General features: G+C 36.3%; 17 protein-coding genes and 3 long non-coding RNA genes across 28 annotated transcripts; 13 read left to right on the top strand and 7 right to left on the bottom strand.

The window, feature by feature from the left end:
• The first annotated feature begins 3,380 nt into the window (after positions 1–3,380).
• Positions 3,381–5,679, top strand: LOC9313244 (UDP-glucose 6-dehydrogenase 2). Of its 2 annotated transcripts, none has more exons than XM_021024791.1 (2): positions 3,381–3,548; positions 3,981–5,679. In XM_021024791.1, the coding sequence occupies exon 2, from the start codon at positions 3,986–3,988 to the stop codon at positions 5,426–5,428; it is 1,443 nt and encodes a 480-aa protein (XP_020880450.1). In that variant the 5' UTR covers positions 3,381–3,548; positions 3,981–3,985; the 3' UTR covers positions 5,429–5,679. The 2 variants fall into 2 exon arrangements, with proteins under 2 accessions (XP_020880450.1, XP_020880451.1); XM_021024792.1 differs by having other exon boundaries at positions 3,978–5,679.
• A 1,240-nt stretch (positions 5,680–6,919) lies between these two features.
• LOC9313243 (histidine-containing phosphotransfer protein 2) lies at positions 6,920–8,297 on the top strand. The gene is made up of 6 exons (XM_002877129.2): positions 6,920–7,101; positions 7,355–7,485; positions 7,579–7,653; positions 7,758–7,829; positions 7,919–7,991; positions 8,084–8,297. Exons 1-6 carry the CDS (start codon positions 7,036–7,038, stop codon positions 8,138–8,140), a joined length of 474 nt encoding a protein of 157 aa, XP_002877175.1. The 5' UTR covers positions 6,920–7,035; the 3' UTR covers positions 8,141–8,297.
• A 109-nt stretch (positions 8,298–8,406) lies between these two features.
• LOC9313242 (zinc finger protein 709) lies at positions 8,407–10,765 on the top strand. Its single transcript, XM_002877128.2, has one exon. It carries the CDS (start codon positions 9,266–9,268, stop codon positions 10,679–10,681), a length of 1,416 nt encoding a protein of 471 aa, XP_002877174.2. The 5' UTR covers positions 8,407–9,265; the 3' UTR covers positions 10,682–10,765.
• Positions 10,766–12,815: 2,050 nt separating this feature from the next.
• LOC9313241 lies at positions 12,816–13,482 on the top strand. The gene is made up of 3 exons (XM_021026666.1): positions 12,816–12,844; positions 12,964–13,143; positions 13,237–13,482. The coding sequence occupies exons 1-3, from the start codon at positions 12,829–12,831 to the stop codon at positions 13,398–13,400; spliced, it is 360 nt and encodes a 119-aa protein (XP_020882325.1). The 5' UTR covers positions 12,816–12,828; the 3' UTR covers positions 13,401–13,482.
• Positions 13,483–16,048: 2,566 nt separating this feature from the next.
• Positions 16,049–18,165, top strand: LOC9313240 (zinc finger protein 11). Its single transcript, XM_021026665.1, has one exon. It carries the CDS (start codon positions 16,364–16,366, stop codon positions 17,723–17,725), a length of 1,362 nt encoding a protein of 453 aa, XP_020882324.1. The 5' UTR covers positions 16,049–16,363; the 3' UTR covers positions 17,726–18,165.
• Positions 18,166–20,452: 2,287 nt separating this feature from the next.
• Positions 20,453–21,822, top strand: LOC9311582 (zinc finger RNA-binding protein). Of its 2 annotated transcripts, none has more exons than XM_021024587.1 (2): positions 20,453–20,740; positions 21,255–21,822. In XM_021024587.1, the coding sequence occupies exons 1-2, from the start codon at positions 20,478–20,480 to the stop codon at positions 21,775–21,777; spliced, it is 786 nt and encodes a 261-aa protein (XP_020880246.1). In that variant the 5' UTR covers positions 20,453–20,477; the 3' UTR covers positions 21,778–21,822. The 2 variants fall into 2 exon arrangements, with proteins under 2 accessions (XP_020880246.1, XP_020880245.1); XM_021024586.1 differs by having other exon boundaries at positions 20,453–20,774; positions 21,265–21,822.
• On the bottom strand, positions 21,680–26,709 carry LOC9313239 (alpha-glucan phosphorylase 1). Its single transcript, XM_021024584.1, is given in 16 exon segments — positions 21,680–22,016; positions 22,113–22,313; positions 22,404–22,590; positions 22,805–22,881; positions 23,001–23,237; positions 23,388–23,516; positions 23,593–23,745; positions 23,838–24,197; positions 24,275–24,392; positions 24,509–24,632; positions 24,635–24,779; positions 25,064–25,339; positions 25,457–25,633; positions 25,802–25,903; positions 25,989–26,227; positions 26,393–26,709. Coding segments are annotated over 16 exon segments (2,880 nt in total). The 5' UTR covers positions 26,631–26,709; the 3' UTR covers positions 21,680–21,899.
• A 591-nt stretch (positions 26,710–27,300) lies between these two features.
• Positions 27,301–33,011, top strand: LOC9311581 (palmitoyl-protein thioesterase 1). Of its 3 annotated transcripts, XM_021025942.1 has the most exons (7): positions 27,301–27,433; positions 27,786–27,874; positions 31,775–31,901; positions 31,995–32,108; positions 32,215–32,280; positions 32,371–32,409; positions 32,496–33,011. In XM_021025942.1, the coding sequence occupies exons 2-7, from the start codon at positions 27,837–27,839 to the stop codon at positions 32,871–32,873; spliced, it is 762 nt and encodes a 253-aa protein (XP_020881601.1). In that variant the 5' UTR covers positions 27,301–27,433; positions 27,786–27,836; the 3' UTR covers positions 32,874–33,011. The 3 variants fall into 3 exon arrangements, with proteins under 3 accessions (XP_020881601.1, XP_020881602.1, XP_020881600.1); XM_021025943.1 differs by lacking the exon at positions 27,301–27,433 and having other exon boundaries at positions 27,790–27,887; XM_021025941.1 differs by lacking the exons at positions 27,301–27,433; positions 27,786–27,874 and adding an exon at positions 31,272–31,685.
• Positions 33,012–33,658: 647 nt separating this feature from the next.
• On the bottom strand, positions 33,659–36,077 carry LOC9313238 (BAG family molecular chaperone regulator 8, chloroplastic). Its single transcript, XM_002875465.2, has 2 exons — positions 35,308–36,077; positions 33,659–35,223 (listed from the first exon to the last, which is right to left on the bottom strand). Exons 1-2 carry the CDS (start codon positions 35,911–35,913, stop codon positions 34,075–34,077), a joined length of 1,755 nt encoding a protein of 584 aa, XP_002875511.1. The 5' UTR covers positions 35,914–36,077; the 3' UTR covers positions 33,659–34,074.
• Positions 36,078–55,552: 19,475 nt separating this feature from the next.
• LOC9311579 lies at positions 55,553–57,524 on the top strand. Of its 2 annotated transcripts, XR_002331605.1 has the most exons (5): positions 55,553–55,905; positions 56,012–56,072; positions 56,804–56,843; positions 56,978–57,129; positions 57,282–57,524. It is a non-coding gene; the product is annotated as an uncharacterized LOC9311579 (long non-coding RNA). The 2 variants fall into 2 exon arrangements; XR_002331604.1 differs by lacking the exon at positions 56,804–56,843 and having other exon boundaries at positions 55,559–55,905.
• A 707-nt stretch (positions 57,525–58,231) lies between these two features.
• On the bottom strand, positions 58,232–59,433 carry LOC9311578 (putative protein TPRXL). The gene has a single exon (XM_002875464.2). The coding sequence runs from the start codon at positions 59,114–59,116 to the stop codon at positions 58,442–58,444; it is 675 nt and encodes a 224-aa protein (XP_002875510.2). The 5' UTR covers positions 59,117–59,433; the 3' UTR covers positions 58,232–58,441.
• Positions 59,434–60,522: 1,089 nt separating this feature from the next.
• LOC110228043 lies at positions 60,523–61,156 on the bottom strand. Of its 2 annotated transcripts, none has more exons than XR_002331645.1 (2): positions 61,064–61,156; positions 60,523–60,977 (listed from the first exon to the last, which is right to left on the bottom strand). It is a non-coding gene; the product is annotated as an uncharacterized LOC110228043 (long non-coding RNA). The 2 variants fall into 2 exon arrangements; XR_002331646.1 differs by having other exon boundaries at positions 60,523–60,984; positions 61,064–61,154.
• A 4,356-nt stretch (positions 61,157–65,512) lies between these two features.
• LOC9313237 (probable transcription factor At4g00610) lies at positions 65,513–66,476 on the bottom strand. Its single transcript, XM_021025112.1, has 2 exons — positions 66,344–66,476; positions 65,513–66,215 (listed from the first exon to the last, which is right to left on the bottom strand). The coding sequence occupies exons 1-2, from the start codon at positions 66,474–66,476 to the stop codon at positions 65,581–65,583; spliced, it is 768 nt and encodes a 255-aa protein (XP_020880771.1). The 3' UTR covers positions 65,513–65,580.
• A 5,872-nt stretch (positions 66,477–72,348) lies between these two features.
• Positions 72,349–73,006, top strand: LOC9311576 (putative F-box protein At2g02890). Its single transcript, XM_002877122.2, has 2 exons — positions 72,349–72,400; positions 72,483–73,006. Exons 1-2 carry the CDS (start codon positions 72,349–72,351, stop codon positions 73,004–73,006), a joined length of 576 nt encoding a protein of 191 aa, XP_002877168.1.
• A 190-nt stretch (positions 73,007–73,196) lies between these two features.
• LOC9313236 (pentatricopeptide repeat-containing protein At3g29290) lies at positions 73,197–75,891 on the bottom strand. Of its 2 annotated transcripts, XM_021026026.1 has the most exons (4): positions 75,761–75,891; positions 74,044–75,686; positions 73,791–73,962; positions 73,197–73,659 (listed from the first exon to the last, which is right to left on the bottom strand). In XM_021026026.1, exons 2-3 carry the CDS (start codon positions 75,574–75,576, stop codon positions 73,792–73,794), a joined length of 1,704 nt encoding a protein of 567 aa, XP_020881685.1. In that variant the 5' UTR covers positions 75,577–75,686; positions 75,761–75,891; the 3' UTR covers positions 73,197–73,659; position 73,791. The 2 variants fall into 2 exon arrangements, with proteins under 2 accessions (XP_020881685.1, XP_020881684.1); XM_021026025.1 differs by having other exon boundaries at positions 74,044–75,891.
• A 46-nt stretch (positions 75,892–75,937) lies between these two features.
• LOC9313235 lies at positions 75,938–77,523 on the top strand. The gene is made up of 6 exons (XM_002877121.2): positions 75,938–76,029; positions 76,110–76,265; positions 76,559–76,632; positions 76,725–76,804; positions 77,012–77,163; positions 77,263–77,523. Exons 1-6 carry the CDS (start codon positions 76,026–76,028, stop codon positions 77,328–77,330), a joined length of 534 nt encoding a protein of 177 aa, XP_002877167.1. The 5' UTR covers positions 75,938–76,025; the 3' UTR covers positions 77,331–77,523.
• Positions 77,524–80,223: 2,700 nt separating this feature from the next.
• Positions 80,224–82,399, bottom strand: LOC9311574. Of its 2 annotated transcripts, XR_002332114.1 has the most exons (3): positions 82,213–82,399; positions 80,510–81,486; positions 80,224–80,427 (listed from the first exon to the last, which is right to left on the bottom strand). XR_002332114.1 is itself a non-coding variant. In XM_021026524.1 (2 exons), exon 2 carries the CDS (start codon positions 81,388–81,390, stop codon positions 80,599–80,601), a length of 792 nt encoding a protein of 263 aa, XP_020882183.1. In that variant the 5' UTR covers positions 81,391–81,486; positions 82,213–82,399; the 3' UTR covers positions 80,224–80,598. The 2 variants fall into 2 exon arrangements, 1 of the variants encoding a protein (XP_020882183.1); XM_021026524.1 differs by having other exon boundaries at positions 80,224–81,486.
• Positions 82,400–98,971: 16,572 nt separating this feature from the next.
• On the top strand, positions 98,972–100,038 carry LOC110228053. Its single transcript, XM_021024137.1, has 3 exons — positions 98,972–99,039; positions 99,158–99,205; positions 99,335–100,038. Exons 2-3 carry the CDS (start codon positions 99,193–99,195, stop codon positions 100,036–100,038), a joined length of 717 nt encoding a protein of 238 aa, XP_020879796.1. The 5' UTR covers positions 98,972–99,039; positions 99,158–99,192.
• A 783-nt stretch (positions 100,039–100,821) lies between these two features.
• Positions 100,822–101,208, top strand: LOC110228052. The gene is made up of 2 exons (XR_002331654.1): positions 100,822–100,867; positions 100,959–101,208. It is a non-coding gene; the product is annotated as an uncharacterized LOC110228052 (long non-coding RNA).
• A 245-nt stretch (positions 101,209–101,453) lies between these two features.
• On the top strand, positions 101,454–103,029 carry LOC110228291. Its single transcript, XM_021025109.1, has 3 exons — positions 101,454–102,031; positions 102,116–102,227; positions 102,319–103,029. Exons 1-3 carry the CDS (start codon positions 101,454–101,456, stop codon positions 103,027–103,029), a joined length of 1,401 nt encoding a protein of 466 aa, XP_020880768.1.
• Positions 103,030–110,928: the final 7,899 nt, after the last annotated feature.

The raw sequence follows: 110,928 nt of genomic DNA, 5'->3' as shown, positions 1-110,928 counted from the left end.
CGGTTGTGTCTTTCTATCGCAACTTTCCGTTAAAATATTGACGGTTATTTTTCTCGGTTGTGTCTTTTTATCGCAACTCTTCGTTAAAATATTGACGGTTATTTTTTTCCGTTTGTGTCTTTTTATCGCAATTTTTCGTTTAAATATTGAGTGTTATTTTTTCTCGGTTGTATCTCTTTATCGCAACTCTTCGTTAAAATATTTACGATTACATTTTTCGTTGACAGTTATTTTTTCTGATGTGTCTTTTTATCATAACTTTTCGTAAAAATGTTGACATTTACTTATTTTGTTGTGTCTTTTTATCGCAACTTTTCGTTAAAATATTGACGGTTATTTTTTCTCAGTTGTGTTTTTTTATCGCAACTTTCCGTTAAAATATCGACGGTTATTTTTTCTCGGTTATGTCTTTTTATCGCAACTCTTTGTTAAAATATTGACGGTTACTTTTTGTGTTGACGGTTATTTTTCTGGTTGTGTTTTTATATCTTTTTGGTTTTGACCCGCTAGAATTTTTTCTCTCTATATTATAACTCTTCGTTAGTTATTTGTCACTTATAAATAATTTTATATTCACAAAAAATGTTTCAAAATTGTTTTTTAATCATAATTTTGTTTTTTACATTTTTATTCATAAATATTTTTTAATATATTTAGAAAATATTTATGATATAACTTTAAGACATAGTTAATTTTATATAATAATTCAATTATTTGAATATATTATAATAATAATTTAATACATAAATGTAATAAAATATATTTGTTGAAAATGAGTTCCCCGCGATATCGCGGGGTTCATAACCTAGTAATAATAATAAAATCATAAATAAATATGTTATTCCTTACAGTTTTTTATTTGATGTTTAGTATTTTTACATACCGATTAAGGAATTATTTAATATTTTTTATTTTTAAATTAAAATATTATATATTATCTACCTAAACACGATTTAATCAGTAGTAAAACAATATCCAGAATAGAAATCACCAAAATTAACTAATTTTGAATTGAACGTTGAATACATCATCTAATTTAAAATAAAAAAATTTCTCCTACAACACTAAAAAAGAAACGGAGTATTTACTTCAGAATAAAATCAAAATAAGGCTATTTGAACAAACTAATAATGGGTTTGTGCTATCAACCTTATAGACAATATGATTTATTTGACTTTTTGATTTATTCTTCTTTGTGTCGGTCTTAAAATCATGATATTTCATCATTCATTAGTTGTGAGTTGTGACATGTACATCTGATAGCTTTTAGTTTTGGTTCTTACTCAAGTATTTTCAATTGCCGTGAAAAACAATCCATAAGATAGAATAATGAAAGAAAGATTCTCTAATTCGTAAGCAATCTCTCATTCTTGCTTTTGAAGTTTTGCTACAAGATGAACTCATGTTTTGTGTGCTTCATTTTGTTTTGTATTCTAAAAAAAAAAAAATTGAAAAATGCTTCCATTAAAGTAAAACATTTCAAGATTTTCATGTATCGTGATTGTATTAATTAATTTTTTTTTTTTTTTTGTAACATCTTTTATTGATCAGATACTATTGAGTTTGCATACATAAATCTTCGTGTAAGATAGTCGATAATACACGCGGAGTGATAAAATGAAAGACAAAATCAGTGTTTGGGGGCAGGGGACTCTTTGATAGTTGATCAGCTGCTTTGTTTTGTGCTCTCCCTGTCCATAGAAATCTTACACTTTCAAATTTGCTTTGCCAATGAGTTATATCGCGGATCCAATTATGCATCCCAAAATTAAGTGAGCTGAGCTGCCTTGAAGTAGTTGTATTAACTCTCTCCATGGAGCTGAGATCAAGCATTTGATGAAGGTGATTGGCCAATCACCTTCAAATTCAACTCGTTTGTGTCTCTGGATCCAACAATGCTGCATAGCCTGAATTAAACACTGACTTTCACTTTCCAACACACTTAATTTTAGTTTATTTTTGTAATTTGGGAAAGAACTGTAGACTTAAACCTGAGGTTAAAATCGAAGCGGTTTTTCTGAACCGAATCGAATCGAGATTTGAGGGTTTCGGTTCAGAATCGGTTAATGAGTGATGTAACTTTTGAAATAAGTTTGGTTCTCGACTCGGTTCATTTGATCGACCGGTTAACCATTGGCTTTTTGAATTTTTCTAACCAACATAAACCGAATTTTATGAAATTACACCAATTTTTTTTTTTTAATCCAAACTTAACCAGACGTCCAAACCAAACTGAGGTTTTGTACGGATTTTAAATATAAAACCGAGCCGCTTTAACCAGTAACCAAACCGAATTTTATTTCATTATATATTTATATTTGTTAGCCTTTACCTAGGTTGCATGGAATCAGAAGCGGGTACGTGGAAGCGAAGCGTTTAGAAACATGGAAGCGATTTTTATAGAAATTATAGAAAGTGAGTACGTGTTGGAAGCGTATATAAAAATTAATATATATATATATATATATACATATATAATAAACATTAATCATTATATCATATAAAAAATTATAATTAACATACAAATCTAATACATAAATTCTAAATATCTCTCTATATTTAAAAATCAAATAGTGTACGTTTACAATAGAGAAAAGTCAAATAGTTCAAAGTCAAAAATTTAAGATCATTCTTCATTCTCATTTTACTAATTCCATCAAATAAAATTGTTTTAATTTTTTTTTACCAATAAAAACATCATCAAACTCAAATTTCTCGAAATTAATTTAATTTAATTAATCATTTCAATATCTCCCTCATTAATGATCCATGCTGCTATCATTTTTCTAACTATGATATTTTAAAAAATAAAATACAAAATTAGTATGCAAAATTAGTTTTGGTTTTTCTTTTGTTGTATAAAAAAACTATCAAAAATAATTTCATATTTCTTATTTATTTTTTGACATCAAATTTTTTAAATGGAATCGCAAGCTTCCAAAATAGAATCGTAAGCTTCCAAGGAGCTTCCAAAATGAATTTTTTAGAAGTGTTATGGAAGCGAGATTCCAAAAGCTTTTGAGAACTTCCGATTCCGACTAAGATTCTGAAGCGGGAAGCGGACGTCCGACGAAGCTTCCGTGCTTCCTAGGCCTTTACTCCCTAACCGAACTACCCAAAAAACCGATTACCTGAACCCAAACAAATCGTTCGGTCCATAGTCGCATGCTTACGTAGACTCATGCATGACAGAAAATCTTACAAATGCACAAACGCGTACGGCACAAAAGCACAAGGGTATAATCGTCATTTCATACTCGTCATTACTCGGTTCACAAGGGGTATAATCGTCATTTCATACAGTCATTACTCGGTTTTATACCATTAGCCCTCGTTTCTTGGAAAGAGAGAATAATAATGCCAGATGTAAAATACGTATTGAACAGTGGCTCCATCATCACCGAACCTGCAGGTTCGTTTTTTTAACTCTTTCTCTCTGGTCGGTCAGGGGTAAAATCGGAAATCCAATTCTTATAAAACGCAGCTTTGGTCTTAGATCATGTCCCTCAGACAATATCACTCGTTAATCTGTGTCTGAATCTCACAAGGTAATAATTTAGCTAATGCAAATCTCTATCTTTATCTCTTCTCCATCGCTAATTTTCTTGCAAATTTATCGTTAATTATCTCCTGATCTTCGCTCTGAATCATCGATCGGTGATTCTCGATCTCAGATCGGCTTTTCCTTAGTTCATAATTCTGATTCGAAACCAATGGATCCGTTGTTTATAGTGCTAATTATTTGAAATCATCTTTGGTTTTATAAAATGAAGCTAGATTTGTAATTAGATCGTTAATGATGTCTTGTTTAGTAGTTATGTTTTAATTTAAGATCTGACTCTATTTTGCTTATAAAAGATCTAACTTTTTAGAATGTTTGGTTCTTTCTTAAAAAAGGATCCACCTTTTGATCTCTGTTCGGTTTTGATTGTATATAAAGTTCTTGACTTTGTGAAATTTATTTCTTTTTGGAGAAGCAGTGAAAATGGTGAAGATTTGTTGTATTGGAGCTGGGTATGTTGGTGGACCAACAATGGCAGTGATTGCTTTGAAATGTCCAGACGTTGAAGTAGCGGTTGTTGATATCTCTGTACCACGTATCAACGCTTGGAACAGTGACCAGCTTCCGATTTACGAGCCTGGTCTTGATGATGTTGTGAAGCAATGCCGTGGAAAGAACCTTTTCTTTAGTACTGATGTTGAGAAACATGTGAGGGAAGCTGATATTGTGTTTGTTTCTGTTAACACACCGACGAAAACTAGAGGTCTTGGTGCTGGTAAAGCTGCGGATCTTACTTATTGGGAGAGCGCTGCGCGTATGATCGCTGATGTTTCGGTATCGGATAAGATTGTGGTTGAGAAATCCACTGTTCCGGTTAAAACAGCTGAAGCTATTGAGAAGATTTTGACACATAATAGCAAAGGGATTAAGTTTCAGATTCTTTCGAATCCGGAGTTTTTGGCGGAAGGAACCGCGATCAAGGATCTTTTTAACCCGGACCGTGTTCTTATCGGAGGGCGGGAGACCCCGGAAGGGTTTAAAGCGGTTCAGACGCTTAAGGATGTGTATGCACATTGGGTTCCTGAAGGCCAAATCATAACCACCAATCTCTGGTCTGCTGAGCTTTCCAAGCTTGCGGCAAACGCTTTCTTGGCTCAAAGGATTTCATCCGTCAACGCTATGTCGGCTTTATGTGAAGCCACTGGTGCAGATGTCACGCAAGTGTCTTACGCGGTTGGTACAGACTCGAGAATTGGTCCTAAGTTCTTGAACTCGAGTGTCGGATTCGGAGGTTCGTGTTTCCAGAAGGACATTCTGAATCTTGTGTACATCTGCGAATGCAACGGACTCCCGGAAGTGGCAGAGTACTGGAAACAAGTCATCAAGATCAATGACTACCAGAAGAGCCGGTTTGTGAACCGTGTTGTTTCCTCCATGTTCAACTCCGTATCCAACAAGAAGATTGCGGTTCTTGGTTTCGCATTCAAGAAAGACACAGGCGACACAAGGGAAACCCCAGCCATCGATGTGTGCAAGGGTCTTCTCGAAGACAAAGCAATGTTAAGCATTTACGACCCGCAGGTGACTGAGGATCAGATCCAGAGGGATTTATCCATGAACAAGTTCGACTGGGACCATCCGCTACATTTGCAGCCAATGAGCCCAACAACAGTGAAACAAGTGAGCGTTACTTGGGACGCATACGAAGCAACTAAGGACGCACACGGTATCTGCATCATGACCGAGTGGGATGAGTTCAAGAACTTGGACTTCCAGAAGATCTTTGACCACATGCAGAAACCGGCTTTCGTGTTCGATGGAAGAAACATTATGAATCTCCAAAAGCTAAGGGAGATTGGTTTCATTGTTTACTCCATTGGTAAGCCCCTTGACGACTGGCTCAAGGACATGCCTGCCGTTGCCTAATGATGTCCATTGCTGATTGTTTCGTCCTCCATCATTTGTGCTTCTTTTATTGTTTGTCTTTGAGACTTGTTATATTTCTTACAATGTGTTTGTTATATGTCTCTGGTGTGTTTTTTTTTTTTTTTTTTTCAACTTTCATATTTTTTTTGGTCGAAGAGGACTTGTATTCGACAATGTCGCTTCAATTTTGTTGTTTCCTTAGAAACTAAATAAATATTGGTTCATATTGGAGTAAATGTGTTTGTAGTCAACCATTGAAAGTTTTGACACCTATTGAGTTTTGTCTGTGAGAGTTGTTGTTGACTCAGAAGAATATTTGCACATTGTTCATAGAGAATCACATGATCTCTCATCTCTCTGGTGGTTTTAGGAACCAAACGCATCTTGTAAAAGTTTCCAGGTTGGAGATTCTGACTGACACCTAAGGATTCCACGTTTAAAGCTTAACATAAAGATTAGATGCTTCATGGATTTCGTTTTCTTGCCCCAATCAATGGTCCTCGACCTCAGAATTGTCTTTTTGACATCCTTTTTGTATATATTGTGAATTTTCGTTACACATTTTAGTAACTCATTTGAAAGACATAACTCAAGTTTGAGTAAATAATACTCACTCCCTTCCATTTGATAGGATGTTTCAGGATGATGTATTTGTTTCATATTTTCATTTCATCAAATGTTTTGTAAGTTTTTTTTGTAAAGTTTAACTGCATTAAATCTTTTGAGGTCATTTGTATTATGCAGTGATTTGTATGATTGGTTGAATTGTTTTAAATTTAAATATTAAATGATATTTCTAGAAAGAATATAAAATTTGTAGATAAACGCTTTTAGCCAAAACATTTAACAAAAAGAAACAGAGGGAGTAATATCCTAATATGTTTATGTGGAAATGTATTTAGCAGATTATTTATTTCTTTATATGTTGTCAATTTGTGCATTTCATTTGTTTCAAAAGATAGTTATTCCTTTTTGTTCAAGAACTAGTTATTATTTAGTTTATTTATTTCTTCTTTCTTTGATTGAGAGAAATTGATTTTTATTTTTTTTAATTTGAACCTTTTTGCTACTATATAAATTTTTTGAGGAAATATTAAAAATCTTTAACAAAAAGAATTTCTTTCAAATGATTAATTGAGATTAAAATATCGAAATAAAAGGTTGCAAAATTTATTTTCTTCGTTTTTGGTTTTTGAAAAGTAAACATAAAGTCAAGGACTTAAATTTTTCAAGTAAGATTAAAATTGACTAAATGAGTTTTTCAAAGTATTTTTTTTCTTTTCGAAAAATGTTTTTTTTTTTTAATAAAAAATACCAATAAGTTTATTTAAAATCAAGTATTGATGAATCCAACAAATTTCCATTAAAAAAATATAAATTTAAACTTTATAGATAGATATCCAAATAAATTAAATAAAAATGTCCAAATATTGGTGTGTTTCTCTTTTAATTATTTTTTCCCATTTAAAGTAAAAAAATCTGGACGCAGCGTTACAATTCGTGAGAAAGACAAAACACAAGTTTCTTGATTGGCTATTTCCAGAAATCCAAGTCAAAAATCAAAGTCCAAACCAAAATCCTCTCCCAATCTCCGCTTCACTCTCGTCATGGACGCTCTCATTTCTCAGCTTCAGAGACAATTTCGTGATTACACCATTTCTCTCTACCAACAGGTTTCAATTCTACAAATCTTCAAACCCAATTCATGTCTTGGGTTAGCTAATATAGATCACATGCACTAGATTTACTCCTATATGCAGAGATTCGTGATTAAAGTGAAGAAAGATTGAATCTTTATTGTTTGTTCTGTAGAATTTGTGTTTTTTTTTACAAGTTATGATTTTTAGGGATTTGAGTTGTGTAAAGGTTGGAACTTTAGATTGATGGGTTTGTTTTAAATCATTGCTTGTTTGTATTTTTGTGAAGGGTTTTTTGGATGATCAATTTACTGAGTTGAAAAAGCTACAAGATGATGGAAGTCCTGATTTTGTTGCTGAAGTGCTCACTCTTTTCTTTGAAGATTGTGTGAAGCTTATCAGTAACATGGCTAGATCTTTGTAAGTTTTGATCTTCTCTCAGCTAGATCATCATTGCTTGTGTTGTCTTAACCTTCTCTTAAGTGTGATTGTGGCTACTACATCTATTTTCAGGGACAAGACGACAGGAGCTGTAGATTTTAGTCAGGTAGGTGCTAGTGTGCATCAATTGAAGGGTAGTAGCTCAAGGTGTGTATCGTGTCTCGATTCTAGTCTGCTGATCCGTGATATAATCTTTAGTAGCAGAAGTTGTGTGTGGTTGATTGATGAAGCTTTGTGTTGTTTCTATGTAGTGTTGGTGCTAAGAGGGTCAAAGCGTTGTGTGTTAGCTTCAAGGAATATTGTGAAGCTAAGAACTATGAAGGGTGAGCTTGTTCAACACCGCTTGAAGAGTTATCCTTTTCTTTTGGGACATATTGGTTGAGTTTTGTGGAGTAATAGTCTCTTGTTACAGGTGTGTGAGATGTCTGCAGCAAGTGGATATCGAGTACAAGGCGTTAAAGACAAAGCTTCAAGATATGTTCAATGTGAGTGTGAATAGAATCCATCTCTGTTTGTGGCTGCTTTTATGAATCATTTTGATGATGACCAATGAATTGACATTGTTGTTGTGTTGCAGCTTGAGAAACAAATCATTCAAGCTGGTGGTAGAGTTCCTCAAGTGGATATTAACTAAAGAGACTAGTCCAGAAGAAAAAAGATGATGACTTTCTTTAGTTTCTCTTTTAAATTATTTTGGATTTGGTGTTTGCTCAGAAAACTCAATAAAATATGTGCAAAAAGAAACAAGTGGTTGTTTATAAATCAGTAGTGTGTATTGTTCTTTGATCTAATGTGATGATAATAATATATTGGTTTGCTTCTTGTGGGTTTGGTTTGAGTAAAGATATAGTGATTACCAAGCAAGTCTTGACTAGTAGTGCTTCTAAGACCCTCCAAATATGTGTGTTTTTAGTTCCTTAGTTTGATTCTTGCTTAGAATAGGTAGGCATGTCCATTTCGGCTCGGGAAATTCGTTTTAACCCGTATCCGTCCCGATTTATCCTTTCCCATACTTTATCCGTCTCGAAGTTGACCCTTACTCAAATTAGTAAAAGTTTGGTAGTGATTTTTTCGACCCGAATTTCTCAAACCCGTCTTGTTATCCGAATTCGAATATCCAAATTCTGATCCTTACCCGTTACTTCCCGTTTCGATACAAGTACCGAAATGGACATTCTAAGAAAACATGGTAAAATCTCATCGCGATAAATAACAAACCGGTTTCTGACCGAGGTAGATTACCGATCCAAAAGATACCAAAAAGATACCAACAAGGGAGCACGAAGTTAATTGTAGACGCGAGTGTAGGAGATAACTACCCCTTTCCAAATAGCCTTCATAGCTTCCGCAACAAGTAATTTTTTCATCAGTCTCTATGAGTAAAAGCTAAGCGAGAGAGAGCTAGACTCTCTACAGATCAAGCTCAACGATTCAAGCCGTGATACATAAAATCAAGTTAGGGTTGCTCTGGTAAGCTGATCAAAGCTCTCATCTTTCTCTATTCTTCTGATTCTTCCCCTATCGAGAAACGTAAACGAAAAAAGCTTACGACTTTTTACAATTTCAGTATATTTTTCTCACTTTCCTGTGTTTGATTCTTGTGGGTTTAACGTATTTGATGATTAACAGGTTCAATCAGATGAAAGTTTTCATCTTTGTTGTCAAAATGTCTCGGAGTCTTCGTGTGTGTGGTTACCAGATGATTCATTCTGGTGTTTGCTCGATTTGCTAATGATTTTGGGGTCTTTGCTCGGTTTCAATGTCAATAAAAGAACCATCTTTTATGACTGAGATTGTTGAGGAACATGAGAATGAGATGGATGAAGCTGCAATGAGCTTGGTTATGTTTTCTGAACAAGTTTATGACTTTGATTTGCCTCCTAATGATGATGATGATTCCATGGATTTAGATCAGCTCACACCTATACAAGAGAAGATCTTAGATTGTGTTGAGTGGATACCATCTCACTCGGGTTTCGAAAAGTCTACAACTTGCAGTGATGTTGTTGCTGCTCAAGCATTACCTAAATTGCAGAGTAACTCAAGTCGTAAATGCAATATATGTGGAAAGATTTTTGGGTGTTATCAAGCTTTAGGTGGCCACCAAAGAGTTCACAGACCGATTAGAGGGAAACTAGCGCGTAAAAGGGAGTATACTGAAGATGATAATTCATTGTTTGAGTCATCAGATGCTAAGAAGATTGTTTCAAAACCATCAAATTTTGAAGTCTCTAAGGAGGAGAAGATCTTAGATTGTGTTGACTCGAAACAAGGGTTCAGCGAACTGCTTCCTCGGAATAGTAAGTCGCTGAAAATACCTGAGAGTAGCTCCTGCTATGAATGTAAGATATGTGGAAAGAGTTTTGGGTGTTATCAAGGTCTAGGTGGCCACACAAAACTTCACAGATCGATGAAAGGGCAATTGGCGCATACTGAGGATAATAATTCACTGTTAGACTCATCAGAAGCTAAGAAGATTGTTTCAGAACCATCATGCTTTGAAGTCTCTCCGGATGAGAAAAGCTTACATTGTGTTGAGTTAAAACAAGACTTCAGTGAACTGCTTTCTCATTCGGGTGCATTACCTTCTACCCTGAGAAGTAAATTGCAGAAAAAAACTCAGAGCAAATCAAGCTGTGATTGCAAAATATGTGGGAAGAGTTTTGTGTGTTCTCAAGCTCTAGGTAATCACAAAAGAGTTCATAGACCGATAAATGGGAAATTAGCGCGTAAAAGGAAGTATACTGAAGATTATAATCCACTGTCTGACTCATTAGAAGCTAAGAAGATTGTTTCGGAACCATCAAGCTTTGAGGTTTCTCAGGAGAAAAGCTTACATTGTGTTGAGTTAAAACAAGACTTCGGTGAACTGCTTGCTCACTCGGGTTTCGACAAGTCTATTAGTTGCAGTAACACCAGGTTCATTCCATTACCTTCTTCCCTAAGAAGTAAAACACACTCCAACATATCGATTAAAGGGAAATTAACGCGTAAAAACGAGAATACTGAAGATGGTAATTCACTGTTTGGCGTGAATGACTCAGAAGCTAGCAAGTTTGCTTCACTATCATCAAGCTTTGAAATCTATCAGGAGAAGACCTTACATTGTGTTGAGTCGAAACAAGACTTCAGTGAACTGTTTTCTCACTCGGGTTTGGATAAGTCTACTTGTTGAACAATAAAGGATATGTTTGGAGATTATAACTTTCTTAAACAACTTTTTTTTATCTTTTTAAAGTGCAGAAGTTGCAACTTTATAGTTAAAACATTTTCCCCTTTACATAGATAGATGAAAGAAACGAGCTTGCTTGGTTCAAACTTCAAATACCATTTCTTTGGTTAACTCATGTTTTAGACACAGAATCAATCCAAAGTGAAATTGATCTCTTATACCAATTCATTGGTTCGGTTTGAGTAAAAGATACAGCGATTAGGGTAAAAGATATTGGATTAATAATTATGTTATTCACACCATTGCATTGTCTTGTAAGTTGTAAGTTGTAACTGATTAGAAAGCAAAATGTTTTTATGTGCTCTTTAGAAACTTGAACAATAGAATTTTGAAGTTAATCAAAGCAGAATATCAACAAATCAAAAGTATACTGGAAAAATGTAGCAAATATAGTATTATGACATAGTTTATTTGGAAATTTTTAAAGAACGAATGAAAAACATCCATCTCTATTTACATTTTTAGAGTACATTTAGCAAATAAATCTAGGGGTTGGGAAGTATTTACAACTTATGTCATTGGTTAGTCGGGTTTTTTCCATGCGTTTGACCCGGTTTTGTTGCAATCGGATACCTCCGAAATTTCCTCTTACAAATTGTTGTTGTAATCGGCATTAATTAGTGAGACAATATTAACAATCAAATTTAAGAAATAAAAACCAACTCATTAATGCAGTTTATTAGCCTAATAAATTAATATGACAATAATAATTTACTTTCTTAAATTAAACCACATTAAATTCAAAAAAATTTACTCCCTCCTATCAATTTAATAATATTCCCAAAAATATCTCTAAATTATATTTAAGGAAAATAAGATTCGTAACGAGACCGTTTTACGGAATCACAATACAATATCTCTTAACTTACTTATTTTTCAACACAATTAATTCAAAAAATTAATTCTCTCCAATCAATCCACTAATATTCGTAAAATATATCTCCGAATTCTATCATAGATATCTAAACTACCATAAAAAAAATTACCGAGATCTCTATAACACCTAATAACCCACGAAATCTCTTTATATTGACCATCGAAAATATATCTTCATTCCAATATCTACCTAAAAATCTTCCACATTAATTTTTAACAAATCAATTTCAGAATTTTAAAAGCATAATAACCTAATTATTTGACCCTATATATACTCTACTAACAAAAATAACAAATTCAAAGATATTCTAAAAAAAATATGTCTTCACGTAAATTCTACCATTTACTGACTACGCAATAATAACCTAATTATTTGACCCTATATATACTCTACTACTATACACCTATTCCTATCAGAAAACTCAAAAGCTCATAAATCCGGACGTGTATACCTTTTCACTCTTATCAATGGCTGCTACTTTTGCTTTCCTCAAAGATGTGCGTCCCTACAAGACATCTTGGAGGGTACAAGTGAAAATCTTGCATTCATGGCGTCAATACATGCAAAGCACATTCCACACAGTCGCCATGGCTCCTCGATCATACATTCTACATAGTCGTTAAGGTTGCTTCGTTTTACAAATACTTAATGATGAGAATGTTAAATTGAGTCAAATATCACCAAGAGAAAGCATGTTTGTGTGTAAACAAGATCACGACAGCACCATCGTTGACCTTCATCAATTATGTCACGTCTTTCCCATTGTTTTTTCGTCCTTTATTATGTATTGCAAGTAAGGAGACAAAGAGATCAAGCAGGAGGCATTGTTTGGAAGCTTTTGTCTAGGGGCACCTAGAGGAAAAAGTAAGGGCCAGACACTAGATTTATTTTGTTTTACGGGTTTGAGTGTTTTGCTAGAGATGAGTTTGATCTTTTTGTTTTCACAGCTTGTCGCAGCTGAGATTTTCTTTGTGAAGTTGAAGCACGAGAGTTACCAAGGTGAGTTTTATAGATTTGTGTAGTTATCATGACTCCTTGATGCAATCAGAACTACAATACAAATACATGTATACAACAATTAAACAAAGGAGAAGATAAGTTTGAGACTTAACTAATTAGTACTCACATACATTACAGGTTTTTGCATTTGATTATTCGTTGGTTATACAAAAGATTTTGAGGTGAAAGAGGAGCGAATAGAGAGAATTAAGTGATGTATGATAGTGAAGGTAACTCATTTTCTTGGAATATGTTTTCAGAATTTGCTTGGCTAGGTGGGAAGATTTTTATATCTTGTTGTTTTAGTTGCATTGATTTCACTTATGTGGTTCTTCACTTCTGTTTTCAGAATTCTCAGAAGTTCCTGATCTAAGTAAGTGGTTTTCGAGTTATGTCTATGAATCGCCGATGCTCGATACAAATGATGGTCTTGAACTTTCTTTTCCTGGAGAAAGTAAAGGTATAAAGGATATGGAATTAGTCTCTTCTCAGGATAAAGATAAGTCTCAGTCGCAAGTTGCGTTTTCAGGTGAGTAAAGAGATTTGTTTGCTAATAAAGTGACTCAAGAAGTTTGTAGTCGAGAAGCCAGAATCTTACTTGTTTTATTTCATGTTCTAACAGAGATTACGGAAGTCGTTGAGTACAGTGAAGTAGATGAAGAAAACAACAGTATTTGGGGAAAGCCTAAGAAAAAGCGCATCAGTACTATTTGGAGAAAACCTATGAGAAAGAAAGAGCCTACAACAACAACCTATGAAGCTGAGCTAACTTCCTTGAGGAACTGAGTCCAATATCTAGAAAACGAAGTAAGGATTTTGGATGATCTCATCAATCGTTTCCAAGTTTTCCAATTACAAAAGTAGTATATAGAAGTAAGGATATTAATATATAGAAGTAAGGATATTAATTTAGGTATTGGTTTGAGACTTGTGTTATGTATGAATTGATGTTTGATCTTTTGGAAATTTATTATATATATATATATATATATATATATATATATATATATTGGATATTTTGCAAATTAAACAGGTTCCATCAAATGTAAATAGCTTAATACAAATACATAAAATAAGAGTCATAACATTGAATATTATAGCATTGAAAAAATGATAGATCATAGCATGGATATATCGTCAAATAAAAATAAATAAAAGCGTTTAAATATTACTATAGTATATGTATATATCGTAGCATTCAAAAAAATGCTATCGTATTTCTAACACCTACCATAGCTGCCGATGTCATATCATTAGTGAATTCGCTATCTTAATTATATGTATGAAAGCAGATTTTCCGCGCTAACAATGTGCATATTTCTTGTAGCTAGTATAAACTTACTTTTAAATAAAAGTTAATCTTAAAACATATAAGCCAAAGATGAAAATTTGAAAAACAAAGATGAATATTGAGAGGAGATAAAATAATTAAGGTAACTAACATACCTTCTTTAATTAATTAAACTTTTTGTAGCTGCCTCTTTTTTTAATCACCAATCTAAATTTTTTTTTGTTAAAAATATAAAATTATTATGATCTTGTGTAATTATAAAGGGGTCCCAATCATAAACCGGCCATATAATCAAATTATAAGATTTTCATTATAATTTCGGATTGTCATCTAATAATATTAATATTGTTGTTTTTGATTAAGTGCAAATTTCAAACAAAATTTAAATAATTGGCTAATTAATTCATTAAAGGACTCTTGATTCATGTATTTTCGGATTGAATTATGTTTGAAAGCATGTGTTTTTAAATCAAATAATTTCTTTATTTTTAAATATTTTTTATAAAATAATATTTTTTATAAAATAATATTTTTTTGACCTTTAAACTATTTTTAATCTAGTTTGGGTCTTCTGGCATAACTCTGTTTTAAAACTAAGCTTTTACATACTTCTCCAAGTAGGTTTGGTTACCCTCAGAAGATCAACGGTTGCAAAACCTTTTCGAAGATTTGTGTTAATTTATGTCTTTGACCATGGCTAAATATAAAAGCTAGCCCGCCGATTCATACATCCGCAAATTTAGATTCTTGGATTTTCTGGGTTCATACACTTTTTTGTTTATTTTTAGTTTAATTACAATCAATTTAATTAACGATTTAATGTTTTTCTTTCAGATACACAAATTTCAGCCCCATCCCTACCCCACCAGTATTGATATTTTATTTTTATTTTTTTGAAAATTTAAAATTTTTATGTTTTATAAATTTTTAATTTTTTATTTCCAAATTTTTTCTTCTCAGGCTGCGGATGCAAACTCATCTCTTCGTGCTTTTGCCGCAGGTAGTGTTAGATTCGTCAAGGTAACGTATGTGCTTTTATTTATTTTTATTTTCTTACAAACACTCATATTCAATTAACCATAAAAAAAAAAAAAGAATACACAAGATTATTCACATGATATTAAACAACAAAGACCAAAAAATTTTCAAAAGGTAAAAAAAAAGCCAACATCCATGTGTGCAAAGCAAAACAAACTAAACACTCATATCTCGATTTTCTTTTTAGTGACTAGCAAACCCATATCCTTCAAAGGATCCCACATTCTTGAGTACCATCTTTATAGTTCTTGTAAGATAGACTCCAACCGAAGACTGCTCTTGAGACAAGCTTATTTGTCTCTGGGAATGCATTTCCACAACGTTTTTGACCTCAATGAGATACTTTTCATACCTTTCATCAATGTGTTTATTTAATTCAATAAATTTCTTTTCACAACATAAACCCTTGCCATAAATCACCTTATGGAACGGAGATCTCATCTTGGGCAACATCGTGAAAACAATTATTTTTTTTTTCTGTTTTTAATTTGTAAATTTATATTCTTTAAACTTTTCTTACTTTGATTGTTAAGGCTATTGAAAAGTTCGGATGTTTGAGCGTTATAAATTATAACGTAACATTAACATTGTTCTTATTTTTCTAATCATTTTTATAGCTCCAACAATAAAATCTTAAATTCAAAACTGAAGAAAATATCCTTTTTTTGAATAAAATGTAAAATTTATTCGAAAAAAAATCTTAAACTCAAAACTAAAGAAGAGATCAAGTCTACCATATATTATTTTTGCAACTGTATAGTTAAAACAGCCTCCCCTTTACATAAATAGATGAAAAAAAACAAACTTGCTTGGTTCAAATACAATTTCTTTGGTTAACTCTCATACTAATTCATTGGTTTAGCTGATTAGTGAGCACCAAGTTCATGGTACGCCTGAGTGTAGGAGATAACTATCCCCTAGTTTCTTCCTTTTGCAAATACACTCATTAGCTTCCACAACAAGTAATTTTTCCATTGAAGTCTGTGAATAGCTTAGATCGAAAGCGATACTACAAAATCTGAGACAAGTCAAAAATCTGTTCTTTAAGGTTTTAAGCTCAGCGATTTAGGTCAAAATGCGTTCTTTTTCGTCCTGATTCATAAAATCAAGTGAAGATTTTGCTCTGGTAAGCTAATCAAGCTCTCTGCTTTGAGATTTTCTTTCGTTTTCTTCCACATTTTCCCGAGAAAATAAAAGCTTTAGCCTTTTTTTTTCGTCTTTGTTCTCGGGTCAAGTTTCTGTCGAAACATGATCAAACTCTTCTTAGGAATGTCTGGTTTTGTGTGTGTCTTCGCGATCTTCGTCTTCTTCTCTATTTTCTCGAGAAAAGCTAAGAACTTTGTTTCAATTTCAGGGTTTACAAGGAGAGAAATTTCATCTTGTCGGCGAAATCTCAAAGTGGTTTAAAGGTTTTGCCCAAATGTCTCAGAGACTTCATGTTTGCAAAAAATGTGGAAAAAAGTTTGCAACTTTAAAAGGTGTCTATGGTCATCAGAGGATCCATTCTGGTAATTACAATAGAATCGAAGATGATAATGGTTTGCAAAAGATTTGGGGTCTTAAGAAGTCTAGGGTTTGCTCTGTTTCAGCTTCTGATCGATTCAAAGGATCTTCTTTTATGACTGAGATTAAGAAACATGAGGTGATTGAAGCTGCAATGAACTTGGTTATGTTGTCTAGACGAGTTTATGACTTTGCTTCTATCAGAAATTTGCCTCTGGGTGTTGATTTCATGGATTTAGAGCTTAAACCTAGTCCTTTGAGAAGTAAATTGCAGAAAAAAACTCAGTCTACCTATAAATGTCGTATATGTGACAAGAGTTTTGTGTGTTCTCAAGCTCTTGGTAGCCACCAAAGACTTCACAGATCGATGAAAGGGCATTTAGTGCGTAAAAGGGAGTACATTGAGGATGATAGTTCACTGTTGGACTCATCAGAAGCTAAGATGATTGTTTCACAACCATTAAGCGTTGAAGTCTCTCAGGAGAAGATCTTACATTGTGCTGAGTCCAAACTAGATGACTTCAGCGAACAGCTTGCTCACTCGGATTTCGACAAGTCTAGTAGTTGCAGTAAAACCAGGTTCAGTGCATTACATTCTCCTATGAGAAGTAAATCTCACTTCAGCTATAGATTCAAAATATGTGGCAAAAGTTTTGGGTGTTCTCAAGCTCTAGGTGGTCACCAAACACTTCACAGATCGATTAGAGGACAATTACCGTGTAAAGATGATAATTCGCTGTCTGACTCATTAGAAGCTAAGAACATTGTTACACAACGATCAAGCTTTGAACTTTCTCAAAAGGAGAAGATCTTACAACGTGTTGAGCCGAAACTAGAGTTCCACGAACGGCTTACTCACTCTGGTTTCGACAAATCTAGTACTTGTAGTAAAGCCAATTTCAGTGCATTCCCTTCTCCTCTAAAAGCTAAGAAGATTGTTTCACAACCATCAAGCTTTGAAGCCTCCGTGGACGAAAAGTTCTTACATCGTTTTGAGCAGAAACTAGACTTCAGCAAACAACTTGCTCACTCGGGTTTCGACAATTCTAGTAGTTGCAGAAAAACCAAGTTCAGTGCATTACATTCTCCTCTGAAAAGTAAATCTTACTCCAGCTATAGATTCAAAATATGTGGCAAGAGTTTTGTGTGTTCTCAAGCTCAAGGTGGTCACCAAAAACTTCACAGATCTGAAGATGGTAATTCATTCTCTGGCGTGACTGACTCAGAAGCTAGCAAGATTGTTTCACAACCATCAAGCTACAAGTCTCAGGGGATATAAAATGTCAGTGCTTTGATGTTTCCAAGTGTTACCAAAGCTTTTGAGGTTTCACATTATACCAGATTACTACAGAGAAAAGGTAGATATGTGTTCATCTATATAGAATCTTCAGATTGATTGAACAATTAGGTATGTGTTAGAAATTAGAGATTGAAACTTTAGAATGATTTGATTTGCAAATGTGTATAGTTGTGACATTTTCCTCTATTTTTTTCTACTCTTTTGATATAGTACAGATATGAAAAAACCAGGTTTTGTTAGTTTGAAACTATCCTTGAGCTCTGTCCAATTCTTTGGTTCGAATACAATTTCTTCTTCTAGAGTATATGTTTCCACCTTCATGTCTGAGTCTCTAAGACACAGAATCAATCAACCTTATTAGGCCAAAGTGAAATTGATAATTTTATTGGTCCAATTAATCCAAACGAACAGATTTTTCGACCTAATCGGTCCGACCGGTCTGGTCTTTTTGACCTGTGTATAGAATTGTACGAAAATTCCCTTTTTTGATCCACTTGAAGCTCAAAAAGCAAGACAAGATCAAAACTTTTATTTTATGTTTTTATGAAAAAAGAGGAAAAAATCAGAACTTTTTATTTTATTGGGAAAATTAGAAATAAAGGAGCTCTAAAAAAAAGTTTGACTATATACACTTTTTTTTTTAGAATGTCACTTTGGACTAAAATATCCCTACTCTCTATTTTAAGCATTTTTTGAATGATTTTACCAAAAGAACATGTAGATATACAAGATTATAGATGATTTGGAAAAAACAAATGATGATTTAATTGAAAAAAGTTGATTTTTTGATGGATAAAGTTTCGTCTAAAATTATTAGAATATGTTTTTAAGCGTTCTACGAATATCAGAATTTATATTCTAAACTTTTGTACATGTTCTACGAAAATCAGAGTTTGTATTCTAAATTTTTGTACATGTTCTACGACTTTTAGATTAGATACATGTTCTAACAAATTCAGAAGACCGGAATACAATTTCCAAAAATCCTTAGAACATGTATTCTACGCTTTTCTTCATGTTCTAATTTTAGTCAGAAAATCTATTCTACGATTTATAACATGTTCTAAAAACGTTAGAAAACGTATAATTATTTTAGAATCCGTTTTCTAATATAATATAGATTTCAATTTCTGAAAAGTTTTAGAATTCCTAAATATAGAAAGTGAATCTTTCAAAAAGAAAACTAAATATTTATTAAATATTACGTTTTTATTGTTTAGATTACGATCTGAGGATGGTTAGAATACGTATTCTAATATTTTCAGATGAGAAAAAAAATTAAAAACGAAAATCTAGAGGGTGAAATCGTTTTTTAGCCCTAATCGTCAAAGTCTTCTTCTTTCACCTCTTCCTTTTAAGTCCACGTTGAAAGGTTAGACTAATTTGGTAGATTTGTCGTTGCTTTTCCCCGTTCTGTGCCACGTTTTGTCATTTGGTATATACCCATATGCTGATGATGTGTATACAACTGCCACTTGGAGATCGTTTTATGAGGAAACTATTAATCCAATAGGTGTTCCTGAAGATGAATGGCGCGTCCCAGAGGTTGTTGAATCTGCAAAAGTTTTACCACCTGAAACAAGAAGACAACCTGGTAGACGAAGAAAACGAAGATATGAATCAGCTGAAGACAAGATAAAAGCATCACAACAGTCACAATTATCAAAAAAGCACAAGTGCGGCCGTTGTGGTAAAAAAGGTCATAATCGAGTAACATGTGATGTAGCAATATAAGGTTTGTGATCGTGATCTGACTACTAGTTTAAAACTTAAGTATAGATTCCCTACTTTTATATTTTGTTTTGACAATTGTTTTCTTTATCTTTTTCAGGATTATGTTGCAACTGCTCTCATTGAACGTTTCTAGTTACCACTATATGGATTTTGAACTTCTTTCTCATTTCATGATTATTTTCACATTTTTTATTTCAGATTTGAATTTTCTAGTACTCTATGTTTGAATTTTTGTTCTCATAATTGGAATCCCTACTACTCTTATGTTCGTGGTTTTGCTTTGAGTTTCAGATTGACTTATCACTAAATTAAGTATATACAACATAAGTTTCAAGACCAATTTAACATAATTTAAAAAGAAACGTAAGAACCATAGTCTCAACCTACCAAGTAGGAATTTTCATTTAGTTTATTGTTTATCGATGAGGAAAGTTGATATGTTGTGTTTTTATCGGTTTTGAGTCTTTGTTTTCTTTCCTACATCATATGTTTTATAGAGTCAAAGTGTGTTTTTAGAGTATTTTAGTCTTTTATCGAGTCTTTACAGGTTTTAGGTTGTTTTGGAGGAAAACGAGCTGTTTTGGGTTATAAACACACTTTTGGAGATGCAGTTTCGTTTAGAAGTGTCATACGTTTGGTCTCAGATGGAATACTTCACACCGTTAGATCTTTCTGAATTTTTGACACAAGCTAGATGAAGATGTTAGCTTGATTTTCCAAGTGGTTTGAAGGAAATCTAACGGTGAATTCAAGAGTTATACCCAAATTAGTGAAGACATCTCAATCTGGCGAAAAAATGAGAATATCTGAATTATGTAAATAAAATAGAAAATATTTTTTTTTTAAATTTTGTTAATTATATTTTCGAAAATATGAGGGTAAATTTGGGTTTTGATTTTTAAAAAACCTATTTCACCAAATTTTTTATATAAAAGTATATATGAACATTTATCCATTAAAACATCCTTTATTTCTAATTTTCCCTTTTTTATTTTCCATGGATTACAACAGCCAGTGGCAACAACCGCCGGCGCCGGCAATGCAGCCACCGGAAATGAATCAGTCAGCGGCGGTTGATGCGTATTACGCTTCCTATTGTGCTCACTACGCAAATCCAGACCCTAATTTTAAATTTGATCTCCAAACACATGAATCATTAGCTATTGCAATTCCACCAGCGCCTGGAGTTGTTGTTACGACGCCGTATTACACTTTGGATGCGAATGCTCAGAACTTGGCTTGGCAAGAGTCTGTTCGTATGTATGGCACCGACCCTCTTGCGATTACAGGACCTGTATGTTTGTTTGTTTCTCTTCTTTTCACAATTCATTAGGATCTGTAGATAAAGTCAGGTCCTTTGCAACAAGCTCTTGATTCTGTGATTGCTCTGTTTTGCTCGGATGTCAACGTTTGCACAGTTTTGATATCAATGAGGTCAAGGTGATGTCTTTTATGAATGTCTTAGTGATTCATTATGATCTGTGGATAAAGTCAGGTTCTTTGCAACAAGTTCTTGATTCATTAGCGAATTTCAGTTTACTCTGTGATTGCTCTGTTTTGGTCTCTTGAGATTCTTGTTTGTACAATTGATCTTGTCTGCTTCCTTGGTGTGCAAAGGATCTGTTTATGCTTCAAACTTGCATGTAAATAGGTCACAAAACTACAAGTTCTAGGATCTCAAGATATCGTTTCGAGTATTTATTATTGTTTATGCAGTATTTACTATCTTCCTTGTGTGCTCAATTTGACATTTGCTTGTATTTTTGTAATTGAGGATGAATCAGGATGCTACAAGACAGTCTCATAGCTTATACCCGCCAGGTGCGGGTTTCTCTTGGACCGGCCACATAGTTCAAGCTCAACTTCCTGGATTGAAGAAAGTGTCAAAGAAGGGAAAGGTTGTTCGATCTGCTTACTGCGAAGTTTGTAAAGTTGACTGTAATGGTCCAAGTGTATTCGAGCAACATATATATGGGAAGAAACACCTGAAGAACTTGAAAACATGTTTACTGTCGTCAAACACAGATTCTTCTTTGCCTGGACCAACAGTTGCGATCCCTTTGATAGGACCACAAGAAAATCCGAGTAAAAGCAAGGCTAGGAAGAAAGGTGTGGAATCAATAACAGAAGATCTAGAAACAAAGAGACGGAGAGTCGTTGAATGTGGGGTGTCAAATGAGTCGATTAGACTCTGTAGAATATGCAACGTAGTTTGTAATAGCGACACGGTTTACAATGATCATTTGGCCGGTCAGAAGCACGCCGCTAAGGCAGCGAAGACCCCTGTAAATACATAGACTCTTGAATCTTATTTCTTACATTCATTGTATTGCATCATTACATGATTTCCTTATTACCTTGATTACACTAAAAACATGGGACATACAAAAGAATTCTTAAGGTAGACTGGTCTCAAGGCTCATGGAAGTTCGACTTGCTTAATATTCCAAATGTCTTTGGCGTATTCATGGATCGTCCGGTCACTGCTAAACTTGAATGAACCTGCTGTGTTCAAGATTGACATTCTCGTCCATCTCTGTAATCATTTACCAGCAATTTCAAGGTTAGATCTTTTGAGTATATTTTAGTCAACATTAGCTTTGATGTTCAAAGAAAATGCATCACTACTTACTTTTTGGTCCCGGTATGCCTCGTCGACCTTTTCTTGGCATTCAATGTAACTAGGAAAGTCTTTGCCCACGAGGAAGTAATCCGCTCGACCAAAACCTTCATTTCCTTCCAAAGAGCCAATTAGTTCATCATAGCTGTTTGAGCCAAAGACACCGCTTCTAACGAACTTCTTGACTCCTTCAAAAGTAGGATCTGGAACAAACTGGAATGCGAAGAGCGAACAGGTCAAAAATGAATTTCTGTTTGATGCTAAAACAGAAGCATGGCAAGGTTAACTCTTCAAATCGTATACCTTTCCCTCTGCTCTCTCCTTCCTGAAGTTCACAATCTCATCAGCTTTGGCACCAAAAAGGAAGAAATTTTCTTCTCCTACTTCTTCTCTAATCTCGACATTCGCCCCATCCAAGGTTCCAATCAAAACGCATCCGTTCATTGAAAATTTCATGTTGCTTGTCCCACTAGCTTCCATCCCAGCGGTACTGCAAAGAGAACTCTTTAAGTCTTCAGAAAATAGCAAAGTACCATTGTTATAACTTTTTAAAATGTCACTGAAACATATTGTTCCTCGTGTCAAAATTTGGTAAACAGAGAAACTAATCCAGTTCCCAATTTACTAGTTATCTCCATTTCAGCATGTCAGCCTCATGGAGTTGTGAAAAAATTATAAAGTGACTAAGCTAAAGAAGTTGTTACCTGATGTGCTGAGAAAGCTCACTTGCTGGAATGAGCAATTCAGCAACACTGACATTGTAATCAGGAACAAAGATAACCTACAAGGTAGTTAACACTTCTAATTAGTAAGTGCCAATTTCCACAGATGCTATTATTACAGGTTGTTTGCTCTACGCTTGAGAATACGACTAATATAAGCACACAAGTCTATATATACCTTAAGCAGGTCACCAATTTCCGGATCATGGTTAATTGTAGATGCAACATCTGTGATGAATTTCACAATCCTCTTAGCTTGCACATATGTGGCAAATGCTTTTCCTCCAAATATGCAAACTCTTGGAACATATGCCTTCTCCCTCTCACTGGCACTCATTTCCTTCATCTTTTTGTACCGGTAAACAATTCCCAAGATATTAAGTAGTTGTCGCTTGTACTCGTGGATACGCTTGATCTGCAAATAGTTTTCAATGCAAAAAGAAAAGAATTTACGATTTGATAAGATGACTTCTCAGACTTGTGTAATGGACTTCTCAAACAAAAAAGCAGCATCCAAGCAAACAACTCATCAATCTTAAAGTAGATAAGATCCTCTGGAACTGACCTGAATGTCGAACATTGCATCTGGGCTGACAGTATATCCGGTTCTTTCCTTGATAAGTGCTACAACCTTTAACTTGTTCTTCTTCTTTGCTGCCCTCCACTCGGATTGAAGATCTTCATTATCTGCAAACTGGAGAAAGACCAAAAAAAGGTAACCAGTGTGCTTACTTTAAAGATAACAGCACTTAATCTGATAAAGCACATACCTTTCTCAGCTCCGCAAGCTTTTCAGTGTTTAAGACCCAGTCTTCTGTGCCTATCCAGTTAGTTATAATATCACTTAGATATGGGTTGCAAAAACGAATCCATCGCCTTGGTGTTACTCCATTGGTTTTATTCTGAAATTTTTCCGGCCACAACTGCAAAAAATATAGAAATATTCAACGATGAGAGTGTGTTCTTCAAGGTAGTGCATTTTTAAGCATTACACTTCACTAGTTAGAATGTTTACCTGAACGAAATCATTAAACACATCCTGCTTCACTATTTCACTGTGTATCTCTGCAACCCCATTTACAGCATGACCACCCACAACAGCAAGGTTGGCCATACGGACCATCTTTGGTGGTTTTATTGGTTCTGGGATAACTTCCTCTTCCTCTTCCTCGCCAGCAATTTTTTCCTCTTCTTGTTCGGTTTTCACGCCATTTTGAGCATCTTTTGCAGTTACAGGTTTGTTCTCCGGCTTCACGATCACATCTGCAAAGGCAGAAGGCAACTCGACGTTTTCTAAGATCCTCATTGCCTTCAGTTTCTCTTCGAGTAAGTCAGGATCCGCAGTGCCATACTCAGAGACAATTGTGCGAACTAGCTGCAATACATGAAAGCGAAAATTAGATCAGATATGGAAAGAAATAGAAGAGATATTTGATGTTTTCAAGGGATTACCTCCTCATCAATCTTTTCAATAATCTCTACATGACGAGGAAGCAATTTCTCCATAAGTTCTAAACTCCACTTCTCTAGTGCCTCAGGCAAGACTGTATGGTTTGTGTATGCCACGGTCCTAGAAACATTATTAACTTTTCAGAAACACGTTGCAGGCTTTTTAAACTTGTAAACAAAGAACAAGAGACTATATAGGGCCAAAAAGACAAGTAGTTCAGTCAATTTAAGAAATACCTTTGTGTAATTTTCCAAGCATCCTCCCAGCTTAGTCCTTTCAAATCCATTAGAATCCTCATTAGCTCAGGTATGCATAGAGTAGGGTGAGTGTCATTCATTTGCACTGCAACCTTCTCTGGGATTCTTCCCAGTTGACACTTCCTCCAGACCTTGTTTCAAAACGTGCTACGATATCTTGTAGCGAGGCTGAACACAAAGTGTACTGTTGCTTCAGACGAAGAGCCTTTCCTTCATTTGACTCATCTCCGGGGTAAAGCACGAAACAAATCTATTTCCATTAGGAGGGAAGGGGCGAAAACAACTACTTTTCAGTATATACACATCAAAAGCTCGTTATATAAACAAGCATAAAGTGACGCAAGACTAATCTCCCTGTTATAACATATTCATTTCTGTTAGTTCTAACTCAATTTGTAAGATATATGCACTATTCCGTTTACCAGAAGGTTCTTGTAAATAGGTAATGGTCAAAAAAAATAAAATTTGAAAGCAACTTTAAATGAAACTTAATGCATCTTCAAATATAGACTCAAGCTTAATGAAGATACAAACCTTTTCGGCATTAAATAGAGCTTCTGCTGCCTCAGTATGTTTCCCAGAGTTATATGATGATAAATCAAAATCTTCGGAAGGAGCTTTTGTTGACCAGAGTCGTAGATTGATAGTAGTCTTAGTTTTATAACCAGGTATAGGAACATCATAAGCAACAGCCACTATGTCTTCTCCACCAATCCACCGTTTCTTACCATCTGATCCAAAAACCACTTTTCCATAGAACTTAATAGGATATGAGACATCATTTCTGACTATTTCCCAAGGATTACTAAGCTGAAAAAAACAAGCCAATAAACATGTCCACTGCTCAGCTTTGCTACAAGAGAGTACCAATTAGGATATACTGTTCAATAGCAAACGCTGTACGAGAAAAAAATAAGAGAAGAAGACCTCAAGCCAATCTTCTGCAGCTTCCTCCTGTCCATCTTTTGTGATTCTCTGTTTGAACAAGCCATACTTGTATCTAAGTCCATAACCCCATGCCGGATAATTCAAAGTTGCCATGGAATCCAAAAAGCATGAAGCAAGTCTCCCGAGTCCACCATTCCCAAGTGCAGGATCTGGCTCCTACAAAATGGGAGTGAAGAATTTAGCATCTCAGTACATATAAAGAAGATAACAGCTCTGTAAAACCAAGCAACAGACTCGCAAAGATGACCAGCCTAAACGTTTATTAGTAATTCATCGATCTTTGACGAGATCAATGTATAATAATCAACATAGTTAAAAGCTCACCTGACTAACTACACTTTCCAAATCAAAACCAAGCCTCTTCAAAGCGTCACCATAAGTGCTATTAAGCCCAAGATTACCCACTGCATTCGATAAGGCTCTACCCTACAATGTGAAACAGTCAGATAATAACCAAGCACAAGATCACTGAGTGTCGAAACACAAAGAAAAGAATGAGTCCAAACCAAACCTGCAAAAACTCCATTGACAAATAATACGCCTGTTTCACATTCACCCTATTGTAATACTCATAAGTTGCATTCCAATTCATGATCAAAGCGTCTCTAACACTCTGCGCAGTCGCGAAAAACGCCTTTGGCAACTCAAACTTCTCCGGCGAAAACAATGGCGTAAACTCAGCATGGTACTTGATACTCGAAGCTACCGAAGCAGCATCTGGCGCAAACGGATTCATCGAGCTAAACACTTCTAAATTCAATCAACACAAAAAGCAAAATCGCAATCAAAATTTCAAACAGGAACGATTTAGAATACGAATCAGTAACTTCACAAACGCCAACATTCACTACAATCTCCAAATTCCATACCCTAATTCTTATTAGAACCATTTAAAAGCAAGTATTTGAATGAGACCTTGTTCGGAATCTAGAACTGCATCGGTTACTTTGGCCTTTGGTTCGCTAGAGACAGATTTCACCGATAAAGACGACCTTCTCGTCGGCGATGGCCGCCAGTTTCTGCTTCTCGCCGGAAACATTCTTGTTCTCAATCTTCCGTCGTCGCAACGGCGAGAAACGAGGCTAGATAAGGAATTGCATTGTACTAAAATCTCAGCTCCGGTCGATACACCGGAGATACGCATCGTATCCATGAATCTCTCTGAGCTAGTGATAGAGTAGAGAACAATGAAGAGCTTCAAGCTATTTTCAGTTTCACGAGGCAATATCTTATCAGTGAGAGTGATCACTTATTTTATAAGTGATCTGTGATTGATTATGCCACGTGACGTTGATATCCACGTGTCATGGTGTTATTGGATATTGGAAGTGTACTATCCGTGACAGATCACCTTTTCTCAGTGGGTTTCAGAGGAGGAGATATTTCTGGGAGAAAGCGACAAGACAAGTAATGTTCACCGTCCACGTGTAAGGTCTCTTCATCGTCAATTTAGTGACTCCTTTTGCTAATACTCAATAGTTTAGTCCTCACTGGTGAAAGTTTAGAATATTACTTGTATTGAACGATTGATCGTAGAGTTGTTTGCTAAAATATGCCAAAACTTTGAGGTTTATTTGCAAAATGACATAATAGCAAATAGTGGTGTTTAATCCAGATAAATGGATCCGATCTAAACCAAAATATTAGAGCACCTCCAATGGGAGGTTCTCTTAATAATTTCTTGGGACCTCTTAATTAAAGTGATTAAAAATAAATCAAAACAAGTAATTTTGCAAAGAGTCGACTCTCTTAAGAGAGTTTTGGAAATCAAAGAGAGCCGCACACGTGTCAGATTGTGATTGGTTGCTTGTATTTAACAAAAGGAAAATAAAAACTCTTGTGTTTTCTTGTCGAAAGACCGTAGACGCCAACACGCCGGAATCCTATCCTATCCTTTCTTCTGATCCTTACCAGAGAGCTCATGCTAGATTCTGGGCTGATTTCATTGACAAAAAGGTACCTAATTTCTTTGTGCCCTTGATTGAATAATGTTGATTGTTAATTGGGGATTTCATAAAAATTGAAACTCTATTGAGTTTGCAAGTGAAATGCTTAGAGAAATTAAGCCCAACTTTTAAGGTTTTTTTTTGCTTTGGTCAATTTCACCCACCAGATTCGATTATGGGTTTGATTGTTCTTGTGTTGCCGAGAAACACGAGAGAATATTTGGGGATAAAGGTCATTGCTTTGGTCAATTTTTGTTGGATTGAAACATTGATTGGTAATTTTGGGGAATGTAGCTTAGAAAATATGATTAATCCCTTCTTTATATTGTTGCTTGGTTTGATATGATTGTAAATTTTGGCAGATAAAACAACTGATGCTGTTGAGGTCATAGAAGATTGGGAAGAAGAAGAAGATGAATCATACATGTCACTTAACTATCACGTGTCTGAGGTAATGGATAAAGGTGGGTTTGATGTCCTTGTCTTGTTCTATCAAGAACTCAAATGTCAAATATTGAGCTCATGTTTTATTGATTCCGTTTAACGTCTTGAATCAGATTTGTGATCAATTCTTGCTTATGTTGTGCTTCCATAATCTTGCATAGATTTCTTTGCACACCGTGAAACTGCATTCTCTTTTGCCTTACATGTGCCAAGTGTCCTTGACAAGTGTTTGCTTATTATTATTCCCGTCTTGGAGATGCTCTTAGAAAACTTAACTATACTAGATTATGTACCCGCGCGTTGCGCAAGATTTTAATTTAAAACATTTATTAATACGAATCTTATAAGTATAAATATAATTATTTGAATTTAAAAAAGATTTTACTTTACTCATTTGCATTATCTTTTCAAAGTAATAAAAAAAATTCACTTTTCACTACTGTTTATTTCGTTATCTTCAATGATTCACTGTTATCTCCCGACATCTACTCTCTTTTCAGTTTACATTGGTTCACATATAGTATATTCGATTATGAATTAGTTCTCGAGATAGATCATATTTTCATATCTTTTAATACTCAGTTATTTTTTATAAGCTGCATGATCTTTTTATTAAAGTGAACATCAGAAAATATGGAGAAATATTTGTTATAATGTAACTTATGAACTACTTTTATTTATTTTTTTTTTTTTAAATCATTCTTATTTCTAATAATAAACTCTTTTATATGCCATTACTATTCTAATTTCTAAATAGCAATCTCAAATATTATTAGTATACAATTTATTATTCGATTAGATTATTTTATTTTTATTTGTGATATTTAGAATAGTTTTTTGTTTTATTTTAAAACACTTTAATTTTTTTCAATCGATGATAGTTTCCTAAACACTGATTTATATTTACTTTTCCTTTTTTTAGGTATTCATTTGTTTTTAAAAAACCCACCACTTTTTAATTTAGAAAATATTAGTTGTTATAAAGAAATTTATTAATTTAACTATTTAGATTATATTATGATTAGAAATAATGATATGTACTTAATCCCTCTTAAAATCCTTTAATTTTGGTATTTTGTTTAACTCTTATTTTCTTTGGTCTACTAAATATTTGTAATTATTAAAATGTACCATAAAAATATATAATAAGTTTCTTTTTCCTATCTCAAACCATTTGAATATATTTATTCATTATATGTTAAGATATAATTCTCTAATAGCACTTTTTAATTTAGAAAATATGAGTTGTTATAAAGAAATTTATTAATTTAACTATTTATATTATATTATAGTTAAAAATAATAATATGTACTTAATCCCTCTTATTTTTAATCGGTATCATGAATTGATAATTTAACATTAATAAATATATTCTCAAATTTTAGAAGTGTATTTTCAGAAATAAATTACTTTTTGTTTTAAGTAAAATCCTTTAATTTTGGTATTTTGTTTAACTCTTATTTTCTTTGGTCTACTAAATACTTGTAATTATTAAAATGTACCATAAAAATATATAATAAGTTTCTTTTTCCTATCTCAAACCATTTAAATATATTTATTCATTATATGTTAAGATATAATTCTCTAAGTTTATTTTCATCCAATCTCTATTTTTTTTTGTTATATATTTACTTTTTATGTTTTTTTAAATATTTAAATTTTTTTTATAAATTATTTTCTTTCTTTAATGAGACATAATAATAAAGAGTGTTTGAATTAATTTTATTTTTAATGTTTCGTTGTAATAAAAAGATATGTGAAATTTACATGAAAAAAAAATATGATGATGTGGATGCTGATGTGGACATCCTAAGAGGAGAAAAAACTCTCTCATTATATATATAGATTGGTATTTTGTTTAACTCTTATTTTCTTTGGTCTACTAAATACTTGTAATTATTAAAATGTACCATAAAAATATATAATAAGTTTCTTTTTCCTATCTCAAACCATTTAAATATATTTATTCATTATATGTTAAGATATAATTCTCTAAGTTTATTTTCATCCAATCTCTATTTTTTTTTTGTTATATATTTACTTTTTATGTTTTTTTAAATATTTGATTTTTTTTTATAAATTATTTTCTTTCTTTAATGAGACATAATAATAAAGAGTGTTTGAATTAATTTTATTTTTAATGTTTCGTTGTAATAAAAAGATATGTGAAACTTACATGAAAAAAAAAATATGATGATGTGGATGCTGATGTGGACATCCTAAGAGAAGAAAAAACTCTCTCATTATATATATAGATTTTAATATAGTTTGAATGGATTCATATTTTTATATCCGAGAAACTAAAGCTGAATCCGAACCAAGCAAGAAAAAATCTGATCTAATACCAAAGGTGTTATGTAAATTAAAGATATATTTGACTAAAACCCGATTTGAAGCGAAGCCAAAACCGTACCAAACCATCCATTCTAAATAATTTTACATTTAGTTTGGATAACATTATTGGTAAACCAGAAATCCGAAAAAGTATTAAAACCAAACTGAATCTGAGCTGAACCCGGGAAATTTTGAGTGTGATTTTTTATAAATAACATACAATTTCCGATTGTTTCAAATAAATATAATGTTATTTTTTTGGGTCAAAAAATATCATGTTAAGACAAGTCTAGCAAAGAATGTGGACAAGACAAGAGCCTCTCAGTTGATGAGTCTCTCAGTTGATGAGTCTCTCAGTAGTGATGTTAAAACTGGCAGTCCATACCCGTTTAGACCCAGCTCGTTTACATCCCGGTCTGTTTAGACCCTGCCCGTTTAGATTTGAAGCCCGTTTAGATTACTTAGCCCGTTAGAGCCGTTTAAACCCGTTTAAGTTATAAGTAGCTTTTTTGGGATAAAAATATGATTTTTTTTTTTGTGTCTTTAGGTGTTTTGGATCAATCAGAAGCTTCAAGAGAATAAAATGTTATAAAAATCAACCAAAATAGAAACGTATAGCTTGGGTCAAAATCCATTTTTTTTAAACCACTCTTGAATTTTTGGTGTTCTTTAGGTGTTTTTCTGTCCCAACTGATACAAAACCGTTCCAAACCGTTGAAGTTAAGCGTCTTTTCCGTGGAGCTTGAGTTGCTTGAGTGTCACTTTGCTCTATTTCTTCAATTTCTGTTTCTCCCTCATTCATATCAATACATTGACTCTGAGCATTGAGCATTTCTAGTGTATATTGAGACTCTAAAAATCCATTCTGCAAAATTACCAAGTCAAGAGAAAGAACAAGAGGTCAACGTCAAGTCCTAAACCAAGAAGAACATAAACAAAAAGTGACATTCACATTCAACACTAGAAGCTAAGATACTTGCAATGAAACAATCAAATTAATAGAGATTGCAAAGAAAAATCAAAACGGATCATTGAACATATAAACAAAAGCAAAATCAGTAGCATAAATGTAATGAAGGATGGAAGATATCAATCAAATCAGCACCGTCCATTTCATATTAGAGATTTAAAACAAATCAGCACCGTCCATTTATTTCCCATGATACTTCTTTCTTACTTGGCCGCAACACCCAACTACATCACATTCTTTCTATTACCATTTACATAAAGGAGATTCGTATCTCAAAACTTCTTGGAGAGACATACCAAAAAACATAAACTCCAATCGCAACATTTTCGCGTTTTTGGATGGGGAAGAAGCAGTTTAGTGTTGCGGTGGCGGCTACATTCTTATCCTTGGTTCATATCGTTGTCTCAGTTCCATTCATAATGCTTCATGGAATTTCAGCTGAATGTTCTGATCATACCAATTCTAACTTCCCAAGGCTTCTCTCTAACCTCTCCGGCTCTCGTGGCTCTTGCGTGTAATTTTTACTATCTAAGACATCTATAGTACTGGCCATTCCAACCATATTTGGTTTGATCCTAACTCGTTTTTTCTTTATGAATCCAGAGAAATTGGAAATGGAAAAAGTGATTCATGGCTTATGCCACTTACAAAGCAAGTAGAAATCGTGTGTGACAAGGTGAAGCAAATGAAAGAGTTACGTCTAGGATACAACATTGTTGCAAGATCTCAGGTTTCTTGATACTTTCTTGCAAACTAAAACAAACAAAAGTGTGGTTATTTTTATCGTTACCCTTTCGAATTTCATGGATAATGGAACAAACAGGGGAACTTAGTAGCACGCGGGTTGATCGAGTTTTGCGATGATGGGCCTCCGGTTTACAACTATGTATCTTTAGCCGGTCCTCATGCTGGAGAATCCTCTGTTCCTTTTTGTGGTGTAAGCTCTTTTTAATCTCCTATAATCTCTAATCTTCTTATAATATCTTCATTTCAATTCAAACAATAACAGTAACAACAATGTCTTTCTCTGTTTTTGCATAAAGTGTTATGAATGGTGTGATATAGCAGATAAATTGATGGAGAAAAATATCTATTCCGACTTCGTTCAAGTATCACTCTCTCTACCTCGCTATCTCTAACATGATTATGAATTTTACTTAATCAAGGAGTAGTAATTAACATCTTCAATGATTATGCAGGATCATTTAGCTCCTAGTGGTTATATCAAAATCCCTACTGTATGTTTATTCACCATGCATATATATAGTTGAGAAGAATCATATTAATTAGTTTTTAAAAGGAATCTTTGTTTTTGGTTTCACAGGATATCTCAGAGTATATGAAAAGTTCTAAGTATCTACCAAAGCTAAACAATGAGATACCAAACGAAAGAAACTCAACTTACAAAGAGCGTTTCACCCGCCTAAAGAACTTGGTTCTGATTATGTTTCAGAATGATACGGTTATTGTTCCCAAAGAATCATCTTGGTTCGGTTTTTACCAGGATGGTAATTATACATCTCAACCTCCTCTTCTCTCCGCTCAACAGACAAAGCTCTATACAGAAGATTGGATCGGTTTGAAAACATTGGATGTTGCTGGAAAAGTGAAGTTTGTGAGTCTACCTGGCGGACACCTCCAAATAGCAACTACCGATGTTATCAAATACGTCGTGCCTTATCTCCAAAACCAACCATCTTGATCCATACAAAACGAAGGAATCTTTGCGTCATTAAAACAAGCAGATACCTCATTTGTTATATGCTTATTTATGCAACAGTGACCGATGATTGTGTGTAGAACAAGGATCCATATCATTATAAAGAAACTTACATACCTATCTGAATTATCCAAGTAAACAGTATCATCTCAGGTAAGAGCCAGGAAAGTAGACCTTACTTTCCCTGAATCAAATACTAGAAAGGCTTCGAGGAACTCCGTTTGCTCATCGTTGTCAAGACTGGACTAGTATTCATGATCTTGATTGTCAAATCCTAGAATGAAGACCAGAGACCGCAAAAACAATATTCTGTATACATTCTGAAGGAAAACAAGAAGTTATTTCTTTCATAGGAGAGACAGCAACCATGAAATCGTCAGAACTATTGAAATGATTAACTAGACAACATCTTCTCAGAACTAGATTTGTTGAGAACATTACCTAGCTCTATATGTATTTTCAAAACATAAATCAGGAAACTGCTTGAGCATCTTCTCTATCATAACAAGAGAGTAGTATGCTTCCTTCCAAAAAGGAATGCTCCCTTCCTCAACAGTATTTTGCAAGTTTACAGCAGACACCAAAATCGGTTTAGCCTCCTATTTGTAAGAAACATGTGCATAATAACATAATCACATTGCCGCGAAAATCCAAGAACAATCCTTTATGTTATTACTTACCGATGTGACCATATAATGTTTTGTACAGATCCCATTGACATTGGTACTGCTAACATAAGTAAAAAGAATCGATTGATGCAACTTCATGAAACAAAAACAAAAACATAACCTTTTTATTGAGTTTTAAGGAGAGGTACAAGAACAAAAACAAGATTACACTCCAATTGATCCACTTAATCAAGCTGATCTCTACAGGCAACTGAGGAAGCCATCACCCAAAGAATAGCATTTTATCTATTACGAAAAGACTCGACTCATTGGCATAGAGACTCATTTTATCTATTACGAAAAATGGCATAGAGACTAGAGAGTACAGATAAACAGAAACAGAATGAGCAAACCAAGAAAACACTCACAATGCAGTTATGTTACAATTTCTAAAACCAAAAAAGGGTTATCTTATTGGGTTCCCAGAACATACCAAAATGCAGTTTTTGGACTTAAACTAGTGTAGTCATAAACAAAGAACTTTGGAAGACTTTGATTCTTTCATGACCCATTGGTCAAGGCTCCATTTTTAGTGGCAATGGAGGAGAGAACATTAAGCTTCCTTTTTCAAGCTGGATTTCCCTCTCGTGTTTGTTACTTCCTTGGTGGTTCGCTCCTGTCTTCCCTTCACTGCCCTCTGAAGAAGAAACTTCATTTTCAGAATCAGTTTCTTCTACTTCTTTTACTTCATCTTCAAAGCTCTCGTTTTCCTTGGGAACGTATTTGATTTCCTCAACCTCATTCGCATTCCCTTTCTCATCTCCATTTCCATCGTTTGATCCGCTTGTTGAGTCATCTTCCTCACTTATGCTTGACTCTGGCGTATCTCCATAAACCTTATATACATTCCCATTCTCATCGAAGCTCACAGATTTCACCACACGGTTTGTTTTTCCTCCACTTCCTCTCACCAAAACCCTGTTCCCAGTTTTCGAACTATGCCTCTTTCCATCATCCCTGGACATCACGAGGGTTTCCTCTCCATCATCAACTGAATCCTCCTCTGCACTAGAACTTAGGTCATCTGTATCTCCATAAACCTTACATACATTCCCATTCTCATCAAAGCTCACAGTTTTCACCACCCGAGTTGTTTTCCCTCCAATTCCATTCACCAAAACCCCGTTCCTAGTTTTTAAACTCTGCCTCCTTCCATTACCCCTGGACATCACGAGGATTTCCTCGTCCCCATCAACTGAATCACCCTCGGCACTCAAATTTAGATCATGCCTATTTCCATATACCTGACACAAATTCCTGTTCTTGTCCAATACAACAAATTTCCTAACCGGAGTCTTCACTACATTGCCTTTTATTACATCCCCGGTTCTAGACTTAGAGCTAGCAACCTTTTTCTTATCACTAGAACTCACTGGGACTTCTTCACTATCATCAGTCATGTCTGCATTGTTATCTTCATCCTCACTAGAAGTAACAAAATTGTTCCCCATTCGGTTCCTCGATTTCTCGTTTGTTCTGTCTTCTGCTACACCAAAACCCTGAGGCTTTTTCCCATTAAGTTTGCTGCGTCTACTCACTCTTATTGCAGACTTAGCAACAAATTCACACCTTTTAACAGCACAATCATCAATGTACTGCAAAAACTTCACCAAATCTCGGCTCAATGATCTCTTACTACTACGTATCATTGGATCAATCCTACCCTAATAGAGACACAATGATAACAAATTTATGATCTGAAACACTAAAAAGACAAAACTTTCAAAGAAACCACAACGAGTTTATACCTGAATTGAATCCAGTCGAAGAAGCAAGTCTGTAGCTTTCCGAGATACAACCTTGAAAGGGAAAATGGGTTTCCCTGAAACTGAAGATTTGAGAGACAAGAAGCTAGATTTTATCATTGCAAGCTCCTTGAGTTGTCTAAAGGATATGGATCTGTGAACAAGGTAAGAGCGGAAATGGGTTTGAATAACACGCGCCGCCGTATCTCTTAGTGTAGAGTGTCGATCTCGACGTTGCTCATAGAAAGCTGAAAACTTGTTGAGGGACGATTCAAGATCATTGATTTTGCGGAGAAGACAAGACATAACAACTTGGTCGTATTCTCGTGGAACATTCTTTTGCTGACGCAAAACACGGTGTTGACCTCTAATAACATTGAAGTTTTGACACGAAGTTTCGCAGGAACATTGAGTTTCTTGTTGATGATTTTGAAGGTAAGTTGCGAGAAGATGGACAAGATTATCCTCCGGCGGCGGCGGCGGCGGAGAAGGGTGGTTTATTTGGGTGCAGCAGTGTGTTGACGTCGCGACTAGAGGGATACTATTGTGGTGGTTTTGGTGGCGTGAGCACCCGTTGTTGTTGTGGTGGTGGTGGTGGTGAGAAGCCATGGAATCGACGGCGGAGTCTGCTATTAGATCGAATGTATTAAATGGCTTTTGACCAAATCGGTCCTGTGAATAAGAAACCTCTTTAGAAGAAGAAGACAGAGAAACGTCACGTAGTGCTCATTATTTCTTACGATCCGGCACGCATTTCGTCTTATTGACTGGTCAAAACAAACCGGATGGGTTCTCTGCACGAGGGTTATAAACTGCTATGGTCGAACCAAACCGGATGGGTTCTGCACGAGGGTAATAAATTGGTAGGAAAAACGGCTATAATCAACCCAAACAAAATTCATAATATTTTTTTTCTTTTTATCAACCGCTTTAATTATTGTTGCTCAAAAAAATTTAAGAAATGTCATTTACAAAAATGATATGATGCGGTTCGATACGAACTCTTCGTGCCAAATTATCCCTTAATTAGTATTTGCACTTTGAAGAATTAAAAAAAGAAAGAAATTTGAAAATTCTTCTTTGTTGCTCTGGATCTTCTTCAAATACAATGAAAAGGCTGGCTATTCGGTTGGAGAATACACCATTTTCACCAAATCTGAACAATATGTATAAAAAAGCTACGTCTTGATTATCGACTCCAATCATACACTTCATCGCCCATACAAAAGCTTCAATTTATGTATGGAGTGGAGTAAGGCTTCTACGAACGTTGATAGCTCTCATGGTTGGCGCGTCTCCGTTTGATGACGTTCAATACCACCATAAACCTGAAAACTTATCATTTTCTTTCCATGAACTATCAACCAAACAACGATGTCCAGAATACAATGCATCATGTGGAAAATGTCTCTCACAGGTGTGGGTTTCCGAATTTAAAGACCCATGAGTTTCAGTATGAAGCTCGGCTTAAGCTAACTGCCACGATTGTGTCTCAGTTTCCACTAAGCGCAATACCTCTAATGAATCATTATCCACGTTCTCGTACAATTTATCAATCCTTGCTTTCCAGATATACTAAATTATCCATGGGAACGAGGATGTGTCTATCCCTACTTTTCCTGATGCACATCTACGTAAGGAGTGGTGTGTGGAGATTTTGTGACAACAATGAGTGGAGATTTGTTGATGATGAAAAAAATCGTGAGAGATTACTGAATTCTGAATTGACTACAAAAATGAATTTTGAGTCGACTACTGAATTAGATAGGTAATATATGCTTCTTCAACGAAAATTAAATTTTGTAGGACACCTTCACGTAAAAATAATTAGACATTTCATTATGTATAGTTACAATGGAGTGAAAATGGGCTAAATCCTACAAAATATGGATGTGAACGGACTTATTCAAGGTTGGGACACAACTCAAATGCTATTTGTAATATTTTCTAGACCAATTATTGTTATTGTTTAGACAAATTTGAGTTACAAAATAGTTTTATTAGTCGAGAGAGTTGGCTATGTATCTTCTGTATTTCGTATTTCATAGAAATATCAATAATTGAGTTCATACTTGGAGCAAATAATATAAGATTACTTTATGCCATGTTGCGATTTTACGTTTCTCTTACTTGATAGATTTACAGCAATGCAAGGTAAAGTTAGTGGTAGATTTACGTTAATTTGATTTGTATGGTATGCAGATATATTAAGGTTGTTACTGGTTAGTAGACTCAAGAGTAGTATGATAATAAAGCTGTGAACATGATTGGTACATATTCATCGACAGTTACAGATGATGTATAATGCACAAGACATTGAAAACAAATGCAGACATAGTTGCAGTTATCTCTGTGCTAGACACAGATGACCTTTAAGCTAGAGAATCTAAGACAGCACATTGTGAAGTCACATGGATTAAAGTGACGTGCTGAACCTTGGAGTCTTATTAAGAAGATCCAAGAAGTGAGAGCTCAACCAGATCATGTTTCTAGCTCATAAGAACAAGTCTTTCATAAAGCCGAATATCAGCTGAGTGAACATGTGGTAACAGAGCAGAAAACAAGAAGACACTGTGTAACGCAACAGAGGTAGAAAAGGCTCATGTTGTAGCAATCACTAGAACGGCTGTATCAGTACATGGACAAAGCTGCGTCAGAGTGAAAGCATGTTTCAAGTTGACATGCCTATCGTGGTGTAGAGCAGTTGTGCGATAGAACAGAGGATTGTGTCAAGTTGACAAAAGAGCACAAGCTATTACCCAAAAGATAAAAGGAAGAGCTTGTGGAAGGTAGGGTTTTGGAGAACTCTAAGAGGTATAAAAGAGGTTGTAACAAGAAAAAGGTTACACACCTTAGACCTAATATTGAGAGAAGCACACAAGTTGTGTGTGGTGTTATCCCACTAGACAAATAGATAGATTTTTTAGTGGTTTTTGTAGAAGAACCACACTCGTCGGAAAAGACAATGAGTGTTGGTTTCTTAATTTGATTCATCTAAATAAGAGTGGTACGCACAAGTGTGTGCTAGATACCATTGGCAAATGTGATTTTTGCATTCTTATTCTAGTGAATGATTCTCGACTTGGTCCCGGAGATGTAGGTTATCCGAACCCTGTTAACAAATCTCTTGTGTCGTCTCTTCTCTATGCTCTCATCTCTCCTTAAACATCTCATGTGCATACCTATACTAGTATTTTTGCAACACTTTGGTGACGGGTGGGTAAAAATGCTTCCGGATTAATCGGATATCCGACCCGTTTTTAAAATTCCTTCACAAAAAAATACTTGGATCGGGTTAAATAAAACCCAACTCAGTCACCGGATATTCTATATTTAATAATTTAGATATTTAGAAGATTTTATTAAGATTTAGAATTATGATTCTCATATCATCTTTGTTTGATTTGTTTTGAACTGTTTTGAATCATCATATAATACATAAAGTAAAAAAAAAAAATCAATTTTTTTTTCTGCATATACTGTGATTCGAAATTTAAAAAACGGACATATATTATCCAATTGACGAAAATGTGTGTTCAACGTTCTACATCGATTAAAATATTAGATAATGATTCAGAATCATATCGTAAATAAGATCAAAATTAATAAAATAAATGAGTTTTATGGCAGGACGGGTTTGGCGGAACGGGTTTTTGAATAAACAATAATAAAAAGATTAATATATCATTAATCCGCCACTTCAATACGGATTAAATCCTTATTTTTTTTAATACCACCAATATTAGACATATTAAATCAATCTCATTTAGAAAAAAATTGTATAAAACCAAAAATTGTCCCGTGGTATAATGTTACTTAATAACAATTGTAAACTATAAAATATAAATATCTTAAAAAGTTATAAAATTTACACACTTTTATATATAATAAATAATCGTTAAATTTTAAAAATTACTACTTTTATAAAACAAATCACGGGACAGGTTAAGAAGTTACAGGACGGGTTATATTTTGGAACGAAGTTATATGGTGGATGATATGACTATGGGCGAACAAGACTCGGAACTAGAACCACCGGAGCAGCTCGTAGCCGAGGAACAGCTCGTAGCCGAGGAGCAACATGTAGCGGAGGAAGCTTTGGCCGACCCAACGGGTCCGATGACTCGTTCAAAGACAAGACTTCTCAACCAAGCCGTTAGCGGACTCCTTAGACACTTGGACCAGCGCACAAGCGGAGTTATCCAAACCACTTTGGTTTCGATAATAGCCCAAGACAATTGGTAATGGGCTAAGTGTTACTTGGGTACTCTTTTTCCCTTCTAAGGTTTTGTCCCAATGGGTTTTCCTTAGTAGGTTTTTAATGAGGCTTGGGTAACACTTCCAAAACCCCCATTATCAATTCGGCCCAGCCCATCCTAAAGAAGAAGAAGAATCTCGCAAATTTGAAGGCCAAGGGTCATATTTTGTGTTCAATTTTCGTTTTAATGCTTTGTTATTTCCGAGTTTTCTTGGAGCTTGTTCCAAGACTAACTCTTCCCCTTCTCACTTCTCTATTTAAGTCACTTGTACTTCTTCTTTGAAAAACATCTAATCTTTTATCAAAAACTCTTTCAAGTTAGATCAATTTCTTGTTCTTCTCTGTGGTGCGTAATATCCGACGACGAGATCAAGATCGGTAAATCAAAGGCCTTCCGCAACCTTTGTGCGACCATTCAATCCATTTCCTTTGCACCAACTTGATATTCCCATCTCTTTGATGCAAAGTCCATCCCTTACTCAACCTCAAGAGTGCCGATCTTAGGAGAGTTCTATCAAGTGGTATCAGAGCACTCTCTGAAGTTGAGTACTCTATCCATCCTCATCTTTCATCATTCCATCATCTCATTCCATTCATTTCACCCGTTCATCTTTTCATTTCATTTTCTTTGTCTGTTCATCTTCTCGTTAGACTATTCATCTTCACTGTCATCTTGTTTTAATTTTCATAAATAATTGGCTTGTGATTAAATTGCGAAACCAATTGGATCTGAATCTAGGACGAGTCTAGTATTTTATAAAAGTGTTTCTGGAATTTTTAAGCATGATTTGATATTTTATTTTGTCCGTTCAAGTTCATCTGTTTTAGGAAGATCGTTGCTATTTTTTTTCTTTGAACTAGTGACTGGTTTAGCTTTGTTGTGTTGACAGGAATGGTGACATCCGATTCAAGCTCGGGGGTTAGTGCTAATAACAAGATCCTCATCGAAGCTCTCACGATACAAATGGAGAAAATGATGGATGCCAAGCTTAAACCAATTACCGATCAGCTTAAGGGGAAAGAGAAAGCGCCGGGTGAACAAGTCATCATCTCGGATGGAGCCCGATCTTGAAAGGAGACGAACCACCAAACCAAGGACCCGAGGAAAGAAACGGCTGATAAAAATGCTCAAGAATACTACAACAGCCACGGTAACTTTTCTCACCGGAGCAGCCGGAGGACGAGACGTAACGGAGGAGAGAGAGATTTGATGGTCGAAAATCTTGGACGTTACAAGATGAAGGTACCGCCGTTCCATGGAAAGAATGATCCGGACGCCTACTTAGATTGGGAGAAGAAAATGGAGCTTGTTTTCAATTGTCACAATTTCACCAACGTCAACCGTGTGAAAGTAGCCGCTACCGAGTTCTACGACTATGCACTTAGTTGGTGGGATCAAATTGTCACTATGAGACGGCGTAATGGAGAATATCCGATTGAGACATGGGAAGAACTAAAGCTTCTCATGAGGCGTAGGTTTGTGCCTAGCCATTATCACCGTGAGCTCTACTCCAAACTCCGGAAGCTAAGTACTCAAGGTGCGCGGTCCATGGAAGACTATTACCAAGAGATGGAAACATTGATGTTGCGTGCGCATATAATGGAGGATAGAGAGGCAACAATGTCAAGGTTCTTGGGAGGATTGAACCGTGAAATTCAGGATCGTGTCGAGATGCAACACTACGAGGAGTTGGAAGGGATGCTACATAAGGCTATCCTTGTGGAGCAACAACTTAAGAGAAAGGGTTCCTCAAGGCCGAGTTATGATTCGAACCGACCTAGCTATCCAAGAGAAAGCAAACCAGCCGTCGTTCCTAAAGTCGAGCCTAGATCATTCCCGACCATTCAAGACCAAGACAAGACCAAGCCCGAAGGCACCACCACTTCTAGATCCCGTGATCTCCGATGCTTCAAGTGTCATGGACGTGGGCACTATGCTAATGAGTGTACAAATAAGAAAGTGATGGTCATAAGAGAGAATGGTGAGTTGGAATCCGAAGACGAGCCCATACCGCAATCAGAATCGTCGTCCGAAGAGTGTATTGCCAAGCCGGCAAGTGGAAAGCTCCTAGTGTTGAGAAAGGTTTCGGAGGATCCGGAAAAGGAACAAGACATGGACTCATCCACGGATAAGTATGGAAAGAGGTCCGGAGAATCTTACGTTGCAAAGCGAACATTAAGCATCCAAACCCGAACCGAGGAAGAAGAGCAAAGAGAGAACCTATTCCATACGCGATGTCTTGTCCATGAGAAAGTTTGTAGTTTGATCATCGACGGAGGAAGTTGTACAAATGTGGCGAGTGAGACAATGGTCCGAAAACTTGGGTTGAAGCCGCAAAAGCATCCTAAGCCGTATCAACTACAATGGCTTAACGACGATGGAGAAATGAGTGTTAAGAACCAAGTGGTTGTTCCATTAGCGATTGATAATAGGTTTTTAAGATCAATTAAACCTAAAGCACTATCATGTCGTTGTAGTACTATAGGTTGTCAATCCAATCTAGTGTGATGCAAACAGATGAGATGTGATCAGAATTTGCTAAGTCAAGCCAAGTAGAGAGTTGTTGTTTTCTAACAGTCCTAATGCGAAATAACAGAAATGAAATGAAACTGAAATGCAAACTAGCAATAGCATGCAGTTGAATAACAAAGCAGGTAAGATAACAGGCAATCAAATGGATAAGAGATTCCTAAGGACAGGGTAATCGAATAGCGTGGTCTCCTTAATCTATTTAGACGGTTGACAAAACTTCACAGAAGCTATCCCTTGACAACAAGCTCAAAAGCAAATCAATTCACCACCGTGATAGAAATTCTCAAGCAGAGCTAGACACAGACCTAATCACCATTAGCGATCTCTAACTAAGCAGGCAATATCGAATCAACTTGTTAAAGCCAATACCCGCTCTAAACGGCCAATACCTTGGGATAGAGACGAGTATCTCTGGAATTAGTGGATCAGACATTCCATCAAACACCTTTTGGGTGCAGGAATGTCTGGATTCATTTTCCAGTTGATCAGAAAGGAACAAGCAATAAGCGCAACTAATCCAGAAGGGATTCAAACAATCTAAACTCAACCATCTAAATCGACTAAGACAACCACGACTACTCTATCCCATCCTCAGAAATACAATTCACTACTCAGACATAAACAATAGCAATGAAACGATTGAAAACATGATAACAAGAAATGATAAAGACTGAAACAAAAACTGAATTATAAAATACTTGAAAGCAAATACAAAGTCGCAGGAAGAACACACTGCGGCTACCAAAACGAGTCTAGGTAAAAACTGAAAATAAAGACTGGATGCCCTAGGGAAAACCCTTAGAGGCTGCTTATATAAGCGAAAAAAAGTTAAATAAGGAAAGTTCGGGATAGTGGTCTTCACAACGAGACTTTGCGATCAAGCATCTGATGGGCTGAAGTGGGCTTCCCTGTGATCGAGTGAAACTGATCAAACTGGGCTTCGGGAACTCCGTCTTGCGATCGAGTGGTCTGTAGTGAAGACGAGATGGAATGGTCCAGCGACCTTGCGATCGAGTGGTGCGATCGAGTAGATGACGTGAGGTGGTGATCGAGTGGTTTCTTCAGCTTCTCTTCTCTTCCGTATGCTCAGCTTGTCTGGTTGAGTGAGGAATGAGTAGATGGGCTTCTGATGACAAGGTGGTGATCGAGTGGTGTAGAGTGGGTGATCCCTCCTGGCTTGCGATCGAGTGATATGTCCTTCATGACAGCTTCTGCTCGATCTTGCGATCGAGTGGTTTCTTCTGAAATTGCTCCGGGGTTGTGATCGAGTGGTTTTGCCCTTCATGATAGTTTATGGGGTTGTGATCGAGTGCTTTGCTCTGTCAGGGCTCCGAGGTTGCGATCGAGTGCTTTGGCTGAGGGAGTGATTGAGCGTTTTGAATTTCTGTTCTGTTTCTCCTCTGTTTGAACTCCAAAAGCATCCAAAGTACCTGAAAACAACCAAATATGCGATGCACATGCAATCCTAATGCAAAAACGTCCTAAATATGCAAAACACACTAAAACGACTACTAATGAGATGAAATGTGATTGAAACAATGACAAAGTGATGAAGAATGAATGCTTAAATCATGCAAATTATAGACATATCAACTCCCCCAAACTTAGTCTTTGCTTGCCCTCAAGCAAACAAGAAAACATAAGCGGGAGGAGAGGTTTGAAGTTGGGGACTCAGAACCAAAACACGTGATGAAGTAATTAAGCTCAATGTCCAAGTTAATAGTTCTAAGATGCGAGGTGAACGACTTCTACTTAAAAACTTTAGCCATGCTCTGTCAAGATCCAACTCACACTCAATTGCATAATGCGTCAAAATCAACCAATCCCTTTAACATTCATTAAGTTCAAAATCATGAATCAAGCTGTGCAACGTTAGTGAACTCGTTTGGCTAAGGACAGGTTATGAGACAAAGATGGTCCCTTTAAGGTGGTTCAGATTTTAATAACAGGGGACTCTCAATAAGAATAAACTGAGCTTTAGAAGAATGCTAAAGGTAAGTGCCAACCTATGCATACAAGAATAGCATCCCATCTACCCAATGACATAAACTGTGAATAACAAGTAGATGGTCCTATTTCTAAACCCATTGATGATCCTAAGTCTACCCTTTTGCACTAAAGGCATATTTCGATATTTTTCTTGGATCAATCTGTCTTTTCTTTTCTTTGGCTCTTGTTCTTAAGGAGAAACTTTCTTATACTCTATGAGTCTAGTCTAGTGAATTGGTTTTTCTTAAACTCTTATGGCTCTTATAATCTTTTCTGTTTTTGTTGCCATCTTTTTTTTTTTAGAGCATAACTTAACAATTCTTTACTTCCCAAACATTCACTAGACCTGAGTATGATTTTCAGCTTCCTTCTCCTAAAGACTTTAACCCGTTTTTTTTCTTTTTCTTTTCACACTCAATCTCAATCCCAAATAAGTTCCCACCTAGTCCTACCAAGTCCGAAAACGCGGATTGGAACTACATGAGATACTACTCTTGTCGGCTCAAACCTAACACGTTCTACCAAGCTCAATCCTAAAATAGGCCTCACATGCTCTCACAAATAACATGGCTTGAAAGAAGGGTTGGTTAAGGGTGGGGAAACTACTCCAATAACAGAAGCAGCTACTTGGATTAACAAGAGGGGTGAATAAGTGAAAGAAAATCCAAGTATGTATTCTATCCACGAGTTCAAAACCGATGCAAACATGATAATTATAAGTCAGATTCAAGTTCAAATTGACAGGGAAAGGTTTCATGACATGCTATCGAGTGGTTTCTATAGAACATGGTGCGGTTTTACTTCAAAGTCATTCAAATGCATCAGACAACTAGTAACGAGGGCATTGAGTTTATTCAGTAAATCAACATGCTTACAAGGTTATTTCCTCATTATCCCCTATGCATATGCAACAATCCTAAATGAAACACTCTAGACTCGATCCTAAATGCAATGCAGCTACATGAGCACTCTGTTTTTGTGGAATACATTTACAGAAATTTTCAAATTTTTTTTGTTTTTTTTCTATGTTTTAGATGATATGCAGACTCAAATGATATTCACAAAAAACAAGTCAAATACGTCTTGAACCCTCCCCCAAACTTAAATTACACAGTCCCTTGTGTAATAAAAATTTGTGAAAGAATTCAAGATAAACATAGGAAACAAAAACAAAAGCGGTATTTACAATTGTGTTTTGGTGTGTTACCTCAGGAAAATTGCCTGGAGATGTAGTCATCCATCTCCGCTTGAGTGTAATTCGTAGGCATGACAGGTCCTAGCTGCGCTTCCGCCATCTCCTCATCATCGTGCTCAATTGCAACCCCAGCAGGTTGTAGAGCACGGCGTTCATGCGATCTCGTGATCGAGTATGTTCAATAAAAATTTCGAACTGTAGCCTTCCCCTAAACCAAAGCACTCGATCGCAAGGCATCAATGATACCCCGACGTTGCCATCGAGTGTGTTCACCATATTTCTCCTGTTACTGCTCTTGACAATTACGCCTCTTGAGAACTAAAAAACACTATCAACACAAATCAAAAACAACAAGAAAATAAAAACTATATACAAGGATAGTCATGGGACTTCCTCCCAAGTGAGCTTGTTTTAAGTCTCTAGCTTGACTCCTCACACTTATTAGGCCTAGGGAGGTTTGTGGAGATGAAATGAGGCCTCCTCTTCTTCCTCAGTAGATGGATCATCAAACTCAGCATGCTCTCTTGACAAGTCTGCAACTGAGTACTCAATGGCCGTTTCTTTAAAGTAAGCTTCTTTCTGATCATCCGGATAGTCTTCTTCTATAGACCAGTCCAATGTGAATTCACATCCTTCTTTGCTAAGCTGAGTAGTTGCTCCATCATTTGGGACGTCTTTGATGTTGAGTGGCACTTGGTTGGCTTTTCCATGGAGCTCTTTGATTTGATCCTTCAGCTCTTTCACAATGTCTGCTAACTCCCTTATGGCTTTGTCCTGTCATTTGGACCTCTCCTTGAGTTCCAACCAATCATTTGATGCCAGAGTGCTTGCTTTAAGCTGTTGCTCGAGCTGTTCAGTCGAGCATGAGCTCTCAGGGCCAGTTGGAGGCTTCTTCGAGTTGTTAGTGGAATCAGTTGGTTGAGCATGTGTTGAACTTACTTCATTAGCTCTCATAACCTTTGTTTCAGACCCCATAAATCCCTTGTGTAAGTCTAAGGACTTCTCAGAACTCAAAGTCTCACTAGGGAGATACCCAGCTTTACCACTCTTGGTCAAAACAGTTTTTAAGTAATTTTCTTCAGCAAGTTCCTCTAGCAGTTCATCAGCTAGCCGATCCATTTCCTCAACTAAGAAGGTCTGTCCTTCTATTGTCAGCTTTTGCATATCATCATTGATGTCAAACTTCATTTTTAAATCCTTCCCCATATTAAGATCAATCTTCCCTTGCTTAACATCTATGATTGCTCCAGCTGTAGCCAAGAAGGGCCTTCCTAAGATCAAGGGATCTTTTGGTTCTTCATCCATGTCCAACACTACGAAGTCTGTATGCACCTCCAGATTTCCAATCTTGATAGGCAAATCTTCTAATAACCCATGAGGTAGTCTAACAGACCTATCAGCCAAGATCAAGGAGATGTTGCAGTATTTATACTTGTTAAAACCCAACCTCTTAGCTACTGAGAGTGGCATGAGACTTACTGATGCTCCTAGGTCACAAAGGCATTTATTGAAAGTCAATGGACCTAGGGAGCATGGTAGAGTAAATGAACCAGGGTCTCCTAGCTTTTCTGGGACAACCTTCTTCTGTATGATGGCACTGCACTCATGGCTCACAACTGTTGTTCTCTGAACCTCTTGAATTCTCTCCCTGATCAATTCTTTCAGAAACTTTTGGGAATCCGGAATAAGCGCGAGAGCATCAACAAGAGGTATCCTGGCTTCAACGTTTTTAATGTTCTCTGCAAACATAGCTCTGTACTTATCTGCCAACGTTTTCTTTTGTCTACCAGGAAATGGAAGTGGGGGCTTGTAAGGAGGAGGAACAAAAACCTTCTCCTTGTTCTTAGCAGCAACTGGTTTTTCAGCAGGTATAGCCGCTACTCGAGTTGTTGATCGAGTATGTCCATCGAGTACTTCAGCTGGTTTATCAACTTGATCTTCATTGAGACTGAAATCCTGCCCATCTTGGTCTGCACTGTCCTCAGTGGCTGGCTTAGGTCCCTCTCTGGTTGGAAGTTCTTTACCACTGCGCAAGGTGATAGCATGAACATTAGCATACTCCTTTGGATTCTGAATTGCTTTGCCTGGAAGTTGACCTATAGGTTTTGGAGCAGAAGTGGATGCAGATTGTCCTTCCAAGTATCGAACTTTGGAATTCAGTGCCTCCACTTTGACATTTAAGTCATTGTAGCTACAGTCCAGCTTATTGTGTAATTCAGATATCTTCTTAGCAATCTCCATGGAGCCAGATGCTTGTCCTTGGAGAAGCTGTTGTAGCATTTGCTTCATGTCAGAATCAGGAGCAGCAGAACCTTGGTGTTGCTGAGGTGCAAACTCAGGTGGTGGTTGCTGCTGGTAGTTCCCCTAAAATTATTGCTTAGGAACAAACCCTTGACTTTGGTTGTATGGGACGAATGGTTTGGGTTGGGTCTGCTGTTGTGGAGGGTATACTTGATCCTGCGGGTTTGCAACATTGGTACTTCTGTAAGACAGATTGGGATTGTTCTGCTTAAAGTAGTTGTAGCCCTTGTTGTAGCCTCCTTGGTTTTGCACATAGCTTACTTCTTATGACTGAAGAGTCTCCCCATCCTGGACTTGGAACGTCTCATCTTCACAGAGAAAATGGACTTGCTTTTGTTGCACAAGGAGTAGCTTGTCCAGCTTGTCATTCATGGCCTTCATGTCCTTGCGGTGCTTCTCCTCTAAGTCTGAACTTCCTCTGATGGTTCTGTCATAATCTTCATTGTAGTTTCCATCAGACTGAGCTAAATTCTCTACCAGCTCCCAACCTTCTTCAACTTCCTTGTTCAGGAAATTCCCGTTGGATGTTGTATCCAGGAGCATCCGGATCTTAGGGAGAACTCCTCTGTAGAGGGTGCTCAAGAGTGAGGCTTTGGAGAAACCATGGTGAGGACATTGATTCTGATATCCTCTGAAACGCTCCCATGCTTCACAGAAAGTCTCAGCATTCTTCTGAGTGAAGCCAGAAATCTCATTCCGGAGTCTTGCAGTCCTGGAGTTGGAGAAAAATTTAGTCAGGAAGGCTTTCTTGCAGTCATTCCAGGAGGTGATGGAGCCTTGAGGAAGTGATTTTTCCCACTGGTGGGCTTTGTCTCCAAGAGAAAATGGAAACAAACGCAACTTGAAGCCATCCTCACTGACTCCATTGATCTTAGTTAGGCTGCAGAGCCTATCAAACTCGTCCAGATGATCGAGTGGATCCTCCATTGGCAAGCCGTGAAACTTGTTCCCCTGAACCATTGCAATGAGACCGCTCTTGATCTCAAAGTTGTTGTTCTGGACTGGTGGAGGAACAATTCCATGACGCTGGTTGTGATTGTGTGGGAAGTCACCAGCACCAATGTTGTTGGGTTGGTCTTGGTCATCTACAATATCAGCCATTGTGTCTGTTGCTGTTTGTTCTCTTAGTTGGCGAGCGATACGGTCGATGTTATCGTTGAAAAGGAGATTCTGATTTCCTCTTGACCGTGTATGCATATAACAGGTAACAACAAGGCTTTAGCAGACCAATCAAAGATGAGTCTGTAAAGCTGGTTGCTGTGAGTACCTGAAACACAGACAGAAAAACACAATGTCAGTATCTTGTGTAACAAAAACGAACTTGATCTTAACGATTCTAATGATCTCAAATATAGCAAACAAACACTAAACTGGCAACGGCGCCAAATTGATAATAGGTTTTTAAGATCAATTAAACCTAAAGCACTATCATGTCGTTGTAGTACTATAGGTTGTCAATCCAATCTAGTGTGATGCAAACAGATGAGATGTGATCAGAATTTGCTAAGTCAAGCCAAGTAGAGAGTTTTTGTTTTCTAACAGTCCTAATGCGAAATAACAGAAATGAAATGAAACTGAAATGCAAACTAGCAATAGCATGCAGTTGAATAACAAAGCAGGTAAGATAACAGGCAATCAAATGGATAAGAGATTCCTAAGGACAGGGTAATCGAATAGCGTGGTCTCCTTAATCTATTTAGACGGTTGACAAAACTTCACAGAAGCTATCCCTTGACAACAAGCTCAAAAGCAAATCAATTCACCACCGTGATAGAAATTCTCAAGCAGAGCTAGACACAGACCTAATCACCATTAGCGATCTCTAACTAAGCAGGCAATATCGAATCAACTTGTTAAAGCCAATACCCGCTCTAAAAGGCCAATACCTTGGGATAGAGACGAGTATCTCTGGAATTAGTGGATCAGACATTCCATCAAACACCTTTTGGGTGCGGGAATGTCTGGATTCATTTTCCAGTTGATCAGAAAGGAACAAGCAATAAGCGCAACTAATCCAGAAGGGATTCAAACAATCTAAACTCAACCATCTAAATCGACTAAGACAACCACGACTACTCTATCCCATCCTCAGAAATACAATTCACTACTCAGACATAATCAAAAACAATAGCAATGAAACGATTGAAAACATGATAACAAGAAATGATAAAGACTGAAACAAAAACTGAATTATAAAATACTTGAAAGCAAATACAAAGTCGCAGGAAGAACATACTGCGGCTACCAAAACGAGTCTAGGTAAAAAACTGAAAATAAAGACTGGATGCCCTAGGGAAAACCCTTAGAGGCTGCTTATATAAGCGAAAAAAAGTTAAATAAGGAAAGTTCGGGATAGTGGTCTTCACAACGAGACTTTGCGATCAAGCATCTGATGGGCGGAAGTGGGCTTTCCTGTGATCGAGTGAAACTGATCAAACTGGGCTTCGGGAACTCCGTCTTGCGATCGAGTGGTCTGTAGTGAAGACGAGATGGAATGGTCCAGCGACCTTGCGATCGAGTGGTGCGATCGAGTAGATGACGTGAGGTGGTGATCGAGTGGTTTCTTCAGCTTCTCTTCTCTTCCGTATGCTCAGCTTGTCTGGTTGAGTGAGGAATGAGTAGATAGGCTTTTGATGACAAGGTGGTGATCGAGTGGTGTAGAGTGGGTGATCCCTCCTGGCTTGCGATCGAGTGAAACTAAGCTGCTGGCTTCTCCGGGGTTGTGATCGAGTGATATGTCCTTCATGACAGCTTCTGCTCGATCTTGCGATCGAGTGGTTTCTTCTGAAATTGCTCCGGGGTTGTGATCGAGTGGTTTTGCCCTTCATGACAGTTTCTGGGGTTGTGATCGAGTGCTTTGCTCTGTCAGGGCTCCGAGGTTGCGATCGAGTGCTTTGGCTGAGGGAGTGATTGAGCGTTCTGAATTTCTGTTCTGTTTCTCCTCTGTTTGAACTCCAAAAGCATCCAAAGTACCTGAAAACAACCAAATATGCGATGCACATGCAATCCTAATGCAAAAACGTCCTAAATATGCAAAACACACTAAAACGACTACTAATGAGATGAAATGTGATTGAAACAATGACAAAGTGATGAAGAATGAATGCTTAAATCATGCAAATTATAGACATATCAGCGATCGGAAGCTACGAGGACCGAATTCTTTGTGACGTACTACCAATGGACGCCGGACATATCCTTTTAGGCCGACCATGGCAATCGGATCGGAGAGTGATCCATGACGGTTTTACTAACCGATACTCGTTCATGTTCAAAGGCAAGAAGACCACTCTTATTCCATTGACGCCACAAGAGGTATGTGAGGATCAACTCCAACTCTCGGCCAAGGAAACCAAAATTCATAAACAGTCTAATTTCTTTATTAATGCTAACAAGGTTAAGCAAGCTATGTTCTCTAAACAACCTATTTTGTTATTGGTTTACAAAGAAGCACTAACGACTTTGGCTAACCTTGCACCGGCCGATCCGAGTGAGTTGACTTCCCTTTTGCAGAATTACAAGGATGTGTTTCCCGAAGATAGCCCCAATGGTTTACCACCTATCCGGGGAATTGAACACCAAATTGACTTTGTGCCGGGAGCAACACTACCAAACCGTCCGGCCTACCGAACCAATCCGATGGAGACCAAGGAATTACAACGACAAGTCGACGAACTCATGACTAAAGGGCATATCCGCGAGAGTATGAGTCCGTGCGCCGTTCCGGTCCTACTTGTGCCAAAGAAAGACGGGAGTTGGCGTATGTGCGTCGATTGCCGGGCAATCAACAATATTATGGTGAAGTATCGCCACCCTATTCCTAGACTTGATGATATGCTTGATGAGTTGCATGGTTCATGCATTTTCTCTAAAATTGATTTGAAAAGTGGCTATCATCAAATTAGAATGAAAGAAGGAGACGAATGGAAAACTGCATTTAAAACGAAACATGGGTTGTACGAATGGTTAGTTATGCCATTCGGTTTGACAAATGTACCTAGTACATTCATGCGCTTAATGAACCATGTCCTTAGAGCATTCATTGGTCATTTCGTGGTAGTTTATTTTGATGATATTCTGGTTTATAGCAAGAACATGGCTGAACATATTGATCATTTAGAATCGGTCATAAAAGTCCTTAGGGAGGAAAAGCTTTTTGCGAATCTTAAGAAGTGCACCTTTTGCACGGATAATCTTGTTTTCCTAGGCTTTGTTGTAAGTGCAGATGGTGTTAAGGTAGATGAGGAGAAAGTTAAGGCGATCAAAGAGGGCCTAGCCCTAAAACCGTTGGAGAAGTTCGGAGCTTTCACGGCCTTGCCGGTTTCTATAGACGTTTTGTTAAAGATTTTAGCATCTTAGCCGCACCACTCACCGAAGTAATCAAGAAAGATGTTGGGTTCAAATGGGAAGAAGCTCAAGAGAAAGCCTTTCAAGCCCTTAAAGAGAAGCTTACTAATGCTCCTATTTTGATTTTACCCGATTTTCTTAAAACCTTTGAAATCGAATGTGACGCCTCCGGTATAGGTATTGGAGCTGTTTTAATGCAGGATAAGAAGCCCATAGCCTATTTTAGTGAGAAGCTCGGTGGTGCCACCTTAAACTATCCGACGTATGACAAAGAACTTTACGCTTTGGTCCGGGCTTTACAAACGTGGCAACATTACTTATGGCCGAAGGAGTTCGTCATACACACCGATCATGAATCTCTCAAGCATCTCAAGGGTCAACAAAAACTCAACAAAAGACATGCAAGGTGGGTAGAATTCATTGAGACATTTCCGTATGTCATAAAGTATAAAAAAGGTAAGGATAATGTCGTAGCCGACGCATTATCCCGAAGGTACACCTTACTCTCAACTCTTGATGCCAAGCTTTTGGGTTTTGAACAAATTAAAGAACTCTATGATTCTGATCCGGATTTTCAAGAAATTTATAAGGCTTGTCCTAAGTTGGCTTCGGGCCGCTATCATAGGCAAGACGGATTTCTCTTTTATGGTAACCGTTTGTGTATCCCTAAATGTTCCCTTCGAGACTTATTTGTTAGGGAAGCACACGGAGGAGGACTTATGGGGCACTTTGGAGTTGCCAAAACTCTTGAGATAATGAAGGATCATTTCCATTGGCCTCACATGGTAAGAGACGTTGAACGTATATGTGGAAGGTGTGTCACGTGTAAAAAGGCTAAGTCCAAAGTGCAACCGAACGGTTTGTATACTCCTTTACCCATTCCTTCTCATCCTTGGACTGACATATCAATGAATTTTGTGCTTGGATTGCCTAGTACTAAAACCAAAAAGGACTCGATTTTCGTAGTCGTTGATAGGTTTTCTAAGATGGCGCATTTCATTGCTTGTCATAAAACCGATGATGCATCTCATGTTGCTAGTTTGTTCTTTAAGGAAGTTGTTCGTTTGCATGGCATGCCTAGAACCATTGTTTCGGATAGGGACACCAAGTTTCTTAGTTATTTTTGGAAAACATTGTGGTCTAAACTTGGAACTAAGCTCTTATTCTCTACTACTTGTCATCCGCAAACCGATGGGCAAACCGAAGTGGTTAATAGAACCTTAGGCACACTCTTGCGCACATTGATTAAAAAGAATCTTAGGACTTGGGAAGAATGTTTGCCGCATATAGAATTTGCATACAATCATGCCGTTCATTCCGCTTCTAAGTTTTCGCCATTTCAAATTGTTTATGGGTTCAATCCCACCTCTCCTTTGGATTTGATGCCTTTGCCTTTGAGTGTAAGAACAAGCTTAGATGGGAAAAGAAAGGCCGAAATGGTGCAACAAATCCATGAGAGTGCTCGGAAGAACATTGAAGAAAAAACGAAGAAATATGTCGAACAAGCAAACAAGGGCCGGCGACATGTGGTCTTTGAGAGTGGTGACCAAGTTTGGATACACTTAAGAAAGGAACGATTCCCAGCCGAGAGGAGTAGCAAATTGATGCCAAGGATCGATGGGCCATTCACTATCACAAAAACGGATCAATGACAATTCTTATCAAATTGATCTCCGAGGTAAGTATAACATAAGTTCAAGCTTTAACGTTGGTGATTTATCTCCTTTTCTTGTAGATGAAACGGATTTAAGGACAAATCCTTTTCAAGAGGGAGGGCATGATATGACTATGGGCGAACAAGACTCGGAACTAGAACCACCGGAGCAGCTCGTAGCCGAGGAACAGCTCGTAGCCGAGGAGCAACATGTAGCGGAGGAAGCTTTGGCCGACCCAACGGGTCCGATGACTCGTTCAAAGACAAGACTTCTCAACCAAGCCGTTAGCAGACTCCTTAGACACTTGGACCAGCGCACAAGCGGAGTTATCCAAACCACTTTGGTTTCGATAATAGCCCAAGAAAATTGGTAATGGGCTAAGTGTTACTTGGGTACTCTTTTTCCCTTCTAAGGTTTTGTCCCAATGGGTTTCCTTAGTAGGTTTTTAATGAGGCTTGAGTAACACTTCCAAAACCCCCATTATCAATTCGGCCCAGCCCATCCTAAAGAAGAAGAAGAATCTCGCAAATTTGAAGGCCAAGGGTCATATTTTGTGTTCAATTTTCGTTTTGATGCTTTGTTATTTCCGAGTTTTCTTGGAGCTTGTTCCAAGACTAACTCTTCCCCTTCTCACTTCTCTATTTAAGTCACTTGTACTTCTTCTTTGAAAAACATCTAATCTTTTATCAAAAACTCTTTCAAGTTAGATCAATTTCTTGTTCTTCTCTTTGGTGCGTAATATCCAACAACGAGATCAAGATCGGTAAATCAAAGGCCTTCCGCAACCTTTGTGCGACCATTCAATCCATTTCCTTTGCACCAACTTGATATTCCCATCTCTTTGATGCAAAGTCCATCCCTTACTCAACCTCAAGAGTGCCGATCTTAGGAGAGTTCTATCAGTGGACGAGTTTGAATCAATATTTATAAAATTTTAAAATATCATTAACATGCCACTTTAATACAGATTAAATCTTCAGTTTATTAAAATACAAATGTCTTAGAGAATGATATGATTTGTAAACTTTTATATATAATAAATAATCATTAAATTTTAAAATAAAAATAAATTACTGGACAAGTTAAAAAATTACGGAACGAGTTATATTTTGGAACGGGTTTATATGGCGGACAAATTTGAATCAATATTTATAAATATCATTAACATGCCGCTTTAATACGGGTTAAATCTTCAGTTTATTAACAATTATCTCGCAGACTCGTGGTATACCGTTACTTATTAACAATTGTAAACTATAATATAAATAAATATTTTATAAGGAGATACAATTTATAAAATATTCTTATACTAACTTTAAAATAAATCATCTCGCGGTGTACCGCAGATTAAAATCTAGTCTATCTTATAAGCTTTGTAGATCTAGCAAGCATATCTTACTTCATGATATAATTAATAACTTTCTTTACATGGATTAGATGACCAGCCACGTAAGTGTTTTTTTTTTCTTGTAATTTCATTTTTAAATAATTAAAGGTATAATAGGTTTTTAATTATTATAAAATAACATAACTAGAAAAAGTATAGTTGGACAAATTAACAAAAAAAAATATACTCTCTCCGTTCCTAAAAGATTGATGTTCTAACTTTTGTTATTTGTCTCACAAAGATTGATTTTCTAGATTTTTTCTTTATTTTTATTTATTTATATTAATAAATCATAAACTTCAAGGCGTAATGATTGAAAATAATTAACTTTCTTAGAATACTATTGGTTGATATTTATTTTAAAATATGTAATATCAAAATTAATGTTCAAATGATTAAACAATGATTGAATTCTTAATATGTGTGAAAACCTCAAAACATCAAACAATTAGGAACAGAGGGAATACTTTATTTCTAATTTTCTCCTTTTTTTTTTTTTTATTGACATCTAGACCAACATGCTTCCACTTAAAAACGTAAGATAAGAAGTGGATTTATAATTAGATCCTTAGGCTGTTCGTTTCATCGCCGCAGGTACTTGCGGTTGCGGCAGACGCAGCTATGTATGTTCGTTTAGTTGCCGCAGCTACCTGCGGTAAGACGCTGCGGCAAACGCTGCGTTCGGCGGCGATAATTTTTGGACGCCGATTAAATTCAGCGTCGATGACTAAAAAGCTGCGTTATATGTGGTAAATGACACAAATACCCTTATTATTTTTGAGAAATCACAAACAAACCAAGCGATTCTGTTCTTCGATTCTGTTCTTCGATTCCTCTGTCACTTCTCTTCTCTCATCGACGCCGCTGAAATCGTCTCATCGACGAATTGGGTTCTCCTCAGATTTCTCCTAAAGTGTCCACTCTTACTTGCATCAGGTTTGTAACCATCAAGACTTCGTTTTTGTTTTGATCTTTCAGATTTCTCTTCTCTTGACTCTTCTTCTCTTTTGATCTTTGTTTCTGGGTTTTTGTAACGGTTTAGGGAACAATACAATCTCTAGCTACATGGTTTAGAATCGTTCTTCACTTTGCAGAACCAAAAGGTACGATTTGAAACTGTTGAATTTTGCTCATTTGGGGTTTTCTTGTTGTTGCTAGCTTGGTGTTTGTTTCGAGTTAGAAACAATTATGTGTAGAATTCATTGGTGTAGCTTTTATAGAACAGAGCATTTCTTCATGTTTGGTTTTTAGCTTTTATAGAACGGAGTTGTTGTGATGTCCTTTTGTTCTTGTTTCAATTGGTTTTGGTGCAAAAGCGATTATTCCCTGTAAGCAAATTCTATATGTCTATCTGTCCCTTTGTTTGCCTTGTGTTGATTCAAAATCTTGACTTGGCCTGCGTTTTAAAGCTTTGCAATTGACACTTATCTTGTTCCAATCATGTTTGCCTTCTCTCTATCTCTGTATGAATTTACCAATGTAGCTTTTGAAGTATAAGATATGTGACTCAATCTAGAAACACTTCATAATTGTGCTAGCTGCTACATCTGATTTCCATTGTTTGGTTTAGGGATATACAATGGTTTCAAACCCACATACGCTGACTAGAATCTGTGAAGTTTGATTAGGGAGGAACAAGACTCGAAATTTGGATAAGCACTTAATTTCTGTAGTAAAAGAATTGGATGGATGCATCATAGATCTTACTGTTTGATGAAACCTTTCTTACTTGCTATTTCATTGAGATGTTTTTGTCTCTGGTTAGTCTATTTTTTGGGAATTCTTATGCTCTTGCTTGTTTCATTGAATAATTATTCTGTCCATTTTAATCCAGAGTCATCAAAGAGACATTCATTTTGAAAGTGTTGAATTTGGTAAGAACTAGTGATTAATAACTGCTCTAAGTGCTCTTGACGTTAGTCATTCTAACTATACCAAAAATACATATTAAGCATAGAGCTAAGCTTTGATTATGTTGTAACTTACTTGATATCTAATGTCATTGCAGGTACCAAACTGTGAGCTTCTCTTAGTTATATTCTATACTAACATTAAGTTACATTTATGAGAAGAGACAAGCTGCACAAATTAAGACCTATACTTGTTGGAGTCTCTGCGGATCTTCTTGTTTGCCATAAAGTCTTTGCCATTGACAATCCTGTGAGTGTATATATTATTCAAAATAGTATTCTCTGCTTTTTGCTTTTGAATTTTTGAGGTAGCAAGCTTGTTTTGAATTATCTAGAATTATGTCTATGCTTTTAGATATGAAAATGAGCAGTGTGTGACTAGTTTAGGATCATTGCTTGCAGGTCGTTGCACTTCTTCAGGGTCATGAGGATTTAGTCATGGAGTTTGCAAACGTTTTCAAGAGACCCACTGGTTCATCAGGATCAAAATCTGATAGAGATAGATGAGTACATTAGAAGACTGTCTCTGCTTTAGTATTGGATGTTTGGAATATAATGTTTGGAATAAAATTTTATTTGTTGGGGACTTCTTTTACTAATTACATACCTAAAATTATGTATATTATTTTCTCAATTGGTTTGGAATTTGGAGTAAAAATCAAAATAATATATAATGTGTGCATTAATTTTCTCAATTGGTTTGGAACTTTGGAATTTGGAGTAAAAATCAAAATAAACAAGTCTTATTTTTTTGTTTATGACTTGGTGTATTAAGTTTAGTTAAATGTATTGGTTTACTATTTTTGTTTTAATTTAGCTCATGATTTATCACAAAATTATATTGTTATAATTATATAATTAACTAAAAATTATTACTAGCTAAACAATTATTTCTTATGGATGTAAATATATTTACATTACATTTTTTTTAATTCAAAATATAATTATACAAATATATAAAAATAAAATAAGAATTAAATAAAAATTGTCGCAGCGGCGGCGGCAGCGGTAGCGGTATTGAAACGAACATAAAACTTGCGGCAGCGGCAGCAGTTGCCGCAGCGTCGGCGGCGACAAAACGAACAACAACCTGCGGTAGTGTTTGCCGCCACCGCTGCCGCTGCCGCCTGCGGCAATGAAACGAACAGACTACATATATTTTTGGCAGTTTTTATAGATGCAAGTCTATCTTACAATATTTTTTAACTAATTAATATGAGAGTTATGTGCAATTTACTTAACCAAGGAGTCAATAAGACGAATTAAACTCAGAACAATTAAACCATAAATTTTTAACAACTAGCTAAAGTTTGTAGCTTTATCCTACTTTTGAGTTATTATTATAAAACTAACTTTTAGGTGTAAAACAGCTTTTATACCAGAAAGGACAGAATCAGAACACAGAAAACGACAGTTGGAGGAAACTCTATGAAAACAAGCGTGGCTTTGGTCATCGAGCCATATGTCCACAAACCAAACACATTCCAAGAACACTCCAAACAAATATTAAATGTTAAAAGACAAAAAAATTAAACAAAACCCTAAAATATTACAAGAAAACCCTACCACGACGGTGAAGTATACGGCGAACCAGACGACGAATTTGATTCACTAGCAGAAGTTTCCACATTTTTTAGTGAAACAGAGCATGCTTTTTCAGGAAGATCCTTCATTGGAGCTAATGTTGGTGTTGAAACTTCGATTATATCGTTATCTTCTTCCTCGCCGGAAGAAGACGATGATGACTCACCGGTTTCAAGCCGTGACGGTGAAGACTCAGGGGTTTCAAACGGTGTGGTTGGTTTACTTGTAGCTTCGTTTGAGTACATTGGGTTTGATATGTAGATGAAGTTATTATCACCAGAATCGTTAACAATGGTTTCTTGAATCAGATCAAGAGAAGCTTGTAAAGATGGTTCATGGTGAAAATAGGTTTTGGTTGGAGTTTGAAGAACGCCTGTGTAGAGAGGATTTGGTGAAGAAGAATTGATGTTAGATGGTGAAGTGTTGTCGTTGGTTGTGGTGGAGATGACTTGGTTTAGAGTTGTGGTGGTTGTTGTTGCTGCGGTGGAGACGGTGGTGATGGGGAGGTTCAGGGAGTGATGGTTTCGGCGGCGGCGGAGTAAGAGAGAGCAGTAGAGTTCAGCTAGTAGGACTAAGACTAAGCTTAAAACCATGACTAAGCTCACTACCATTACCATTGTAGCTGCCATTATCACCTTTGAAGAGCTATTCATCTTTAACTCTCTATGTGGGGATGTGTGAGCAGAACATAGAGGAGAAGAGTGGTATAGTTGTAAGAACTAAGAAGCAGCTTTTGTTTATTGGCGGGAAAATTGGTGCTTTTTCAGAGTATGTGGACCTATTGCAGAGGGAGAAGGATTGGATACGAGGAACACGAGGTTCTTTGTTTTACGAGCTTTGAAATTGTTAAAGGTAAAAAGAAAATTTGCACATTGGGAGAGGAGGGTATTATTGTAATTTCGGATAAAGTTGAGTGAGTTAAAGAATCTCAAAGTAGTCACTAGCATCTGTGTTGCATAGAGCAAGAAGCTTTATAAATCAAACTTGATTTGCTTGTGACGAAAGTAACCATTGGTTTTTAGAACAAAACATAGATTTAGGTTTTCGTTTTACATTAATATAAGAATATCACAATTCTTGAAATTAGAATCTTGAAAAGGGAATAGAAAAGAATCAAACATACATTAAAATTATATACTGATTCTAATTAATTTGTCTTAGTGTAAGAAAATAAAGGTGGAGCTCTGTTTTCCTCTTCACCAACACAAATGAATACACTAAAGATTAGAATCTTGATGATGTTTTGAATCTCTTGACAACAATCTGTTGTTTGAATCTCCTATAATATTTTACTGTTATTCATATGCCGCTTAATCACAATGATGATTTCTTTACTAGTGTGGGTGCTATGCTTATAATCCTGTTGTTCTTCTTTATGTAAAACAAAACTCACAAAAGGGTAATAAAAAATATCTATTTGAGCTAAGTAGTCATATTGTAATATAGTGCAGAGATTACTAACACTAAATTTACTTAAATATGCTATACATTAAACGTACTGTATTGACGCAGAATATTTTTCTGTAAAAAGTGTATTGACATAAAGTTTGTTAATTAAGATATGCAAATATAATAAGACCATCTTTATTGATGGTCTCTTAACACAACTCTTAAGTTAAGAGATATGTCTTATAACTAACAAAAGTCTCTTAGAGCATGATTATATGTAGTCTCTTAGAAATTAATCTTAGCAATATTTAAGTAATAAATTTGTAAAAGTGATAGTTAAGAGATTGTATTTTTGGGTTAAGATTTTGTGTGTGTTTAATAGTAGGCTCTTAACATATGGTTCTTAGAAAAAAAAATAGTAATATAAAAATAAAATAAAATTAACAATTTTATGTTTAGAAAACTTAATAATCGTTGCAAATTAAAATTTTAAATCATACATGATATGGTTTTGGTTTTGTGGAGAAAAGGAAGATATGGTTTTGGTTTATGTGTGTTTGGTTTTGTGGAGAAAAAGAAGATATGTGACAAAATAATTGGTGTTTGGTGTATTGGCACAAAGATATACAAGAGATTCATAATTACTGTTTTGTGTATTGGGACAAAGAAATAAAAGAAACAAAGTGAATTTGGTGTAATTGGTGTTTAAAGAGTTCATAATCACATCAAACACTATTGTCTAAACATAGTATTTCAAGACTAATAAGACATCAAAAGCGATTTGCCTTTATGATTTCATTATTGACTCCCACTTCTTTTTTTGTTCTAAACGATTCATATGACTACTAACTAAAAATTAGCACGAAAGTCATTTGCAGTTTGTGGAATAACACACTATATGGAACTCTTTCATGACATGACATGTATAAACCACCGTATTCTTCTCCATCTGATTCCTCTGCAACTACTTCCTTCCTCTTCTCCTCTCCCTTGGCAGCCCTTGAACAAATTCCTGCAACTTCTGTCTTTGAATACCACGCTGTAACGTATGCTCAAATCATTTATAATACCAATCATTGATCCATCACCCAAAACTTACTTGAACAGAGATTTGTTTCCCTAAAACTGAAGACTTTTCATAAGCACACTATTACAGTTTACATACATGTTTATGTTCAGAGACATTGATCAACAAAGTGAAGAACTCTTACCTAAGATCCAATTTCGTATCTCCCACCATTCTGCAAAGTCATTTCATACACCTGAGAAGATTTTCCATTTCTCAATCTCCCACCATTAACACGATTCTCAATCCTCCTCTTACCTCCTTCACCTCTCTCTATCCCCATGACACCAAATCTATTCCTCCCCCTACGACCACGTAGCTTCTTCCCAATTTCTTCATCTTTTACCTCACTCACTTCACCATCAGAATCACCATCAACAACAGAGGTTGATGATAATCTACCATAAGGTTTGACACTATGAACAACACCTTTAGGAAAAAACCTAGCAGAAGGCAAATCATCAACACTCTCAAACAATTGAGGACCATCTCTATCAGTCCATAGATCAAACTATGAACCCTAATCGAGAATTAAGATGATATATAACGATCAACACTCTCAAACAATTGAGGACCATCTCTATCAGTCCATAGATCAAACTATGAACCCTAATCGTCTCCGATCAACGATTAACCAAATCAAATTCAAAGAACAGAGACTAAATTGGGATGGAACGATACAAATCGAAGAAACTGAAATAGAACCCATAAATTTACCTTGATCACGAATTCACGATTGAGAGATTGATTTTAAGATTTTGAGAAACTGGAAACTGAATTGTGAAGAAGAAGAGGTCAATCGCGAAATCTCCTCCAAGCCAGAGAGGAGAAACGTGAAAGAGAGAAAGAGAGAGGAGGAGAAGAGAGAGAATCTTGAGCTTCTTTATTTTTTTCCGTTTCAACTTGACACGTGGCCGTCTCTTAGGATGTGTTTTGACTCTTATATAAGAAACGTTCCTTAACTTAAATCAATATCTATCATTTAATTTAAATCAAATTAAACCTAAGAATCATCTAAGAATTGCTTAAGAGCTCTGCGTTAAAGATGCTCTTAGTTAGTTAAGAGACTTTAAGAGACTTTTGTTAGTTATGATATCTCTAACTTAAGAGTTGTCCTAAGAGACCATTGATAATGTTGCTCTTACAAAACTACACTAACATTTCTATAAGAGAGATGCGTTCACCGCGACAAAATTTTTAAAATTATGGTTGATTGGTTTTATACTTCAAATCGTTTGCTCGTTCGATAATTATACGGTTGATTGAAGTTTTTTACTACGATTAATTAATATATGTTTGTTTGGTATCAGTGATTTTATTTGCATGTTTTTACAATTTATGAGATTGTAATAGAAAATCCGACTCACATCCTAACAGTAATTTGGATGATTTATCAGAGAATAAAAATAATATTGGACTACCATTCAATTATGGTTGATTGGTTTTATACTTCAAATCGTTTGCTCGTTCGATAATTATACGGTTGATTGAAGTTTTTTACTACGATTAATTAATATATGTTTGTTTGGTATCAGTGATTTTATTTGCATGTTTTTACAATTTATGAGATTGTAATAGAAAATCCGACTCACATCCTAACAGTAATTTGGATGATTTATCAGAGAATAAAAATAATATTGGACTACCATTCAAATTAGAAAGATGAGGTAAGACGCAAATACTTAACAAGAGATTTATGTCAATCCTATATACATATTTTCCCGAGAGAAAAACTGAAAATGCAATGAGGCGATTTAACCCAGCTTGGTTTAAACAGTATGGTAACTAGCAAGAGTATAATATCTCGGTAGATAAAAGCCATCTATTTGTGTTGCTACTTTTTCAAATCTGATATACCTAAACAAGTTGGAATTGATGCGTTTGTGGCAGAAGGGTTTTCTAGTTGGAACCTCAGATTTGGGTGAACATGTGGGTAAACGCCAAATAGCTTTCATAATATTGCTTTTAAAATGTGATGATTTGAAGAATCAAAGCCAGTATTTCATGCATGCTTTATATAAGCCGAGTGCTACATGGAAAAAATGAGTATCACATGATTATTTTTTCGTTCATGAAGATCCGAAAGAGTCTGCTAATAGAAGCTTTTTTGGAACTAGTGAACATCAGAACATAATTATACTATAAGTAAGGTTATTTTGGAAAATGCTCTGAAAAAAATTCAGATGGTAACTCTAGTGATTAAAAAAGATATTGTATTCTTGTGATGAGGAAGTAGCTAGTGCAATTCATCATAAAAAAATGATCATGGTGAGTTTGATTTGTTGGTAGATGAGTCTGCTGATGTTTCTGACAAAAAAAAAATGGCTATTGTTTTTCAATTTATTGATAAAAGTGGAACAGTCAAAGAAAGATTTATTGGAGTCATCCATGTAAATAAACATGTTATTTATGTGAAGTCTGCCATTGACATTTTTTTTGCAAAATATGGATTGAGTTTGAAAAAAATGAGGGGACAAGGTTATGATAGGTGAGTTAAATAGGTTAAGATCATCTGTTGTCACAGAAAATAGTTCAGCTTATTATATCCATTGTTTTGCTCATCCACTTCAGTTGATTGAGCAGTTGTGAAAAATCACTTTTATGATGCCACTACAACAAATTAAGGTGGATAGCCAAAACAATAGATATAATCAGCTGAACTATTTTCCCTCACAACCAATAAACCTAACCCATTAAAATCATTTTTCATATTACTTGTTCCATTATAACATTTTTTCCTTACCATTTTCAAGTTTAATTTGCAAATAGATCGTCAAAGATTAATTTCACAAATAAAAAAAAACTTTTTTTTTTGGTTTTACATGGATTACTTTAATAAATTTTTTACTGATTGTTCGACTTTTATCTCAAAATAAAAAAACAACAATCATTTGTTTTTTTGCCAGAAACATCAACAGACTCGTCAACTAACATATCACACTCCATGATCAATATCTTCTATGATGGATTGCACTACTTCCTCACCAAAAAAAATTACAATATCTTTTTTCTAAATCATGGGAGAAACCATCTAGTTATTTTTTAATTGGAACGTTCTAATTAAAAGTATGTTCTCTTATAAATTTTCACTAGTTTTTAAAAGATTCTTTTGACTCATGATGATCACGAAAACATACAACACAAATTAAATTTTTTCTCTACAGATATACTACACTCTAACTAATTACCATAGTTTTTAAACGAAGATGGGTTAAATCATCTCATTGCAGTTTTAATTTTTGTCTGAGGAAAAATATAACCATAAAACTAACATAAACATCTAGTTAAATATTTACTTCTTACCTCATCTCCGATTTGAATTGTAGTCCAATATCATTATCCTTTCAACAAGATCCTATAAGAAATCAACCAAATTATTATCAGGATCTGAGTCGGATTTTATTTTACATTATCAAAGTATATATCATAGATTATAAAAACATCTAAATAAATATATCATAGATTATAAAGACATCTAAATAAAGTCACTAACACCAATCAACCGTATAAATACTATAGGAGCAAACGATTTGGAGTATAACAACCAAATACTCTATTATCGTTTTTGACTTTTCACCAATTATCGTTACTGGAGTTTCTTTTGACCAATATTAAATCAAAATAGCAACTATGATCATCCATTGTTTTGATTATTATATTCAATCATCGTTTTATTGTTACAATTAGAAACGAGCATATCCTTTACCAATTTTAAAATTAAGAATAGAAACCCTAAAATTCTACAATTAGCTTAAGAAATTATTTTAAAAAACTAGGAAACAAATAAAAGTACTGAAAATTATAAAAAAAGTTTGTAGAACTTACCGATTCGTTTGTGTGATAATTTTCTCAAGCGTATGATTTTCTTTCCTCTAATCTTCTTTCACGGCAGAGAAAATAAATCTATAGAGTTTTAGTGTAATTTCAGAAAACTATGGGAACGAATGTCTAAGTGAGGGTTATAATTGGATTTATAAGGGGTTTGCCCTAATTCTTATCTTCGACAAGAAAAATAAAGTGGGCTTACATAGTTGTTACGTTTGTTGGGCTTTGGAGATTAAAAATTTAATAATTTGTTGGGTGCAAAATTATATTTGAATGGAGTGCATACTTTAAAAATCATTTAATTTACATATATTTTTCTAGAAACCATGGGTAGCATTGCACCACCATTGTTGGTGGGTGTTACTTCTACTACAAGTAGCCTTGAGACCAATTATCCGGGATCCGTGATCCGCTCAGATCTGCTCCGAAAAACAGGGTATTCGGATGGGGCGGCTCCGGATCCGAATAATGAAAAAGCGGATCCGGATAATAGAAAATTTAAAGCCGGATATCCGGATCCGAGATATTTTATATTATAATAATACTTTTTAATATTTTATTACTATTATTTAAATTTTATTAATACATTTTATTATTTTATATAAGAAAAATACTTTTTAATAATATTTTTAATTATTTATGTTAAATTATTTGTTTTAAAATACTTTTCTTCAAATTTTATATTTATAAAAAAAAATTATATTAAAAAAACCCGGATCCGGATATCCGGCTATTTTTATGCTTATTAGGAGGATTTGCTTGTGACGAAAGTTGTCATCTGTGTCATGAACAAAACATCTTTTCAAAAGAAAGACAGATTCATGTTTTCTTTTACAGTTATACAACATTTTCTCCTCCTGCACATAAAAAACTAAGTGATTTAGCCAACAGAGAGCTCACCTCATGCAAAACGTCAAGCTTTCGCAACACCAATTTGAGCTCATTGGCTTGCACGGACTTCATCTTTTCTTCTATCCTCTTCCTCGTCTTCAGCGGTGCCAAACTCCATTTCTCTTTTAGAGTCTCTTCATCAATCCCCGCACCCAAATTCTTCAACGCACCAACAAGAAACGACCTCTCAAACCAATCACATTCTACCTTCACACCATCAACCTTAAAAGAGTCATCAACCTTGAGTGTGGCATCAACATCACTTCCCCAAATCTTCTTAGCCAATTCTAAGCAATTCTTATCATGAACGTTAGTAGAGACACGACTTCTCCTTTTCAGGAAATACTTGTTCTTCAAAGACCAGATTTTCTTCACGAACTGATTCACATTCTTCACGTCAAAACTAATTGAATCCTTATGCTTTTCAGAAAACCCATTCATGTCATCATAAACACTCGTACCTGTATCCCTACTGAAGTCAATCATCCCTTCAAGTAACATGATCTGGTCTTCTTCACTCCACGATCTCTGAAACATTGGATTCTTCGCCATAGCAGCAGGAGGAGTTGTTTTGGTCGCAGCTGGCTCAGTTTCAGAGTCAGACTCACTAGAGTGAGTCTCGGATTCGGAGACTAAATCTTCTTCGTTGTTAGTGGAAGATTCCGGTAAGTAGATTCCGAAACGAAAGAGACAAATTTGGGAACGAAACTTTTTATCCTCTGAAAAATCGGTTTGTTCTCCGTCTCTGGTCCATTCTCCATCTTGGCACGTTTCACCTCCACCTCCGTTGATGGATCTTCTTCAATTTCTCTCTTCGAAGGCTGAGATTGCTTCTTCGTCATTTGAATTTCCGAAACGAGAGAGCGACAAATTTGGAATCGAAAGTATTAGACAAATTTGGGACCAAAAGAAAAAGAACAAAAAAAAATTGGTTTCCGGTTTGGTTTCGGGTTATCAAACCAAAGTAGCATAGAAGTGACACAAAAAAAAAGTTTGGGATCAAAAGAATGACATATCTTTGGTAACCAATATATAAACCATAGTTTTAATCTTGAATTCGATTCCATTTACAAATTATGTGCATATTAACTTATTTTTTTGGTTGAAGAACCTTAATATTTAGAGATGCCAATAGGTGAAAAGATAGAATCAACACTACCACTCAATTAGAATTCTAGAAAATAAAAAGAATGGTTAGTCGATATATGAAAAAATAAGTTTCAAATAAAATTAAAACAACAGCCTAAGGCATTGAGTTCAAAGATATAATCCAATAGATGGAGAAAAAGAAAAGTTACCCGGGAAAACACAAAATCTTAAATTTGGTTTTGTTGGTTGGACCAAAATTAGATATTGTTCTTAATTGGCTCCAACATGCAAATATCTTTTTAAAATTAGAGTAAAAACCATGGATGAGATGAGATGCGTGTGTTTCTCTATAGAAATATTTTTGGGACATATCTTAAATTCTTTTTGATTTTTGAAAAATACACCCATTTAGTTTTCTTAAAAAGACTACTCTTTTGAGTATTAGAAAATATTTTAACTAAAATTTAATTGTAACTTATACTCCCTATGTTTTTATTTATTTGATGTTTTAGAAAAATGCATACACGCACATTAAGAAATCATTTTATTTATTTATACTAATATTTTTGAAGTACATTTTTAGCGGGTATGTTAAATTGTTATCCGACAAATTTGGTACTCGACCCGATAAAATTTTTTCTTCATAAATCTTACACCGGATATCCGAAATTCGAAATTCTGAACCGGATATTCCATATCTTTTTTGGATCGGGTCAAAATATATCCGAAATTCTGAACCGCATATTCCATTTTTTAAAATATAGATATTTATAAGATTTGCTAAAGATTTAGAAATACATGTCTCCTATCATCTTTGTTTGAACATTTTTTTACTGCTTTAAATCGTCATATCATACATAGAGTTAAAACAAATCTCAATTTTTTTTCTACATATAATAGTAGCAGGAGGAGTTGTTTTGGTCGCAGCTGGCTCAGTTTCTTCTTCTTCTTCGTCGTCAGTGGAAGATTCCGGTAAGTAGATATCCGAAACGAAAGAGACAAATTTGGGAACGAAACTTTTTATCCTCTGGAAAATCGGTTTGTTCTCCGTCTCTGGTCCATTCTCCATCTTGGCACGTTTCACCTCCACCTCCGTTGATGGATCTTCTTCAATTTGTCTCTTCGAAGGTTGAGATTGCTTCTTCGTCATTGGAATTTCCGAAACGAGAGAGCGATAAATTTGGGATCGAAAGTATTAGACAAATTTAGGACCAAAAGAAAAAGAACAAAAAAAAAATTGGTTTCCGGTTTGGTTTCGGGTTACCAAACCAAAGTAGCATAGAAGTTGACACAAAAAAAAAGTTTGGGATCAAAAGAATGACGTATCTTTGGTAACCAATATATAAACCATAGTTTTAATTTTGAATTCGATTCCAGTTACAAATTATGTGCATTAACTTATTTTTTTTGGTTGAAGAACCTTAATATTTAGAGATGCTAATAGGTGAAAAGATATAATTAACACTATTACTCAATTAGAATTCTAGAAAATAAAAAGAATGGTTAGTTGATATATGAAAAAATAAGTTTCAAACAAAATTAAAACAACAACCTAAGGCGTTGAGTTCAAAGATATAATCTAATAGATGGAGAAAAAGAAAAGTTACCCGGGAAAACACAAAATCTTAAATATTTTCTTGTAAAAAGAGTGTAAAATTTGTTAAGATATGCATATAGAATTACAAAACTACAATAACAAATCATCTTCGTCAGGCACTCTTCCATAGTAAATATGCGTTTACCCCATCCGATTCTTGATTAGTTGCTGAACAACTAGAGTCTATCCATGGTGTTAAAGATATTTACGTTATGCATAAACAACTAGAGTCTGATTGCAAGCTGCTATTGATGCAGTGAAAAATCCTAAAGATTGGCCAAAATATCGTAACATCTTGGATCAAATTCTTGATGTTGCATGATCCTTGGAGAATGTTAGTTTCGTGTAGTCGCGCTTTCGGCAAATACAATTTCTTATTCAATTGGTAAAATTATGACAAGTAGTCAGTTTCATTTAGATATGGCACTTAGAAGGTCGGCATGGGTCTACAATCAAGTTTGGGATGTAGCAAATTATTGAATATTTTTTTTTGTTTTGTTTTAGTTTATGTTATCGGGGTTTTCAAATTTTATTCGGATGTTATTTTTATCTGAGAAGATGAAAACAAAAAATTACGGTAACAAAAAAAAAAGAAAAATAATAAAACATGATGAATACTATACATAAATATTAAAAAACTTTTATATTCTCTCATTCAAGTTTTTTTTAATAATCCTTAAATAATAATAAAAAGATGATTATAATTTTTAGGGTTAAATTTTTATCGGGAAAATGCATTTAAATCTATAACTTTTTCATCTTGTTGATTTAAATCCTCAACTTACTCCGGAATGACATATACATCTATAAATTAATAATGTTGAGACCATGATATTTTATTAATTTATAGTGATATTAATTTATCTATAAATTAATATTTATTAATTTATAGCGTAAATTCATATTTATTAATTTATAGAAGGTTTTGTTTCAATTGTGAAAACTTTTTTTTTTTAAAAATACAAGTTACAGCAATGTGATCTAAATAAATTTAATGTTTTGGATGTTATAAATTTTATAGTTTTAGCCTTAAATACTTAATATTTCAAGGTGAAAATAATTTATTTTGACAATGAATAACAATGATTATAGAATTCACATATACAAACAATATACATAAATTAAAATTCACAAATAGTGATATCTATTGTTGTATTTTAAGAAACCTATACGACTATTAAAACAAAAATTATGCATATTCAAAATTTGAAAACTTACAAAAACTTTTGGCTAATTTTTTGAAAAACACTAAAACTATTATATATTATATATATATATATATATATATATATATATGTGTAAATGTACATGATTATTAATTTATGATATTATTGGGACTATATTTTATATAGGGATTTCAAAAAACTTATTATCTTATCGAATTTGGTTAATTTTTGCACTAGCCCGATTCGGGACCAGCAAAATTTATTAATTTATCGTGTTTATTAATTTATCGAGTCTTAGTTTATAGAGGTTCTACTGTATATAGTAAACTTTTCTTGACTTTCAGATTAAATACCAAACTTTCGTTGACTTTGCCATTTTGATCATGTTGTTAAGTCAACTAATGGAATAAACTAGCGAGCTTATGTCTTTGTTATCAATCTTTATTAAAATACAAAAAAAGACGTTATTTGATTTTAAAAAAGTTAATGCTTCCAAGTACTTGTTGCAACAAGGATAATCTTTTCGTGGTCATAATGAGTCGAAAGAGCTGCTAATTGATATATTTTTTTAGAATTAGTAAAATACATCGGAGAACATAATGATCATATAAATAAGGTTCAAAAAATAACCAGATAGTTTCTCCGGTAATGTAGAAAGATATTGTAAATTATTTTGTTGATAGAGTAGCGCAATCTATCACAGAAGAGATTGATCATGGTGTGTTTGGTCTGTTGGTTAACGAGTTTGCTGATGTTTCTGGTAAAGAACAAACGACTGTTATTTTCAGTTTGTTGATAAAAGTAGAACAATCAAAAAAAAAAATTATTGGAGTCATCCATGTAAAAAGAAACATCTTCTTTATCTCTAAAGTTAATCATTGACGATTTGTTTGCAAAATATGGATAAACCTTGAAAAAAGTGAGGGGACAAGGTTATGATGGAGCAAGTAACATGAATGGTAAGTTAATGGATTAAGGTCATTAGTTGTCAGGAAAAACAGTTCAACTTATTATATCCATTGTTTTGCCAATCCACTTGAGTCGGTTGTGTATGAGTCGGTTGTGTATGAGTCGGTTATGATGGTAATTACACAACCAATTGAAGTAGATGTACAAAACAATGAATATAATAAGGTGAAATGTTTTTCCTAACAAGTGACAACCAATGATTTTACCGCATTAAAGTTACATTTCATATTAACTACCCCATAATCTTGTCCAATCCTTTATTCAATAAGGGCGTTCTAGTGCGTTGTAGATTCTTATCCAAGCTCAATCCATATTTTGCAAACAAATTGTCAATGACAAATGTCACAGATAAAAGAAAATATTTTCTTTACATTGATAAATCCAATAAATCTATTCTTTGACTGTTTCACTTTTAACAACAAATCGAAAACAACATCCATTTGTTATTTGCCGGAAACATCAACAAATTTGTCAACGAACAGACCAAACATACCATGATTAATTTCTTATATGATGGGTTGCACTAATTCCTCAGCAAAAGAATTTACAATATCTTTCTGAATCACTTAAGAAAACATTTGGTTATTTTTCAGAATATTCTCCAAAATAACCATACTTATAGCATTATTATGTTCTCGTGTATTTCATTAGTTCTAAAACAATTTTATTAGCAGACTCTTTCGACTCATTATAACCATAAAAAAGATAATCTTTGTCACAACAAATATATATAAGCATCAATCGAATGTGATACTCATTTTTTGTTGTAACACTATACAAATTAAGCATGCACGATAGGCTGGATTTTATTCTTCCAATATTATGAAAGCCATTTGACGTTTTACCACATATTCACCCAAATTATGAGGTTTGTTCCAATTAGAAAAACTTTCTGCCACAAACGCATCATTTTCACATTGTTTAGGTATATCAACTTTGAATTAGCAGCAACACAAACAGAAAGCTTTATCTATCGATATACTATTCTCTAGTCAGTTACCATACTTCTAAAATTAATTTGGGTTAAATCACCTCATTATATTTTCAATTTATTGTCTCGAAAAGCCATAACCATAGGATTGACATGGACCTATTGAAAAAAAAAAGAACAAAAAAATTGATATGGACTCTAGTTAATCTATTAAATCTTCCAAATTATTATCAGAATCTGAGTACAACTTTCTTTTATAATATCGCTCTACTATCTCAAAAATATGTCTCATAAATTCTAAAACCATCTAAATAAAATCACCACTACCAATCAACCATATATCGGACGAGTAAACGATTTGAAGTATATATAACTATCAAATACTCTATTGAAAATATAGTTAGCTACAGATTATGTTTTGGAGTTTTCCTTTGGCCAATAATAAATCAAAATGGCAACTATGATCATCGATTTGGTTTTGATTATTATAATCAATCATCGTTTTATTGTTACAAGAAGAAACGAGCATATGCTTCACAAATTTTAAAATTAACTATAATAAAAACCCTAAAATTCTGCAATTAGCTTAAGAAATTATTTTTAAAAACTAGGAAACAAATAAAAGTACTGAAAATTATAAGAAAGTTCATAGAACTTACAGATTCGTTTGTGTGATAATTTTCTCAAACGTATGATTTTTCTTTCCTCCAATCTTCTTCCACGGCAGAAAACCATGGGAACGAATGTCTAATTGAGGGTTTTAATTAGATTTATAACAGGTTTACCTTTGCCCTAATTCTTATTTTCGACAAAAAAAAAAAGACCAACTGGGCTTACAAAGTTGTTACGTTTGTTGGGCTTTGGAGTTTAAATATTTATTATATTTATTAGGTGCAAAATTTTATTTGAATTGAGTGCATACTTTAAAAGTCATTTAACTTACATATATTTTTCTAAAATCCATGGGTTTGCACCACCCTTATTGGTGGGTGTTACTACTGCAAGTGTCCAAAGGTGTTTTTTTTTTCTTCTTTTTTTTGCAATGAACTTTGTGAAGAAAGCAACTCGCAACCGCACTTATAATTTGCCCTTGTAGTTTATCAATTGACAAATCCTCTCTACAAGGACAAATTAGCTGTGATTTATTGGGTGGATGATGTCGACATTTATGAGATTAATTATTACGCAGGTCGCGATCTCGATAAATATTTGGAGGAAAATCTCGACGTTGAAGCCACTAATGAGTTGCATGTGTGGGTTCTAGAGGATGTTGAGAAACAGGAATGGTCTAAATATGCCTACACTTGGACCGATGATACATTCTTCCGTCGTCATGTTTCCATCGCTGGAGCGACTCCTTTGGGTGAAATAGTATTTTCGATGCGCAAGTATACATCTAAACAACCGTTTTATGTTTTCTACTTCAATCCCGAAAGGAATACTCTCCAACGTGTTGAAATCCAAGGTTTTGGTGAAGCGTTTAAGGAGACTTGTAGCGTTCGCACCTTTGTAAACCACGTAGAGGATCTTGATGTTAACGATTTAAAACAACTCAAGTCAGTCCATCCTCCATTGGTGGAGCCAGAATATTATGAACCATCAGATTCAGAATCAGACTAAGGTTAGAGACGATCGTTGGAGCTAGTTAGGTGAAAGCAATGGGCTTGTCATTTTGTGCTCTTATCTATGCGTCTATTTTACTGTTTTTCTCTCTTTAACTAGCTTTATACATCTATTATTCAAGAACATGGTTTTGTTGTTTCTGTTAGTTCTATCTTCTATGTCTTTAATCTGAGTATATTTGCTTTAATTTTCAAAATCGTTTCTTCTGGATGAGATCTGTCCTCTGTTCTTTGTCAACATCTAATACAAGACCCATTGTTTCAACTTTTCAAAACTAAGCTAACAATAAATTGCATAATTTAAGAACATGAAGACTGATGCCATCAATGGTGGCTCTGTATCTGAGCTTCCTCATTGTGACAAGATTCTAGTGTTTCAAAATCGCGAATTGTGTGTGCCACAACGAGAGGACAAAATAACGACACACAAACCTCACTGCCTGAGAATGAGATCTAGCCTTCTGGTGTAGAGCCGGCGCAGCAGCCTTATATTCCAGATTCAAACATCTGTAGCCAATGTTAGAAACTGGGCACGAGCTATGTCATCGCCAAACCTTTGATCTATGTCCATAAACCTCATTTATCAAAGACAAACAACACCATCACCACCTAGTCCTTCAAATAGCTTCTGAGGAGAATGAACACTGAACACTGGCCACCAAAACATTCATCACAGTGAGCATGAATACAATGCCAAATTAGAGACCAACTGTTTTACTGAATTTTGGCTTATGATATTGGGCAATGCTAAGAAGTGCGAGTAGAACAAAAAGCATTATAACCTTATTTTTGGTGTTTCTTTAAGTTCTGTAACATCATAGCTCGGGTTTTGCCATCCGGTTCCAAACCCATCTCTCTCATTTTGACATACAGTTCTTTTGCAAACTTGAACTCGCGTCTTAAACACATCCCATGTATAGCTGCGTTGTAAAGCGACACATCGGGTTCCACTTTCTGTTCAAGAAACAAACAACATTACCTAACCTCTTCTAAATCAGCACGCATTTGATTAACAAACCTAAAGAAAGCTCATACCTTTAGGATATCTTTAACCTCGTCCCAAAGGGAACCCCAAATACAACTCCTTACAAGCGACAGATAAGTAAACGTGTTTGGCCTACAATCCCTTTGAGCCATGTGCCCATATACTAGCAATGCAACTTTTGATTTCCTTGATTTTTCGCAAGCACTTATCACCAGATTATATGATGAAGTTGAAACTGTTAACCCCGAACCTTCCATTTCATACAAAAGCTTCACAGCTTTCTCCCAATAACCAAGCTTTTGGCATGACACCATAGCTGTGTTGTACAAATATTCATTCAGACAACACAGGTTTTCGCTTCTTATCATATCAAACAGCTGAAGAACATCTTCATATCGGTTTGCTTTGTATAAAGCCGTGAGCAGCGCATTCCACGTGTACTCGTCTGGTTTATGCCCCAACGATTTTGCAACACTGTAAACCTTAAACACCAATCCGACTTTTCCCGCCTTTCCCAGCGAATTTATCAAAGTATTGCACGCTACAAGATTAGGCTTCATTCCTTTCTTTAGCATACTCTGAAATATCTTTAGGGCCAAATCCCATTTTTCCTCCTTTGTACACGCGCTTATCATCGCATACATCGCATCCTCTCTTGGAGATATCTTGTAGTTAACCATCTCATCATATGCATCAAGTGCCAATTCGCTTCTCCCGCACCTAACAAAAATGCTAACAAGCAGAGAATATGTAATCTCTGTTCCAATTTGACCATCACCTTTCATAACTCTCCATATTCTCTCTGTCTCATACACATTATTAATCCGTCCACATAGAGAAATCGCAGTGTTATAAAGAACCACATCGAAGTAACTCCTATATTTCGGTTCCCTTTCTAGTTCTCTAAACATTCTTAGTGCAGAATCACAACCCTTAACCTCTGCAATAGCTTTCAACATCAAACTATACGTGTGCCCTGTGACATTCTCCTTTTTCCTCATGAACTCAAAAACGGTAAAGGCTTTCTGTACATCTCCATTCCTCAAGAGACACGAGAGAAAAGAGTTACATGCATAAGCATTAGGTTGTAAACCCAAGAATCTCATAGAATCAAACAACTCCAATGCGCTTCTTACTTTATCCAACCTGCTAAGTTTCAGAAGCCTCTTCGATAACATCTCTTCGTTCCGCTCCTCCAAAAAATGTATCCTATTCCTATCATCAAATACAGGCTTCTCTTCTTCTACCTCATTTTCAACCAATAAATCATCAAAGAAACTAATTTGCTTCCCTCTTTCTCTCAATCCATGTTCATCCTCCAATTCCGAACCAAAAACCGTATTTTCACCGTTGAAAGATCTATCTAATTCACTACTCACCTTCTTGAAACACATTTTTGGTGTTGCCAAATAAAAAGACTCCATTTTTACACTTAGACACCTTCGTTTCGGCTTCATGGTCAATGCAAAGTCTAACGAGTGACTCAAAGACCAATGAGAAGTTCTCCAAAGACAACAGCTCTTCTCAATTGAATAACATCCACAATCCAATTGAGAGACATGACTCAACCAGACAGCTCCCATGATAATACAGTGAAGAGCTAAACGCAGCAAGCTACACCTCCAATCTCAACACAGAGCAGAGAGAACTTACTCTTTCAGCATAATTCTGACGAAAGCTGAGAAACCAAGTCCTAATCAGCAAAAAGACGACAGCTTTAGTGAATTTTTCTTAATCAAAGAAGAGCAGCTACGTAATAACCAGTACCCAAGACACGAAACCAAACCAAAGCTCTGTTCTTTGAGCAGAATTGATGAATTTAGCCTGTTCTGATCTGAGGCTGAGGAGTGTGCAAGGAAGGAGAAGAAGATGATGATGATACAGCAGAGAGACAGAGCCAAACGACGTTTGAAAAGAGAAACGACGTCGCTTAAGGATCTTGAAACGCAGCCGTTTTAAAGTAGTTGAAAAACACCCTAAAGCCAAACACTTTGGTAGAGTGTTAAAGAATCGATTTCTCTATCAAGCAACAATGGGTAAAGTTTCTGGCTTTATTTCGAAACTGTTTCTGGGTTTCTTGAATGATGTTGTGGTAAAGGAATTGGTGTTATTGCAGATGAAGGAAGAGAAGGAGAGATAGAGAAGAAGAAGAAAGAGGAAGAAGGAGAAGTGAAAGAAGGAATAGCATCAATAGCTTTGTTGCCATGTGGGACTATCTCTGGTCATTTCATTCAGATGCCTAGCTCTATCTGTTATGGCCTCCATGGCACTGGTAATTTCACTCTTCTCTTACTAGGGGCAAACCAAAAAATTTGGTCTTTTTTCTTTGTTGGGTTTGATTCTGTTTTGCAATTAGATGTTCGTGTTTTGATGGGAATGTTTGGTCCTAAAGCATGTAAATGATTCAGGTTAAATACTTAATCTCGCATTAGTTATATCTATTGATACTATGAATGATTGAACATGATATAGATCTTTGTAACTCAATTGCTTAATTAGTGTGGCTTTTTTGACATGACACTGCATTTTTGTTGTATTATTGATGTTGTCTTTCTATGTCCAAAGAACTGGCTTGTGAGACTGAGTGTAGCCGCGGTGAGGATTATCGTTTAATCAAACTCACTATCATAGACTACAATGTATGAATTTCTCACTTTATTTTGTAACTCTTAACTCTTAATTTTCAAATCATGATATTGACTTTGTTCCTCGGTATCTTTTGGTGAGAAAGAGGAAGAAGGAACAAACAGTTGTAGTGGAATGCAAAGGCCATGATGCTGCTCGAATTAATGATGTCGAGCATGCTCACGGGTAAGTTGTCCTTGTCTAGTATCTGTTATGCAAATCAACCCAGGGAAGTTTTTCATAGAAGATAATTTTATTAAATCTGGAGTGGGAAAGTCATAATGCTCAAAGCTTTTCGGAGAAAACATTCGAATGAGTTAAACTTAAAATCCCTTTTGTGCGAGTCTTTTACTTTCCTATGTTTAATGAATATTACTACTTATCCTTGAAAAGGTGGGAGGAAGATGTGATAGGATTAGTCGAAGAAAAACACGGCAAGAAGAAAGTATCTGTTTCGTTCGAGTGTGAGACATTGAAGGCAGATAAAGCAGCAGAGGACCATATCAGACAGTTTATGCCCAAATTAGCTGGACTTGATGCTGTTAGTAAGTAGAACCAACACTTTATTCTTTTGCCATTCTCATTACATTATGTTTTCTTGTTTTGTTGGATCAACACAAGAACTGATTTGGGGTTTTTGGCAGTTAACATTGGACCAATGAAGATTTCCGGGCTTGATTTTGCTGTGGTGGAAGAGGAACACACAAACTAAGACAGCTTAACTCTTTCCTTTTGTGTATACATCGCATTTGAACGCTCTTTGAGTCTTTGTTTCATATCGTAGATCACAATTAATGCTTTTTAACTCTAAGCACAACACAGTCAAGGATCTAGTTACTGTAGACATTATGAGCCAAGCATACATAATTCTATATTCTATATTTGCATCTTATTGTATGTGAAAACATCATGTATTCCTACGAAATATCCTACGAAAAATTTGGTAGAAAAACTTTCCTACCTTTTACCTTCGATTTTCTGACGAAAACCTAAATTAGTAGGAAATGGTAAGGAAATTTCCTACCAAAATGATGGTGAAAAAATGGTAGAAAATTTCTACGACACAAATTTGTGTAGGAAATTGGAGAACAAAAAACTAAAATCCTACCATTTTCCTTCGCAAAATTTCGTAGGAAAAAACTCCTACCATTTTCCTACGAATAAACAGAACAGCTAAGCATACATAATTCTATATTTGCATCTTACTGAATTATGTTAAATTTTCCTTTTTGTATTTGTTTTTTATTTTCACATTAAAATTTTGTATATTTGCATCATATTGTTATGTTAACTTCTTATTGTTTTTTCTCGTTTTTAGATTCTCAGATTAAAGTTTTGTATATTTGCATGTATTGTTATGTTAACTTTTTTTTCTTCCATATTCTGTTAACTTGTTTTGGTTATATTTTGCTTTGATTACGTACCAAGTTGTGGACGTGTATTTATACTCTTCTTGTGAGATCAATATACTACAAAGAAGACACAAGTTTTGGTGTGGTGAAAAAAAACAATATGTTTCATATGAGTCCAGTGGAACTAATCTCATTATGCTTCCTTCTCTTGTTTTTTTGTCTTCTGCATGGTGTGTTGGGTCTGTTCCTTCTTTCCGGGCAACAACCTAAGTCGTGTTGCACCCAATTCCAATGTGTAACCATTTCTATTATTACGTATCAAGTATTTTTTTTTTTTCATTTTTTTTTACTATTTTGTAAAGATTTAAAGTTAGCAGCCTCTATATCGTTATAGTTATTCTGCCATGAAATTTTTTTTTCCTATGATATTGTAACTCCATTCTACATCATTTATAAATGATATTATTCAATAATTTTATTGTTGTGTTTTAGATAGCAGTATAACTTTTTCATAAGATTGTCTTTGTCTAATATATATATTATTTTGGTATCAAAACAAAAAGATGATGTAAACTCAAGTCCCAAGGTTAAAAAGGGGACCGAAGCTGATGAGAAGACTATCAGCTTGTCTTGTTTAACGCAAGTCTTTGTGACTTTGTCAAATATGTCACACATAAACCATTGGATCAAAAAGTAAAGGCGAACAAATAAGGATCCAACCCTTGTTCTTCTTCTTCACAGAACAAACAAAGATCTTCAATAGCTCGAGTTTTACGATAAAGTTATGAAGGTTTTGTCCCGTGTAAAAATGTCGATGGAATGAAAGAAGTGATTCAAAATCTTGTTCTTGGTTTCTTTGTGAAAAAAGTTTGGAAGTTTGGTTTGTTTGATGTGTGTGTACTCATTGGCTCTTTCAGATGAAGCAATGGTGCTCTTCGACTCTCTGAGTCTTTGTTGTCTCGGCCTCTCTTTCATTATTCTCTCACCTAGGTTGCAGGGCATGGCTACTGTTTGTGTTCACTTTGAGTTTTCTGTGGCGACAATCCTTAGCTTTTCGGAGAAGCACTTCTCTGTTGGCATCTTCTGCTCGTGGACATTGGCAAGATCATTAGGACTTAGGAGAGTGTTTTCCTCTTTGCGGGTCAAGCTCTAACACCTTATCGGATACTCTTTTTCTCTTTCGAGTGGCTGCGGTGGTGTTTGATTTGTGGATGATTTAGTTATCGGTGGTAACTAGTTGTCGTCAACACTTGAGAACATTACAGGTATATCAAGACTTTTGATTTGGTTCAAGGCCTGATTTTGTTGCGGTTTGCTTTTTGTTGTTGTGTAAAGGTTGAAGGAAGCTTTGCTCGGCGTTTCTCACATGTCGCTTGCTTTTAGATTGTGCTTTAGAGGAGCTAGTAAGACTATTGGTTTTTGGTGTAGTGGTGATTTACTTTAATCTTGCTCTGCACTAGCCAACTTCGGGTGAACTTGGTAGAAGGAGCACATACTGTTGGCATAATTTAGCTTGTGCGGTTCAGTTCAGGGTAAGCTCATGGACTTGGACAAAGAATCTCTCTCACTTTTCAAGGGGAGAGAATGTGAGCAAGGATTTGGAGTTCCTCGCCGTTGGCAGCTCGGTCTCGGACCTCTCGTGAAAGGCTTCTAGAACTTAGTGTCTTTTGCAGCTCCGCGGTCACAATTATCTTTTGCCCTTCTCCTTTTGCAACTCATAAAAGAAGAACAACAAAATTGTCATTGCTTCATCTAACTCCCGTAGTATCCTTTGCTATGGTCAAGTGGATAAACCGAATACTGTCGTTATCTTTATGCTTTCATGTTATATCTTTTTGCCATGGGACCATTTCTCTAGGTTGAAAATCATTGATTGTAAACTTAATATGTTTTCATTTTTATGAAATATTTACATTCTTAGCAAAAAAAAAAATGAAGAGGATTTAATCAATGGTTGATGCTTCCGAAGACAACATAAAAAGAGAAGAGAATAGAAAGTTAGAGGATAAGGTCGATGACAATGAGAAATCAGAGAAGAAGAAGAAAAGTATATGGATATGATCATATGAAGATGATGAATGAACAAGAATAAAAATAATTTTGTTTGTGTAAATGATGTGGTAATTTTGGGTTTTGCATTAGCCCCTTTTAATTTAAAACAACTTTTAGAGATTTCTATCGGATTCAGACTTAATGAAGAGGATTTAATAGAGTTCAAGTTTCAACTTCTATGGAATTGGGACAAATAAAAAATTCTAAACAAAAACCACACCATTTTAATCACTATGTATATGGAAAACCAATTTAGTTACATATATACACAATTCCTAATAACATTGCATAAACTTTATATACACAAATCTTATTGAGACAAAACCTCAAACAATCACAAACAAATCCTCAAATAGTAGAATACTAATAAGTTTCTGCAATAGCCCTTACAACACATGCGTCCAGCTTCCATAGAGCAACAATGCAATCCATAACTACATCCATATATCAATAAGGTAGACGGTAATTACGAAATTGTTATACTTACATGAAGGACGGACCGATCTTGGGTCTCAGTTGTTGAAGAAAAGTCGTCAAATTAGGAATGGGAAGTTTCCGAAAGCTTCCTTAGATAGTTCATGTGACAATCTCTCGGACAAGCCAGTCAAGACAAGGATAGGCGAAGTAGAGGATGAGAAACGACGGTAGAGCCAGCAAGAGAGTGACTAGAATGTACATCGCCAATATGGCTGCACTTGTCGGTATTGCATAGAGTATTATCAGCAAGAATATGACAACCAATGGGAACTTCGCTGTCAACTGGACAAAGAAAACCAGAGACTTCCTCAGTGAAGTTTGTATGTTGTCCCTGGGAATGCGATGATCATTAACAGAACGTGATGGTTCAGGTTGACTGCAATGATGGCGATTGTGGAGACATGGAGATGGAGTTTCCCTTGTATGGTTATTGTTTCCATCGTTTTGTGCTATAACGGGTGAGTTGCGTCTTTCGCCATTCATCCTCTCAACCATCCAGAGCACAAAGTAATTCTTGTGAGGAAATCTGAGGGTTCCTCTGAAGACTAGACGGAAGGACAATAGGTTACACCAGGGGCACGAAATAAAGAGAGGAAGCTGAACCGGGTGAGTAGGTAATTTCACAATAGCCCATTGAAGTCCTAAAATGCAGTTTTTACACATCGTGTGTCCACACCATAACACGTAAGGAACGTTTTCAACTATATTAAATGATTCCCAGCAAATAGGACACTCAAGACCTTCGTCTTTACTGCCTACAGAAGATACATCGTCATCTGAACACTCCGCATGAGCATGAACTGGTCTTCTTATTTCGTTTTTCGGTCCAATGTTTCCCGTAAGATAACTCGATGCTAAATTCCACATTCTGGTATCAGGGATGGATAACATGAATACCTTGTTCGCCACCAAAACTCTGCTAATACTTAACTCTGAGCTTCATGAACACCAAACTCGATGCTTCATCGCTTAATCCAGATATTCATACTAAAACAAGCAAAGAGAACACATTTATTAATCCTTCTATTTCAGTATCAACTAATAAATACTGCTACATTGAGCAACCATCGCAACACAAATGATTAAGCAACCTCGATATAGCAAGATTCAATTTTTATGAACAGAATCAATACCAATTCAAGGATTCAAACGCTTCGACATGTGTTAGACCTAAAGCTCAATCATTTCAGTACTAAAGACGACTCTTTTATCTTTGAGCTCAATCTACTCAAAGGTTATGGGAATAAACATATATCAATCCTTCAATGAAGATCCCAACGAAACACCGATTCTATTTCAGTATCCACTATTAAGACTCTGACTTAGTGCTACATTGAGCAAACAAGGCAGCACAAATGATTAAGCAACCTCTATATAGAAAGTTTCAATTTTTATGCTCAGGATCGAATTCAAATTCTCTGACATGTATTAGACCTAAAGCTCGATCATTTTAAGCAATAAAGACGATTCCTTTACTTTTGAACTAGAATCTAACTAAAGGTTATGACTTTATCCGATTTAGAAGATCCCAATATAAGATTAATGGAGAGAAGAGAAAACCCTAGAATCAAAATTCACTAAATGAGATAATCGATCAGAAAATTAAGCAGCTAACGAAGAAATCGAACCCAGATGATCGAAGATAGATAATTGAAAGGAGAGAGCAATCAATGGTTAAGGATAACCGAACCGAAATCAGATAAAGATTCGTACCGATTCGATTCTGCGGTGAGGTTTATTACTCTCTGTGAAGAGGATTCGCAAAGTGTGTTTGTACGTGAAAGAGGAAGATGCTCCGATTCGAATTTTCCGGCAGTACCTAAAACTTATTTTGGGGTTTGTATTCAAAACGACGTCGTCGTTGTTTCAATCGTGTACCCAAGTTTTCCATCTAAAGCGTTTCTGATTTTTACCGACATCAAAATTTAGTAGACTGTTGTAAACCACATAACGGATGGGCTCCATAACCGTGACCCATGTCCATGTTCTAGAAGGCTCATGTCTAGCTTCTAGAAGACTCACCCAATGACGGTTTATGTTAGTCTTAGTGGGCTTTGGGCTTTAGGGTTTCCTAGTCCAATTGGGATTTGTCTTCCTTATTATGTATATATATAAGTTGTAACCTCATTCATTAATCAATAGAACAACAAGTTTTATAACACGTTATCAGCACGACTTGCTCTTAACGAAAACCCTAAAACCCTAAATCTAAAGTCGTCGAGCTCGTCCGCCGCCCGAAGCTACCAACCGCCGACCGCTCGCTTTGCTCCTTGATCGGCGATCTCCTCCTAGCACCATACGCTCGTGACAAGTTGATAACCGAGGTCTTTAGCTCCCGGTTCTAGTCCATACAACCCCAAAGGAGAAAGGTAACTTGACAAACCCTAAAGCTAAAGAACCCTAATCGAATTTGGACCTAACAAACAACTAAAACCCTAAAACGAATGGTTGATAAGTGTTTGCGATTTGATTGCTTGGTCCGATGTTTTGTTTGCTCGATTGCTTGACTTGTTTAGGTTTCTAGAAAGTTTGTTATTGCTTATCCTAAACTCGCAAATCGAAAACATCTTAATCTAAAATCTTAAAACCCTAAAACGAATGGTTAATAAGTGTTTTGATTGCTTGGTCCGATTGTTTTGTTTGCTCGATTGTTTGACTTGTTTAGGTTGCTAGAAAGCTTGTTATTGCTTATCCTAAACTCGCAAATCAAAAACATCTTAACCTAGAATCCGAAACCCTAAAAGACATAAACCCTAAATTGAAAAACACTCTAATCGGATCAAAACCCTACATTCTAAATCACGTTTGGTTGAGGTTACGCAAATTACATGGGTTACGCAAATTACATGGGTTACGCAAATTACATGGGTTACGCAAATTACATGGGTTACGCAGATTACATGGGTTACGCAGATTACATGGGTTGCGCAAATTACTTGCTTAAGGCGTTTTTAGTTTGATTGTTTCTGTGGTTGCATGCATGAATTGTTAAAGAGATAAAATCCCTCATGTTGCATAAACCCTAAAACCGAAATCCTAATTAAAATAGGAAATCTTAAAACCCTAAAATCCTAATTAAAATAGGAAATCTCAAAACCCTAAAATCCTAATTAAAATAGGAAATCTTAAAACCCTAAAATCCTAATTAAAATAGGAAATCTTAAAACCCTAAAATCCTAATTAAAATAGGAAATCTTAAAACCCTAAAATCCTAATTAAAATACGAAATCTTAAAACCCTAAAATCCTAATTAAAATAGGAAATCTTAAAACCCTAAAATCCTTATTAAAATAGGAAATCTTAAAACCCTAAAATCCTTATTAAAATAGGAAATCTTAAAACCCTAAAATCCTTATTAAAATAGGAAATCTTAAAATCCTAAAATCCTAATTAAATTAGGAAATTCCTAAAACCTATTCAAGATAGGAAAACCTTAAGAAATAGAAAATTTTTTAAATCCTAATCAAAAAGGAAATCTTAAAAATCTTAAATCCTAAGTAAAATAGGAAAACCCTAATCCTAAGCAAAAGAGGAAATTTAATCCTAATAGGAAAAGGAAAAGTCAAATCCCTAAGTAAAATCGATTCATGGTTCGGTCTTAAATACCGCATGACATTAACGATTACATGATTTTGACTTAAACCTCTTTGCTTGTAGATGTCGAATTACAACTTGTATTTTACTGCCCTAAATCTCTTAGGAGATAATTATTTGAAATGGGAAATGGATACTAAGATTATCCTAAATTCAAAAGGACTTGGTGAATGTATCACATATGGCAATAATGCCAAGAGAGAAAGATAGATACAAGGCAATTTTAGCCACCATCTTATTGAGAGTCTCAGAATCTAGGACTATAAGTCTGTGGATGAGTCTATTGCTAGTTGAGCAAAATAATGACTTACTGAAGGGAAAAAGTAAATTAAGATCTCATAGATTAACCTCATTACTTGATGCCAATAAGGCCGCAGAGGATAAGAAAAAAAATTCCAAAGAATCTAAACACGTCCAGAGTGATAGACCACACGGCCGTGGCCGGGGTGGATGGAAAGGACGTGGCCGTTGCAACTATAATTCATCTGGCCGTGGGAACCACTATAACCGTGGTTGTGAGCCCAATTTTGGCCGTGGTCGAGGGCGAGGACGCTGTGGTATTTCCAAACCACAACACTCGACCAAATAAGTGTGCCATAGATATGGAATGGGGAACCATTGGGTTAAGATATGTAGGACTTCCAAACATCATTGTAACCTCTATCAAGAGAGTGTGAAAGGAAGAATCCTAAAGCCCATTTGGTATATATAAAGATGGTGAAAATAATTTTGAACATGATCAAGATGATCTAATGGAGTATAAAACTTCTGATCGCCTAAAAGAATCAAGTTGGTAAATCCGATTTCGACATCAAAACCTTTGTGTGTTTCTTTGCCGTTTTATGTGTTCATTAATTGTTATTTCCTTGAATTTATTTTATATTATTTTATGTTTAAAACATGATTCTTGTCCATATAAGAAATGGCCGAGGACAAGAACATATTTGTGGTGGATAGTGGAGCCACACAAAAGATAAGAGATATTTTCCTAAATCTCATAATGAAAAAATGCCAATATTAGCACTATAGTGGGTATAGCAAATCTTATTGAGGGCTACAGCCAAGCCCATATTCTATTACCAAATGGCACGCATCTTGAACTAAGCGATGCCTTATATTCACCCAGCTCAAAGAGGAGCTTATTGAGTTTCAAAGAAATAAGATTGAATGGTTTCCATATTGAAACAAAGGGTGAAGGGAACAAAGAATTCCTAAATATAATTGAGATCACCAAAGGACATAAGAAAGTCCTAGAGACTATACCCGCATTATCCACTGGTCTCTACTATGCTAAAATCGATATGATCGAAGCTAATATGGCAATGAACAAAGAGTTCATCGAGAAATTCACTTAATGGCATGACCGGCTTGGCCATCCGGGTCATAGTATGATGCGTAAACTAATAACTAATTCAAAGGGGCACACCCTAAAAGAGAAAAGAGTTATCCCTAAGAATCTCACGTGTGAAGCATGTTCACAAGGGAAACTCATTATAAGGCCATCACCGGCTAAGGTAAATATAGAAACCTTAAACTTTCTGGAAAGGATACAAGGGGATATATGTGGACCAATACACCCACCATGTGGGACATTTAGATATTACATGGTCCTCATTGATGCATCGACAAGATGGTCGCATGTTTGTTTATTATCCTCTAGAAACCAAGTGTTTGCTAGGTTGTTGGCCCAGATCATAAGACTGAGAGCCCATTTTCGATTTTCCGCTTAAGACTATACGTCTAGATAATGCCGGTGAATTAACGTCCCAAGCGTTTAATGACTACTGTATGTCCATGGGGGTAAGTGTGGAACATCCCGTGGCACATATACATACACAGAATGGATTAGCGGAATCCTTCATTAAACGAATTCAATTGATAGCTCGACCATTACTCATGAGGTCGAAGCTTCCAGTAGCCGCTTGGGGACACGCTGTTTTACATGCATCAGAGCTCATACGCATAAGGCCATCTAGTGAACATAAATATTCACCATCCCAATTACTCATGGGTCATGAGCCAGACATATCCCATCTAAAGACTTTCGGGTGTGCCGTATATGTACCGATTGCTCCACCACATAGAACAAAGATGGGACCTCAAAGGAGGATGGGAATATATGTTGGATTTGATTCTCCCACCATTATTAAGTATCTAGAGCCAACCACGGGTGATCTATTTAAGGATAGATACGCGGATTGTCATTTTAATGAATCCGAGTTTCCTACTTTAGGTGGAGAGACGAACAAGCTGGGTAAAGCAATAAAAGAAATATCATGGAATCAAACATCCTTAAATTGGCAAGATCCTCGGACTCTGGCATGAGAATCAGAGGTCCATAATATTATACATTTGAAAAGCTAGCTAATCAATTGCCATATTCCTTTGCTGACCCAAAAGAAAGTTACAAAATCGTACATACCAGCTTGTAATGCACCAGTACAAATTGATGTCCAAAAGGGACTTAGTCAAGTTGCTACAGAGTCTAGACAACGTATGAGACGTGGTAGACCAATAAGGTTCCAATGATAAAAAAAAAAAATCCTCGGAAATTAAAGAAAGGTGCAATAGGAACCGAGGTTATTAAGGAAACCATCCCAGACATGGAGATAAGGCCGGCCGGCTCTAAGGTACAGGTACCATATAATGTAGCTTGGGACGCCAAGCTGCAAAGTATTAAAGGTCCTGACCATAATAAATCTCAAATCGATTATATCATGTCTGGAACATAATGGAACCCATAAGGAATGTCGACATAAGATGATTTATTTACATACAAGGTAGCACTTGAATTTATGAATATAAATGAGGATCAGGAGCCCACGTCTATACTAGAGTGCACTCAAAGACTTGATTGATTAAATGGTACAAGACCATAAAACGTGGAGCTAAGAATCATTAAGAAAAGGAATGAGTTTGGTCCGACCTTAAGGACACCATTCGATGTAAAAAACCAGTAGGACACAAATGGGTCTTTGTGAAGAAGAGAAATGAGAATAATGAAATCGTGAGATATAAGGCACGGCTTATAGCACAAGGATTCTCACAAAGACCGGGGATATATTATGAAGAAACATACTCCCTTGTGGTGGATGCTAAGTCTGGCTATATAAAGGAAAAGATTTGATTTGCGGCTAATGGATGTAATGCCTGCATATTTATATAAGTCCACTGGATAATATATATGAGATTACTCGAGGGTATTGAGCTCAAAGATAAGAAAGATTCTCGAGAATATCACTGCATAAGGCTGGACAAATCCTTTCATGGACTTAGATCAAATGGGCGTATGGAATGTTATAAATGATCCCATTAGTCCATGTATTTTCATAAAGAGGTTTGCAAACAAAAGATTTGTAATCATAGCAGTGTATATGAATAATTTAAACTTCTGGGTAATCGACCAAACAGTTGAGTATATCTAAAAGAAAGACCTATGCAATAATTAAGTTCTGTTTGAGATTACAACCTGAGTACATGAATAATGGAATCCTTGTGCATCAAAAGGCATATACTGAAAAGTACTCAAGGATATTTAATAAGGACCAGGCCCGCCCATTGACCAGGCCCAATGGTGGTGAGAAGCCTTGGATTGGATAGTGATCCATTTGGTCCAAAGAAGGACGAGGAAGAAGTTCTCGGTCCTGAAGTGCCATACCTCAGTGTCATAGGAGCGTTAATGTACTTGGCTAGCCACACTAGACCAGACATATGTTTTGCCGTGAACCTCCTTTGTCTAAATTTAGTTCATGATCAACCCAAAGGCACTGGAAAGGTTTGAAGGAAGGTTTAGTTAAATTTTAAAGTTTATTCTTCCTACTTTGTTTATTTGGGTTTATTCTATACTGATCTAACCAAAGAAGGTCTAGTTTGCTTTGGTTTAGTTTGTTTTGCTAATGCAGGTAAGATCAGATTATGGCATGGTCAATAAATAGGAACTACGTGTGGCTTGATCCCTTCCAAGGGTACGTAGGCAGCCTTCTTCAAGGCGCAGCCTTCTTCAAGGCGCAGCTACTACAACATCAAAGACCATCATATGTGAAGACAACGTAGCCATGTATCGCTCAGCTCAAGGACGGCTACATCAAGGGAGATCGGACAAAGCACATTCTACCTAAGTTCTTCTTCACGCATGACCTACAAAAGGATGGTGAAGTTCAAGTGGTGCAAGTTCGTTCAAGCAACAACTCAGCCGATCTCTTCACTAAAGCACTACCAACAACAACATTAAGGAAGCTCACGCATCAAATTGGAATGCGGAGACTTAAGGACTTGCAGGGATGACCAAAACAGGGGGAGTAATGCGTGCTGTACTCTTTTTCCTTCACCGTGGTTTTGTCCCAATGGGTTTTCCTGGTAAGGTTTTAATGAGGCAGCATCCCCAAGCGCATTACAAAGATCCTTTGGCATCTACACGGTTATGTCATCCAAGGGGGAGTGTTGTAAACCACATAACGGATGGACTCCATAACCGTGGCCCATGTCCATGTTCTAAAAGGCCCATGTCTAGCTTCTAGAAGACTCGCCCAATGACGGTTTATGTTAGTCTTAGTGGGCTTTGGGCTTTAGGGTTTCCTAGTCCAATTGAGATTTGTCTCCCTTATTATGTATATATATAAGTTGTAATCTCATTCATTAATCAATAGAACAACAAGTTTTATAACATAGACATCTTTTATTTCCAATTCTCCTTATTTAAGTTATCCAAATCATCATCATATCAGTATTTTACTTTTTTTTTTTATGTGACCCACACATTTATTTATTAATGACTGCATTAATTTACGCATTTTCTTTTAATTATATTTTATTAGAAAAATAATTGAAAAGTAACTAAAGAAAAACAAAATAATAAAATACAATACAAATATATATATGAAAAAAATTATCAATAAAGACACGGATGACGGAATTACGGCCTATAAGTCTATGCAATGTGGGCTATAAAATTATATCGAAGATTCTTTGTCAAAGACTTAAAACGGTTTTACCAAAACTTATTTCGGAAACACAATCGGCTTTTGTCGAAGGACGGTTGATTTCAGATAATATACTTATTGCACAAGAGATGTTTCATGGGCTGAGAACTAACCCGTCATGTAAGGCAAAATTCATGGCCATTAAAACTGATATGAGTAAAGCGTATGATAGGGTGGAATGGATTTTCGTTGAGAAGGTTCTAAGAAAATTGGGTTTCTGCGAGAAATGGATTAACTGGATAATGTGGTGAATTACAACAGTTCAATATAGAGGTCTCCTTAATGGGCAACCTAGAGGACTAATTGTACCAGAAAGGGGATTACGACAAGGAGACCCGTTATCTCCTTATTTATTCATCATTTGTACAGAAGTGCTAATTGCGAATATTCGGAAAGCAGAAAGGGAAAAACTAATTACGGGTATTAAGATAGCAAATGCAAGCCCTTCGGTTTCACATCTGTTATTTGCGGATGACAGTTTATTCTTTTGTAAAGCAAATAAGGACCAGTGTGAGGTAATTTTGGGGATTTTAAAAAAGTATGAAGCAGTCTCAGGACAACAGATTAATTTTTTAAAATCCTCGATTCAGTTTGGACATAAGGTAGATGAGGATATCAAGGATGAAATCAAATCTACCTTGGGAATCACTAATATCGGTGGGATGGGCTCTTACCTCGGTTTGCCGGAGAGTTTGGGTGGATCTAAAACAAAAATTTTCTCTTTTGTCAGAGATAGATTGCAAACAAGAATTAACGGATGGTCGGCAAAATTTTTATCGAAAGGTGGGAAAGAAGTAATGATTAAATCGATAGCTGCAGCATTACCAACTTATGTTATGTCGTGCTTCAGGCTACCAAAAACAATCACTTCTAAACTTACTAGTGCGGTTGCTAAATTTTGGTGGAGTTCAAATGGGGATTTCAGAGGTATGCATTGGATGGCTTGGAACAAGTTGTGCAATAGTAAATCGGAAGGAGGGTTAGGTTTTCGCAATGTAGACGATTTTAATTCAGCTCTATTAGCCAAACAATTATGGCGGTTGATTACGGTTCCAGAGTCTCTTTTCGCGAAGGTGTTTAAAGGGCGGTACTTTCGGAAATCCAATCCTTTGGAAAATATAAAATCATACTCCCCATCATATGGATGGCGTAGTATATGTTCAACTATATCTCTGGTTAATAAAGGACTTATCAAAAGGGTCGGATCGGGGACATCCATCTCAGTTTGGGAGGATCCCTGGATTCCAGCTCAATTCCCGAGACCAGCAAAGAGTAATGGTTCACGTGTTGACCGATTGTTAAAAGTTAGCAATCTTATAGATAGTCGGTCGAATTTTTAGAATATTGCTCTCTTAGAGGAGATCTTTGATCCAGAAGATGTCGCCCTAATAAGTGCCCTTCCTGTGGGTGCGCCAACTAAGGAAGATACACTAGGTTGGCATTTTACAAAATCTGGAAAATATACAGTCAAATCGGGATATCATACCACAAGGTTAGAAAAGTTGGAGACCAATTTATCATTGATTGGCCCAGACATCAAACCGTTAAAAGCACATTCTTGGCAAGTGCAGTGGCCACCTAAGATACGTCACTTTTTGTGGCAAATCTTAACGGGTTGTGTACCAGTTACGGAAAATTTGCGGAAAAGAGGAATTGATTGTGACACAGGCTGTGCCAGATGTGGCGAACCAGTGGAAACAATCAATCATACACTTTTTCAATGCCACCCGGCACGACAGGTTTGGGCACTTTCCCACACTACAGGAAATGTGGGTATTAATAGCGGCCGAAAAACGCAATTATTCATCTACCATAGCATTTCCTTAAGCGCTCTGACATCGCCCGTTATAGAAAGTCGGACACTTTTGATAGCGGTTTTTCGTTGTGCTATAGTTAATTGAACTACGATAGCGGTTATGACACTGCTATTATTAATATTTATAATAACGTGTAATAATTGTTATGATTGGGTTGTACCTATTTTCATGATTTGATTTTTCTACAATATTTATTTGATTAATTATTTCAATAATTTATATTTTTTATAATATTTATATTTTTGTTAATTATTTTAATTGTATTTAAATCATCTTTACTGTGATTTTTGGATTAAAATTACATATCAAAAATAAAAAATACAATATTTTATTATCATTATTACATGAAATAATATACAAAAACTTTTATAAAAATACTACATCAATTAAAAATACAAGACCAATACATCTCCTCTACATAGAATGCCTCTTCATCTGCCCTTGTCTCCTATCTTCATCTTCCTCCTCTGGCACTAGATAGCTCAATCAGAAGAAGAGTCACTTGTGTAGGTGCAATATCTTGCACATCGGCTGGTGGATAGGCTTCATAAACATGGTGGAAAACGACTCGGGCGATTCCATCTCAATCTCTTGATAATCTGAATACACATAGTCCAACTCTCTAACAACAATATAAAGCAACAAACCACACAACAACAATCCCCAAAGAGATAGCTCAGGAAAATAAAAGAGTTCCAACACAATAGTGCATAGAAACGTAACTAGAAACTCCCTCTCTGAGTACATCTTCACCACTACCAGAGAACAAGAAACTCCAAATAGCAAGTGGGAACAACAAGACAAAACACACAAAAAAAACGTGATAAGTTGTACAAGCTTCAATGGCAACAATCCGGAAACTCCAAGCTGATCAAGTTAAATTTGGGTTAAAGAGATTCATGAATTACCTCATGCTTTCAAGAGCAGCCTTCTGCAACTCGGGATTGGGATCCTGAACCCTCTCGACATAAAGCTCAAGGTTCTGCTTTAGTTCCAAGTCCTCTTCAGACTACAATAACAGCCAATGGAAGCCGAGTCATTAAGTGACCATATACTTATCTACAAGTTAACATGCTAATCGAATGACGGACATGACATTCACTTTAACAAACGAATAGCTTGCCTGCGAAAAAAAAAACCCTAATTCTATAACATACGAATTCAATTCGATCGATTTCAATTCAAAATCTGACTGCAAATCTGACGGAACCTTGAGGGAAGCTTCATCCTGCTTCGTCTTCTTCTTATTATAAGTACCTTCGTCTTGGGATTGGGATTCTAATTGCTCAAGATTCGCAGAGCACCCACCACCATCTCTCTGACCAATAGAAGATTTGAGACGCTTATAGCAGTCATGCACTCTTCGAATCTCTTCTCTGTTCCTGCTTCTGGTTTGAATTTCCTCCTGAGATGGAGGCGACGGCGTCACCGGAGCTGGGAACGAGCTAACCACCGTAGAAGGGGATTGGGATTCTAATTGCGGTGGCGGAGGCTGAGATTCAGGATGAGAAGGGCTAAGAGTGCGAGATAAACCTCTGGAAGCGGAGATGAGGGAGCGATACGCTTGCTCAAGATTCGCAGAGTTTGATTTTGGGACCTTTGATTTTCTCATACGAAGAGAAGAGGCAAAAGGAAAAGAAGTTTTAACCAAAAAAAAAAGAAAAGAAGGAGAAAATCTTAACCGTTGGATTTAATTCATCAATGGTGGAGAATAAGCCAAAGTTCAATCCTGGAGGTTAATGCTCATTGGCTAAGAAAAAGAACGGCTCAGATCAAAGTTATCAAGACAGATCAACGGTGTACATTAATCACATCAACAATAAGAATGGACGGCTGAGATCAAAGTCGGCGCTATCTAACGGTGTAGGATTAGTCCCACAATCTGGGAGGTTACTTCCCATTGGCTATTAATGAAAAAATCAGAAAATTATCATATAAAATAGTTTATTAATGAAAAAAATAGAAATTATTTCTTTAAAAATTTAATATAAGTATTTCAATTTTTAGAATATTTTTTCTTATAAGTATAAAATTTTAAAATTAAGAACAATTAATATAAGTTAGTATTCCAACTATCTAACTTATATGTTCATAAACACTAGGGCATAGTTTAGGGTTTAGGGTTTAAACTTTGGGGTTTAGATTTTTTTACTCAAGTTAGATAGTTTTTGGATTTTAAATTAGGATTTTAACTTTAATTTAGGGTTTAAAGATTTAATTTAATTAGGATTTTAACTTTAATTTAGGGTTTAGGGTTTAGGGTTTAGGGTTAGAGATTTAATTTAATTAGGATTTTAACTTTCATTTAAGGTTTAAAGATTTAATTTAATTAGGATTTTAAAGATTTAATTTAATTAGGATTTTAAAGATTTAATTTAATTAGGATTTTAATTTTAATTTAGGGTTTAGAGATTTAATTTAGGAATTTAAAATATGTGGATTTTAACTTTAACTTTAATTGTGCTTGCATTCTCAAATATGTGGTTTGTATCAAAAGTCAAGTGCATTCAACAATAGAAAACAAAGTGTTCTACATAACATTCTAGATATATAAAACACAGTACTTAAAAGTTTCAGACGTAGACTCATTAGGCCAAGCAACTACTGTGCCTATTGCATCGGAGATGAACTTTACTTCTGAATTTGGCCTCCACACTTTTGCATCATCAACCTTTTGCAACCATCAGTCTGTATTAACCATGTTTCTTCTCAACGATCACGATCTCCATCTTTGATTAGAAGATAAGATGGCAGAAATCGGGGAAGCTTAAGAGCTGTTCTTCACAAACTGTAAACCACGAGAGTTTCAGACTTCAGAAGAAGCACTATACTCACTACAAGTTTTATGTTGCAAATTGAGTTTGGATAGCACTATACTCACTATAGTCACTTGCAACATAAAACTTGTATCATTACAAGCACTATACTCACTACAAGCCTAAGATCTGCTGCTTATCCACTTGTTCCAATCATCCCAGTCATCAACTATCTTCTGCCACTCGAATCCTGAGGGATTGAAAAAGAACTGATCAAACAACCAGGAACCCACCAGGAACCAGGTTGAGCCCATCACAAGCGCATATGCCACTGAGTCCTCTGTTGCTTTCCCGTACAGCCTGTAACATATCAGCAGCACCATCAGCTCCATTCCTTTCACAAAGTGGCTTCTCGAATACATCCTGTAGTTCATAGTCTGTAATACACAGAATAACTCCGATAAAAACAAATTCATAGTCAATGGTTAACTCGTATTGAGACAGTATCACTATTCGCAAAAAGATATATGTGAATCAATCATCAATTTAGCCAAATCAGAGAACAAGCAAAGATAAATCCTAGCTGATGAGAATATCTATTAACAGTTCTTGGACATCAAAATTTCTGCAGCTACTGAGCAAACTAAGAATCTACAGATGACAATCAAAGCAATACATATCCTAAAAGGAGGGAAGAACCGCTCCATTTGGCACATTGTCTCAACTAACTCAGACTCACTAGAAATCAGCTTCTCTGGATCAATCACACGCTGGCACAACCTGTTGAAGTAGTTGCATAATCGAGTCACAGCAACTCTTGGTCCTTTTGGTAGCAATCCTCTCAAAGCAACAGGCATTAAGTTTTGCATAAGGAGATGATGATCATGCGACTTCATACCACTAATAACAGGAGGATCAAGAGAAACACAATTTGCAATATTGGCACAGTACCCATCAGAACCTCTAAACTTAGCTAACATATTCAATCTCCTTAACAAACATGGCAGAACAAAAATAGAACAACAAGGAGAGAAAGGATTCACAATCTTACGATTAAGCTCAAGTCTTCTTTGGACAAAGGATTTGTAGAATCTGTCAAGAAAAAAAATACAAATGATCTCACAAATCAAAAAGAGACATTCACACAAATAACAAGAACAACAAATAAGTACGCTACAGATTTTGTCAAATATATTGGGACCAGCACATGAATCTTATTGATATTTTATAAAATACGACAGTTCATGTGAAATCATATGGGATTACACATAGAAACAAGTCGAATTCGTAAGTTTGAAACAAAAATTAAAAATCCCTAATTCATACCTTCACGAAATCTGACCCAGAGAGCTACCTGCAAAAATCAGAAGTTTTCAATTGGATTAGAAGCTGTTTAACCCAAATTAATCAAAAATAACACAAGTCCAAACGATACATGGAAGAAGAAACAATTAACTGAAGAGATCTATCAGTCGACATTGAAGAATCCTAAATCGATATATACCAACCTAAACTCTTAAAGATTCAACCTAAAACTCAAATTATACCTGTGAAATTGGAATAAGATGCCAGCGACGACAACGGCGGCGAAGGTCGTCTCGGAATTTCACGGCGACAACGACAAAGCTTTGTACAGGTAGAGAGAAAGAGAGAAGGGGAACACGAGAGAAAGCTTAGTGTTCTTTTTGCTTTTTTTTTTCTAAGTGTTTTATCTTTGTTAGTGAGGGAAAAAATGCAAAAGTGATTTTTATTGTTTTCATTTATTTTGCCTTAGACAAAATCAGAAATTCTTTCCCTCTTAACATTTTTAATAGCGGGAATTGAACTTTAGTAACCCGAAAATTTGCCGCGTGAATTTCATATATCCCGCTTCAATTATTTATAGCGTTTACAATTCACAAAACGCTATCTATTAAGTCAAACATAGCATAGACATAAAAAACGCTATCTTTTAGTGCTATCAATACCCACATTTCCTGTAGTGCCAGATTCCTACGGCAATGGGAATTTTTCCAACGGAGTCTATTTTTGCGAATTTGGACAATTTATTTTGGAGAATACCTTCGGAATTTGATTCTTCAGCCTTTCCATGGATTATCTGGTATATTTGGAAAGCAAGGAATGAAAAAACCTTTGAAAATATTGATAAAGATCCGTTAGAGGTATTACGGTTAGCGGAAAAAGAAGCACAATTGTGGCATTCAGCCCAAATCGAGCTTCATCATGAAACTAATGGTATTGTGGAATTGGTAAATCGTTCTCGAGTGGGGGATGCTTCACTTGATTCGAATTATTCTGGATGTCGTTGCTTTGTGGATGGATCGTGGAAAGAAAGTGATAAGTTCTCCGGTGCAGGATGGTTTTGTACATCATCAAACGGAGAGCCGCCAACCATGGGAGCTGCCAACCTCCGTAGAAGTCTATCTCCATTACATACATAATTCGAGGCTCTTCACTGGGCGATGAAGTGTATGATTGGTGCAGATAATCAAGAGGTAGAGTTCCTTACAGACTGTTCTGATCTGGTGAAGATGGTGTCTTCTCCAACCAAATGGCCGGCGTTTTCAGTGTACTTGGAGGAATTTCAGAGCGACAAGGAAGAATTCTCATCCTTCTCTTTATCTTTAATTTCTCGTAATGCTAATGTAAAAGCGGATAATCTAGCACGAAAGATTCGTGCAGAACCGCTACATATCACATATGTAAACAACATTCCCCAGGAATGGCTCTTTTGAGCTCTAATTAATTTCGGATGACAAAAAAAAAAAATATAAACTTAGATATTACATACACATATGATTAATTGTGAACGATAAAAATATGAAAAAATAATTATCACGGTTAGAAAATATGAAATAGAACAAAAATTATTTTCAAAGGAGTATAAATCATTTAGAGTAAAAAACAATTATACTAGTACATGTAAAATTTTACCCGAAATAGGAATATTTATTTGTAAGAAAAAATAAGTATAGAAATCACGAACAAATACATATTGAATATGAAGAAAATTTTGTGGTTTAAATATAGAGTTAAAATACAAGGGTTTTTCAAGCGGTTAGGTTAGAGTGCAAAGTTTGACAATGAAATCCGATGTATGTGGATAAGAATAAACCAAAGATAATATTTGATATGTAGGAGCTGTTGACCAAAAAATATTTTGTAACTGATTAGACAAAATAAAATATAAAAAAATAAAATAAAATAAAAAATCTGATATAAGTTAACAATAACTTAATAGTCTAATCAGTTATATGTTAGCGAAGAAAACGTAAAAAGATATAAATATGTCAGAAGGCAAAAAATGCATTTGGAACATGGCGAAAGAAAACAGTGAAAAATTTCTAAGAGAAATTGATTAAAACTGGATAAGTACGCACATGACTAAAATAAAATCTTTTAGTTGTCATTCATTCTATATAAATGAGTTTAATATTGTTAAATGTCTTTACAAAATTAGTGGTTCGGATTACCGGTTTAAAAACAGATTAAAATATTTGGTCATGTAAGAGTGTTGTATGTGAGAGGAGATACAAATATTCGTGACTTGGTCAAATATGGAAAAAACTCCGACAATTCCAATTTAGCACACACACAAAGTTAAACAAAAACATCCCAAGAACGTAATTCCATCAAGCTATTGGAAGTGGGACTTGTTTGTGGACGATCAAAGCCATATAAAACACTCTAGAATCTGATTTGCTTAGCCACAATTGTGCCTTGTTCAGATTGCTGGACTAGCTTCATAGGTTTGACTCGTAGTATATATAGATATATATTTTCAAGAACAAAGCCAAGGAGAAGATAAACCTTAAGAAAAACTTCTACCGATATCTTGTACTAGAGCTCTGTCCTTGAGTTCTTGTAGATGGATGGTTATTGCTCGTGTTATAAATAAGCGTTTGTTATAAATACAGTTTTCTTTATTTTATAGTGGATATAAATATAAATAATAGAAAAAAAATTATACATGCAAAACAAATTGGGATATTGAGTAATAAAGTAAAACGAGTGAGGAATTTTGTTATTACTTTTCTTGTCATTAAAATTGTAAATTGTGTATTACATCAATCGAATTCGTTCGTTTATATAGAAGTAAAATAGTAAATTACTATATGTGTATAGTGACAGTGAGCTCTATATAAAAACTTTCAAGCACAATGTCAAAAATATGTATGCATCAATTGTTGACAGATTGTTTACACACAATGTTAGACGGATATATTAATTATATCTCTAAACCAACAAAAAATATTAATAAACAAAAAATTAAGTAAATTCCTGAAAAATAAAATGTAGAACTGCTGCTAATTTTATCAGCAAATGTTTTTACCGTTTTCATTTCTAGACCGAAGAAAGGTAAGTAAACTCGGGAAAAATTAAACGTAGTACTAGAGCCAATTCTAAAATGAAAGTTGATTAGATATCGGGGTTTAAAAATATTAAGAATAATATTATCTCACATTGGAAAGAACAAGGGATCTTGACTAGTATATAAGGTATATGGGTCACTCCACTCATTGCCAATTGGTTTTGAGTTGGAAAGCCCATATTCTAATATATCTTATATACTAGTCAAGATCTCTTGTCCTTTCCAATGTGGGATAATATTATCCCTAATACTTAAAGCTCGCCACATCGCAGAAGCAGCTTTGTTTTTGGCTTCTGATGATTCGGCTTATATTAGCGGTTAGAATCTGGCGGTCGATGGCGGTTTTAGCATCGTTAAGCTCACGTGAAAAAAAAAAAACGAAAGGATGGCATAAACTCTCTTTCATTTTAAAATCTTGAATAAAATCGAATTATTAAGTAATTCGATAGTTGTGGTTATGTTAGGCTCTTGAGTTAATATGGCCTCTTCTTGGCCCTTTTACCTTGAGTTTAATAGATTTCTTTTTTCTTTTAGTTTCTCAATTCTTTCTCGTTGTTCTTTTAGATTCTTCTTAGAGAAAATGTGCTCAAATATACCTTAAAAGTGACTTAATTACTGAGATAACACCCTTGGAGAGGGGTCTTACTCAAATAACACTTAAAAGTTGCCAAAAGTCTTTTAAGCGTCTCTCTAACTATTTTATTTATATGTTTGCCATTTAGAATTAAAAAAAGAACCATTAATCGAGATTAACTAAAAAGAGTGAGAAAGTGGAAAAGAGTGTTTGTGTTTGGTTTTTGTGTCGGGAACAACGGTCGGGCCTGAGGGAGAAATTCCGGTAAGATATCCGGTTGTGTTTCAATTAATGAGTTTGAGTTGTTCTGCTATTATGTTAGCAAAAGTATCAAACTGCTATGATTTTATAATAGAAATCGTTAATTGACTTACAGACGGATCTGTGTACAATTTGTGACGGCGAGGTTACGGCGAAGATACGGCGGCGATTAACGGCGGCAAATGTGGTAAGAATTTCTTAGTAAACCCTTATATTAATTTTTGAGGGATTTGAAATAGTTAGCTGTTGGAATAATTTTAAACCTAATCGTTCTGTTTTGTGATTTATGTTCTGATGGGATAAAGAGGTGGATTGATTAGTTGATCAAGCGAGTGAAGAAATGGGAGAAGAAGGTAACAAATTATGTATTTGAATTTGGCGGGGTTGATAATCTAATGATAGAAATATGGGATAGAGTTTCTTTGTACGTATATTTAGTAGAGTTACAAAAGAGAGACATAATGAAGTTGTACTTTGTGCAGTAATTGCGAAGAAGAGCTACCCCAAAAGACTTGATGCTGCAGGGAAAGCACCAATGAAGGGAAGGAGCATGCATATTAACTGCACCTTGGATAGTTTAGCAAAATTGAAAGAGAAGATTGGGGAAGATGCTTACTCTCAGATACGTGATCAGTCTAAAGTGGGAGTATTGTTGAAGCTTGCTGACAGTTCTTTTGTATGGTGGGGAAAGCTTGTGCATCACCTGTTAACTCATCAATTGGCAATTAGTAGGCCATATGAGATTTGGTGTCTCATTGAAGGGAGTCCAATAAGGTTTTCGCTTCATGAATATGAAGATATAACTGGTTTGAATTGTGCGGAAATTGATGTAGAGGACATAGTGGCGGTTGACCACAGAGAGTTTTGGGGAGATTTAAAGGTGGCTGCAGAGAAGGGGCCGAACTGGAATGAGTTGGAGTCAGCATTAAAAAGTTGTAGGAGTTGGAGTTTAGAAAAGAGGAAGATGCTTGGTCTGTTGGTCGTGGTGCATGTAGGTATATTGGGGATATCTAGGTCAAGTAGGATACCTTTGGACTATGCCAAGAGAGTGCTTGACACAGAGGCATTTGAGAGATTTCCATGGGGTCGAGTTGGATTTAAGGAGCTTATTACTTCAATAAAAGTTTTGAGTTATGATAGAACTTCATATGCTATCCATGGCTGTCCGCATGTCCTGAATATATAGGCATTTGACAGTATTCCACATCTTGCGAAATCACATGGGAACCAAGTACCGGATGATGGTGATGGCGATGAAGATGAACCAGAACCAGTGCCTCTCTTGCAATGGAATGGTGGTCGTCCAAGAATCTGTTTAAAAAATTTCTTTGAGACAGAGAAACTGAGAAAGAAGAAGGTATGTTTGTTCTCCTCAACTTTCATTACCCATATGTAGTCATAACAGTTAAATAGCTTATTTATGTCCTCCTCATGTAGATCAAGGTGCAGCATTTAGTGGTGAGGCCTATGGAAGAGATTTATCCTGTTTGGCCTGGAGAGAATGCTGTGTATGGGGAAGGTGTAGGTGCTAATAAGCTGGTGGATAATCTCCTGCATGATATTATTAATGGTGGTTTAAAAGAAAGTGGTTTTGGTGACCCGGAGATTGGGAAGAAAACTGGAAAGAGGAAGAAGGAAGTGGACAGTGAGGATGATTTTGTTGACCCACCTAAGAAGAGAAAAGCAGAGACAGAGAAACGCATAAAGAAGATAGGTAATAGTGGGAAGCAATTAAGAGATGTGAGTGATGATAGTGGGGAAGAGGTTCTGGGGAAACAAGGAATGGAGAGACTTTTTAAGATGATAGGCAGTTTGTCTGAAGAAATGAAAACATTGAACACCAATTTCGTGGCTGGGCTTGAGAAAGTAGACCTAAAATGCGAAGGGCTGAAGAAGAGTGTGACAGATCTGCAGGATGATGTGGAGAAGCTGAGGAACAAGGCAGAAGAGAAGAATGATGAGGTCAAGAAGATTCTGCAAATGGTTCAGAAGAAGGCACAGGAACCAACTCTGAGGTATGATGGGTACATCCTCTATTTAATTAGGAAGCATATGAGGTAAATATACTCTCAAAATTTTCACAAAGAGCCTGTTTTATGTATGCAGAAAACCGCAAGTTAGTTGCTTTGGGAGTCACATTTTTCAAGCTTGTGTCTCTTTATTTACTTATGATTCTTGAACTCATTGTTTTAAAAAGTGAACTTGTAAAACATAATTGAGTGGTAAATGGAGACTTAAATGTTAGCATTTGTAATGGCCAAGTTTATGTCTGTTTTGTACTTCTGATTTCTGAATCCTGAACTCATTGTTTTTAAAAGTGAACTTGTAAAACAGAATTGGGTGGTTAATGGAGACTTAAATGTTAGCATTTTTAATGGTTATGTTTGTTTAATCTCACTAAATGTTTGTTGTCTAGATTATTGAACTACGTTTATTTAGTCATGGCATAAGCAGGAGAAGCAGACTTCTCAAGAAGGTTATCCCATTTCCGTAGTCGTCAGGAGGGAAAAGGAAAAGGGTAAGGGTAAAAGGAAAGCAGGTTCAAAGAAATCAAAGACAACAAAATGTGTTGACCCAACGAAGACGTCCAAGAAGTTGTTTATGGAGGAAGATTCAGGGAGCATGTCACCTTTGGTAAAGGATCCAAAAGGTGGGTTAATGCATGACTCTGTAATGCATAATCTGATTGGTGAAACGTCATCTCCTGCTAAACAATTGAAGCCCTTCTCTGAGGCTGATTGGGATAGAAGAGATACACGATCTACAGCGGGAGTGATGACTAAGTCGATGTTGCATAAGCAGAAGACTTCTCCCCTTGGCAGATGCATAAAAAAGGAACCACCATCACCCAAAAAGTCAAAGTTGACTCCTTTATCTGAGAAGAAAAAAACAAAACCTGATTTGGTCTCAGAGTGGTCTCATTCTGAAGAGAATGATAAAGAGAAGAACTCAACAGCCGGACTAGACAAGTTGGTAGTCTTCTGTGGTAAAGAAGATTATGTTGATCGTCCATGTCGGTCTAGACACCTTGCTTCTACCCAGCTGGACCCATTCGTTGGGAGTTCAATAGTTAAGCGGATTGTGAGTGGTAAAATCCTTTCTCCTGCAGCTTATGATCCTTTTGAACCGGTCAGTCCTGAAAAGATGGATAAGTTAGAAAAATTTATTGACCATGATCTGTAAGTTCCAATCTCATTTATTTACCTTACTTTCGAACTCGTAAACCTTCACTTAGACGAGCTTAACTTTTTTCTTATATGTAGGGATAACCCTTTGGATTCCACGAATTCATCTGCCATGTTCTACATGAAGATCAAGATTCCAAAAGAGCATTGGCCTGAAGGAGAACCTGAATACGGATGGCTAACAGATGTGGTAAGTGAATGTATTAACAAGTAAGACATGTTAGTGTTTAAGACTATAATTTTACCTTAAGCGCTGTGTTTCATTCTTGTTGATGTCACAGCAATTGGCTCCAATCATGCAAATGCTCCGGAAAAGGTCAATGCAAACTGTATCTCCATTTTTGCCTGATAGGATTGCATTCCTTGATCCCTGGTTTGTGAATCAGTGGGCAGTAGATTACATCAAGTTTGATAAAGACTCCAATTGGAAATTTACTGATAAATATATTGATGTGTATAATGGGGAATCTCCACCTAATGGAAAGACATACAAGAAGTGGGTAAAGGATATAGATATTCTGTACCTTACTCACAACATTGGGAAAGATCATTGGGTAGCCCTGGAGATAAATTTAATGAGGCGGAGGATCAAAGTGTATGATAGCATCGTGTCCTGCTACACTGATGTGGAAATTTACGAAGCTTGCAGGCAGTTCACTAGGATGATACCTGCATTGATTCAAGCTATGCCACCTGTGGAAAAGAGAAAAAAACTTGGTGCTTCAGCCTTCTCCATCTACAGGGTAAAAACAGCTCCCCAAAACTTTCAAACAGGAGACTGTGGCGTATATTCTGTCAAATTCATAGAGTGTCTGGCCATTGGTATTAGCTTTGAGGGTTTGTGCGATTCAGCCATTCCTGGTATTCAGTTGAAGCTTGTTGCAGAGGTTTTTGATGAGGTCCCAGATTCCGATTGTTTCATCCAAATTAAAGACCCTTTTGGTGTTGACACCGTAGGTGTAGAGTTCATCTCCCAGAATGACCCTTCTTAATCTAGAGTTAACATGTAGTGTGTGCCGTGTGCAACTTTACAAGAATGCATACTCGGAATCTTACCAATTAGAGTATGCACCATTGTAAACATGACACTGTTTTATGTTTCTAGTATTTTGTAGGTGTAGAGTTCTACCTTGGTTCTAGTATTTTGTCATGAAACCTACTAAACCCTTAACAGGGAGAACAAACTAGTATCTATTTGTTAGAGATATTTCTTTCATAATTGAGAAACAAGGTTAAGCTTATTATGAGATAACATTACAACATAATAATAAGGGTTTAAGTGACAGAGTTTTGAAACAGAACAATAGGACAGAGTAGTGGCATTAAATAACAAGACTAATAATTCAGGTACTTGTTTTCATCGGAGTTTAACACATATTAAGAAACCTAACTGCGTAATTAAAGGCAAAGCAATGTTCGCAAATATCAAAACTTGGAGGATGGACTAACTTGCAAATCGGACCGAGTTGATCTAAATTAAAATGCCGGTAGAAAACACAAGCACCGGATGCCCCCATTGATTTGATCTGTAGCTCGACCTGATCTGCTATGAGGAAACCTTCGGTTAGGTCAGTCACCTTATCTAGAAAGGCATCAACGACGTAGTTACCCTCTTCTACTGCTCCACAGCAAAGGAGCATCATCCCAAAAGCGAAGAGTTGTGGATGTCGGATTCACACACTCAAGTATTTTGTTAAGCGGGAAAGATTATTCTTGAGGGACAAAAATGAATATGTAAAAACTTATAAATTGATACGAAAATTGCTATAGTATTTCTCTCTTTAGAGGAAGATCCCTTTTACATGGCCATTGGCCTCTATATTTATACATAGATAAACGACATTAAAATGAGCAATTAAGTACAATTATTCCTTCTTAAATGTGTCCATTTTGATTCTTCGACTTTAATGCTCAACGTTTGAATTTGAGTTGACTCTGATCTTCATGGGCCTCGCCTCCTTTGGCCCAAGTGTCTTTGAACCGACTTTCCCGTGTCTTCTACACCGAACTCGTGTCACAGTGCAGTCACTTCGGATTATCGAAATGGTGACAACCACTTCGACCGTCCCTTCGGCTCATGGGTCTAATGGGCTTCATCCTTTATGGGCCATTATCTTGATTACGTGGCAATCTTTGGTTGGTCTCGTACTTCTGGTGCGGGATCCGACACCAACAATTAGCCCCCCAAGTTCTTCGAAGTGCTATTCCAATTCGGAGGACTTTAAATGCTCAAGTGGCCAAAGATTGCGCTCGAGAATCTTTCTGATTTCCCGCCGAAAATCTCATCACTCCTTTAATTTTGGCACTATCCATTTTTAACCGAGTGACATCTGTCATCATTATGACCGTATATTGATTAATTACTATTAAAACGGGAAAAACCTTCCCACTTCCCACACGACTTCCGAGGCGGTTTCATCATTAGCTTGAGGTAACTTCTTTTCACCATTACTCTCTTCTTTTTACTTTTGTACTTTAATCAAAAACTCTCTCTTTTCTTCTTCACGAAAAACCTTTCTTCGCCGGATCTTGAATTTTTCATTTTTATTCGATGACTTCTGATTCTGAAAGACCTGAATCTCCGTCTTACGACGAGAGGCGTTCTAGTAATGACGAATGCACTCGTCCTAACGACATCGCCGGTCCTCATTACAAATCCACCTGTACTCTTCAATCCCTTGAGCGATTGAAGGGGCTTTGTCAAATTCCTCCTGGAATTATAGCGGAGGCGCAAATAGCCGACCCTACGGAATCTCCTGAGAACCACCGTGCCGGCTACTTTTGTGTTTACGAAATTTACTTCAAGGGCTGCGGATTGACCTTCCCCCTTCCCGAAGCTCTAGTTCGATTCTTGGCGGCTCTTGAGATCGCTTTACCTCAATTAACCCCCAATCTCCTTCGAACCATCCTCGGGATTATAACCGTTGCGGCGGAGGCTGGCTACGTCATTGGAGTCCCCGAGCTGAATGAACTCCTAAGCGTAAGGAGTTCATCAAAGAAAACTGGGTACTTCTCGGCGTATCCAAATGCCAATAGAAACGTCATCTCGCACCTCCCGAACAAGGATGAGAACTGGCACCATCCTTGGTTTCTGATTAAGAAAACTCCTGCTTCGATTGGGAATCTTTCCGATGTACTCCCATCGAAGTGGTCTGCGAAACCTGGTAGAGACTAGGTCGTATATTCCTTTATTGTTTATTATTATTTTTTACTGACCGAATTCGTTGTTTCATTTCGCAGCTTTCATCGCTTCAACTCTCCCGACTGAAGAACTTGTCAAGTTCTTCAAAAAAATCCTTGAAGGGGAAACCCTTTGGAATTCTTTTACCCTCGACCGATTTGTCGAGGCCAACCGGAAACTCAGGATGAGTCCTCCCAATCTACTTCATCGTCTTCCGCCTCCTCCCTCAACTCAGGGAATGTCAGCTCGGGCCCTTGCTGCCCAGCGTAAGAAGCTCTCCAAGCCGATAGCAGAGGCTTGTGATGAAAACAAGGCGTTCCTTGCGACCGCCATCGATAAAAAAGATTACAGCAGGACCCTGCTGGTTGATGACAACAGCTCCGAGGGAGCCAGATCCGTTGCTGCTTATAGGTTAACGCCTCGTCGCGAGCGCCGCGACGAGCGTTCTCCTCGGAGGGAGCGGTCTCCCCGTCGTGATTCTCCTCGTCTTCCCCGAGACGATTTCAGCAACGAACCACTTAAGAATTTGGTTCGTAAGAAGAGGGACAAGTCGTCCCGTGATGACTCGTCTCCGCGAAGGGAGAAATCAAGGGCCCGGACTGACCGTTCACCTCGATCCTCCCCTTCTACTGAACCAATGGGTCCTCCCCGACCTGTTGACATGTCTTCTTCTTTTCAGCCCGTCAGCGAAAAGACTGCTCGGAGTGCATCCCCTAATAGTGGAGATTCTGAATCTCGAGATGCTTCCTCGAGGCTGAAGCCTGCTCTGGTCCCTCAAGTCAAATCGCTTTCAGGTTTGGTGATTTACACATGCTTAAACTTTTCGTCTTTATTAAAATTCCAATTTTTACAATTCTTCCTTCTTCGCAGCTATGGAGACAGAAGGAAGCGTCTTCCGATGCTTCAAGACCCGTTCGGGTTCGATCTTGCCAGATTTCAACAAATGGCGCCCTGCAATTCGTGAACGCTATTTGCTTCACGCTTATCATTCATCTCGGGTTAGTTCCGTTTTCTTCCCCCCTTTTTTTTATTGTATTGCCATTCTGCGAACTGACTCGCCATCCCGGGTTCATGTATGATACTAGGCTCATAGCGAACTTAACGACATGATCGAACATTACGAAGGGTTGGTCAGTGGACGGGAGAAAGAGATTGATATGTGGAAGAAGAAATTCTCAGCTCTTGAGGCTGAACTCAATTCTTCTGCTGGCTCCAAGCATGATCTGGAGGACAAGGTCGACAGTTTAACATCCGAGCTTGCGCAGATAAAGGGGGAGCTGCAGGGTCAATACGACCAGAACTTCAAGCTCCAGGAAGAGTTTTCTGGTGTTCAGGGTAGGCTTCAAGAGTCCGAATCAAACGCTGATTCCCTGAACAACCAACTCATCGAGCTTAACGCGAAGTGCAAGGCGATTGCCAAATTGCGTGACTCCGAGTTGGCGAGGTCGGCATCAAAAGCCAGAAAAGAGGTTAAGGGACGCGGGATGGAGTTGATCCAAGGGGCCATTCGATTCATGCAGACTGAGAAGGCTAGGTCGGACTTGGAGTCAGACATCAAGGAGCACGAAAGCAACTTGATTCTGCTGGACCAAATCCATGAAGCAGATTTCTCCGAGGAGCAAGAAAGGACCGAGCTGTCGACTAACCTTTCTGAAAAACGGAGTCGCTTAGCAGCTCTTCCCACTTCGGCCTTCAACCCACTTGACTTCGAGGCATTCTTCACTGAATCGCCTCCTATAAGTGAATCAGGTCTAGACTGGGCAGGTAATGCTTGGCTCCTGATATTTATTGCCTTTTCTTACCTTGTACCTTTGATTGACTGGAATTATTATTCCTAGGCTCAAGTGAGACGGAAGACGTTGTCCCGCCCGCAGCTCCAATGGTACCAGAGGTCACTCCGGAGGTTGGTTGTACCGCGGAGGGTGGATCAGGAGTTTCATCTGACCAAGCGGCTGCCAAGGAGGCGAATGAAGCTTCGACTGTTGAGCCGGATTCCGAGGTGGAGATCACTCCGTAGTGGCTGCGTCCACTTTAAATTGGGGATTGTCCCTTTAACTTTAAGACTTAATTTATTTTTGGCCTAAGGAGGCTTTATTGTTTTTGGCCTAAGGAGGCTTTATTATTTTTTCAAGATATTTGCCTGAGGAGGCTTTTAAACCTTTCTAGGTTGTGACCCAAAGGGGTTTGGTTAAAATCATATGCGGGTTTGCAAAGTCCGCTTTTTAACCTTTTGTGGCCTTGTGGCAATGCTTTTGAGATTTTTAGGCTGATCAGACCTTTCTCTTTAGTATGCGAGAACTGAGCTCGGCTTAAGCGAGTTCCCCACTTCGGGTTTAGTCAACTCGATAAACTTACTGGGCTTGGGCCTTAGAAACTTTTGTAGTTAATGCGACGGTTGCGCTTTCCCTTCTTATAAGTAAGGAAAACGGCTCGTCTTTAATGCAAAAAGTGCTTTTTTTCTTGATTTCCAAAAATGGTTTAAACCACTCGGACACACTACCATTATTAGGTTTATGGTTCCAAGACAAACCCTAAATCATTATAAATAAAGGCTTACATACTTCTAAGCTTTATTTAAGCATGGCTTTAGAATCTTACTTGAGAAATACTTTAAGAATGGAAAACGAAGGAGTAGCCCCCATCAATCCCGGCAGCCCACTTTTCTTGTCCGGCGACGGATTTGAACCGGCCGGCGTTCTCTTTCCTCACGCCGTTTTTCACTTCCCTTCAAAGGAGAAGAAAGAGGCTTGCGACTTCATCGACAAGGTAAATATTTAAAGTTTTTGACTCAAAAACTTTTTGCTTCATTTTATTCACTCATCTTTACGCTAGGTCGCCGACAAGCACCGTCGCTTATGTGAAGAGAGGCAGCGGCTGGGCCTCAAAAGGCAAACACTCGAGGCTCGCATTGCTCGGGTGGAGAGGAAGATACGGGCTTTGGAGAGTGATCCCTTTCAATGGGAGTGGCGGAACTTCGATTCCGTTGCTGAGATCCCGAAGATGCTTCGGATGTATCTCCGTGCTAGAGGAGTCCCGGGTCCCGTGAACTCCCCAGTCTTCGCTGTTCCATCCGATAGTGAAGAGGAAGAGGACTTGGAGGAGGAGGCCAGCAACTGCCGGAAACGCATTCGGGATCGTTCCGAAGTGGATGCCAAAAACAAGGCGTCCACTTCGAAGACTAAACCGGCGATGAAGGAGCCTGTTCCTGAGCCTCTCCCATAAACGTTCTTTAATTTCTTCACTTCTTCTCTTTTTTTTTTTTAAAACTCGTAATGGGCTTCGGCCCCTTTTTATTTATGGAAATATTTGCTATTTTCCTTTCTTTCCAAATATTCTTGGAGATGCGTCTTTTAATGCAGGATCCGTTCGAGGGCATGAATCTCTCCGCGAATCACTCCATTCCTTGGATAAAATCCGCAGCTTGCTAAGGATATGGGGTTCCTATAAATTATAGGTTCAATTTCTCTTTACTTCTCACCCTTCTTTTCATTTTAGCAGGTATGGAGTTCAATCTTCGCTGTTCAGAATCTATGCCTGACTTCTCCAGAATTGGAATGATGAATGAAGATGTTCAAAATGAGCCAAACAGGCAGCCTTCTCCACTTCGCGGCTTCTCGAGATCTCAGATCCGAGCCCCATGTGCTTTGATCAGGGATCTCCCAATCAGAGACCAAGGAACAGCGATGGCGTTCATAGAGGCACTTGAACTTCAACACCGGAAGCTTATGTCGGAAAAGAGGAGGCTCCGGAAGAGGATTAACCGGATGCAACGCAGGCTTACTACGGTGTCAAGAAATCTTCACATCCTTGAATCTCACCCCGGAGAGTGGATTGAGCTTGGAATTTCTGACTTTGCTCGAATTCCGGACTGCATGATGTCAATCCTCGATCTTGCTGGTCAAGGAATTGAAGTGTTCTGCTCGTCAACGAGGATTTCGTAGTTCGAAGTGTACGATGAGGGACACTCCGTCTTTTTTTTATAAATGCTTTATTTCCAATCTCTTGTATGTTCGCATAGCCGAACCTTTTTCCTTTAACAAAGAAATAAAACAAAAATTTTATTAATAGCTGAACTCGTTTTCGAGCTGCCTACGTACCCATTTCGGGATCAAGCCAAATCGTAGTTCATGTACATAAACAATGCACGTAGCTTTTAAACATAAAACTTCTTTAAGTTGATCACATTCCAAGGTCGCTTGACTGGATTGTCTTCTAGGTCTTTTAACCTATAAACGCCGTTTCGAACCACCTCGGTAATAATGTAAGGTCCTTCCCAATTAATACCGAGTTTACCGGCACCTTCTTCTTTTCTATTGTCAAAGACGCGCCTTAATACATAATCTCCCACGAAGAAAGGCCTACTTTTAACCTTGGAATTGTAATACCGGGCTGCTGCCTGCTGGTAATTCTGGATCCGAATTAGAGCTTGATCACGCCTTTCATTTATGGTATCTAGTGAATCATCAAGCATTGCTGAGTTTTCTTCCTCATTTATCGGTGCTTCTGTTCGGCGAAGTCCGGGCACATTGAGTTCAGCTGGTACTACTGCCTCCATACCATAGACCAAAGAGAATGGAGTTTCTCCTGTAGGTCGCCTAGGGGTTGTACGATAAGCCCACAGGACGGGTTGGAGTTCTTCATACCATCCTCCCTTTAGATGACTTAAACGTTTCTTGAGATTGCTTAATATCGTCTTGTTCGCGGCTTCGGCTTGTCCGTTTCCTTGCGGATATCGTGGAGTAGAATAACTAACTTTGATTCCCCAGTCCGCACAAAAGGCATCAAACTCGTGTGAAATGAATTGCGGTCCATTATCAGTGACTATTTCGTATGGAACTCCATGTCGACATATAATGTTTTTCCAAATAAAGGTCTGCACCGCCGAATCCTTGATACCGACGTACGCCTCAGCTTCGATCCATTTTGAAAAGTAATCCGTAAGGACTAAAAGGTACTGTACACCTCGAGTTGATTTGTGCAATGGCCCAATGATGTCCATTGACCACCTCATAAACGGGTATGGGGCGGAAATGGAGGAGAATAATTCCGACGGTTGATGGATCAATGGTGCATGGAGTTGGCAACGCTTGCATCTTTGGGCGAACTTAACACAATCTGTGATCATAGTGGGCCAAAAATACCCCATTCTTTTAACTTTAAAAGCCATAGCTCTTCCTGATGAATGACTCCCACATAATCCTTCATGCACTTCGCTCATGACGATTTCGACTTCGGGCCCAAAAATGCATAATAGGTAAGGGTCACTGACACCTCGTCTATATAACGCATCTTTTGATAGACAAAATTTCGCGCTAACGACTTTCATTTTCCTGGCCTGCCATTTATTCTTTGGGAGCTCGCCTGTCGTGATGTAGTGCTTTATTGGCTCCCTCCAGTCAGCCCCCCAGTCTTTAGCCGGAATTTGGTCAATTTTGTGAAATATTCGTGGCTCTGGTTCGGGATGCTCGTTTGGTTCAAGAATATCCTCCTCGATTAATGGCTCGGTTTCTGACATCATTTCTGGAACCACTTCTTCAGCTAAGACGACGGGTTCCTTGCTAGATGTATTTGGTCCCTTTGACTTTCTTCGTTTGGGTGGTGGTTCGATCTCTGGTTCGCCACGGTCGCGTGCCGCTGCTTGAGACCTTGTAACGACGAGGGTTTCCTTGTTGTCTTGAATGCTTCGCTCCGAGATGCATTCTACTGGAAT

This window comes from Arabidopsis lyrata (genome assembly GCF_000004255.2).
Source record: "Arabidopsis lyrata subsp. lyrata unplaced genomic scaffold ARALYscaffold_5, whole genome shotgun sequence".
In the NCBI taxonomy this organism is placed as follows: Eukaryota; Viridiplantae; Streptophyta; class Magnoliopsida; order Brassicales; family Brassicaceae; genus Arabidopsis; species Arabidopsis lyrata.
Note: the sequence above shows the minus strand (reverse complement) of the source record. Positions and strands in the feature narration are given on the sequence as shown.

Coding starts and splice junctions, on each gene's coding strand:
- LOC9313243 (XM_002877129.2), top strand. CDS start 7,036: ATGGACGCTCTCATTTCTCAGCTTCAGAGACAATTTCGTGATTACACC. Junction 7,102..7,354: donor CCATTTCTCTCTACCAACAG/GTTTCAATTCTA, acceptor ATTTTTGTGAAG/GGTTTTTTGGATGATCAATT. Junction 7,992..8,083: donor AGCTTCAAGATATGTTCAAT/GTGAGTGTGAAT, acceptor GTTGTGTTGCAG/CTTGAGAAACAAATCATTCA.
- LOC9311576 (XM_002877122.2), top strand. CDS start 72,349: ATGGGTTTGCACCACCCTTATTGGTGGGTGTTACTACTGCAAGTGTCC. Junction 72,401..72,482: donor ACTACTGCAAGTGTCCAAAG/GTGTTTTTTTTT, acceptor TTGCCCTTGTAG/TTTATCAATTGACAAATCCT.
- LOC9313242 (XM_002877128.2), top strand. CDS start 9,266: ATGTCAATAAAAGAACCATCTTTTATGACTGAGATTGTTGAGGAACAT.
- LOC9313240 (XM_021026665.1), top strand. CDS start 16,364: ATGTCTCAGAGACTTCATGTTTGCAAAAAATGTGGAAAAAAGTTTGCA.
- LOC9313237 (XM_021025112.1), bottom strand. CDS start 66,476: ATGACGAAGAAGCAATCTCAGCCTTCGAAGAGAGAAATTGAAGAAGAT. Junction 66,216..66,343: donor GATTTTTCAGAGGATAAAAA/GTTTCGTTCCCA, acceptor AAACTGAGCCAG/CTGCGACCAAAACAACTCCT.
- LOC9311574 (XM_021026524.1), bottom strand. CDS start 81,390: ATGTTATCCATCCCTGATACCAGAATGTGGAATTTAGCATCGAGTTAT.
- LOC9311581 (XM_021025941.1), top strand. CDS start 31,510: ATGGGGAAGAAGCAGTTTAGTGTTGCGGTGGCGGCTACATTCTTATCC. Junction 31,686..31,774: donor GGCTCTCGTGGCTCTTGCGT/GTAATTTTTACT, acceptor TTATGAATCCAG/AGAAATTGGAAATGGAAAAA. Junction 32,410..32,495: donor GTTATATCAAAATCCCTACT/GTATGTTTATTC, acceptor TTGGTTTCACAG/GATATCTCAGAGTATATGAA.
- LOC9311578 (XM_002875464.2), bottom strand. CDS start 59,116: ATGAATAGCTCTTCAAAGGTGATAATGGCAGCTACAATGGTAATGGTA.
- LOC9313241 (XM_021026666.1), top strand. Junction 13,144..13,236: donor GTCGCAAGTTGCGTTTTCAG/GTGAGTAAAGAG, acceptor ATGTTCTAACAG/AGATTACGGAAGTCGTTGAG.
- LOC9313244 (XM_021024791.1), top strand. CDS start 3,986: ATGGTGAAGATTTGTTGTATTGGAGCTGGGTATGTTGGTGGACCAACA.
- LOC110228291 (XM_021025109.1), top strand. CDS start 101,454: ATGGAGGAAGATTCAGGGAGCATGTCACCTTTGGTAAAGGATCCAAAA. Junction 102,032..102,115: donor AAATTTATTGACCATGATCT/GTAAGTTCCAAT, acceptor TCTTATATGTAG/GGATAACCCTTTGGATTCCA. Junction 102,228..102,318: donor ACGGATGGCTAACAGATGTG/GTAAGTGAATGT, acceptor TTGATGTCACAG/CAATTGGCTCCAATCATGCA.
- LOC9313238 (XM_002875465.2), bottom strand. CDS start 35,913: ATGGCTTCTCACCACCACCACCACCACAACAACAACGGGTGCTCACGC. Junction 35,224..35,307: donor TTCGACTGGATTCAATTCAG/GTATAAACTCGT, acceptor TGTCTCTATTAG/GGTAGGATTGATCCAATGAT.
- LOC9313235 (XM_002877121.2), top strand. Junction 76,633..76,724: donor TCACTATCATAGACTACAAT/GTATGAATTTCT, acceptor TTGGTGAGAAAG/AGGAAGAAGGAACAAACAGT. Junction 77,164..77,262: donor AGCTGGACTTGATGCTGTTA/GTAAGTAGAACC, acceptor GGTTTTTGGCAG/TTAACATTGGACCAATGAAG.
- LOC9313236 (XM_021026025.1), bottom strand. CDS start 75,576: ATGGGAGCTGTCTGGTTGAGTCATGTCTCTCAATTGGATTGTGGATGT. Junction 73,963..74,043: donor AGGTTAAAGATATCCTAAAG/GTATGAGCTTTC, acceptor TTTCTTGAACAG/AAAGTGGAACCCGATGTGTC.
- LOC9311582 (XM_021024586.1), top strand. CDS start 20,478: ATGGATTACAACAGCCAGTGGCAACAACCGCCGGCGCCGGCAATGCAG. Junction 20,775..21,264: donor CTCTTGCGATTACAGGACCT/GTATGTTTGTTT, acceptor AGGATGAATCAG/GATGCTACAAGACAGTCTCA.